Here is a 144,179-nt window from a genome sequence, read left to right as displayed (position 1 = left end):
CTCCTCAGTGGGAGGGGGGAGCGGCCCGGTGTCGGGGGCAGCTTCGGTAGCCTCGGTGCCCCTGAATACTGTTGCCGCTGATCACTTAGTTGAGGGGCGGCGGCAGTGTGAGGGGGTTACCGGGGCTGGGAGTTCCGGTCTTCCCAAAGTCCTATTTTGTGTTGGTGCCGCTGGTCAACAAGATCCTGATGCTAAGGATCAGCGGTGCCCCACAGCAGCTAAAGATCAACGACGCCTGGTAGCAACCATGAAGCAGCGGAAAATATTAACTAATGATGCGGAGGGCACACAAAAAACCAGGGGTGAGGTCACCTCCAGTTCTGTGGAGGAGACTCAGCCCCTTGTGCCTGATGATGCGGAGGCCAAAGTGTCACCCCCTGTTGTCACTGGTCCAGCAGGAGTGAATGTGGTGGTGGGTATGGATGCAGAAAACTCTTTGTCTAGTGGTGTGGTTGCTGGTTTGGTAGAGGGTGAGGGGGTTATGGAGGTGGGTAATGGTGATGCTGATGGTGTGGATGTGGTCACTGGTCCGGTTGCCCCCCCTGTGGTGGCAGCGCCTGTCAGGAGTTATGCCGCTGTCACCTCTGGGGGAAATAGGGCATCCTCCTCGTCTCCGGGCTCTGGGGACGGCATGTTGCAACGGCGTCTCCTGGAGGCTCTAAAGAGGGGGGAGAGATCACTAATAGTAGAGGGTCGAGAGGTTGATCTATCCTTCTGGATAGAGAGGCATGGCCTCGGGGCCTTCCGAGAGCAAAGAGGGGGGGATACAGTGTGGTCCCTCCCAACAGCCGGGCCGGGTAGTGTGCGTAGGAATGTGGTCCGTCTTCAGTGGAGGGGCAATGATGCGTGTCCTCCAAGGTCTAAAGTTGTGGAGCTCCTGCTGAGGATGGGCTTCAGTGCGATTGACATCTACGCCTTGATACATCCCTATTCCACACCTAATTTTGATGTCAGCTTTGTTCGGCCGGAGGGGCTTGAGCTCTTCTGGTCGAACTATGAGTTGACAAAAAATGAGCCCGGCTGGCGAGACTTTGCCGTTCAGGTGGTGTCTCGCCAAAACCAAGTCAAGAAAGTGACCGTGATGACTTGTAACGAGTCACTTTCTTGTTATGACATCATGACGTGGCTTGGCCGGTATGGAGAGGTGGTAGAAATGCCAAAGAAAAACCGTGACGAGTTTGGTATCTGGTCAGGGGCCTGGACGTTTATGGTAAAACTTAAGCGTTCAGGTGGTACGGTTGCCCACATACCATCATCTGCCTTCCTGGGTAGGGATCGTATCCTGGTCTTCTACCAGGGGCAACCAAAGCTCTGCCACAAGTGCGGCGACCCCACACACTTCAGCGCAAACTGCACTGTGCAGAAGTGTGCATTGTGTGGGGATATCGGCCATCTTGCTGCATCTTGTGTGGAGATTAGGTGTCACCTGTGTGGTGAGTTAGGTCACCCATTCAGCCGTTGTCCTCGCTCCTTCGCTAACGCAGTCGTGACCCCGGTGGGAGAAAGCCGTGAGGCTGATTCTGCTGGGGAAGGGACTAGCAGGGGTGAGGGAGCTGAGGGGCCAAGGAAGAAAAGCAATAAAAAGACGCCTGCACAGCTAAGGCGTCTAGACAAGCGCAGACAGGATAGGGAGCTGGGCGAGCCTCGTACTACTGGGGCGGCCCCTGTCCTGGATGCCAGTCTTGCTGCTGAGGCCCCGAGGGATGATGAGTTGGATGAGGAGGTCAGGAGGATCCACAGGGAGGAAAGTGCCACTGCCTCAGAGTCCTCCCACTATGAAAGTATGGATGAGGATAATAGGCAGTGGCTAGAGGACAAGCGTAAGCTCGGCACCAAAAAGAAGAGAAAGAAGGGAGATAAAACATCTTCTCCCGCTCTGACCAAGGTACCTAAGGAAGGAAAAACCGACTCCCCTCTGGTTGGTCTTTCTAACAGGTTCCAAGCCCTTGAAAACATCTCTTCCTCTGAGGAGGAAGCTGAGGGTGAGGTTCTGGCTTCGGCGGGGCTCACAGGGGACGCCGAGTCTCCTCCATCTGGGAATGTAAGATCCTTGGAGGGAGGGACTGGCCCAGAGTCCAGAGACGAGGACGAAAAAAATAAAAAACACGTGGGTATGGATACCTCATTGTCATTAAAGAGGGGGAAGGATTCCTCCTCTGAGGCAGAGGATAAGGGGAGTGGGAAAAAGAAAGCCATCTAACTCAATCACCAGTGATGGCGGTACCCACTCCGTTGACGCTGGCGTCCATTAATGTCGCCAGCATAAAGTCAAATACAGCTAGATTTGCGGCCTTTGATTTTCTCAACCGGGTTGAAGCTGACATTTTCTTTTTGCAAGAGACCAGGCTGCCAAACATGGCAGATGTGTTTAAAGCTAAGAGGGAGTGGAGACTCGGGCCCTCCTATTGGTCTCTTGCGGCCGAGCCGTATAGCGGAGTGGCAGTCCTTTTTACCGCACCGGTGGAATGCCGACGGGTTATTGAGTTAGAAATGGGGAGGTGCCTGATCTTAGATGTCCTCATGAAGGGACAAGAGCTCCGGCTCATCAACATTTATGGTCCCCAATCTAAGTGGGACCGGAAGTGTCTCTTTATGAGGATCAAGCCCTACCTTTTTACAAGTCGGCAGGTTGTCTTTGGAGGGGACTTCAATGCTGTCACGAGGCCCCGAGATAGAGGAGGTTCCAGAGACAAGCTGACTTATGATAGCGTCGCCCTTAATAGTATAGCTAGTGAGGCTCGCCTGGTGGATGTCCACATTCGGCACACCCCAGGCCACGAGGGGTTCACCTATCATAGAGGTAACTGTAGGTCCAGAATAGATAGGTTTTATTTAAAGGAGGAAGCGGTCTCTTCAGCAGTGTCTGTTGTTGAGGTGGAGTTCTCCGACCACTGTTTAATTTTGTTTTCTCTGAATGTTACAGAGACCCTCCGGATGGGAAGAGGCTTTTGGAGGCTCAATTCGTCTCTCTTGGAAGAAGCGGAGATAAGACAGTCCTTTGAGGAATTTCTTCAGGGCCAGGTACCATTACTGGATCTTTGTAGTAGTAAGTCAGAGTGGTGGGAGATGTTCAAGGAAAGGGTGGCGAGATTCTTCCGCCAGCTCTCGAGCCTCAGGAGTCTGAACAGGTACCGTCTGTATCAGGGTCTGAGGAGGAAACTCGAGCATCTTCTCTCAACTGGAGGTAGCCGCGAGGAGATCTCCAGAGTGAAATCTTTGCTTATGAGGTGTCAGTACGACAGACACGCATCTTTGGTTTTTGAGGGGGATTACGGGAAGTACCGCTCGCCCGACCCTTACAGAAACTGCAGGATGTCAGTGAATAGTAAAGTGGTTACAGGACTGGTCGACACTGCGGGGTCCCTGAGACGATCCAGATCAGGGATCCTGGAGGTTGTCAGATCCTTCTACTCGCACCTCTTGGGGAAGAGGGATCTTGATTGGGATGAGATGTCGGCTTTCCTGGCTGAAGCTGTCCCCGAACCAGGGGTAGACCCCTCTCTTGACGTTTTGACAGAAATGATCAGTGAAGAGGAAGTTCAGTTGGCGATTGAAGGGCTTGCCCCCAAAAAATCGCCTCGTCCAGATGGCTTAACATCTGAATTCTATAAGACCTTTAAGGACGTTTTGGTTCCCCTCTTGACTGAGGTATTCAATGAGTGTCTTTCCTCGGCCACTCTGCCGAAGTCAATGAGGAGGTCTGCTCTGATCATCTTGTCAAAGGGTATGGACCCGTCTTGCATAGGGAACTGGCGTCCCATAGCGCTTCTCAATGCAGACAGGAAGGTTCTGGCAAAGGTGCTGTTTAATCGGCTGGTGAAATTTGCACCCCGACTCCTTTCGGGGGCCCAGCATTGCTCTGTTCCAGGCCGCAGCACATTTAGTGCTGTGCTCAGTGTCCGAGAGGCAGTGGAGCAGGGTAGGGCTGGTCACTGGAAGGGGTACATGCTGTCACTGGACCAGGCAAAAGCGTTTGATCGGGTTAATCATGAGTACCTCTGGTCCGTCCTTCTGAGATATGGCCTGCCCGGGGGGTTTGTTGATTGGCTTAAGACCTTGTACAGTGGGGCAGAGAGTTTCCCGCTTGTGAATGGTTGGATTGGCAGCTCTTTTGAGGTTGGGTCGGGTGTTCGCCAGGGTTGTCCCTTGAGCCCGCTGCTGTACGTGTTTGCGATTGACCCTCTTCTTAGGAGGGTGGAGCGTGGACCGTTGGCCGGGATCGGGATGGACCGGGCAGCACCGGAAGCCACTCTGAGGGTGGTGGCGTATGCTGATGATGTCACCGTGTTTGTTTCCTCTCATGAGGAGGCAGGGTGGCTGATGTCAGAGGTAGATCGCTACTCGGAGGCATCCGGGTCCAAGATCAACCGGGATAAGTGTGAGAGTCTCTGGCTGGGAGGAGGAGATCCTGGTTTTGATCTCCCGGACACCCTTCCAGGACCCAAAGTCTCTGCAAAAGTCCTTGGCATCGCATTTGGCCAGGGGGATTACCCCAAACAAAATTGGGACAGCAGGCTAGAGATCGCCACTCAGAAGGTGAACCAATGGAAGGGTTGGTCTTTGACCCTAAGGGAAAGGGTAAACCTGATCAAAACTTACCTGCTCCCTTTACTGATTTATCTGGGCAGTGTATGCATCTTGCCGGAATCTCTCTGGACTCGGGTCTACAGTTTGTTCTTCCAACTGTTATGGGGGAATAGACTGAACCTGGTCAAGAGGGAGGTTACTTACCGTACGAGGAGACTACGAGGGTTGGGTATGGTCAACCCTGTGGTATTCCTTGTGGATACCTTCATTAAGATCAATATCGCAAACCTCTGGAAAGAGAGGGCTCCTCCGTGGGTATTCTCCTGTAGGGGATGGTTTCAGCCTTTCTTCCAGGAATGGGAGACAGGAGGGCAAGTGAAGGATCTTCGCACACCGCATGGACATCTTCCGGCTTACGCTACCTTGGTTCTGAAGGTAATTCGTCGGTGGGGTCTGGGAATGTGGGAGATCAGGACTCTGCCAAGGAAACTCCTTGACAATAGGGTTCTGTTGACCCATTTCCAGAGGCCTCTGGCGCTCACGGACTGCCCAAGTCGGGATCTTGGGGTGGGTTTGCATCTTTTGAATTCTATCAGGATCCCCTCGAAGTTTTGGGACTTAGCTTGGCGCTGCTTCCATGGGAAACTGTGTGTGAGGGACAATCTGAAGTGTAGGAGCTCTGAGGACAGGAATTGTCCTCGGGAGCATTGTGGTACCTTGCTGGAAAGCATGGACCACTTCCTGCTTCATTGTCCCTTCAACACAGAGGTGTACAACAGGGTGGGCGCCTTCATTGGCTGGTCTCGGCTGGCCGGTCTCTCCTATGCGGAATGGGCCTATGGAGCATTCGGAGACCTTGGTGGTCGGGACCGCTGCACCTTATTTCTAGTTAGTGCAGTGGTTAGGTATCACACGTGGAACGCACGGTGCTTAGTATCGACGCAACGAAAAATCCTCCCAGTGGAAGATGTGTTTAGGACCATACTCGGTGACCTGGTGAAGGTGCGCTCTCTGGAGCATGGGAGACTGGGCGCACGGAGGGCCGCTCTCCTCTGGAGGGGTTTTTCTTTTAGTGTGCCCTAGTCTGGTCATCTCCTTTCCTGGTGGTGGGCTGCTGCTGACACTGTAGATTTTTGTTTTGTTTGATCATTATACAGTGATGTAGGGCTGCAGGCGCCGAACTTGGGCTTCGTGATGTGTAATTATTGTGGTATGTGCTGCTGTATATAATGTATATATTGTATATAGGGATATAGAATTGGGTGTAGGTGTTAGGTTGGGTGGTGGGAAAAGGGGGGAGGTGGGATTATCTTGTGGGACTATGGGACACTGGGTTGTTTGGGGGAAAACTGGCACTGCCTGATCTGGCCTATGGACGTTGGACATGGACTGAGGCATGAGACGCAGGACCAGCTCTCAGGTCAGTGTGGGGGGTTGGGAATGGAGGATATCTTAGTATTGTATATATTTGTAGTTATTTTATTTAAAAAAAAAAAAGTTCATGTATATAGTTTTTGTTTGCCATTGTTTATTTTATTTGTTATTATTATTTTTGCTTGGTGACCGGACCAGAAGGTCAAAGTAGTTATTCTGTATATACTGTATATACTGTGTGAGAGGAGAGAATGAGCGGCTGGACCAGTGTTCAGTATACTGTTTATTTTCTGCTATTATTATTGTTATGTTTTTCATTTTTATAATAAAAGATCTACAGGATGTAACTCAGGATCAGTACAGGATTAGTAATGTATGTACACAGTGACTGCACCAGCAGAATAGTGAGTGCAGCTCTGGAGTATAGTACAGGATGCATTTCAGGATCAGTAATGTAATGTATGTACACTGTGACTGCACCAGCAGAATTGTGAGTGCAGCCCTGGAGTATAACACAGGATGTATCGTATTTTTCGGACTATAAGACGCACCAGACCACAAGACGCGCCTAGGTTTTGGAGGAGGAAAATAGAAAAAAATTGAAGCAAAAAATGTGGTCATGGCACACTGTTTTGGGAGTAATATCCCTCATCCTGGTATATATATGTCCCCATCCCGGTATACATGGCCCCCCATCCGTATCCTGGTATACATGGTCCCCCATCCTGGTATACATGGCCCCTATCCTCATCCTGGTGTTACATGGTCCCCCATCTCAATCCACATCATGGTATACATGTTCCCCTATCCTGATAATAATCTTTATTTATATGTGCCAACATATTCCGCAGTGCTTTACCATTCAACAGTTCATATACTATTTTTTTTATTATTATTTATTTATATAGCACCATTAATTCCATGGTGCTGTACACTAGATGGGGTTACATCAAAATACAAATATCACTTACAGTAAACAAAACTAACTATGACAGACTGATACAGAGGGAAGAGGACCCTGCCCTTAAAGGGATAACATTCTACAGGATTGTGGGGAAGGAGACAGTAGGTCGGAGGTTGCAGTAGCTCCAATGGTGTTGAGGTGGTCGTGTGGTCATTACAGGTTGTAAGTGCAACACCCCAGGTAACCGGTTGTTGCAGTGATGTTGCCTTCCTTTAGGGGAGGGTGATATAATGCTTGGAGGCAAGGGAGATTCTATCAGGTAAGGCACTCACATTCAACACATCTGAATCTAGGCGAGGAGGGGAAGCTCAGGACCCGGATTCAGGGGAGCTTCCTTACACTTTATGTATCCTGGTCTGGAGGAGGAACCAGTCAGTCTTAGTGAGTCTGACGGAGACAGTGGAGGGAGACAGTTGGTTTCCAGGAGAGCAGAAGGACATCTGGAGCAGACGTAGGGGCCGAGCAGCTACAAGGGAGCTGCTACCCCTGGAAAGAGTGAGAAGCAGAAGGAGAGTTGAATTGTGGAGGAGCTTAGAGGGAAGAAGCACAGAGGAGGAAGAGGCTCAGCAGGGGAACAGCGGAAGGATACCCTGGGAGACAGCGCGCAGAACCATGTACTGGGAGCCCGAGGCTATAGTGGGACTCTAGGACACTTAGCAGAACTGGAGGACATGGAACTGTATGTCAATTGCCTGCATCAAGTCTGAGCTGAAGCAGTAACTTTAGAGCACGGGGCATGATAGAGTCCCTATAAACAGGCTCAAACTGTCTATCGTACAGACATCTGCCTTAGGACAGGAGAGAGGGGACGTGCACTGAGCTTCAAGCGGCAGGGACCTAACCAACTAAACAGCGCAAGTAGGAAAGGCTTACAGACCTCACCTGGGAGAGAGATCTCCTATTGCCTCCAAGCCGGCTGGATCACAGCTACCCTGCACTTGGTACCCTGGACTGAGGACTACTACTACCATCAGTAAACCAGGTAAAGACTTTGCAAACCTGTGTCCTCTTCTTTGCCCATTCATCGGCTTACACTTGCTTGACATACAATTGGGAAGCCTTGGGGCCCTGTTTTACCTGTGGGAAGTGTCACCATCTAGCCGCCCTACCATCACCCCAGAGGACCCCTTTGTGGTGTTCGGTCAGTTGGGACCGACGCCGCTTAGGTGGCGTCACGAACATTAGACTTTATTCACAATAATCCCTTAAAAGACCTTTCACGTTAATTGGGCGCCCAGGGCCACGGACCGGGTCGCAGCCACCGTGACATCCCCTTTAAGACCGGACCCGGTGCCGAGTACCCCATGGCCCAGGTGGGCGACTCATAAGCTTCTTTGAAGAGGTGGGTTTTCAGGTTCCGTTTGAAGGATCCAAATGTGGTGGATAACCGGACGTGTTGGGGCACAGAATTCCAGAGGATGGGGGATATTCTGGAGAAGTTCTTGGAGGCGATTGGGTGAGGAGTGAATAAGCGTGGAGGAGAGGAGGTGGTCTTGAGAGGACTGGAAATTACATGAGGGAAAATATTGAGAGATTAGTTCGGAAATATACGGAGGAGAAAGGTTATGGATGGCTTTGTAGGTCAGTGTTAGTAGTTTAAACTGGATATACTGGGAAATTGGGAGCCAGTGAAGGGATTTGCAAAGAGGGGAAGCAGGAGTGTAGCGAGGAGAGAGATTAATTAGTTGGTCAGCAGAGTTAAGGACAGACTGGAGGGATGCGAGAGTGTTAGAAGGTAGGCCCAAATCAGGATGTTGCAGTAGTCGAGGCGGGAGAGGATTAGGGCATGCACAAGCATTTTGGTAGAGTGAGGGTTGAGGAAAGGAATGATTCTGAAAATATTTTTGAGCTGGAGGCGACAGGAGGTGGCGAGAGCTTGAATGTGTGGTTTAAAAGACATGACAGAGTCAAGGGTTACTCCGAGGCAGCGGATTACCGGGACAGGGGAAAGTGTGAATTCAGTTATTGTAATAGATAGATCAGGTAAGGAAGGTGTGCGAGATGGAGGAAAGATAATTAGTTTGGTTACAAGTCATAACAACGTTAAAGATAATACAATAATTAAAGCAAAAATAATGATGACCCTGCCCTTCAGAGCCTACAATCTACAATGAGGTGAGGTGACACAAAGTACAGTGGCTTATTTACCATGATGGACCAGCCATCTTGAGCGAATTGGGATAAAGGTTGCATGAGGTTGTAACCAGCCAGTATGGGTGGTGCCTTTGGGTGAGGTGGAGTTTGATGGAGAGTTATGTTCAGAGAAAGTGAGTGGGCTATATTACTATTATTTATTATTATTTTTATTATTATTATAGTGCCATTTATTCCATGGCGCTTTACATGTGAGGAGGGGTATACATAATAAAAACAAGTATAATAATCTTAAACAATACAAGTCATAACTGGTACAGGAGGAGTGAGGACCCTGCCCGCGAAGGCTCACAATCTACAAGGGATTGGTGAGAATACAGTAGGTGAGGATAGAGCTGGTCATGCAGCGGTTTGGTCGATCGGTGGTTACTGCAGGTTGTAGGCTTATTTTTTTTTTTTTTTTTTTCCAGAAGAAGCCTATAGAGAAAATAATACACCAATACCAGAGTTCAGCAGCATCTTCAGACCACAGGGGCAGAGATTTTATGGAATCACATCCACTTTGCTTGGAAATTTAGGCAGTATTCACATGTAGCATAAACGCTGCATATTTTCTGTTGTTTTTTTTTTGCATAGTTTAACTGTCCACTGCGTCCACTGTGGTCTAAGCATGCTGCTGAACGGCTGAGGTTTTGGTGCTTTTTTTTCCTCTCTTGCCTTCTATGTGGAGCATAAAGAAAAATTTTTAGTGCAGAATCAAAGCTTTTTTGTACTATAAAAAGCACTTAAAAATGTGGCTTCACATCTGCACCAAATAAGCATCAAATAAAGCAGAAAAGGCCTAAAAATGCAGCAATATTCAGTGAACAATGTTATCGTGTTTGGTGTGGACAACTGCAGAAAAGAAAAACACAAGATTTATACTACATGCGAACATGGCTTTACAGACACCAGAAGCCAGAGATGTCATATAGTGAAGCTATGAAAAGATGAGAAAGTTTTGGCGGTTCCGACTGTGAATGAAGGAACAAATAATAAATTTACAGGTCTCAACTAGAGATGAGAATGGTGCACAGATGCCAGTCAGTGCCAGCCCTGACTAATGAAGAGCTGCGCCGGGACGGCGGAAGGTAAGAGATTCTCAGCCTCCCGGTGGCACTAATCTAGACGCTGGACCAGAGACCCGTGAATCCATCCGCTCATCTCTAGCTTGTCTCATAATTTGGAACAGTTTTTTGCTTTATATATTAAAAGTTACATTTTATTGATCCTGTTTTTTTTTCTCTTTTTTTTTTTTTGGGGGGGGGGGAGATATAGGATCTCGATTGATTTGTTTTTGGTGGTCATATTTTGTAGATCCACCAAGACTGCTCGACACGTGGGCAGTCAATTTCTGGAGTCAAATTCACACATTCTCTTTTTGTGGTGTGAACACGCAAGTAAGGCTACTTTCACACTTCCGTCGTTTGGGCTATGTCGCAATGCATCGTTTTGGAGAAAAAACGCATCCTGCAAAGTTGCCCGCAGGATGCGTTTTTTCTCCATAGACTTGCATTAGCGACGCATTGTGACGTATGGGCACACGTCGCATCCATCGTGCAATGGATGCATCGTGTTTTGGGGGACAGTCGGCACAAAAAAAGTTCAATGTAACTTTTTTTGTGTGATGTGTCCGCCATTTTCGACCGCGCATGCGTGGCCGAAACTCCGCCCCCTCCTCCCCGCTCATCACAATGGGCAGCGAATGCAATGTAAAACTGCATCCGCTGCCCACGTTGTGCTAAATTTAGCACAACGTCCGTCGGTACGTTGGGCCGACGGTTTGTGACGGCCCCGTACCGACGGAAGTGTGAAAGTAGCTGTTACAGAACCCCCAGCACCAAGAATATGTTATGCAGTATATATTATGTATAATAGGTTTCATGTGAAATGCATCAGTCCACAGGCTGCGCCCCTGGTCAGAGGGGACAAGATATTCTCCTTCTGACCTCCCCCACCTTTGTAATTCCCACAGTAAATATCAGCAGGCTCCGGTCCCCTGCGGCTATTGTAATGTATGTCTGGCCTGCTTTTTGTATTGGCCTGCCCTGTGTATCTGTGTTATATATTCTGTGTGCTGTGAATAAAGTGTGTTCTTTTAGACTGGAAATACGTGGAGTAGCAGTCAGCTTTATATGCTCTCACGTAATCAAGGAATTCCAGCCAGCGTCCTTCATTCAGAATCCAGCAAAAGCAGAGTGGACCTCCTGAAACACGGGGGGTGCTGTTATGAACAGGTGATTCAGAACCACAATGGACCTAGTGGTTAAGAGCACACAAAGTGACCTAATAGTTACTAACATAGGACGAGCTCTGAGACGTGGGAACTCTGCTGACCGCAATCCCTAATCCTATCATACCACACTAGAAGTAGCCGTGGAGCGCTCCTGACCAGACCCTAGGCGCCTCGGGCACAGCCTGAGAAACTAGCTAGCCCTAAAGATAGAAAAATAAGCCTACCTTGCCTCAGAGAAATTCCCCAAAGGAAAAGGCAGCCCCCCACATATAATGACTGTGAGTAAAGATGAAAATACAAACACAGAGATGAAATAGATTTTAGCAAAGTGAGGCCCGACTTACTGAATAGACCGAGGATAGGAAAGATAGCTTTGCGGTCAGCACAAAAACCTACAAACAACCACGCAGAGGGGGCAAAAAGACCCTCCGCACCGACTAACGGTACGGAGGTGCTCCCTCTGCGTCTCAGAGCTTCCAGCAAGCAAGAAAAACCAATTAAGCAAGCTGGACAGAAAATATAGCAAACAAAAGTAACACAAGCAAAACTTAGCTTATGCAGGGCAGACAGGCCACAAGAACGATCCAGGAGAGAGCAAGACCAATACTGGAACATTGACTGGAGGCCAGGAACAAAGAAATAGGTGGAGTTAAATAGAGCAGCACCTAACGACTTAACCTCGTCACCTGAGGAAGGAAACTCAGAAGCCGCAGCCCCACTCACATCCACCAGAGGAAGCTCATAGACAGAACCAGCCGAAGTACCACTCATGACCACAGGAGGGAGCTTGACCACAGAATTCACAACAGGGTGCTGAAAGAGGTACTATAGCACAGTAGACCCCGTTACACTGGTGGCAGACAGCGGGATGTGATACCCCTTCTACAGGAGGAAAGGAATGAATGGAAGACAACTACCAGAAGTTAAAGAGGACTACATTAAAAGATCTGGTGGAAGCCCGAGGGTTAATCGCCAGCAACAAAACAAAAGCGGATTTAATAGCAGCCATCATGGAACACGACAGTGCAGCGCCCCCAATGTGAACGTGGAGGAGACTGAATTCCAGAGGGAGGTAAAGAACAGACTGGCGTTCTATGGCCCAAACCCTGCAGTAGAGATCATACGAGAGGTGATGGCTGATGTGCGTACTGATCTGAAGGAAGAGATGGCCGAGCGGACCAGGATAGAGCTAACCAAGATGGAGATGGCAGAGCGGACCAAAGTGGAGCTGGCCAAGATGGAGATGGCAGAGCGGAGAGAGGAGAGTCAGCGAGCAAGGGGAGCTCTGGCCTCCGCCCAGGTACCTTCAACAGTAAGCCACAAAAAGATCCAGCATAATGCCTTCTGACAGTTGGGGGACGCAGAGGAAGACATTGATGGCTTTCTGCAAGACTTTGAGCGGCAGTGTGCCGGAGGAACGGGTTCAGATTCTGGCCAGCAAGCTGACAGGCCGGGCAGCGGACGCCTATCGCACGGTACCTGATGAGGACTGTATGGACTATGAGCGGATCAAAGAAGTGATCTTGGCCCGGAATGCGCTGACACCAGAGGCATACCGCCAAAAGTTCCGCGGACTTATAAAATGAGTAACCGATACCCACGTTGAATGGGCCTGTAAATTATGGTGGTCACTGCTACAGTGGGTACAAGGGAGCCAAGCAACCACTAAGGAGGACATCCTCCAGCTCTTCTTGTTAGAATGATTGTTTAATGGACTAAACCCCGAGACACAGGAATGGCTTCGGGACAGGCGGCCAATGACTCTTGAGGAAGCCGCTCGTATGGCCAATGAACATCGATTCATGACGCCAGGAGGCCTCAGTTGTCCGGATCAAAGATGGTCACTAGGGGTCCGCCCATGGACCTGGAGGGTCCCAAACCACCGAAGATTGTAGGGGGACCCGATAGAAACCCGGCCTACCACAGTTCCCCTGGGGTGCGTTGCCACACCTGCCGTCAGCTGGGCCATCTGCAAAGACAATGTCCCAACCGGACACAGCATACCCAGTGGCCAAAGGCGGGAACAGCTACCTTCCGCCGGGCCACTGTACACTGCTACCAAAGCGAAGCTGACCCGGCATTGGGGGCTACAACTAACCAAGGGGTGGAAGACATGGAGGAAGTGCTGCATGAAGTAGACCCCGTGCAGGCAACCCGGGCAGATAATCGACAACAGCATCGACAGGTCGTGTGGGTTAATGGGAAACGCATGCAGGGACTAAGAGATTCCGGAGCAACTTTGACCCTTGTGAAGCCTCATCTCGCCCGGACCAAGAGAAGACGGACCGGACAGTGGCAGTCCGTGTAGCAGGGGGAGCCATACATCGACTACCCACTGCCAGGATTCACCTGAACTGGGGAGTTGGGGATGGCCTTGTTGAGGTCGGCTTCTTTTGGCCGGGGGTAACCTATGATGTTCGTCAATACTGCCAGACCTGTGACAGTTGCCAGCGTATTGGCAAGAGGGGAGATCGATGCAAGGCCAAATTACGCCCCCTCCCCATTGTGGAGGAACCATTTAGCCGAGTAGCGGTCGATCTGATAGGGCCGTTAGCCAAACCCAGTCCGTCAGGGAAAAGGTATATATTGACAGTGGTAGATTATGCCACACGGTATCCAGAGGCGGTTGCGTTACCTAACATACTGGCAGAGACAGTGGCGGCTGCCCTGCTCCAGGTTTTCTCATGGGTTGGATTTCCCCGGGAGATCATCTCAGACCAGGGTACCCAGTTTACAGCAGAGGTGACCAACCAACTGTAGAAGCTGTGCGGCGTAAAGTCCATTAGAAGTGCCCCATACCACCCGCAAACCAATGGGTTGTGTGAACGCTTTAACGGGACGTTGAAACAACTCATTGGGACTTTTACCAGGACCTACAGGGACTGGGAGAAATTCTTGCCTCACCTCCTGTTTGCCTATCGAGAGGTGCCCCAAGAATCCACGGGGTTCTCCCCATTCGAACTGGTATACGGGAGACGGGTAAGGGGACCCCTAGACTTAGTGCTAGAACACTGGGAAGGGGAGGGCATCATAGAAGAGGGTACCTATTGTACCCTATGTGCTGGAATTCCGGGACCGCCTACAGAAGCTGACTCAGGCTGCACGTGGGAACATGCAGGTGGCCCAGCGGCGCCAGCGCATATGGTACGATCGGAGGGCCAGAGAGCACAGCTTGGAAATAGGGCAGAAGGTCCTGGTGTTAGAGCCCACTAGGCAGAACAAGTTCCAAGCTGCATGGCAGGGGCCCTACCAGGTAGTGGGGAAAATAGCCGACACCACCTATAATGTCGCCGATTGTGACGACCCCAGGGTTATCCACATGTTCCACGTGAATATGCTGAAGCCCTATCGGGAGGGCCCTGAAGAGGTAGTGGCCATCTGTGCACCTGAAGCAGAGGATTTAGCCGGACTTCCCTTGCCTGATGTCTTAGGGGAGAGGACTCAGTCTAAAGCATGGGACCAGGTACACTGGGGTGAAGACTTAGGTCCCCGGGAGAGACAGCAGGCGGAGGAGTTGTTGAGGCAGCGACAGAGGATGTTTTCGGGGAAACCCGGGTACACTCACCTGGCCCAACACAAGGTTGAGACCCAGGATCAGACCCCCCTGCGACAACCCCCCTTCCGCGTCCCTGAGTCTGTATGAGAAGGGATGCGACAAGAGATACAAGAGATGTTGCGTTTAGGGGTCATTGAAGAGTCAGATAGTCCCTGGGCATCTCCCGTAGTGTTAGTGCCCAAGAAGGATGGGACTACACGTTTTTTTGTAGACTATCGTAAGGTCAATGAGAAAACAGTGACGGATGCGTATCCCATGCCGCGTGTGGATGACTTGTTAGACCGGCTGGCAGGGGCAAAGTATTTGACCACCATCGATCTATGCAAAGGCTACTGGCAGATTCCCATTAGTCCTGATGCTATTCCCAAGTCGGCATTTGTCACCCCGTTTGGCTTATTCCAGTCTCGAGTTATGCCATTCTGGATGAAGAATGCCCCGGCGAGCTTCCAGAGGCTGGCTGACCGGCTTCTGGATGGTCTCCAGGACTATGCATGTGCCTACCTGGATGACATCGCCATGTACAGCGCGACATGGGAAGAGCATCTAAATCACCTAGAGACAGTATTAGACAGGATCCACAAGGCCGGAATCACCCTGAACCCAAACAGGTGTCACATGGGCAAAGCAGAGGTTCAGTATTTAGGGCATTGGGTGGGAAGTGGGAAACAGAGACCAGAACCAGCCAAGATTGAGGCCATAGCCAAATGGCCCACCCCACGCACTAAAACCCAGGTCATGGCGTTTCTAGGGACAGCGGGGTATTACAGGAAATTCGTTCCCAATTACAGCAGCGTGGCCAAGCCCCTCACTGATCTGACCCGTAAGAACCAGCCCCGCCAGGTAACCTGGACCCCAGAGTGTGAGGAAGCCTTCTGCCAGCTAAAGGACGCCCTCACCAATACCCCTGTATTGGCCGCACCCAATCCAACTAAACGTTTCCTTGTTCACACAGACGCTTCTATGTTTGGATTGGGGGCAGTACTAAGCCAAGTCGGGCCGGACGGCCAAGAACACCAGGTAGCTTACCGGAGTTGGAAACTACTGCCCCGTGAAGTGAGCTATGCGGCCATCGAGAAGGAGTGCCTGGCAATAGTATGGGCACTCAAAAAGTTACAACCATATTTGTATGGACGACAGTTTTCCCTCCTAACGGACCATAATCCCCTAGTCTGGCTTAATCGTGTCTCCGGAGACAACGCCAGATTACTGCGGTGGAGTTTAGCGCTACAACCTTTGGACTTCACCATCCACTACAGACCCGGCAAACAAAACGGTAATGCCGATGGACTAAGTCGACAAACGGAACTTGTACCAACCCCATAAACTTTGGTCATCCCCAAACTGATCCGTTAAGGATCAGACTGTGTATGCCGATCGCGTCGCTGAAAAGGTGAGCCGTGTTACAGAACCCCCAGCACCAAGAATATGTTATGCAGTATATATTATGTATAATAGGTTCCATATGAAATGCATTAGTCCACAGGCTGCGCCCCCTGGTCAGAGGGGACAAGATATTCTCCTTCTGACCTCCCCAACCTTTGTAATTCCCACAGTAAATATCAGCAGGCTCCGGCCCCCTGCGGCTATTGTAATGTATGTCTGGCCTGCTTTTTCTATTGGCCTGCCCTGTGTATCTGTGTTATATATTCTGTGTGCTGTGAATAAAGTGTGTTCTTTAAGACTGGAAATACGTGGAGTAGCAGTCAGCTTTTATATGCTCTCACGTAATCAAGGAATTCCAGCCAGCGTCCTTCATTCAGAATCCAGCAAAAGCAGAGTGGACCTCCTGAAACACGGGGGGTGCTGAAAGAGGTACTACAGCACAGTAGACCCTGTTACAGTAGCCATATTGTGTAGATTAGTGGGAGGTAGAGGGAGGGGTAACAATAAACGTAAATAAAATTTACCATGCTAATATTATAGAAAATATAATATTCGTCATATTACAGCTACCATCCTACATGTATCATCACAGTTTGTTTTCGTCACTAAGGCTACGTTCACATTTGCGTTGTTGGGCGCAGCGTCGGCGACGCATACCAACGCATGCGTCATGCGCCCCTATCTTTAACATGGGAGGCGCATGGACATGCGCCGGTATGTGTTGTACTGCGTTTTACAACGCATGCGTCATATAGATGCACAAGACAGGGCGCAGAGGACGCTACTTGTAGCGTTTTCCCTGCGTCGAAATTCCTGATCTGTAGGATCTTATGACAACGCATGCATCGCAAAACGCTGCGTTGTGTACATGCGTTGTTGGTTGCGTCGTGTCGCAAATGTGAGCGAAGCCTAAGACTTGCCATAAAATCTTTTATCTCCTTAATGATTAGTTATACATTTCTATGGAGGTGTGAAGGAAAATTATTTTTGTTCAGATGGGGAATATTTTATGCAGATTTGACTATAAATATTCCAGCTGAATACCTTGAGATGCAGCAGAAATTTTTCATCTGTACCTGGGCAGGGCCGTATTTAGAGTTTCTGCTGCCTTAGGCACTTTTAGCGCTGCCTCCCCCTTTAGTGAGTATGACACTATCGGCAGTGACTTTGGCAAGAATCTCTGATGTGAAAGTAGCCTTTTGCAGCAGATCCGGCAGTTTTTCTGCATCTGCCGCGTAACGGATCACTTACGGCCAACACTGCGTTTGGCCTCATTCATTCCTTATGGGATTTGCGGCACTTGCCGTGATCTGGCAAATACGGTACCATACCTCCCAACTTTTGAAGTAGGGAAAGTGGTATAAAGTTTGCGGCGCGCGTAGCGGCAAATTTTAGGCCACGCCTCTGACCACACCCATTTCATAACTAGTCACACCCATATCCATGCCCCAACCACACCCATTTAGCACTCCTGATCACACTCTTTCATATACAATAATTATAAACAAAAAAATATGGCCACACAGTGCTCCATACTGTATAATGGCCACACATGATGCTCAATACTGTATAATGGCCCCACATGATGCTCCATACTGTATAATGGCCACACATGATGCTCCATACTGTATAATGGCCACACATGATGCCCAATACTGTATAATGGCCACACAGTGCTCCATACTGTATAATGGCCACACATGATGCTCAATACTGTATAATGGCCCCACATGATGCTCCATACTGTATAATGGCCACACATGATGCTCCATACTGTATAATGGCCACACATGATGCTCCACAGTGTATAATGGCCACACATGATGCTCAATCTTCTATATATACAGGTCCTTCTCAAAAAATTAGCATATAGTGTTAAATTTAATTATTTCCCATAATGTAATGATTACAATTAAACTTTCATATATTATAGATTCATTATCCACCAACTGAAATTTGTCAGGTCTTTTATTGTTTTAATACTGATGATTTTGGCATACAACTCCTGATAACCCAAAAAACCTGTCTCAATAAATTAGCATATCAAGAAAAGGTTCTCTAAACGACCTATTACCCTAATCTTCTGAATCAACTAATTAACTCTAAACACATGCAAAAGATACCTGAGGCTTTTATAAACTCCCTGCCTGGTTCATTACTCAAAACCCCCATCATGGGTAAGACTAGCGACCTGACAGATGTCAAGAAGGCCATCATTGACACCCTCAAGCAAGAGGGTAAGACCCAGAAAGAAATTTCTCAACAAATAGGCTGTTCCCAGAGTGCTGTATCAAGGCACCTCAATGGTAAGTCTGTTGGAAGGAAACAATGTGGCAGAAAACGCTGTACAACGAGAAGAGGAGACCGGACCCTGAGGAAGATTGTGGAGAAGGACCGATTCCAGACCTTGGGGAACCTGAGGAAGCAGTGGACTGAGTCTGGTGTGGAAACATCCAGAGCCACCGTGCACAGGCGTGTGCAGGAAATGGGCTACAGGTGCCGCATTCCCCAGGTAAAGCCACTTTTGAACCATAAACAGCGGCAGAGGTGCCTGACCTGGGCTACAGAGAAGCAGCACTGGACTGTTGCTAAGTGGTCCCAAGTACTTTTTGCTGATGAAAGCAAATTTTGCATGTCATTCGGAAATCAAGGTGCCAGAGTCTGGAGGAAGACTGGGGAGAAGGAAATGCCAAAATGCCTGAAGTCCAGTGTCAAGTACCCACAGTCAGTGATGGTGTGGGGTGCCATGTCAGCTGCTGGTGTTGGTCCACTGTGTTTCATCAAGGGCAGGGTCAATGCAGCTAGCTATCAGGAGATTTTGGAGCACTTCATGCTTCCATCGGCTGAAATGCTTTATGGAGATGAAGATTTCATTTTTCAGCACGACCTGGCACCTGCTCACAGTGCCAAAACCACTGGTAAATGGTTTACTGACCATGGTATTACTGTGCTCAATTGGCCTGCCAACTCTTCTGACCTGAACCCCATAGAGAATCTGTGGGATATCGTGAAGAGAAAGTTGAGAGACGCAAGACCCAACACTCTGGATAAGCTTAAGGCCGCTATTGAAGCATCCTGGGCCTCCATAACATCTCAGCAGTGTCACAGGCTGATTGCCTCCATGCCACGCCGCATTGAAGCAGTCATTTCTGCCAAAGGATTCCCGACCAAGTATTGAGTGCATAACTGAACATTATTATTTGATGTTTTTTTTGTTTGTTATTAAAAAACACTTTTATTTGATTGGATGGGTGAAATATGCTAATTTATTGAGACAGGTTTTTTGGGTTATCAGGAGTTGTATGCCAAAATCATCAGTATTAAAACAATAAAAGACCTGACAAATTTCAGTTGGTGGATAATGAATCTATAATATATGAAAGTTTAATTGTAATCATTACATTATGGTAAATAATGAAATTTAACACTATATGCTAATTTTTTGAGAAGGACCTGTATATAATTGCCTAAAGGTTTTTCCGTCTGTCTGTCTGTCTGTCTGTCCTGGAAATCCCATGTCTCTGATTGGTCGAGGCCGCCAGGCCTCAACCAATCAGCGACGGGCACAGCATGGCGACGATGATGTCATAAAGGTTGCCTCAACCAATCAGCGACAGGCACAGTCTGCCGCGAATTCGCCTCGACCAATCAGCGACGGGCACAGTATCGACGTAGATGTCATAATGGTTGCCATGGCGACAATAATGTCATAAAGGTTGCCTCGACCAATCAGCGACGGGCACAGTCTGCCGCGAATTCTGGAATCATTATTGTCCATATACTACGGGGACATGCATATTCTAGAATACCCGATGTATTAGAGATGTAAAACTCTATTATGTAACACTGCAGACTATCATGTTTGGGGGACCTGTGAGTAAGAGGGAAACCCCAAAGTAGATTGTAATTTATTTCTACTGTGCTGATGATGATAGTCTTTATCCTCCTCTAGCAATGACTATTATTTTTTATTTTCCTCACTTATATAGTGCCATCATAGTCTACAGCTCTGTACATACTGTACTTCATCAATGTCCCAATTGGGGCTCACAATCTAAATCATAATCTAAATTCCCTATCATAATGCCTTTGGCGTATGGAAGGAAACCAGAGAACCTGGAGGAAACCCACGCACACACAGGTAAAACACACAAACTCCTTGCACATGTTGTCCTTGGTGGGATTTGAACCAAGGAGCCCAGAACTGCAAAGCAACAGTGTTAGTCACTGAGCCAACTTGCTGCCTATGAGTTAATCTTGTTGGGGTTCATTTTTTTTTTCACGGATATATTTTGCAATAGATTGGAAATGTCTTTTTACTATTTATGGTCTGGAAACTCAACAGCGCAAGCAGTAAAAACATGGCATAGGTGGGCACTCTGTGACCCACCTATTGCCGTGCAGAAAAGGGATTGGATGAAGTAAGGTGGGTACTAGAGTAGAATGTGGACTATAGGCAGTGGTTTGGGTATGTGCAATGGCATCATGAGTATAGATAGTGATTTGGGTTTGGACAATGGTTTGTGGAGTATAAGCAATGGTTTGGGAATGGGCAGTTTAAATATATTGTTATATATAGTGTTACTCACCTTCCCCAACTCAAGCCCAGTTCCTTCTTTCCCACACAGCAGCTCATTCTGTGATAGCCTGTGACATGTTTAGCCTGAGTATTCAGGTAGTAGTGCACTTTGCGACCATGTGTTTCCAAAAGTCAAGCATCACTTTCCAATTGGCTCTGCTTTAGCCAAGTGTCTAATTTTCTTCTGAGCTGCTCCTGACTGATCCAGCAACCACTGCCAAGCTCAGTCCAGAAAGGCCGTACTGGGGGCCCACGGCACGTAAAGGGAGGCCGCCATGACGGGGTTACGTGGGACCTGGGGAGCTGGAGCAGTTAGAAGGGATACGGTGGTAAGGGGTTAACTGGGAACTTGAGGGGTGGCTTTAGGGGCATTTTTTTGAAAATAAGGGGTGGAACTAGGGGACTGCGGGGAGGGGGCACATAAAAATGGGCACGCTCCTCACGCAGGCATCCATTTTAGGTGCCTGCGTGACAAGTGAGGAATCTCTGTCACACTTACCAGCATGGATATTGAAGCGATCCTCCAGCGTCTCCGGACGGCAGCCAGCTCCCAGGGGACAGATTGGCTGAATGCTTCCGTTAACAGCCTTCTCCAGGGGACATCGGGAGCACCATCGCAGGCACCGCAGGACGGGCGCCGGCCGCGGAGGACTAGGCCTCCGGCGGTAAGCCCGGACATCATCCCCAGGGCCCGGCGCCGAAATAGGAGCCCCTCTGCGGACCCTCCGGTAAGCAGCGCTGTTCCCTCCACCTCACAGCGCGGCGCCGGGAGGAATCCTCCAGTGCGGCGGGGCCTACAACGGGGGGTGGATCCTTCCTCCCCTCCTTCAGTGTCCGGGCGACGTGGGGCGGCAGGAGCCGGTACGGCGGCCGCCAGCATGCCCGCTGGCGCCGCTCAGCGTGGGAGGCAGCGACAGCCGAGGAGACGGGGGTCAGGTGCGGTGGCCCCTCAGCGCCGAGGATTATGCGGGCGGCAGTCGGCTGGCCCTGGCATCAGCGTGCGGCCTTCTGCAGCGCACAGCTCTGGAGTCTTCAACGCAGCAGCGCCCTCTGCTGGTGGTGGCCTGGATATTGCAAGTTCTGCGCCCTCTGCTGGTGTTGGCCGGGATTTTCCTGCAGCTGCGCCCTCTGCTGGTGATGGCCGGGATTTTCCTGGATCTGCGCCCTCTGCTGGTGATGGCCGGAACTTTCCTGGATCTGCGTCCTCTGCTGGTGGTGGCGGAAATTTTCCGGATTCCGGCAGGCGACATTCCGTCGCTTCGGTACGCAGTGCCGGGGACGTATCCGTGGCAAGGAGCCGCACATCTTCCATCGGGCGGCAGGATGCTGGCTCGGCCTTTTCCCTTTCCGCAGCACCAGGGCAGTCGACGGCATCACCGAGTCGCCAGGACACGGATACGGCCGCCAGGAGTTCGGCGGGCAACATCGCGGATCAAGCCGGTCGGGATGCAGGACACCTTCGGCTGGGAGCTGGATCTTCGGCTGCTGGGCTCACAGCACCCAGGCAGCTAGGTGAGAACATTTTCCCTATCTTTAATTTGCCAGGCATAGTTTCCCCTGAAGCTAGGAATAGTGACATTACTTCGGGAGTTGCTAGCGGGGGTATGGGTTTAATCCTTAGAGGTTTAGGGGAGCTAGCGGGCTTGTGGGGGTCCGGTCTTAGCAGGGGGTCTTTGCCGTCAGCTGCTTGGTTGGGAAATACGGGGTCGTTTGAGGGGTCTAGACAGTTGTCTGAAGTTACGGGTACATCCAGCAGTGCGGGTCCTGCGGCAGACACGGGGAGCTCATCAAGGGAGAAGGACGGAACAGCACCAGGGCCTGGGTCAGGAATTGATGCACCAGGTGAGGGAGCTTTGCAGGATAAGGAAAAGGAGGATGTACCGCAACTAGACGATGCGGCTAGGGGGGAGGTCTATGTCTGCTTCGAGGGCCCGTTAGGGGCACATTTAAAACAGGAGGTTAGGGAAAAAATCTGGAAAGGGGAGTACATAGAAATATTTTCTCTTTTACCCCTAGAGAGATTTAATTTGGATAGACCTAGAAGGGAGGACTCTAAAAAAGAAGATGAGGAGAAACGGAGATATAGGCTGATTCCCAGATCATTTTCAAATTGGCTGCAAGCTTTCGCTATTATGGCTAGCGTAATCGGGGAGAAGGCCCCGGAAAATTGCTCGGCATTATTTTGTTACTTAGATGCCATAGGGGAGGCTTACAGGACCTATGGGGGACAGGGTTGGTTACGCTATGACGAACAGTTTCGTCAGCGTAAGGCTTTTAGGCCAAGTATCAGGTGGGATCACAAGGACATAGCGTTGTGGATGAGAGTTATGGTCCCGTCCCGTTTAGGTCAGACTAGCCAGCCTTTTCACGGGGGCGCCGGGAGTTCAGGGCAGTCAGGACACTCGGCGGCTTTGCAGAAGGGACTGTGTTTCGCCTTCAATGATGGCGTATGCAGATTCGGGAGCAAGTGTAAATATAGGCACGAGTGTTCAACCTGCGGGGGGGTGCATAGCGCTTCAAAATGTTTCAGGGGTAACAGGCAAAAAGTTGGAGATTCAGCTGACAAAAGGGGTGACTCCGGTGCAGTGGGTTGTGATGGAGGCCTTTCTAAGTAGATACCCTGATAGGTCAGCTGCAGTTTTATTGCGCGACGGTTTTAAGGAGGGTTTCAAAATCCCTTATGTTGAGCAGGATGTTAGTTTAAAAAGAAAAAATTTGAAATCGGCGTTACAATTCCCGGAGGTCGTGTCGGAGAAGTTGAATAAGGAAGTTGTTCTGGGAAGAATGGCAGGCCCGTTTGTCGCCCCTCCGATTGCAAATCTGAGGGTGTCACCTCTTGGCGTGGTCCCTAAGAAAGAACCTAATAAATTTAGGTTAATCCATCACCTGTCGTTTCCGAAGGGATCTTCGGTTAATGATGGTATTGATCCCGAGTTGAGTTCGGTGTCGTACTTATCATTCGATTCAGCGATGGAGTGGGTTAGAGCATGTGGAAAGGGGGCTAAGTTGGCGAAAACCGACATCGAAGCGGCCTTTCGTTTGTTGCCAGTTCATCCTGACAGTTTGCATTTATTGGGTTGTTTTTGGGATGGCGGCTTCTTTGTTGATCGTTGTCTTCCCATGGGTTGCTCGATTTCATGTGCTTACTTTGAGGCCTTCAGCACGTTCCTAGAATGGGTGGTGAAAGATGTGTCTGGGATACGCTCATGTTCGCACTATCTGGATGACTTTCTGTTTATAGGGCCAGCGGAATCAGCAGATTGTTCGATTTTGTTGCATACAATGGAGAGTGTGACAAAAAACTTCGGGGTGCCTTTGGCGGAGGATAAAACAGTTGGTCCGGTTACAGTGTTGAGCTTCCTAGGCATTGAAATCGACACGGTAGCAATGGAATGTAGGCTACCTGCAGACAAGGTTACCGCGTTGCGCCAAGATGTGGTTAATACGATTGGTTTGAAGAAGATAAATTTGCACAGTTTGCAATCGTTGTTAGGGAAACTGAACTTTGCATGTAGGATCATGCCGATGGGTCGAGCGTTCTGCCGCCGCCTATCCTTGGCAACAGTAGGGGTAAAGTCCCCTTTGCATTTCATCAGGATAAAGAAAGAGTTTCGGGACGATTTGAAGATGTGGGCGGATTTTCTGGACGAGTACAATGGCAGATCTCTGTGGATTCAGCCGGTGGCAGATGCTACCTCCTTGGGCATTTTGGTGCATGTCGTTGAAATGAGTGGCTTTGGTCTTTTCTTTCATGGTAGCTGGTCAGCAGCGGCTTGGCCAGAAGAATGGAAGGAGGAGGGGTTAACAAGCAACCGGCTACTGTTGCATTTGTTCCGCAGGGTAGTTGCGTTGGCCCTGTGGGGTGACAAATTGAGGAATTTGAAGATTTCTTTTCATTGTGAGCATGTTGGAACGGTGACGGCGGTAAACTCGTTGTCAGCGGCTACGCCTGCAGTAGTGAAGGTCTTGCAGCACTTGGTTTTCCTGGGTCTTAAGTTTAACTTATGGATTGTATCTGAAGTTAGCTTGTCAGCGCCTGATCCAATAGTTGTTGCTCTTTCTCAATTTCAGTGGCAGCTTTTCCGGGATTTGGCACCACAGGCGGAGAGCGCGGGCCGGGATTGTCCAGTGGAGTTGTGGAACCTGCCGCGAGGGCCGTAACAGAGTTATTTACCAAATCGCTCGCGGATTCATCTTGGTCTCATTATAATCAGGCTTGGAGCTTGTGGGAATCCTGGATGTCAAGTATGGACCAGGATATGGAGGAGGAGTATGGTTTGTTGTTGTTTTTAGGTCATCATTGGGAGGCAGGTTGGTCTGTGACACGTTTGAATAAGTTTCTGGCGGGGCTAGCCTTCAACCTTAAATGGAGGGGGGGTAAGGATATAACGAAATCCTTCTTGGTTCGGCAAGTTGTTCGGGGTTGGAAGAAAGGCTGGAAGGCTTCGGACGGTCGCCGACCCGTATCTTATGAGGTGCTCTCAGCCATTGAGCGGAATTTGCAAGAGGTGTGTTTTTCCGAATGGGAAGTGGTTCTGTTCCGTGCAGCCTTTTCTTTGGCCTTCTTTGGGGCATTTCGGTTAGGTGAGTTGGTTAGCCCGTCCGTTAGTAAAAAAGGTATTTTGTTAAGAGAAAACGTGGATGTCGAAGGGAATAAGGTGGTAGTGTTTATTAAGGCTTCCAAAACGGACGTGTATGGGAAAGGGTGCAAAGTGGTGTTGTTCAATGTTGAAGGATCCCCGGTGTGCCCGGTGGCATCCGTGAAGAAGTACATGGCAAAGGGCGGGGTGTTAGACGAGCCATTCTTGGTGCACGAAAATGGGTCTTTCTTGTCCCGTTTTCAGTTTATTGCTGTTTTTAGGAAATGTTTGGCGGCAGCGGGCTTACCTGCAACACAATATAGTGGTCACTCCTTCAGGATCGGGGCAGCGACTGAGGCCGCTAGGTGGGGCCTTGGTGAGGATGTGGTTCGGAGAATTGGGAGGTGGGAATCTTCAAGATTCCAGTCGTATGTTCGCCCAAACCTATTGTGAGTTAGAAGCTGTGTTAAGTTAATTGTTTGTTGCCTTTCTTTCTGTGTTGCAGGGCCTGATCCGATGCTCGTCTGGATCATGGGGCATTCGTATGTTGTATGGGCTGCGTTGCGTGCTGCGGTTCGTCCGGACGGTCGTCAGTTGGGTCTTTCTCGAGAGACAGTGACTTTACGATGGATCGGTAAAAGGGGGATGGTGTGGAAGGAATGGTTACCTGAATTTCATCGTTTTGTTAGACTGGATAGAGTGCCGGAGATCGTGGTGATACATTTAGGGGGGAATGATTTGGCTAAACGGTCTTGTAGGGAGCTGATTAAGGATATTAAATTCGATATCCTGAGGTTCTGGGTCATGTTTCCAAAAGTGTTGTTGGTGTGGTCCGACATCATTCCCCGTAAAAGATGGAGAGGTGCTAGATCACACGAGGGGGTGAACAGGGCCCGGATTAAAATAAACAGGGCCATATCTCGGTTTATGGTGAGGAATGGCGCGTTGGCCGTGAGACATGTGGACTTGGAATCGGGTCAAGGAGCTTACTGGAGAGCTGATGGCGTGCACCTGAACGCGGTGGGTAATGATATGTGGTGTTTGGCTATCCGTAGTGGCATTGAATTAAGCTTGAAGGTGTGGAGGGACATGAATGGCTAAGGTGTCAGGCCATTCGTGTTCGTGGCGGGGGTGGAGGTCCTCGAAGTCGGTGGAAATGGTAAATCGTGGTTCAATGGGGTGGGGATCTTGAGAGGTCCTGGACACCCCATGAGAGAATTTAACAAGGCGCGGTACGGTTATTCCGCGTGAGGTGGATTTATGGACCCCTGGCATGGGGGTGGGTTCGGTGGACCAGGATTGGTTGTTATCTATCCCTGAGCTGGTGCTTTACGGCTGGGGGTAAGACTCATCCTGGGCTGAACATTGTGGAGTTTTTGGGATACTGAGTTTTTTATAACTTTGGGGCTTCGAGGACCGCCCCTCCTATTCTGGGTTGTCATAAAAGTTCTGTTATCTTTTATTTAAAAAAATGGCTGCTGTGGCCAATTAAATCCAACATATGTCTCCGTCTGCTGTTTTGAGTACGTTAGAAGTTTATTTTTTAGATTGTTAAGAGATCTGTTTAAGGGGGTTGGGGTAATTTTTTCCAGGTCACGGAACTCACGTATACCCTATGTCAAGCTATTCTTGGTGCTGTCCACACTCACAACTCTGCTTCTTCCACCTACAACTCTTAACAAGTGGTACCTGACAATCAAGTCTTCTCTACTAATTCTGGTGCTGTTAATACCATCAATTATGCTGATTCTAGATATCTCTTTACTAACTTGCCTCAGTTATTCATGGTGCTGTCTGCACTTACAACTCTGCTTTTTTTTTGCACTCCAGCAACAAAGTACCAGATTGCCTACAATCTGCTATTCTTATGCTGTTACTAGATAAATTGGAGGGAGTAGGAGGTACAGAGTTGGGGGCGTTGCGGATATAGGAGTGAGACTGGTATTGAATTGGGGGAAAGAGTACAGATGCTAATTAAATCCATATATTTATTGAGGGTTAGGGGCTATTTATAGTTAGTGGGTGCACAGTGGTGGATAACAATTTATATGGTGGGTTGCAAAATGACTAAGTCAATTATGGGATATTAAACAGTCAAGGTCTACACGGGATGTTTTCTTTACAAAAAAATAAATAAGAATACTTTTTGTAAACATCTGATGTTTTCCCATGTTTTCCGTTAACATTTATATATTTTACTGTAAAAAAAAAAATCCAGCTCAATTTCCCTGTCCTGTTTAGCACCAGAAAAGTGAATTAACATTATCCAAAGAATGATTTGCTCAGCCTGCCAATATACCAAGCAACTGGAGGAGGCTCATCATTCCTTCCATCTTGCAGGCAAAACATATTTGTTATAAATCCAGAATAAAGAGGATTGGAGCTCAGGCAGCGGTACTATCATTAAACTATTACCATGCATAGTTTGTATGAGGCTGCTAAATGCAATGAATGGTACAAAGCACAAGTGCCTTACAGGTCACCTGCTCTCTGTAAAGTGTATCGGATTATTCATAAGGGTCCTGCTCTGTGGAGAATCAGTGGCTCTATCTGACAAGGAGGCCAGGTTTATATTCAGGGGTCTGACCTGATTTTACATTCATAGCAAAGACTACAGACTGTCATGGGGTACAAAACCTTTCAAGAGCATTATCCTAAAATTTATGAATTATGTTCCTATTTTTCTGGGAAAATATTTTGTCATTATTTGTTGCAGACCTTAAAAATGAGATCACAGAATCTCCCATAATAGTGTGTGCTAGTCCAGATATCTCCTATCGTGTCTCTGCCCCATGAAGAGCCCTAATTAGTGCCAGACCCTAAGGCCGGGATCACACATGCGAGAAACACGTCCGTGTCTCGCATGTGAAATCCAAGCTCTGGCGCCGACACTGTGGAGTGGAGCGTGCGGCCGCATAGCAACACATGGAGCCGCACGCTCCGCTCTGGAGTGCCGGCGCCAGAGCTTGGATTTCACATGCGAGACACGGACGTGTTTCTCGCATGTGTGATCCCGGCCTAATGCTTCCATAAGGGTACGTTCAGACTAGCGTTGTGCTAGTGTACGTCGGCGCCGCGTCGGGCGACGCAGCGGCGACGCACGCGTCATGCGCCCCTATGTTTAACATGGGGGACGCATGCGTTTTTGCTTGTTGCGTTTTGCGACAAATGCGTCTTTTTTGCCGCAAGCGTCGGACCAAGAAAACGCAACAAGTTGCATTTTTCTTGCGTCCGATTTTCGCCAAAAAACGACGCACGCGTCGCAAAACGCAGCGCTTTTGCGTGCGTTTTGCCGCGTTTTTCGGTGCGTTGTGCGTCGCACAACGCTAGTCTGAACGTAGCCTAAGAAGGCCTTATATAAGTGCCTTTGCTCCTTTCGTTTCAAGTGTCTTTACCCCTGGTAACTCGCTTATCCCTTAATACCCTCAATCTGCAATTCTGTCACTACACCGTGTTCCAAATTATTATGCAAATTGATTTAAGTGTCATAAAGATTTAATTGTTTTGTTTTTCAAATAAACTCGTGGATGGTACTGTGTCTCAGGGCTCAATAGATCACTGAAATCAATCTTAAACACGTTTGCCAGGCGATTCTAATTAAAGTAAAACTACTTAAAAATTATGTTCCACATTATTAAGCAGGCCACAGGTTTCAAGTAACATGGGAAAGAAAAAAGATCTGTCTGCTGCTGAAAAGCATCAAATAGTGCAATGCCTTGGACAAGGGATGAAAACATTAGATATTTCCCAAAAACGTAAGCGTGATCATCATACTGTTAAGCGATTTGTGGCTGATTCTGAGTACAGATGTGTTTGTGCTGATAAAGGCAGAATGAGGAAGGTTTCTGCCAGGCAAGTTCATCGGATTAAGAGACCAGCTGCTAAAAAGCCATTACAAACCAGCAAACAGATATTTGAAGCTGCTGGTGCCTCTGGAGTCCCTCGAACCTCAAGGTGTAGGATCCTTCAAAGGCTTGCTGTGGTGCATAAACCTACAATTCAGCCACCCCTAAACATTGTTCACAAGCAGAAACGATTGCAGTGGGCCCAGACATACATGAAGACTAATTTTCAAACAGTCTTGTTTACTGATGAGTGTCGAGCAACCCTGGATGGTCCAGATGGATGGAGTAGTTGATGGTTGGTGGATGGCCACAATGTCCCAACAAGGCTGCGACGTCAGCAAGGAGGTGGAGGAGTCATGTTTTGGGCCGGAATCATAGGGAAACAGCTGGTAAGGCCCTTTAAGGTTCCTGAAGGTGTGCAAATGACCTCTGCAAAGTATATAGAGTTTCTGACCGACAACTTTCTTCCATGGTATAAAAAGCAGAAACGTGCCTTCAGGAGCAACATTATTTTCATGCATGACAATGCCCAATCTCATGCTGCAAAGAATACCTCTGAGTCATTGTCTGCTATGGGCATAAAAGGAGATAAATTCATGGTGTGGCCACCATCTTCACCTGACCTCAACCGTACAGAGAACCTTTGAAGTATCAACAAGCAAAAGATCTATGAAGGGGAGAGGCAGTTCACATCAAAACAGCAGCTCTGGGAGGCTATTCTGACTTCATGCAAAGAAATACAAGCAGAAACTCTCCAAAAACTCAAGAATGCAAGAATTGTGAAGGTGACATCAAAGAAGGGCTCTACTATAATACTGCTCCTATATACAAGTATATAACTATTATAATACTGCTCCCTATGTACAAGAATATACAGCAACTACTATAATACTGCCTCTATGTACAAGAGTATAACAACTATAATACTGCTCCTATGTACAAGAATATACAGCAACTACTATAATACTGCCTCTATGTACAAGAGTATAACAACTATAATACTTCTCCTATGTACAAGTCGAATAGATCCAAGAAAAAAAGCAGTCTTAAAGTCCAAAATGTATAAATGTACAAAATACTTTATTATTAAAAACAGGTGAACGACAGCAAGTAGGAAATACCCTGTGCCAAACCCAGCACGCGCACACACACACACACACACACACACACACACACACACACACACACACACACACACACACACACACACACTATAAGGACAGGTAGTGGCGTATGTGGCTTCAAATGACCATGCTAAAGTACAACAGATGTAGATGCAAAAAGTAGCATGTCAGATTAGTGTAAAATTACCATTAATCAAAAAGCGTGGCTGCTCGTAGCATAATGTTCAAAGGCAAGTGCAGCAATATACATACCAAGCAGCAGGATGTCAGGCCATACATACACTCCACTCCCGTCCACCCCGACGCGTGTTTCGGGGGGTACCTTCCTCAGGGAACCCCCTGAGGTATGACAATATACTATGGCATACAGGAAAGTTTGCACAGATGTTTTTTATGGATGAATAAATTGTTGTTTTGCAGTTTATTAGCACCTCCAAGGTTATGAACATGTTACATACACAGTATAAACAGCTTTTATATATTGCATTGAAATATCAGATGAGTTCCCTGTTGGTCATGCAGATTGTAATTTCACTGACTCTTTTCAACTCTCAGTTACTGAATGCACAAAACTATAGTGATGGACTGTCACGGAAACATGGCAGCACTCTATAAGAACTGACGACTTTTAAAAACTACGCGGACCAAGCAAAGTAAATTATGTCTCCCAATACATCAATGTATTAAATTGTAATTCTGCTGTAAGTATGTATAATAATCATAGTAATGCGCATAACACTGACAACAATAACAAATACATGTAAAGGCAGAGCAATAACATCATCAATACAATTGAGTAATACACCTTGAGATTTGCTTTCAATGAAAGTACTCTTAGGACAGATGTGGCAGCAGCATCATTATGTCACTGCACCCCCGACCTTCTGTCTCTTCCCCACTATCTCATAGAATGTAAGTCCGCAAGGACAGGGTCCTCTCCCCTCTGTACCAGTCTGTCATTGTAAACTTGTTTACTGTAAACGATATCTATAACCCTGTATGTAACCCCTTTCTCATGTACAGCACCATGGAATTAATGGTGCTATATAAATAAATAATAATAATAATAACAATAATAATAACCCCCCACCACCACATCCCTAAATTGTGGTTTCAGCTCCACAAACAGGGATCCTATGAAGTTTGCAGGAGTGCATGCATGGAGCATTGATGGCTGATGACTACATGCTTATGTATGGATCCAGTGGGCTGAATTTTACATGAGCTGATAAGAAATGGATACAATGAAACACACAGAGTGATGTAATGGAAGACCCCAGACTCACCCATTCATCAAGAAGACCTTTTGCATTTGCTCATCCTGCTCCCTCTGGTGTAATGTAATCTGGCAGTATAGTGAGGGCTAGAGGGGGATTGTTCCTGATCCCCTATTGTCCTGTATCCAGAGTCAATGGCCTGGTACTGGAGTGTTTAAAGACCCATTCATAAGACACAGGCTTCCTTCAGTCACACACCCGCAGATTCCAAACCCACCCCAAACCACCACCCTCCCTTCCATCTGGATATTCAGTCACGGCGCTGTCAGGCAGCCTCTGTGCACGGCGCTTTGGGAATTGAAAGCCTTTCCCCGACACGGAACAAAAGGATAGATTTCCTTAAATTGCACAATGGTGTCTGTCTGCCTTATTCTGACACCAGCTCTCCTTTATAAAGGGTACAATTCTCTTTCCATTATGATTCATGGAAATGCCAGGTGCGTAACACAACCAGAGTACACCGTCCTCCCCTAGATTTCCATAGGCTGCTGCTTCATTAGGAGACATGGATGGTATAGAATACTACTGGAGTTACGGAATGCCTTCCTCCAAGAATCATAAATCCTTGCCTCGTCCTCATCTGACCACATGTTAAATATTGGATCCAGCAACTTATATGTTATATCTGGTTGTGGAAAAGCAAAGTGGCAACTTATTAAGGCACTCTTACTACCACCTAGCTTTCCCAAACCCAAGAATGGCAAATTTACATAGTTATATAACTACATTGGAGATGGGGATGTTGCACTGTTGCTGTTATTTAGATTTTGTTTGTTTTTTGTATGATGATCATATTTATTATTGATATTTATTTATTACACTATGCTTATATAGCACCATCATAATTCACAGCGCTTTACAGACATCACTGTCCCCATTGGGGCTCACAATTTAAAATCTCTATAAGTTTGACTTTGGAGTGTGGGAGGAAACCAGAGATACCAAGAGGCAACCCACACAAAAACACATGGAGAACATACAAACTCCTTGCAGATGTTGTCCTTGGTGGGACTTGAACCCAAGCCCCCAGCGCAAGAAAAACAGCAGGGCTAACCACTGAGCCATTGTGCCCACCAAACTGTAGATGTACCAGAGCTGACAGTTTACCTCCTCTGCATTCAGGGATCTTCTGTTCAGATGCCAGTGAGTCACTGTGACCTCCGGCATGTTCAACAATAAGGTTCGCACCTCACTTCCTCTTGTATAGTCATCGCTAGGAACCATGTGTACATAGCGATGACTATGCAAGGAGGAAGTGGGGAAGGCACCTTATCGTGCACACCAGAAATCACAGAAGTGGAAGTCACCGGCACCTGCGCAAAAGATCCCTGAATGCAACGCCCATAGAAGAGTGGAAGAGGTATGTATTTTTGACAGAGTGCAGGGTGCAGTCGCAGGATTCCGGGGCCACAACTAGCGTGCATGGGAGGGGAAAGTATTACAGTGAAGACAGGAGGCAAGGATTTCTTCCAGGCACTGTATGCCCTAGAGACTGGAAGAAATCATAAGCATACAGGAAGAATATAACATTTCTCAATAACAAGATTTAATATGAGGCATACAGGTAGGACTAGTTTAACAGTGTGTGTGTGTGTGTGTGTGTGTGTGTGTGTGTGTGTGTGTGTGTGTGTGACAGATTCCCTTTAAATTAGCACACAAACTCTTTCGCCCGGGGCCCATGAAACCTGGAGCCGGCACTGGGTACTGCCTCCTTTCATTTACAATACTGTAAGCTCTGGAGGAAGATTCTCAGGGAGATTTCTGTACGGCCCATAGAAGTTATCACCGATATTAAGGTATCATTTTATATAGCTTTTAATGACCCACATAGATGACTTAGGAGGCTTGGTCCAACTAACAGATTCCCTTTAACACCCTTTCCCACCCGAGATGTATCCATACGTCCTTGTGACCTGGGTCTTATTGACCTTTGCCGTATGGATACGTCTCAGGTATTGCGCGTGAACCCACGCTGTACAAGCGCGATCACCACCGGGGGTCAGTTGATTCTGACAGCTGTCACCCATCACTAAGTGCCAGAAATGGTCCCGCACCGCTCCTGGTACTTTAACCCTCTAAATGCTGAGATAGAACTCTACTGCAGCATTTAGGAATCCATAAGAGGTACAAGAGCCCCTCTGCTCTTGGATCGGAGACCCCGCGGCATCACACGGGGTCCCAATCGTTGCTATGGAGACCCGATGTTTTTACTCCATAGGACCTGTGATCCGGCGGTGTCCGTCTTTTTAGGATTGCATAAAAGTGCCATCAGCCACAGTTTTGTGCACTTTTGAAAAGGACACCGCTGAACAGAGGCCAGAGTAACTCTGCTGCCTCATTATATTAATTGGATCCCTCGGGGTTTCATCGGAATCACGTCACTCAGAGATTTAGTTGGAAACCTCAAAGTAAGTGCTCAGAGTAGAGCGCCGGATAAATGTGATTCCATAAGTTATGTAAAATATTATCAATAAAAGCTTCAACTCAATTCATTAAAAAAGCAAGTCCCAACTCAGGTCTGACATTCTGTTAATTGGGGGATTCCACGTTACTGGTATTACAAAGGCTCTGGAAAAGCAAAATGGCTCCTCACCCTCCAAAAGAAATTCAGTAAGTCCTGCCCTCCCAATTCCAAACACCCCCTCCCATCTGAGCCCCACAGTGTACCTAAACCACATATAGCGTCCACATGTTTTGCATTTCTGAAGCGATGAGAGCCCGCCTTACTTAAGGGTGCGAGTTTCCAGAAGCACGGGCTGCGCATAACGTACTGGTGACTGCAACGTCCTGGCCACTACAATGTACAGGTCACTACAACAGCAGTTTGCATTTTTCACTCGGCAATATTCATTGCTGCTTGTTTCTGGAAGATGCCCATGGAGTCAAAATTGTCAATACACCTGTAGATAAATTCCCAAAGGGGTATAATTTCCAAAATTGAGTAACTTGGGGGTGGCTTCTGATATTCTAGCAATTAGGGGCTCTGTATATGGAGTCTGCAGACTGTTCTAGGAAAATCTGTGCTCCAGGAGGCAAATAGCCCTCCATTCCTGCAGAGTCTCTCTTACTGTACAGCCACATATGGGGTATTGCCACATTCAGTCGAAATTGTGGCACAAATTATGGTGCCATTTTTACCAACTTCTTGTGTGAAAATGTAAAATCTAGGGCTAAAACTAAATTTTGGTGGTTAAATGTAGTTATTTTTTCTTCAGTGCCCAATGGTATAAAATTCTGTGACACACCTATGGTTTCAATATGATCACTGCCACCCCTAGATGAATTCAGTGAGAGATGCAGTTTGTAAAATGGGGCCACTTATGGGGGGTTCTGCTGTTCTTGCACCGTATGGGCTCTCCCAGTGGGTTATGGCACTTGCAAATCATAACAGTAATATTTGCACTATAGTATGGTGCTCCTGGCCTTTGCACTGTGCCTAAAAATATTTCCTAATTTCATGAAGGGTATTGATGCACTCAGGAAAAGATGGACCTCAGTTTGATGTAAAAAAAAAATTCCTATTAGCCCTTAGAACAATTAAAAACTTGGAGCTAAAACAACATTTTAGTGGTAAAAATTTAATTTACATTTTTTTCACCACTCAATGATATACAATTTTGTGAGGCACATATGCTGTCAGTATTATCACTGTATCCCTAGATGAATTCATTGGGAGTGTAGTTTGGAAAATCAGTTCACATATGGGGTTTTCTGTTCTGGCACCTCAGGGGCTCTGCCAATGTGACATGGCACACTCAAACCATTGCAGCAAAATCTGAGCTCCAATATGGCGCCTCTTCCCATCTTAGCTTTGCACTATGCCTCAAAAGTAGTATTCCCCCACATATGGGATATCGACATACTCAGGAGAAATTGCACAACAAATTGTATGGTGCAATTTCTCCTCTTACCCTTAAGAAAATACAAAATTTTGGGCCAAAATAACATTTTTGTGGGGAAAATGTGATTATTTTTTTTCAACATTATAAAGCACCTGGGGGTTCAAGGTGCTCCCCAGACATCTAAATACACTACTTGAGGGGTCTAGTTTCCAAAATGGGGTCACTTGTCAGGGGTTCCACTGTTTAGGCACATCAGGGGCTCTCCAAACGGGGCTCTCCAAACAAGATATGATGTCCGCTAATGATTCCAGGAAATTTTACATTCAAAAAGTCAAATGACGCTCCTTCCCTTACGAGCGCTGCCGTGCACTCAAACAGTAGTTTTCTCCCTCACATGGGGTATCTGCGTACTCAGCAGAAATTGCACTATTAATTGTATGGTGCAATTTATTCTGTTACCCTTATGAAAATACAAATTTGGGGCTAAAATTCCATTTTTGTGAGAAAAATGTGATTTTTTTTTATTTTCACAGCTCAACGTTATGAACTTCTGTGAAGTATCTGAGGGATCAATGTGCTCACCACACATCTAGATCAGTTCCTGGAGGGGTCTAGTTTCCAAAATGGTGTCACTTGTGTAGGATTTTCACTGTTTAGGCACATGAGGGGCTCTCCAAACGCAACATGGTGTTTGCCAATTGATCCAGCAAATTTTGCATTCAAAAAGTGAAATGGCGCTCCTTACTTTCTCAGCTCTTCTGTGCACGCAAAGAGTGGTTGTCTCCCTCATAAAGGGTATCGGCATGCTCAGGAAAAATTGCACAACAAATTTTGGGGTTCATTTTTTTAATGTTACCCTTGTCAAAATAAAGAAAATTTTATGTGAAGTAAATTTTTTGTGAAAAGGGTTAATAAACTTCTTGAATGTGGTTTTGAGCACATTGAGGGGTGCATTTTTTAGATTGGTGTAACTTTTGGGTATTTTCTACCATATAGACCCCTCAAAGTTACTACAAATGCGAGGTGGTCCTTACAAAAAAAATAGTTTTGTAAATTTTGCTGGAAAAAGGAGAAATCACTGGTCAACTTTTAACCCTTATAACTTCTTTAAAAAAAAATTGTTTAAAAAATTGTGCTGATGTAAAGTAGACCTGTATGAAATGTTACTTATTAACTATCTTGTGTGACATCTCTGTTTTAAGGGCATAAGAATTCAAAGTTTAAAATTGCAAAATGTCAAATGTCAAATTAGTGTTTATCTCACAAATAAACAAGTTATATTGAATAAATTTTACCATTGATACCGTGCCGCACAAGAGGTTGGTACACAAAATGAGAATGCTTGGTCTGGGGGAAAATGTGTGTAAATGGGTTAGTAACTGGCTTAGTGATAGAAAGCAGAGGGTGGTTATAAATGGTATAGTCTCTAACTGGGTCGCTGTGACCAGTGGGGTACCGCAGGGGTCAGTATTGGGACCTGTTCTCTTCAACATATTCATTAATGATCTGGTAGAAGGTTTACACAGTAAAATATCGATATTTGCAGATGATACAAAACTATGTAAAGCAGTTAATACAAGAGAAGATAGTATTCTGCTACAGATGGATCTGGATAAGTTGGAAACTTGGGCTGAAAGGTGGCAGATGAGGTTTAACAATGATAAATGTAAGGTTATACACATGGAAAGAAGGAATCAATATCACCATTACACACTGAATGGGAAACCACTGGGTAAATCTGACAGGGAGAAGGACTTGGGGATCCTAGTTAATGATAAACTTACCTGGAGCAGCCAGTGCCAGGCAGCAGCTGCCAAGGCAAACAGGATCATGGGGTGCATTAAAAGAGGTCTGGATACACATGATGAGAGCATTATACTGCCTCTGTACAAATCCCTAGTTAGACCGCACATGGAGTACTGTGTCCAGTTTTGGGCACCGGTGCTCATGAAGGATATAATGGAACTAGAGAGAGTACAAAGGAGTGCAACAAAATTAATAAAGGGGATGGGAGAACTACAATACCCAGATAGATTAGCGAAATTAGGATTATTTAGTCTAGAAAAAAGACGACTGAGGGGCGATCTAATAACCATGTATAAGTATATAAGGGGACAATACAAATATCTCGCTGAGGATCTGTTTATACCAAGGAAGGTGACGGGCACAAGGGGGCATTCTTTGCGTCTGGAGGAGAGAAGGTTTTTCCACCAACATAGAAGAGGATTCTTTACTGTTAGGGCAGTGAGAATCTGGAATTGCTTGCCTGAGGAGGTGGTGATGGCGAACTCAGTCGAGGGGTTCAAGAGAGGCCTGGATGTCTTCCTGGAGCAGAACAATATTGTATCATACAATTATTAGGTTCTGTAGAAGGACGTAGATCTGGGGATTTATTATGAGGGAATATAGGCTGAACTGGATGGACAAATGTCTTTTTTCGGCCTTACTAACTATGTTACTATGTTACTATCATGAAGTAAAATATGTCATGAAAAAAGAAAACCAATCTCAGAATCAGTGGGATCTGTTAAAGCGTTCCAGAATTATTACCTCATAAAGTGACACTGGTCAGAATTGTGAACATGGCCTGGTCATTAACATGCAAACCACCTTGGGGTGTAAGGGGTTAATGGGTGGCAAGAAGTTGCACGGGAAGCTACTGCAACGTTAGCAAACAAGAAAAATGCCTCTGAGCGATAAAAGTGAGAATAGGGTTACAAAAATATTTTAGATTTGTTTGCTAAATATATGCTGGTGTCAAACAGCAGCTGAAAGGGGTCTAATTTTGTATCTTTGCTATGATTTTGCTGTTTGTTAATCAGTATCAACCAACGGCATTGGAAAATATATGGGCATATGGGTTGGATAAGCAAAATCCGCTATATATCCCAGGAGCAATAATTTTATGAAATCTTATTCACATGCTTTGGAGAAAATCTTCAACAGAAATTGACTGGTGCTGTAGAGATCTGTCAATTGAGAGGGTGAAATATGCAGCAGATCTAAAATAATTTTGCAGAGGTGGATTTCTCTGCGGATTTTCAGGCCTTTGTGAATGTATTTAAGAAAGTTGAACTTAGAACATATAGTATATCCCTACTGTTTGCCATCTATCTAGAGAATAGATCTATCAATATAGATCAGGCTGTCTTGAAATTTCATTACCGGTTTAGAGGCACCCATGATACCAAGTTCAAATACTTAATAATTTACAGCTGGGAGTTCAATATCCCATGAAATCCCCTTAATATAATGACAGATATTTCTGTCTCACTGATTAGAGCTCTGTGACTTTGCTTCTAGAAGCTATAGAAGTTTAGATGTTGGTTATAAATATAATGAGAGGGAGGTGTATGCGCTTCCTATAATGCCATGTACTGTTCCCTGGCGTAGAGCGAATGCTGACACATTGACAGGACTTACTAATTTCCCTGACAAGTCACAGCATCTATCTCCCCATGTCCACTGTCACAGAAATCAAAGCTGAACCCCCATCGGTGCAGCAGATGGTAGTTTCCCTCCCGAGACTCCTGCTTATATATGACCCTTTATAACCTGTCAGTTCTGGTGTAGAGATCATTGACATCCATTCTGCAGAGTCGCAAAGCAACAAAAATAACAAAAATAAATTATAATTTATGAAATATAATAGTAAATAATACATTGTATATTTGGTGTATTCTAATGTTTTAATCAGTAGATGATTAATTGATGGATGATTAGATGCAACTTGCATATGAAAACATGATTTATTATCTTACTGGAAAACATTGCTGTGACCGTCATATAAACATTGGCCCCAGATCGATGTTATTCCCAGAAACTAGCTGAACGCTATAAATTATGTTCACGATAGATGCCTAAAATTGAATTTCAAATAATTTGATAGGAATAATGACAATAGGTTAAAAGGGTTGTTTAGGATTAGCAAAACATGGCCGCTTCATTTTCCTCTGAAAATAGCACTACACTTCTACAAGTTGTGTATGGCATTGCAGTTCAGACCCAGTCAGTTCAGTGATTTTTTTGTAGTATGTATCACTTATCACTACTAATGAATCATTCTCCAATCTACCACTCTTATTTGCACAAATAGTTATGTAATATGTAACTTGCAGTACCATATACCACCACACTCCCAAGCACATATTTTCTGCGCCCCTTTTACCAATGAAAGTTCATCATAAAATATGTGGTTCCACCTTCGAAGGGTTATTCCCATCTCAGAAAGTGACGGCAAATAGCTAGGACACTGTCACTTTATCAGCAGTAGGGGTTCAATTTCTGATATCTCCACTAAACCCAAAAATGAAGAGCAAATTGACCTTATAACTTTTTCTAACAAAATAGGAAGTTTCCCTTTAAATCTGGAAGGGTTCTGTACTGATGATGAACTGACGTGCATTGAGAGCATAGAGACATGGATGCTGGGAAAAGTGTCTCTCAGTTGATACATTGTACCATGCCATCAATATATATCGGATTTAGGCTATTAGTGGGAACTCTGCAGAATTTCAACAAGATCAACAAATTTCATTTACAGCAATTCCCCGTTCTTTCCAAGATACACTAAAGGAGTTATCTGTCACAGCAGGAGCATGACTTTCCAGGGAGGTCTGAAGGAAAGTTCACCCGACACAAACTATAGATTCCTCTTGCTTCATTGATTTGTAATGTTTTACATTCATGTCGGCGGTCTGAGTCAATGAACGTTTCTATCCAGGAATATGACTAGAATGAAGGTCTGTACTACATGCTGCAAAAATGTCTGCTACGAAAACTAAAACTAATTAAAAGGCGAGTTCTGATTTCTACGTTTTATATGTGTCTTTCCAACATGCTGCCGAGTCTCTGCCCACCTAGCCTGATTGACAGCTCCACAAGATGAAGCTGTCAGGCAGACTGTGTGGGTAAAGTGACTTCCATTTATATCACCATTTAGTGGAGTTTAGAATTTCATCATTTACTCCAATGGCTAAATGGTAGCATGACCTTTGGAGTTCTGGACCCAAAAAAAATAGGACTTTGATCATAGAGTACAAATAGATTAAAAGGAGTTATCCAAGAATAACATATTTCTAACTTACACACAGAAGATGACATCAATATCACATCGTTGAAGGTCCTACACACCACACCTCCACTATTCATGTGTTATCAACTTTTTGGACCGGCCAAAAGTAAAAGTGTACAAAGCTAGACGAACAAAGATCTTTAACCCTTTAAAGGGAACCGGTCACCTGTGAACCTGGGAAGATGAGCTGTGGCCACCCGCATCAGGGGCTTATCTACAGCATTCTGTAATGCTGTAGATAAGCCCCCAATGTAACCTGAAGGATGATTAAAAGAGGTTAGATTATACTCACCCAGAGGCGGTCCCGCTGCAGACCTGGTCCGATGGGCGTCGCGGTCTGGTCCGGGCCTCCTATCTTCTTACGATGACGTCCTCTTCTTGTCTTCACGCCGCAGCTCCGGCGCAGGCGTACTTTATCTCCCTGTTGAGGGCAGAGCAAAGTACTGCAGTGCGCAGGCGCCAGGAAAGGTCAGAGAGGCCCAGCACCTGCGCACTGCAGTACTTTGCTCAGCCCTCAACAGGGAGATAAAGTACGCCTGCGCCAGAGCTGCGGCGTGAAGACAAGAAGAGGACATCGTAAGAAGATGGGAGGCCCCGGACCGGACCGCGATGCCCATCGGACCCGGACCACAGCGGGACCGCCCCTGGGTAAGTATAATATAACCTCTGTTTTTGCATTTTCGTTTTTTTTTTTTGCTCCCCTTCTTCCCACAGCCATAACTTTTATTTTTTGGTCAAAATGGCCATGTGAGGGCTTGTTTTTGTGGGACGAGTTGTACTTTTGAAAGACACCATTGGTTTTAACATATTGTGTACTGGAAATGGGAAAAAAATTCCAAGTGAGGTGAAACTGCCAAAAAAAGTGCAAATCGACTTTTTTTTTTTATTTTTTTTTTACCATGCTCAGTAAATGCTAAAACTGACCTGCCATTATGATTCTCCAGGTCATTACGAGTTCATAGACACCAAACATGTCTAGGTTATTTTTAATGAAGTGGTGAAAAGAATTCCAAAGTTTGTAAAAAAAAAAAAAATTGCCATTTTCCGAGACCTGTAGCATCTGTTTTTCTTGATCTGGGGTTGGGGGGGAGGGCTTATTTTTTGCGTGCCGAGGTGACGTTTTTAATGATACCATTTTAGTGCAGATATGATCTTGTGATCTCCCATTAATGCATTTTAATGCAATGTGGCGGTGACCAACAAAAAACGTAATTCTGGGTTTTTGACTTTTTCTCATTATGCCATTTCACGATCGGGTTAATTTTTTTTACATTGATAGATCGGGCGATACTGAACAAGGCGATACCAAATATGTGTATATTTGTTTTTTTTCTTGTTTTATTTAGAATAGGGCGAAGGGGGGTGATTTTAACTTTTATATTTTTTTTAGAATTTAAAAAGTTTTTTTTTTTTACTTTTTGCATGCTTCAATAGTCTCCATCGGAGACTAGAAGTTGCGGTTGTCTGATCAGCTCTGCTACATACAGGCGATGATAAGATCGACTGTAATTAGCTGAAATGCTGACTTGCTATGTGGCTGGATGGCGTGTGGCTTACTGGACATGATGGTGGCCAGCGTGTGGTTTACTGGACATGATGGTGGCCAGCGTGTGGCTTACTGCTTACTGGACATGATGGTGGAGGGCGTGTGACTACTGGACATGATGGTGGCCGGCGTGTGGCTAGTGGACATGATGGTGGACGGCTTGGGGCTAGTGGACATGATGGTGGACAATCTGGTACTTGCTTCTGCTTATCCCCCTCCTGTAACCCTTGCTGACTCCCAGCGGCTCCAGATGAGGTGATTTCAGTCCCCGGCGCCATGTTGTTCCTCATAGGTGTACTCGCTGGGATCATTTTAATGCCAGTTTCCTGTGACTTTACTTATTCCTCTCCTGGACGTCTGTGCCCGAATACGTGGTGTCTATTTTTTACATCGGCGACACATGCTGTGTTATGCACCAAACCCCATGTATATGGCTTATTACTATAGTAGGAGGGGGTGGACATTGCCCAGAAGAATAGTGGAGTGTTTCTGTCAATGATACTGTGTGTACATTGCCTTCCGCTATTACAATGCAGTGCACCATGTTGTACTTACACACGACGTGACAATCGACTGACAGGAAGGAGACGATGGCTCCAGTCACTTCTTACATTGCTGAGGTAAAATGAAAACCGAGCTCTGATTGGTTGCTCTGGTAAAATGAAAGCCGAGCACTGCTGAGGTAAAATGAAAACCGAGCTCTGATTGGTTGCTCTGGTAAAATGAAAGCCGAGCACTGCTGAGGTAAAATGAAAACCGAGCTCTGATTGGTTGCTCTGGTAAAATGAAAGCCGAGCACTGCTGAGGTAAATGAAAACCGAGCTCTGATTGGTTGCTCTGGTAAAATGACAGCTGGGCACTGCTGAGGTAAAATGAAAGCCGAGCACTGCTGAGGTAAAATGAAAGCCGAGCACTGCTGAGGTAAAATGAAAGCCGAACTCTGATTGGTTACTATGGGGCAACATAGATATGGATTGTGTTATATACACAGCCTGTTAATCATTTCAGTGCTGCTGGTAATCTCTGACAGTGGTATATATGATGTCATTGTGCGCCGCCAGTTTAAATGTGTTTTTATCCATGAAAAACGCATCTAGCGAACAAGCCCATACTCTGGAATTGAAGTATATAATATAAGCACTCGGGAGATCACAGGTTCAAGTTCCCTGAGAAAACTAAACATTAAATAAGAAAATAATAAAAATTCACATTTGGTGTTGTTACATTCACGAAAGTTCAGGCTCTCAAAATATAACATTGATGAATTGGTAAAAGCTGTAACCGGAATAAAAAAAAAAAATATATAAAAAAATCAAAAGTCATAATTGCGTCTTTTCATTGATTTCACTTACGTAAAAAAAATAAAAATATTCTAACAAAAGAGATTAAAACCGTCATAGACACCCTAAAATGTTATCAATGGAAACAACAGTTTTCTATGTATTAAAAAAAAAAACAAGAACACAAGGCCTCACATAGCTCCATCCATGGAACATAGAAAAATGACAACACACACACACACACAATTTGTTTTCAAACTTTCAGAATTTTTTTCACCGCTGATACAATAAAATTTTTTGCAAATTTGGTATCGCGGTAAATCGTACTGACATCCATAATAATGCTACTAGGTAAAATTTACCATACATCGAACAATGAGAAAACAAAACTTAAAAAATAATGGCAGAACTGCATTTTAATTCACTATTTAATCCAACCTGGACATTTTTCCCACTATTTTTCAGTACGTTATATGGTAAAATGAATGGTGTCATTCAAAACAACAAATCCACCTGTTAAAAAAAAAAAAAAAAACAGGCCCTGATATGGAAAAAAAAATAAAAATGTATACGTCTTGGAAAAAGAGGAGAAAAAAAAACAAAAATGAAAAATGGCCTGGTCCTGAAGTTGTTAAAAGGGCTGTTCAGGTACAAGTCTACAGCCACTCTATGTAACAGTGCACACTGTCAGGATTCTCCGTTACTAGCACCGGGAGCGGACGGTCATGTAACTGCAAATACATGATTTGCATACGTACAGCCACATCCCAACTAGTGGTCTCTGGCCTCGCTCAGTATACTTGCATTGAGTAAGCCGCATACTGTACGTCTAGTTGGCATGTGACCGCATGTATGCAAATCACATACTTGCAGTAACGCGGCTGCCATCCGTGAGACAGCACAGTGCATATGATGTGAGAATTCACAAGTCTGCAGTCATATATAGTGACTTCAGACTTGCAGCCTAAAGCTGGACGACTGCTTTACTGATGCCGTTGATCAGGTTATTGTAGATGTACATCAGGTGGCATTAAGGAGTTAAGCCATGATTCACACACAGAGTGGGAGATGTGACGTGAAATAATAAAGATCCTTTAAAGGACGCACTATACATCCAGAGCATATGACACAGACATCCTTCATGAATCATGCCTTTTGACACAGAGGTGTGACTAATATACATACAATGGAGCTCTAGGAGCCAGAGTGCAGTTATTCAGCTGTGAACCGCGCTGTCACCACGCTACTTCTTATATGCGCTTTGCGTCATTCACAGATATGACCCCGTAAGCCATTTTAGAAAGTGGCGTCACAGGGAGTTAGGAAATTGCATCTAATATCTGTAATTTTCACCATATAAAGCCAAATTGAGCACAGCAGAGCTGGCATAGTGGCACACAGACTACAGGCGCTGGTTGTGCCGCCATAGAATGCTTTCGAAAGACACCACAACACAATGTACTCCCCCCTAGAAGCAATTCTTTTAGATGCCAATATCTTTGTTACATGGCCCAGTTTTTTTTTTTTTTTGTAAAGCCTTTGTATGCTTTCATGAGAAATGGGAGGTACATATGGATACAGTGTCGGTCCAGAGATTTCTATTACCTGTCTGTACGTTGTAGGGTCAGTTCCTCAAGTCTTAGTAGGAGTTCACACAGGGGCGTTTAGGGCAATTTAATAAAAAAAAAGTTCCATTCAAGAAAAGGGTAACACTTCAGCGCAAAATTACATGATTTGTTCCCAAATATAAAAAGCAAATAAAAAATAAAGTCTGGCCCTAGAAATGAACAAATTTACTTTAAAGGGGTTGTTTGGCCTGTGTGCTGAGAGTATTCCCTGCTTCCGGCCTCAGGAACAGGCAATCATGTGACCACATGTGTATAATTTATAAACTTCTGTAGTGAGCATGTGCAACAACTGCTGTATTCACGATCAATAGGAGTGGATGCACTTGCGCTCTTCTGCTCCATTCACACAATACTTAAGGCAACCTGCTCTCAGAATCAGCGAACCTTAGATGATTGAATCGATCTGTAGAAAATAAAATTAGTTGCAAATTTCCAGGAAATCCAAAGTTTGGGGGATTTGATTCACCCAATTGCAGCAGTATGGTGGTCTCCTAGCTGCCATTTTGCACTATTCTCATCACATAGGGGGCAATGTGCAACCTTGTGGCTCTCGGTACCAGACAAACCGAATACCTATGCAGAGGACTTTGGAGGGTGGAGGCAGCTTAATGAATGACATAAGACAGGTGTGCATGTGTTTGTTTGTTTTTTTCTTTAACATTTTAACCCCTATGCTCCCACATTATTTTGCTTTGGTGTCTGGAGAGACCTCGGAGCATAATAAATGACTTTTCATGGCAATTCGAGTACTTTTGTTTAGAATCTATTTTATTTGGACTGAAACAAAACTGCTGATTTAAGCCAATGTGCCCAAAACGAATTTTGGGAGATTAATTTATCTCTAATGATGAATATTGTTTATGAGACAACTACTTTGAAGGGTTATTCACAAAATATGGAGTTATCCCCTATTTGCAGAATAGAGGATAACTTACTGATTGCTGGGACCCCCCCAAAGATTACGAGAATGGAGATTTTGTTGAATGGAGCAGAGGTGTGCAAGCTCAATCTACGCTTAGGGTATGTTTCCACGTTCAGGATTGCATCAGGATTAGGTCAGGATTTTATGCAGGTGAAATCCTGAACAAATCTGCACCTGAGGTCACTGGCAGGTCACTGGCAGGACGCGTTGTCCTTGCGTTTTTTCTGCAATGTAAGGACATGCTGCGTTCTTAAAAGATGTGCCGCATGTGCGTTTTCGCGGGTCTGCCGCATGCGTCTTTTACTGAATAGTGGAGACGGGATTTCATTAAATCCCCTCCACTATGCTGTAACATCTGGACGCTGCGTTTTTTGACGCTGTGGCTCAACGCTGTGTCAAAAATGCAGCGTTTCCTGAACGTGGAAACATACCCTTAAGGTAGTTCATTGCCTATGGCTGCAATAAAACATAGCTCGAACATTCACTCCTCTGGGACTCTATATAGCCTGTTTCCTAAGTTTCAGAGCACTGTTTTTGCGATTAGAGAGTCTCTGAGCTTTCCGTGTAATGTCTCAAGTTTCAGGGACCCATTCTCAGGATTATTGGGCATCCAAATAGTTTAATCTCCAGCAATCAGTAAATTATCCCCAATCAAGTAGATAGAGGATAACACCATTTTTTTGTCTGATTAACCCTTTAAATCACTGCCTGAAGTAATGTCACTAAATTGGCCTACAGCTAACCCTTCAATATAGTTGTAAATACATGTAACAATGTAGCTTATTTATGTCTATTAATTTCTTGTCTATTATATATATATATATTTTATATTATATATATTTTTTTTTTTTTTTTCACTTACTATTTGGCAATTTTAGATATAGTCCTTCGATTTATTTGGGCAATCACTCCCCACTGTTTACCCATACCGTTAGATCAGGGAATAAATAAGGAAAAAATATGAAGATATTACAATCGACATTGTTACACATGCTAGCTATTATAAAATCTAAGCTATACTGAGCCTGGTTCAGTGAGATACACTGATTGGGAAGATCCAGAGATAATATTTCCCAAAGACGACAGAAATAGTATTTCTTATTTTGTATTTATTTACTAATAAACCTACAATTAAACCAGTCGAACATTAATTGCAGATATCAAAGCATGAAAAACATCTCTATGGCCCTAGGATATGGAACATCATAAATCATGAGATGCATGTAAACTAAGTGAAGATATATTATAATTAGGTCATATAAGCAGCTTTACCATCCTCGTCTATAGTAACAGCTAATTGCCTTTCTGGCTTTCTAGACATAATAGCCGTATAGGAGAAATCTGTGCCTCATTAGTTGAAATAAATCAACAACCTCCAATTCATTTATTACAAATTCTCTGTAACATAAGGAGAATGCTGATTCTTCATGTTTCAGATTTTTATGGTATGAGGGTAGAATTCTGGAAATGGGCAATCAGTAGTTAAAAGGATATTATATTCATTTTGTTCATTATATTTTGTTCACCAGTTCCTCAAGATATTTCAGGATTTGTTTCCAGCTGATGAATGGGAACATTGTCTGTTTTCCTCCATAGATTAAGGCTATGTTGCCCATGTTGCAGAATGTAAGCAGAATTTTCCTCATCAAAACTGGACTCCCTTGCCAGGAAATCCACTCGCGTTTTTTTCTAGCGATTTTTTTTTTTTGCATTTTTATCACGTATTTGTCGCGTTTATCATGCGTTTCTTTCCATGCGTCCCAATACAATTATATAGCCGCAAAATCGCCGCGATTCCGCAAAATTAATGAACATGCTGCGTTTTTTTTCCATGATGCGTTTTTTTCCATGATGCGTTTCCGCTGCGGAAAAAAACGCAGCATAGGCACAATTGCGGAATGCCATTAAAAATAATGGGATGCGCTTTGTAAATGTTTTTAAGCGTTTCTGCAGCGGAAAAAGGCAGCAAAAACGCTTAAAAAACGCAACGTGGGCACATAGCCTAAGGGAACCCGTCAGCGGGTTTTCCCAATATGAAGTACAGGCCTCTTTTACGGCAGTCTAGTAAGCTGTATGTAAGTCGTCAATCCACTCTGTAGAGCTAAAAAAATACCTTTTATTGTACCCCTATACGGTGTGGTCCTATGGGTGTCGCTGACCTTGATCCGGCAAATCCTCTCTCATTGCAATCACTATTCTCTTTCCCTGCTTCAATGCGGATGATGCGTCCTACATCATTCACACAGTGTGCTCCAATCACGCTCCTGCGCAGGCACACTACGCCCTGCCCTGCTGAAGGCACAGCAAAGTACTGTAGTGTGCATGCACTGGCTTTATTTCTGAGTTATATGCCCTATTTGTCCTCTCCTGGTGCATGTGCATTACAAAGGACTAGAGTGATGCTAGAAACTAGGGACGGCAGCGATCAGTAAGCTTATTAACGCACCTACACTACAGAGACAGAAAGGATTAGGGGGAAAAAAATATATTGTTGAGAGTGTTTCTTTAAACTAGTAATGTTGTAGACTATTAATATCAATGACTATGATCTTGCAATGCTGTTTCAGATTTTCACAAGAGAAATATCATTATCTAGAGAGTCTCTTCGGTTTAGAAATCAGTGGCGCATGAGACCAGAGACTTTGCCAATGTCATCCTTTTCAGGCTCGTAGTACAGATACAGAACTATATTTCCTGTAATGAATGATGTAAATTGTATTTGGAAACTTTTAGTAAGATAATGGACTTTTTATCTTTCCATTTACATTGTTACTGGAAGTCTGGATGATCTGCAGTGATGCATTATTACAAATCAGCAATTTCAACATTATTGTTTATACAACACAGTTTATTTATGATGGTGCTTGTTACACAAAACTGGAAAATTTTATAAAAGGTTTTGTGTCAAGTTTTAAAGTAATCCCTAATCCCGCCATACACACTAGATGACTACTGGCGAAACCATCTCAACTGGCTTTCTCTGACATGTCTAGCAGCAGTTTATCTCAGGGAGATCGGCCATGTCGAATACTTAAAAGGACTCTGTCACCTGAATTTGGAGGGAACAATCTTCAGCCATGGAGGCGGGGTTTTTGGGTGTTTGATTCACCCTTTCCTTACCCGCCGGCTGCATGCTGGCTGCAATATTGGATTGAAGTTCATTCTCTGTCCTCCGTAGTACATGCCTGCACAGTGCAATCTTGCCTTGCGCAGGCGTGTCCTATGGAGGACAGAGAATGAACTTCAATCCAATATTGCAGCCAGCATGCAGCCAGCGGGTAAGGAAAGGGTGAATCAAATACCCAAAAACCCCGCCTCCATGGCTAAAGATTGTTCCCTCCAAATTCAGGTGACAGTGTCCCTTTAACTCTCCCAACAATCAATTGTCCTGGGCCCCCAAACAGGAAAACCTGTCGCTATCAGCAGGTTCCACTGAAATCAGTGTAATGTGTATGGGGTGTTTACAGGTTGCAGTGCACTCCTGCTAACCTAATGTCAAACCTGCCTAATACAGAGGTGCACATTTCCTTTAAGTATTCCATGTGTGTCTTACCTTTAATTCCAGTCAATAATTCCCCTTAGGCCGGGATCACACTACAGCGAGATACGCCTGAGTCTCGCTGGTTAAAAACAAACTCTGGCACCGGCACCCCAGAGCGGAGCGTGCGGCCGCATAGCAATACATGGAGCCGCACGCTCCGCTCCGGAGTGCCGGTGCCAGAGCTTGTTTTTAACAAGCGAGACTCGGCCGTATCTCGCTGTAGTGTGACTCCGGCCTTAAAAGTGTTTTCTGTTTCCAGGAAAGTTGTGTCCCCAAACAAACTCTGCTTTACTCATCCTCCCCAGGTCCAACCATTAGTCTCTGCCTCTCCATAGCGGATTAGTCTTCTGGATCTGGTGACATATCCTCTTATTGAAAACTTTTTTTTATTATTTCTTAACCGTTTGCTACTTTAAAGGGAACCTGTCACCTGAATTTGGTGGGACCGGTTTTCGGTCATATGGGCGGAGTTTTTGGGTGTTTGATTCACCCTTTCCTTACCTGCTGACTGCATGCTGGCCGCAATATTGGATTGAAGTTAATTCTGTCCTCCGTAGTACACGCCTGCGCAAGGCAATCTTGCCTTGCGCACGTGCAGTATGCTTTACCCAACTGCGGTCCCGCCAAATTCAGGTGACAGGTTCCCTTTAAGGTTATTTTTGCAATAACAAAAAATCAGTTCTTAAGGGAGCCACAGGATGAATTACATAACTTGGTATTTTGCAGTGGATTTTGGCTGTATTTGACGAACAGATAGAAAAACAATTCTGCGCTACTGAGCCAGAACAGCTTGGCAGGTGTGCACCCTAGATTCAGTTTTCTGTATTTGATCCTGAAGATATTTTTACCATCGGTGATGTCGTTAATTTGCTGTAGATTTTTTTTTTTCCATTTTCTGTTGAACTCAGCTCTGATCTAATCCACCCACACAGTTAAATCTCATGGCAATAACAGCTCCATTTATACGTTATTACAAGTGACAAAGTAAATAAAATGTAATAAAAATGTAAAGGATATGAAGGTTGAGGGGGCTTGTTGGCCTATCTGGAATGATGCTGGTGCCCCAGCCGTGCACAAGATACAATAGACAATTGTTTGATCAGACAGATGGCTACTGTTATCTCAGTGGGAATCTCAAGTACACGATATATGTTACAGTACCGGTGGCTGCATATTTATTTTATTACACTATAATGTGAAGTCGTCTATGGGAAAAATACATTTAAAGAGCTCCTTTTTTCATTGCTTTTTTTCCAAGATATGTAGGCATCGCAAACAACTTCATCTGTAGCTTATGACAGGCTACGATCCAAGTTTTTTTTTTTTTAAATGGTTGTTATTATTTTTAAACTCAGTAAATTATTCCTTGACTAGTTCCAGTTGTTTTTTTTTAGTGGAATATAATTTTGGATGTACAATTGTCCACTGCTTCTTCCTAAGGATCTGAGGATCTGGCATATAATGAGTTTAAACTTTCAAAAAGAAATACACAGCTATTCCAACATTGAGTTTAAAGTAAGTACAACCATCTCATCAAGTCTAAGGGTATGTGCACACATTGCGGATTCCATTGTGGATTTTTCCCCGCGGATTCTGCAGAATCCGCAGGTAAAATGCCCTGCGTTTTACCTGCGGATTTTCTGCGGATTTTGTGCAGATTTTCTGCAGATGTCGCCTGCGTGTTTACACCTGCGGATTCCTATTATGGAATAGGTGTAAAACACTGTGGAATCCGCACAAAGAATTGACATGCTGCGAAAAAAAACCACTGCGTTTCTACGTGGAATTTTTTAGCCTAAGAAAACTGACTTGGTGCATGTCATCCCCTCCAACAACACTACACAAATCTTGCCAATATCCTCAACATGTGCACATACCCTAAATGTTATTTTTCATTATGTATGCAGTTTGTATTGTGAAATCTGATGGGATCATAAATGACTGCAGGTTGTGTATACCTTATGATCCCTTATGCTTGCAAAAATGTTAGCAAATGGCACGGAGAGCGACAAGAAACCTACCAGAAGTAGTGAAGGGATTAAATGGAATGGATGTTAGGTGAGTATAACTGTTTATTTCAAATAAAGGACTTTATACTTGCTGTGTCTTTATTTACCATGCAACTATAGCATTAGTAATGGATGGGTATAGACATATCTCCATTACTAACCCATGGGCTTGATGTCACCAGGCAATACAAAGGTGACATCAACTCCTCAAGTATTAGGCTGCCATCACACTAGCAGTATTTGGTCAGTATTTTACATCAGTATTTGTAAGCCAAGACCAGGAGTGGAATAATTAGAGGAAAAGTATAATAGAAACATATGCACCACTTCTTCATTTATCACCCACTCCTGGTTTTGGCTTACAGATACTGATGTAAAATACTGACCAAATACTGCTAGTGTGACGGAAGTCTTACCCCACTTGCCACTGCCACATAGCAAGTGGGAAGAGCCGGGCAAATAATTAAAAAAAAAAAAAAACAGCGTAGGGACCCCTCTATTCTTGATAACCAGCCTTGCTAACGGGTGGCAGCCCACACCTGTCAGTTTTGCTTGGCTTGTTATCAAAAATACAAGGGAACCCATGCCATTTTTTGAATTTATTTATTTATAGCGCAGGTGGTGGCCGAAGAATATTCTATCAGCTGCCGCCTGCTGTCACTGTTATTAGTGGCAGCAGGTATAGGATGATGGGAGTAGTAGCCCCATCAACTGCTGCCTGCTCTCACTTGATCATTCTCCCCTTCTCGTGCTGATCGCCAACAGAGCAGGGAAGAATGATGAGAGCTGTCTTCAACACTTGGCACCGGGGAACAGCGCTAACTGTACAGCTGCTTCCCTGGAGCCTGTACGTGTGGTACTGATGCGGCACACGGTTCACACACGTATGCCACAAGTATTACACACACATGCGAACGTTTTCTGTTACTGGAAATATCAGAACTAGTGTTGAGCGAGTGTATTCGTTGCTCAGGTGATCTCCTAGCATTTGTTAGTGTTCGGAGATTTCGTTTTCATCGCGGCAGCTGAATGATTTACAGCTACTAGACAGCTTGATTACATGTGGGGATTCCCTAGCAACCAGGCAACCGCCACATGTACTCAGGCTGGCTAGTAGCTGTAAATCATTCAGCTGCTGCGATGAAAACTAAATCTCCGAACAGTCAAAAATACTCGGAGATCACCCGAGCAACGAGTACACTCGCTCATCACTAATCAGGACGTGTGAAACAGGCCTAAGGCAAAGCTGGACAAAGTGCGGCCCATGGGCCACATCCGGTTCTCTGGCTGCTGCAGTCCGGTCCACAGACCGAGACAGCCAAAGAGCTGAAAACAGTAGCCCACGAGCTGCACCATGCCCTCGCCCACCACCTGTCCACCACCAACACCCGCATCCTGATGTCACCGCATTCCGCATCCGCAGGATCCAGATAGTGGAGAATACATTAATGGAAGATAGAGCCATTAGCTCCTTCTTCATCCAAGCAAGGTGTTCTGAAGGATGGTGGAGGTCCCTTTTCGTAATGATATGCTATTCCTGTATAAAATGACCATAACTGTTTAAGGCTTTATAAAGTGTTGTACATTGGATTACTGGGTGAACTAAATTGCATACTTTTTCCCGCTAAGCTTGTAAGACTCTGTAAACCAGTGAGTTTTTAGACACGTACACATTATCCAGAGGGACGTCTAAATGGACAGTTGTTTTAAGGTTAGGGTTAATAGCACTTTCATTAGTCGTGAGGATTCAGTGTAAATCAATTATCGGCAATGCCCGTCATTTCCAGCAACCACAATTCATGAAAAGCGGCGTCACTAATTTTCATAGACTTGGGACTGCCTCGTTTTCAGTTTTAAGCCACCAGGGCACTTTACAGCGTTTATAAAGAGCAGTCTTACGAGCGGTTGACAGCCTGTACTTTTTATAGTCATTGTTCTGTCACTCCCAAGATCTGTGAAAACTTCCATGCAATTAATATGACTGTTCTGTAAATTCTCAGAGGAAGTCTCTCGCTATAATTATTCATCTTCTCTTCAAAGTTTTATCGGCTGCTGAGAAAGTGTTAAGAGCAATTAACTTGTCAGCTGTAGGGATCTTCTCAGAGGAGGGGGGGAGTCATTTCTCATTTGCTGCATGCATTTTTGGACGCTGATCAAGGTGAATTACATATTCTGGTCTGACAGAGTATAACTCGGGCTGTGCTTATATCATAAATGGGAGACTAATTTTAAAGAGCTTTCCCACTTAAAGGAGTTTTCTAAGATTTTATGCAATTTAACAGAAGGCAAAGCAATTACACAATGACATAATCATAGTGTCAGGGCTAATGCTCTAGTGGTCCCTGACAGTCTTCAGCCGCTCCAGTGGGTTTATCATTCACATGATTACTGAGTCAATTACTAGCATTAGTGGTGAGTATAGCATGTATGGTATGTGAGCAGTGCGGCTAGTGATCGGCTGCAGTGGTTATATGATTGATATACAACACCTGACCTACTGTAGTACTAGTGAAGACCACCATAAAATCAGTCTTGTTGGGGATAGGGTCTTACGGTAAGGCTGCCGTCACACTAGCAGTATTTGGTCAGTATTTTACATCAGTATTTTTAAGCCAAAACCAGGAGTGGAACAATTAGAGGAAAAGTATAATAGAATCATATGCACCACTTCTGCATTTATCACCCACTCCTGGTTTTGGCTACAAATACTGATGTAAAATACTGACCAAATACTGCTAGTGTGACGGCAGCCTGATAAATGCAGAAGTGGTGCATATGTTTCTATTATACTTTTCCTCTAATAGTTGCACTCCTGGTTTTGTCTTAGGCCGGTTTCACACGTCAGTGGCTCCGGTACGTGTGGTGACAGTTTCCTCACGTACCGGAGACACTGACTCACGTAGACACATTAAAATCAATGTGTCTCTGCACATGTCAGCGTGTTTTCACGGACCGTGTGTCCATTTGCAAAACACGAAGACATGTCAGTGTTTGTGGGAACGCACAGATCACACGGACCCATTAAAGTCAATGGGTCCGTGTAAACACGTACCGCACACGGATGCTGTCTGTGTGCCACCCGTGTGCCGATTGGGTACCACACGGACCTGCAGGAGACAGCGCTACAGTAAGCGTTGTCCCCAGCGTGTGGTGCTGAAGCCGCTATTCATTCCTTCTCCCCAGCAGCGTTCGCTGGAGAGAAGGAATGAAAAATCATTGTTTTTTAATTTTTTGGGGTGTTAAAATAAAGTTCCCGGTAATCTCGCCCCTCCCACCCCCTGTGCGCCCGCCCGCTGGCATTAAAATACTTACCCAGCTCCCTCGATGCTTCCTCTCGGCGTTGCAGCTTGTCCTGTATGAGCGGTCACGTGGTGCCGCTCATTACAGTGATGAATATGTGGCTCCACCTCCCATAGGCTCCCATAAGACTGCAAGACAAGCTGCGTCAAGAAAACGACTGCTGGCTTTTTTTTCCCCAATGCATTTTGGAAGAGTTTTTTTTTAAGAGTTTTTTTTTACAGCTTTTTGATTTGACAGTGCCTAGTTTGGAGACTCCCATTCAAAGAAGTGACATCCACCAGGCATTTTTCAAAACCTGAAGGCCGGGATCACAAATGCGAGAAATACGTCCGAGTCTCGCATGGTAATACCCGGCATTGCCGCCGTCGCTCAGGAGCGGAGAGTGCAGCCGCATAGCAATACATGCAGCCGCACGCTCCGTTCCAGAGAGACGGTGGCAGTGCCGGCTATTACCATGTAAGACACGGATGTATTTCTCGCATGTGTGATCCCGGCCGAAGTAGTAAAAAAAAAAAACACTCAAAACGATGAATTTATTAACGGAAAAGTGATTTTACAATCAAAATGAATTGGGAGAATCTATCAAATACGTGTTGAGAAATGTTTCAGGCGTTTGTTAGGAGAGCACCTGCTAAAAAAAACTAAAAACTGTGTGCACATAGCCTTAGAAATAGAATGAATGCCTTGTCCAGTGCATTGACTTGTCATGTCCTGTACTGTAAGTGCTCAACATTAATCCTAGAAACGGGAATACCTCACTTCCATGATAACTAAAAATTTCCCAAAACGGTATTTAAATACTAGTTTTCTAACCCAGAATGTCCCTTTAAAGAGAGGCGTAATGTAAAGGGGTGATTGGTAACTGCATAATATTGGCAAGGTTTGTGTAGTGTTGTTGGAGGCGATGACATGCACCGAGTCAGTTTTCTTAGGCTATGTACACACGTTGCGGATTTTGCTGCGGATCTGCAGCAGTTTTCCATGAGTTTACAGTACCATGTAAACCTATGAAAAACAAAATCCGTAGTGCACATGCTGTGGAAAAAAACACGCGGAAACGCAGCGGTTTATATTCCACAGCATGTCAATTCATTGGGCGGATTCCGCATCGGTTTACACCTGCTCCTCAATAGGAATCCACAGGTGTAAAAGCGCAGGTGGAATCCGCACAAAAACCGCGGAAAAACCATGGTGAATCCGTGGTAATTCCACAGTGCGGTTTACCTGCGGATTTACCAAAATCAGTGTGGAAAAATCCGCACACCATTCTGCAGCATGTGCACATACCCTTATGCTTTTGGTTATAGACTTTTTTTTTTGTTTAATGATCCTCAAGATTTGATTGTTTCTTCACTTCATGCTGGTACTTCTTGCTGTGATAGATGCATAAAAGAGAAAAAAACTTTGCAAGTGGCAACAGCAGATCCTAAAATTTACACATATGGTGACTTACGGATTACAAATCTCGAGTGGGATCAAAGTAGTTCTACTCCCATTCCTAAATGGAGATCATTGTAAGAACGAACCTAAATAATTTCCGTTTATTTAAATTTTTTCTTATAACTCTTGAGATTGTTGAGACACAAAAATATAACATTTATCTGAACATCTTCATGTAGGGTACATATACAAAAATAGTCTTACAATTTATACATCTTTAAGTTTAGGGTAAAATATATAACAGAATTCAAAAATAGCTTTATATCGATAGGGTGAAAGCCACTTTACTGGTAGAATGCAATAAAATGGTCTTTAAAAACATCATAGAATATTTGTAGTTGACCCAAACTGTACAGTGGAAATACCATAAGTGTCATCCCTGTCCGAATATCCTATAAGGCCATATGGAAATCATACAACGAAGGCTCCTGTCTGGAACCCACTCTCTATAAGCTACAGCCATGAACAACTACAACGAAGGGCTTCTGCTCTGGAAAACGGGACTATGCAAGAAATAGTCGCCTGTTCCTTTAAATGCATGTCATATAAAACTACTTTTCACTTGCGGCATCTTCCTTCAGGTTCTCCTGAAAATTTTAGGCCCAGGCAATTTCCTACTTAATGTTTTCTCAATGGTTTGCAGTAAAAGATATTTTTGCACTTTTCTATCTGGTCCTGCTAGTTTCCCTCCTGTAGCAGCAATTTCATCATGCTTCCTGATTGAATGGGATCTAAAACAAGTCTGTATAACAAGGAAAAGCAGTATGTTGTACAGCAGAAAGAATGTCATGTATCCTCTTAAGTACAATAAAGTACTTGTACTGAAATGGTGGCCACTTGGGCAGCAAATTTATAAGTTTCTATGCAGAAAAGAAGAGTGATAATGAGAAATGATGGAAGTGTACAGTATATGATACTGATACTTATGTTCCTCTTCATCCAGTAATTGCTGTGGCATCATTCTGTACTTATACCAAACCAACTTTTCTGTATGGACAGTTTATAACTTGACTTCTGCTCTTATTTAAAGGAACAGAACACCTTTAAAATCTGGCCAAATGTTAAAAGGAGAGTTGTCCTTTAATGTAGTGCAATCCATGTACATAGAGTCTAGGTAATCTATGTTTTTTTCTGATACTAACCATTTCAGGTCTCTAAAGGGCCCAAAATGCCTATACCTCGCTCACTGTCTTACTATGTATATGTGTCAGAATAACATCTAGTCTCTAATACCAAGACTGCATTTATCTAAGTTGCCAAATTTTAATTATCCTGTCCTAGTGGATCACTTTAGGGTATAGTTTTACCCCAGGTTAAACAGAGCATGCAATTAATTTGCTCCATGTAAAGAATGTGCTTTCTATAAAATTACTCTCAATCCAACAAATGCGACACATATCCTATACTTCAAAAAGGATTACCGCACACTCAAGACTGGTAAGATGCAAAAAGGTGTATGCCAATTTTATTGAAGAAAACAAAACAAAAAGAACTGGTTGCCACTTTTATATTCATTTGAAATAGACAAAAACCCAACGTTTCGACCCTCCCGGGTCTTACTCATGGGGTTACTCAAGTCCTTTGACATAGATGCATAATAGTGGCAGTGGTAGGGGGTGTACGACCGATGCCTTGTGAAGGCACAAGACTTTCCGGGTCTCCCCCCAGGACATCGCAGCAAGGCGCGGGATGCGCCGCTAATCCTCCCAGGGACCCTTTTCAGACCCACTAGGTGTTTAACGGCCCTCACCACCCAGATTCTGTGCTCCCAGGACACTTCTGCCCGGACTGGCTTTATTATAAGGTTGTGCCTTAACAAGGGATCGGTTGTACACCCCCTACCACTGCCACTATTATGCATCTATGTCTAAGGACTTGAGTAACCCCATGAGTAAGACCCGGGATGGTCAAAACGTCAGGTTTTTGTCTATTTCAAATGAATATAAATGTGGCAACCACTTCTTTTTGTTTTGTTTTCTTCAATAAAATTGGCATACACCTTTTTGCATCTTACCAGTCTTGAGTGTGCGGTAATCCTTTTTGAATGATTGGCTTGACCTCACGGTCAGTTTACCAGCACCTCCTTGTCCCTGACCTGAGTGCACACCATTTTCCTTGTCTACATATCCTATACTGACTGCAGCTGGACCTCCAGACAAGGATTAGTGATGTCACAAGGCAGATGCAGTGACGTCACATTAAGCCAATTGTCCAACTAAAGCTCAAATGCTGTGAGTGGAGCACGGATGGTTTCTGAAGGTATCAACTTCAAGGACCCATCACAAAAATGGAAAGCAACAGAGAGCCAATCGGTCTATAACCCTCGGAAACCCAAATACTCAATCCACCCTTTGTGAAATGATTATCTTTGTACATTCTTGTTTGAATGTGTGCAATGCATTATAGACTATGTATCACGTACACATATCAAACACCTCTGTGTCATCCGGAGACTGGCTCTGAAACTGTGGCACGTACGGACGCAACGTTCTCTTCAGAAAACCAGGTTGCCCATAGTCATTTTCTATTATCTTGGAAGATTTTTCTCTCCGAAAGTTCAGCTCCTGATATGATATATTTTCTTGGATGTGGTAGGTAACCAAGGGATTTTTTGAGAAATAATTGTCTTGTTCATTATTTTCGTTGGGATCAAGACCCAAGTAGTACAGATTTCTCTCCGGACTGTCTCCTTCAAAACTTTCCTCCTGATCAGTAGGCTCAGAAAACCCTTCAGAGGATACAGTAGAGTTTGAAGACATCATCTTTGGTTCCTTTGTATGTAATCCGGCCATGAAAAGAAATGCCTGTGTTTTTTCTTCCATATTCCCGATAACGATAGGATTATTTGTCAAAAAACATCCATCTCCGGAGCTGACGCTAATTTTTCGTTCATTGACGCCTGGTTTGGCGTGATGAGGGTTGCCGATTATGGTGGCATATTTTACACTGGATTGGCAAGAGATATCTCTATATATCGAAGTCTCGGGTTCATCTTCGTACGTGCAGCTGCTGCTAAAATGGCTTGTGGCACACGCAGAATCATGATCATCTGTCAACCGGTCAACTATCGAGACATTGTCTATGTCTTCTCTCTTCCATCCTTTATCAATATTCAGGTTTTCAAAAATAGATTCAGGTTCTAGAATAAATGGGAAGTTGTACGCCAGGTGTTGACGATGCTTCATGAAAAGGTTTTCTAATGTATCTGGCTGGACAAAAATGCAATTATTTATTCTTAGTTATTCTTGTTCATGCCGGGAAACACAGTAACTAGATTAGAGGAAAGCTCACGAATCTCAATAATGGATAATTTATGTTTAGATTTAATAACTTAATATGATTTTTCGGGAACACTTTCTACTGAACACACTCTCGTAAATGCTCAGACCAAAATAACTCAACTAATGTGGATGAACTAACCTTTTGAAAATTGACTCCTTGAGCCCAGGAGCAGTATTTGGGGTTGGGCACTTCCTTCCAGAACAATCGCTTCATTCTGAAACACAATAAATGACAGATATTGCTGGAAAAAAAATACATAAGACATCTAAGATTATACAGAAGAAGAAGCCAAATTATTTTTTATGATTTTCTCATGAAGGTAATACCTCCCTTTAACATCTAGTCAGTGACCAGCTGGTCATCTCATAGTTAATGGAAACATCAGAAAACAAGTACAGTAGAAGACTTTTGCAGAAAAACTATTTGCAAAGTGCCTTATTTTTTATATTGGATGCTTTACAATAAAGAGTAGTTGCAAATATATATGTTTTAAATGTACTGACATAAAGTAAACAAACTATAGAATTTGAGCAAAATATAAAGTACCTTTGATGTGATATTGCAAGAGTTATCACTAGCAGAAAAGACGTTGCGGTAATCACAGGTAAAATAATGTATAAGCCTGTGTTATTCTGTATTTCATCTGTGTCCACTAAATGGATAAAAAAAACATAAAATCAGCTGTAATCAACACAATCATCACAGAACAGTGCAATGTATCAAAATTGTTTACTAAATGGTCAAAACAAATTGGGAGCAATATTATACAAAAGATGGAGCTAAGGATACATCAGGTGAGCCATTGCAACAGATTTCTATTTATATTACTGCCCCCCAAAAAACTATATAGGAGCAGAATTGTAGTAGTTATATTCTTTTAAAATGGGGAGCAGTATTATAGCAGTTATAATCTTGTACATAGGAGCAGTATTACAGCAGTTATATTCTTGTACATAGGGGGCAGTATTATAGTAGTTATATTCTTGTACATAGGAGCAGTATTATAGTAGTTATATTCTTGTACATAGGAGCAGTATTATAGCAGTTATATTCTTGTACATAGGGGCAGTATTATAGTAGTTATATTCTTGTACATAGGGGCAGTATTATAGTAGTTATATTCTTGTACATGGGGCAGTATTATAGTAATTATATTCTTGTACATAGGGAGCAGTATTATAGTAGTTATATTAATGTATATAGGTACAGTATTATAGTAGTTATATTCTTGTACTTAGGAACAGTATTATAGTAGTTATATTCTTGTACACAGGGGCAGTATTATAGTAGTTATATTCTTGTAGATACGAGCAGTATAATTGTAGTTATATTCTTGTACATAGGGACAGTATTATAATAGTTATATTCTTGTACATAGCGGGCAGTATTATAGTAGTTATATTCTTGTACATAGGAGCAGTATTATAGTAGTCGTATAGTCGTATTCTTGTACATAGGGGGCAGTATTATAGTAGTTATATTCTTGTACATAGGATCAGTATTATACTAGTTATATTCTTGTACATAGGGTAGTATTATAGTAGTTATATTCTTGTACATAAGGGCAGTATTATAGTAGTTATATTCTTGTACATAGGAGCAGTATTATAGTAGTTATATTCTTCTACAGAGGGGGCAGTAGTATAGTAGTTATATTCCTGTACATAGCGGGCAGTATTATAGCAGTTATATTCTTCTGCATAGGGGGCAATATTATAGTAGTTATATTCTTGTAGATAGGAGCAGTATTATAGTAGTTATATTCCTGTACATAGGGGGTAGTATTATAGTAGTTATATTCTTCTACATAGTGGTCAGTATTATAGTAGTTATATTCTTGTACATAGGAGCAGTATTATAGTAGTTATATTCTTGTACATAGGGGCAGTATTATAGTAGTTATTATTTTCTTGCACATATGGTCACACTATGCCATCAAGATTTCTAAACTGGTAGTTTCATTAAAACCATGTTGTTACAGTACTTTGTGGTTTAGGTAAAAACATGCATTATTTTATATAATATTCTTACCTTTAGAGAATTCATATGTAATGCGAGGGCTGCCGACACCTTCCAAAAACACAGGAGTCAGACTAAACTTGTATTTCTCAATGGCAAAGAGTTTGTCTGTAAATGACAAATAACGAACAGAATGAAAGGATTTAGCTAGATTAGAATTAACAAACAAACATTTCAATTTATCATTAGAATTGTCTATGGCACTATTTTCTCGCTGTACTTTCCCTGATTAACCAGCTGGTTGGGTTAGTTCAAAATATCAGTCTAGAATGTAATTCACTGATAAGTTTTAACAAACTTTCAAACACAGTAACATGGTCAGTAAATGAGACATGATTTCATTCACTTTCATGACACAGATATCTGGAACATGGTGAGAAATTGAAACCGAATTTGTATTTAAAAGCAGCTACTAATATATGGCCCTAGAAGGGCTGCAGTATAGATCTACAGCGCAGATATACAGTATGGCGCCTCTGTGAGCCATGAGAACATTGCTCTGTGTGCCACTGGGTAAAATTAGGAGGCAGATTGCGGTATCATATGGTATTTCCGATCTACTTATGTGTCTGAGACTTTAGCTGCTTATTTTGCACGTGCCCAGTTAATGCCTATGATTAGTGATGAGCCAATACATTCGTCACTATTTGTTACTCGCACAAATAGTACAGTATTAGGTCATTACTCGGTGAATAATTTGTGGTATTTGCCTCCATATATTCAAGTGACCCACCAGCATGTTTGGAGCTTTATTTGCAGTCCATGAGCATGCTGGGCTGGCTTGCCAATCACAGTAATGCCGGCGCCATCTTTGGTGTGGCATTACTGTGATTGGCTGGCCTTACAGCGTCATAGAGGATATTTAAAGGCTGCCAGCACCATCTTGCGCACATTGCAGCCAGAAACAGGGTAGGGAGAGCGTAGTTTCAGCGTAGAGAGAGTGAAAAGAGCGTATTCATTCCAAAAAGCTCTTTTAAGAGCTGAAGATTGTGAAGATTAGTTCTTTGTTAGATGGGGATAGCGTACGGAGAGATTTATAGTAAAAGACAGGCACCTGGGTGTTCGCATCATTGCAAGTACATGCTGCAGATCTCTGCTATTTTCCATTGTGTTGTATATTTTATTATTAGGAACAGACTGTGCGATTAGGGTGAAATAGGGAGGGTTTCATCCACTACCAAAATTGTGATTTTTTTGTATATTGCCTTGCTGACACACTGCAGCAGCGGAGTAATGAAAATTATTGCCACTGGTAAAATGTGACACTTGCTTAATTTATCTCTACCCAGATTGAGCGTGTATCTGATAGCCTGATGTAGATTTTTGGTTGCGCACTTGGACATCTTGGAACATAAATGCATTAATATGCTCCACACAATTATTCAGGTTTCAGTCTTACACAGAATAATAATATGAGTAATGAAACATGCTCTATATATATGCTGCTAGTTTGAAAAGCTTACCTACACATCCCTTTATAAAGGGAAATTCAACATAATACCTGTTAGCATACGTCATATACTGCTCATATATGCAGCACCCCTGTAGGTGGGCGCAACACCTGGGTACAATTTCTGTGTCTGACGGTGAAACCACTGGCCCTTCCTCTGTGTTACGCCCTTCCCAATTTGCTGTCCAGGAAGGAGGCACTGAGGCCTCCTGTCCATAACCTGCAGTTGCACAGACACCACAACAGTCAGCAACCACGTCCAGTTTGTTATGGCTCTGGGAAGAAGGGAGCAAAAGCAAAAAAGGAGAATGCCCCGGTGGTTTATAAGAAAAAAATAAAGCCAAAACGCTCCGTGTGAACATATGCTAAAGGGGAGATATCATTTTTTTTCATTAATTTTTATTTTTCTGAAGGAATAAATGTTTCTTAGCATTTTTCCCCTTTAAAATTTTTTTGGGGTTTGATTTGGTAGGTCTTTTTAAAAATCCGTAAAACCAGCGCAATAGTCTGGCAACATTATTCCCAGATACCATATGTCAGTCAGAAAGGCATGCAGGCATCTTCTCCATGCTATTACCATTTAGTTTTAGCTCTTTTCTATCCATTTTAGCTTTTTTTATCATGCTCCCAGACCTGTTTGTTGGGTCCAGCAGAAAAATATTCGGCTTTCCCATTGACTTACATTGGATTAATTATTCGGTACGAATACATGAATATTAGAAATTATTTGTGCAGATTTTCCCAAATCTGAATATTTCACTATTCGCTCATCACTACCTATGATATGATATGATATCCCTAAGCTGGGAGGCCTGTTTCATCTCCACATTATGTTATCCCATACATATTGGTATAAATAGGTTTTATGTATTTCTCCTGCAGCAATTAATTCCCATGGTGATAACAGCTGATCGCAGGCTATTATTCATATGACCTAGAGTTAGTCAAGCCTTTATGACTGCACTCACCTTCAATGTAATATCTGTAGACATTGGGCGGAATATACATCCAGCGGACTCGGGACCTTACTCTCAGGTTTTTCCATTCCAGTACAAACCCCAAAAGATTGTATGGGACTGGAGACACGCTCCACACTGCAAGTACCGTGCTATTTTGGGAGTAGATGTTCAACGATTGCACTGCCGTCACTGAAAGGGTTAAAACGCGTCTGATAAAAAGCTGGCTATATACAAAATAATTACCGGTACATTCATTTTTGTCACAATCCCCCCATGATCTTTACCTAGTTCAATGTGTGTCACAAATAAAAAGATCAATAAGGAAGAACAACTTTTGTCTCTTAACCCTTTCTTCCGTATCAATCGTTATATAAACAAAGTAAACTAATAATACGTATGAAATAACAAATAATGCATTACAATAAGAGACTAATAAATCATATAGATTGATGATACACCTACAAAATACTGATGATGGACAAAAATTAGCAGACTGATAACATCCAAATAATAACAGATTCATCATATACCTATGATAATAATAATGCACATATATGAGAATAATTATGAAGTATATAAATATTAACAGACTAATAATATTTATATAGAACCATATTAAGTGCATAGGATACCGAAAAAAATCCTTTATGACTACAAACTAATAATATCTGTATTACAAGGTATACTATATTAGTGGATCTAATGGAATACAACCTTACAATGTACAGATGTGTCAATTGTGTTAAGGTATGTACGGTAATTAGTCATGAGAGCAATTCAACTTCATCTTGCACCATACACTAATACATTAATTAGTAATGAGCATACATTAATGAATGCATTTTTTATTTTTTTTGCATAGGAGCCTATGGTTGACTTTTGGTCATCTGATGATATACTATATACTGTTTTTTTTCACGCTCACTTAACATCTTGTCATACATATTGGCATATGTCAAATGTGGAAACAAGTAAAAGGGGTTGTTCGGTGAAAGAATAGGGTAAGTCCACAGGGAAGGTAATAACTTACTGATAAGTGGGTGTCCGACCACTGGGGCCAATTGGTAAAACAGGGATTTTTTTCCCTAATGTGACACTTTACACCATTGATAAATGAAGAGGCAGGTCGGATGCCCAACGACCTCTCCATTTATTCTCTATGGGGCTGCCAGAAAATGCTGAGGGCAGCGGTCAGCAGCCACTTAGGGAATGAATAGAGCAGCGGTCAAGCTTGTGCAATGCCACTCCATTGGGGGTAGGTAAAAATGCCCCAGTCTCCCGATTGGTAAAGGTCCTTGCAGTCAGACCCGACCAATCAATGATTTACTATAATTTCTGTAGATAAGCGAGAAGTCGTTTTCTCTAGACAATCCCTTTAAGGAAGGACACATCTGTGTATTAGATTGATAATAGCTATATAATAACAGACTTAAAATATACCTAAAATGAACTGATAATATATTAAATCAGACTCATAATGCATCTGAAATAACTGAAAAAATATACCTACAATAGACTAATAATACACATATAATAACAGCTAATATAGCACACTAATGTATATATTTAGAGTATTGTTAATAATATGATAGACTGGTAATACACACAATAATTGATGAATAATATACATAAAATATCCTGATAATTGTATAGTAACAGAAAAATTATTCGCTTATAATATACTGATAATAGACTTGTAATAACAGTCTAATATACGTATAATACAATAATAATATGCTGATAATAAGCGAATAATGTTCATATTATGTACGGATAATATGTATAGAATAGTAGACGAATAAAACACACTTTAAAAACAAACTGATAGGAAGTTTAGATTGTGAGTCCCAATGGGGACAGTGATAATGATGTCTGTAAAGCGAAGTGGAATTAATGGCAATATATACTGTAAGCTAAATAAATAATATCGGAATAAGACATATCACAAATTTATTATCGCATATGAGTGCAAGTTTTATTATGATTTGTTACCTTTGCTCACGTCTTCTGACAGCGTTAAATTGTGGTTCATCTTTGAATGCCCCAGAGAGTTGACAGCTTGCAGCGTCAGTGTGACGGTACTGTGCTGCAGGGTCAGGGTATAGTTGGTGACATTGCCCACATACGTGGACCAGCTGATGATATTGGACACTTGTTGTACAAGTTCATAGCCACGAATGCTACACAGTGACTGGGCCTTCTGTAATGGCTACAAATAAAGCAAAAAAAAAAGTTATCTATTATGTATGAAGAGACACAGATCAGACTCTCAACATCCTTGATTCCCCTCATTAAAGGAGGTATCCGGGACTTTACAAAAAACGTATATAAGCACTAACTGGCAGGTAATTGCAACTTATCTGCCTGTTGTGCACAGCGCAGTTCTTCTCTGGCACAATCAGTCACAGACCGCTCCTGCCGAAGATTCAGCTGCTTCTGCTGGTGCAACGGGGAGGGACTTCTGACATCATTTTGATTGACAGCCGGCTCTCCCAGTTAGGCAGCAGGGATCCAGCTGTCAATCAGAATGACCTTTAATGTCCCGCCCCGTCGCGTCAGCAGAGGCGGCTGAATCTCTGGCAGGAGCATCTGTGATTGCACTGTGTCGGGGAGAACGGCGCCGTGCATAACAGGCAGATAAGTTGCAATTACCTGCCTGTTAGTGCTTAGATACTTTTTTTTATAAAGTCCCGGATACCCCCTTAGGCCGGCGTCACACTAAATGTATGGAAAATCGGTCTGAGTCTCCCTGCCGAGAGTCGCACAAGTGTTCTCCGTGTGGTCATTTGTGTATAATGCTTTTGCAATGCGATGATTTTCTCGCACCTCTGTATCCATATGACAAGCGTATGACACGCGTATGGCTTTACATTTCTCACTGCTTTTCCCCATTGAATTTAATGGCTCAATGGGCTGAAATGAGGAAAATGTGTGCGGATTTCTCACAAGCTAGACGAATGGTCTGTGTGGTGTCCGCGTTTCCCTCTCACCTATAGGCTTGCATTAGCGAGTCTCGGACGATATACACGTACAATCACAGCATGCATGAACGTCGAATACACCTGAGAAAAAATAAGGTGATTTGAGTTGCCCTATAGATTAGCAGTGGTCCGAGTGCTATGCAATGTTTTCCTGCATAGCACTAGTCCGTATTCTACAGTAGTGTGACCCCGGCCTTAAATTTAAACTCACAGTGGTCGTATTTGGATATAGCATCTCTGACCCTCAGCAATCTGATACTGATGCCCTATACTATGGATAATTTATCAATATCTTAGATCGGGACCACCCCTTTTCATGGTCTGGGTTGGAGTTGATTCCTAACCAGGGAATTAATAAGTGCAGCAGGCCAACTGACATGCACCGTGCAAGTAGTGGGTGTGGATATGGGGATGAAGGGGTTGAAGCATTTTTCCAAACACTCATGTTATTTACCTTCCAAACCAATGTAATGTTGTCTCCCTTCTGAATGTTTTTTTTTGTCGTAATTCTCCAAAATTCTGGACCACTCGAAGGTTCTGTAGAACATCAAATTAAGATGTAATATCTCATAAAAGGTCATCACACCAGACTTGACATCACTTAATACATGCGTTCATAAGACATGATAATATCAAAGGGGCATGGCGTCATACAGAACATTACATCACCCAAGAAATATTATAGCACAGGACACAACATTACACAAGACGTTACAATCACACAGGACATAAATATCAAAAAGAACTCCGGCACACAAAAAACAGTTCCAAGTAAATAATTTTTAAATTCCAATTCCAAGTAAATAAATTCTTGTGGTAAGTGAAAGTCCGGGTGCTCAATGTCCATAATGCGGTGACTGCATTATGGACATTGAGCACCCGGACTTTCACTTACCACAAGAAACAGGTATATCTTGATAAAGGCTCACATCGAGCCGAAACATTGAAACTAATACCTGATACACTCATCTTGTATTTCCTGTATGCGGAATATATATCTTGAAATAAGAGAAAAAAACGGATTATCAAATAAACTTTATTATTTACTTGGAACTGTTTTTTGTGTGCCGGAGTTCTTTTTGATATTTATGCATTTTTTTCTCCTGAGCACCTATTTGATATAGTGAGCACCCCCTTTTTTTCCATAATCATACAGGACATGACATTATACAAGATGTTACATCACACAAAAAATGACGTGACATCACGTAAGATGTTACATCAGGGAGGAAATGACATCATTACACAGGACATATCACATATCACAATTCAAGACATCACAACTCATCCACGTTTTGATTGAAGGAATATTCTAACCTTTGATGTCTTTGACGACTGTATCAAGAGGATTGGTCCAATTACTCCAGATGTCAGACAAATTAACCACTTGGCATCGGACCTGAATGGTGTAAGCCTGGCAGACATCTACTTGAAATATGGTTGCAGATTCATTTCTGTAAATGTCTATAACCTGAGAAGGCAGATGTTTGAAGCTTTGTTATGCACATCTCCTAAATACAGTGGATGTAAAAAGTCTACTCACCCCTGATAAAATACCAAGTTTTTGACATGTAAAAAAAAATCCTAACAACAGCAATCATTTTAGGACTTTTTCCACCGTATTTTCAATCATAATCTGTATAATTCAGTTGAAAAGTAAACCAAAATCTTTTCGGGTGGATGAGGAAAAATAAATAATGTGGTTGCATAAATATGGTAGACTGGGACAATATCCTAAGAAATGAGAATACAGATAATAAATGGGAAATGTTTAAGAACATCCTAAATAGGCAGTGTAAGCGGTTTATACCTTGTGGGAATAAAAGGACTAGAAATAGGAAAAACCCAATGTGGCTAAACAAAGAAGTAAGACAGGCAATTAACAGTAAAAAGAAAGCATTTGCACTACTAAAGCAGGATGGCACCATTGAAGCTCTAAAAAACTATAGGGAGAAAAATACTTTATCTAAAAAACTAATTAAAGCTGCCAAAAAAGAAACAGAGAAGCACATTGCTAAGGAGAGTAAAACTAATCCCAAACTGTTCTTCAACTATATCAATAGTAAAAGAATAAAAACTGAAAATGTAGGCCCCTTAAAAAATAGTGAGGAAAGAATGGTTGTAGATGACGAGGAAAAAGCTAACATATTAAACACCTTCTTCTCCACGGTATTCACGGTGGAAAATGAAATGCTAGGTGAAATCCCAAGAAACAATGAAAACCCTATATTAAGGGTCACCAATCTAACCCAAGAAGAGGTGCGAAACCGGCTAAATAAGATTAAAATAGATAAATCTCCGGGTCCGGATGGCATACACCCACGAGTACTAAGAGAACTAAGTAATGTAATAGATAAACCATTATTTCTTATTTTTAGTGACTCTATAGCGACAGGGTCTGTTCCGCAGGACTGGCGCATAGCAAATGTGGTGCCAATATTCAAAAAGGGCTCTAAAAGTGAACCTGGAAATTATAGGCCAGTAAGTCTAACCTCTATTGTTGGTAAAATATTTGAAGGGTTTCTGAGGGATGTTATTCTGGATTATCTCAATGAGAATAACTGTTTAACTCCATATCAGCATGGGTTTATGAGAAATCGCTCCTGTCAAACCAATCTAATCAGTTTTTATGAAGAGGTAAGCTATAGACTGGACCACGGTGAGTCATTGGACGTGGTATATCTCGATTTTTCCAAAGCGTTTGATACCGTGCCGCACAAGAGGTTGGTACACAAAATGAGAATGCTTGGTCTGGGGGAAAATGTGTGTAAATGGGTTAGTAACTGGCTTAGTGATAGAAAGCAGAGGGTGGTTATAAATGGTATAGTCTCTAACTGGGTCGCTGTGACCAGTGGGGTACCGCAGGGGTCAGTATTGGGACCTGTTCTCTTCAACATATTCATTAATGATCTGGTAGAAGGTTTACACAGTAAAATATCGATATTTGCAGATGATACAAAACTATGTAAAGCAGTTAATACAAGAGAAGATAGTATTCTGCTACAGATGGATCTGGATAAGTTGGAAACTTGGGCTGAAAGGTGGCAGATGAGGTTTAACAATGATAAATGTAAGGTTATACACATGGGAAGAGGGAATCAATATCACCATTACACACTGAACGGGAAACCACTGGGTAAATCTGACAGGGAGAAGGACTTGGGGATCCTAGTTAATGATAAACTTACCTGGAGCAGCCAGTGCCAGGCAGCAGCTGCCAAGGCAAACAGGATCATGGGGTGCATTAAAAGAGGTCTGGATACACATGATGAGAGCATTATACTGCCTCTGTACAAATCCCTAGTTAGACCGCACATGGAGTACTGTGTCCAGATTTGGGCACCGGTGCTCAGGAAGGATATAATGGAACTAGAGAGAGTACAAAGGAGGGCAACAAAATTAATAAAGGGGATGGGAGAACTACAATACCCAGATAGATTAGCGAAATTAGGATTATTTAGTCTAGAAAAAAGACGACTGAGGGGCGATCTAATAACCATGTATAAGTATATAAGGGGACAATACAAATATCTCGCTGAGGATCTGTTTATACCAAGGAAGGTGACGGGCACAAGGGGGCATTCTTTGCGTCTGGAGGAGAGAAGGTTTTTCCACCAACATAGAAGAGGATTCTTTACTGTTAGGGCAGTGAGAATCTGGAATTGCTTGCCTGAGGAGGTGGTGATGGCGAACTCAGTCGAGGGGTTCAAGAGAGGCCTGGATGTCTTCCTGGAGCAGAACAATATTGTATCATACAATTATTAGGTTCTGTAGAAGGACGTAGATCTGGGGATTTATTATGATGGAATATAGGCTGAACTGGATGGACAAATGTCTTTTTTCGGCCTTACTAACTATGTTACTATGTTACTATGTTACTATGTACTCCCATCAATACTTTGTTGAAGAACCTTTCAAATTTATGGAACCATTCAGTATTTTGGGTAGAAGTCTATCAGGTGGCACATCTACAATTGGTGATCTTTGCTCGCTCTTCCTTGCAGTATTTCCAAATGGTTGCGAGGACATCTCCTCTGTACAGCACCCTCTTCATGTCACCCACATATTTTCAGTTGGATTCAGGAATTTCTCTTCATCGTCAGTTTTTTTGCAAAGACCGGAATGATTTGTTGCAATATTGACTGATATTTGGAACTGTTCATAATTCGCTCCTCCTTGACCAAACCCTCAGTTCCAGCTGCCGAAACATAGCTGCAAAGTACAATGCTGCTGCCACCATGCCTCACTATGGGTATGATTTTTTTTTATGCTGTGCAGTTTTAACATTGCACCATGCATAACTTTTGGAATTAGAACAAAAAGTTCCACTTTGGTTTAATCAGATATAACACAGTATCCCACTTGCTTTTGGCAGATTTGATGTAGTTTTTGGCAAAACATAGCTGGGCCTGGTTGTTTTTCTTTGTTAGAAAAGGCTTCCATCTTGCCACTATAACCTACGGGCCACACAGATAAAGAATAAGGGAGATTATTGTCACATGCAGAACACAATCAGTACTTGCCAGAAACACCTGCATCTCCTTTAATGTTGCTGTCAACCTCTTGGTAGCCACCCGGACCAGTTTTCTTCTTGTCTTTTCATAAATTTTAGAGGAATTTTAGAGGGACATCCAGTTCTAGGTAATGTCACTGTTGTTCCAAATTGAAGCCACTTCTTGATGATGTCTGTTGTGAATTCTGCTTTTGGGCTCCCTCCGGTGGTTGTAGGTGGTAATGCAGTTGTCCCAGGGCTGCAGTCATGGTCAGGTGTTTCTGCTGATTGCAATTCTGACTGGGGTATTTAGGTTTGCAGGATTCATTAGTCCTTGCCAGTTGTCAATGGTTCTTGGGAGGTGTTGGACCTCTGTCTGGTTTCTCCTCCTTAGCTGCCAATTCAGCAAAGATAAGTGTCTGTTTTTTTTTTCTATGGCACACATGCTGTGTGCTGGATTTTTGATTGTTTTCCTGCTCTGAGTGTAGGATTCTCTGGAGTTGAAGTTATACGTTCCACGTCTTTAGTTAGATGGAGGAATTTTTTGTATAATCTGCTGTGGATATTTTTGGAAGGGTTTTAATACTGACCGCACAGAACTCTGTCCTATCCTTTCCTATTTTAGCTAGAGTGGCCTCTTTTGCTAAATCCTGTTTTCTGCCTACGTGTGTCTTTCCTCTCCTACTCACAGTCAATATTCGTGGGGGGCTGCCTATCCTTTGGGGCTCTGCTCTGAGGCAAGATAGTATTCCTATTTCCATCTATAGGGGTATTTAGTCCTCCGGCTGTGTCGAGGTGTCTAGGGTTTGTTAGGCACACCCCACAGCTACTTCTAGTTGCGGTGTCAGATCAGGATTTGCGGTCAGTACAGTTACCACCTACTCCAGTGAAAGTTATTCATGCGGCTCCAAGGTCACCGGATCATAACAGATGTCGTCTTCACAGTGTTCCACAGCGATGTCTTCAGTTTTCCATGGTAGATCTAATGCCTTGAAAGTTTTTTTGTAACCTTCTCCTGACTGATATCTTTCAACAATGAGATCCCTTTGCTGTTTTGTAGGCTGTTTACGGACCATGGCTTATGCTGCAAAATGGAAGGATATTCCAGGAAGATCTTCCTAGAACAGGAAAACTTAATATGGAGTTAATCAGAATCCTTGTAAATGATGGCAGCTGAGTACTGACTACTATGTAACATGAATGTATTTGTGATTGGCTATTTCTAAACACAACTAATTGTATGAGGATGTTCACACTTATGCAATCAGATCATCTTAGTTTTGGTATTTTTATTTCGCCTCTTCCAAATTATTTTAGTTTGTTTCCCAAATGGATTTGTACAGATTATGGGCAACATTAAAGGCAGAAAAAGTTCTGAAATTATTCAGCATTTTAGAATGGTAAAAACTTGGCATTTTAACAGGGGTTGTAAACTTTTCATATCCATTGTACATTTTCAATACATATAAATAGTTTGTCCAATTATGACAATAACCTTAACAAGAGAGCCACTCTTGGCCAACAATTTGTATTTTAATCTATATGGATCTAAAATGTTCTTTTTAGGCAGAACTTCACATCCCATGGATAGGCATAGAGCTAAAAGATAAAACTCAGGTTACTGGTGGCCATCACTAGAGGGGGGCAGTCTTGGTGACATCTCCTGCAGTGATAACATGTGACCGCTGCGGTCAGTCACTGGCCTCAGCAGAACTTTGTTCTCTCACATTTGTTGCCATCAGCTACAATTTTTAATTACCATAAAATACTTTAACTCTTGGTTATTATTAATTTTGCCAAATATTGATATTTTTAGAACCTTTTTCGCTGAAATGACTTTCTTTATTATTGTGTTGGGTTTTATGGAGGTTCGCTTGTGCTTTTTTCTAATAATGACTATCAGTAGTTCAGGGACTGAGTACCTGCCATTCTGCCTCCCGTCCTTGTAGCCGATACCGGAGCTGGTAAGAGATGTCCTCCACTACAAACCTCGGCCGTCCCCAGCTCACGTGTAAATGTCTCATGGCATGTTCAGTGCCCGCCATCATCTCAGCCTGCACCATCCGTGGAGCATACGGCTTCACTATATAGAGAGGAGATGAGACAATCTCTATAGAATTATTGCACATCATTGAATATTCTAATTACTTTATGAATATTGTGCAGTTCTGCAGCAGCTGAAGAGTGTATCATGAGGATTTGCAGCACCTGAGGTGTGAATTATGATATTTTGCCATAGCTGATGTGTGTATTTTGATGATCTGCTGCAGCTATATATCACATAGCACCAGGGCTGGACTGGCCATCGGGCAGTTCTGGCAAATGCCAGAAGGGCCAGTGGCAGTAGTGGGATGCTCGAGTGTGCCGCTGTCAGCACACTCCCCCTCGCTGTCGGCCCCCCCCCTGCCGGCACACTCCCCGCCCCGCATTCAACTATACCGGCGTCATAGACGACGGTACAGTTGAATGCAATGATGGAGGAGTGAGCGTCTGCTGTCGCTCCCTCTCCCATCATTCCCCGCTCTGCCTCTGGCACTGTGGATGCGCGATGACGTCATATCATTGAACACCTGCTGTGTGTCGGGCGGGCAGCCTGCAGCTGCTGAGACCGGAGCCAGGAACAGCGCGGGGCAAGAGGAAAAGTGAGTACAGTGTTTTTTTTTTATTATTATATATATCAATGAGTGATAACTGGATTGTGGGGCTATTGGGGGGGGGGGCTGCATTACATTCTATGGGGCTGTGCTGCATTACATTCTATGGGGGCTGTGCTGTATTACATTCTATGGGGGCTGTGCTGCATCACATTCTATGGGGGCTGTGCTGCATTACATTCTATGGGGCTGTGCTGCATTACATTATATGTGGGCTGTGCTGTATTACATTCTATGGGGGCTATGCTTATTACATTCTATGGGGGCTGTGCTGTATTACATTCTATCGGGGCTGTGCTGTATTACATTCTATGGGGGCTGTGCTGTATTACATTCTATGGGGGCTGTGCTGCATTACATTCTATGGGAGCTGTGCTGTATTACAATCTATGGGGCTGTGCTGCATTACATTCTATGGGGGCTGTGCTGTATGACATTCTATGGGGCTGTGCTGTATTAAATTCTATGGGGGCTGTGCTGCTTTACATTCTATGGGGCTGTGCTGCATTACATTCTATGGGGACTGTGCTGTATTACATTCTATGGGGGCTGTGCTGTATTACATTCTATGGGGGCTATGCTGTATTACATTCTATGGGGGCTGTGCTGTATTACATTCTATGGGGGCTGTGCTGTATTACATTCTATGGGGCTGTGCTGCATTACATTCTATGGGGCTGTGCTGCATTACATTCTATGGGGGATGGCTGTATTACATTCTATGGGGGCTGTGCTGTATTGCATTCTATGGGGGCTGTGCTGTATTGCATTCTATGGGGGCTGGCTGTATTACATTCTATGGGGGCTGGCTGTATTACATTCTATGGGGGCTGTGCTGTATTACATTCTATGGGGGCTGTGCTGTATTACATTCTATGGGGGCTGTGCTGTATTACATTCTATGGGGGCTGTGCTGTATTACATTCTATGGGGGCTGTGCTGTATTACATTCTGTTGGGGCTGTGCTGCATTACATTCTGTTGGGGCTGGCTGTATTACATTCTATGGGGGCTGTGCTGCATTACATTCTATGGGGGCTGGCTGTATTACATTCTATGGGGGCTGGCTGTATTACATTCTATGGGGGCTGTGCTGTATTACATTCTATGGGGGCTGTGCTGTATTACATTCTGTTGGGGCTGGCTGTATTACATTCTATGGGGGCTGTGCTGCATTACATTCTATGGGGGCTGTGCTGTATTACATTCTGTTGGGGCTGTGCTGCATTACATTCTGTTGGGGCTGGCTGTATTACATTCTATGGGGGCTGTGCTGCATTACATTCTATGGGGGCTGGCTGTATTACATTCTATGGGGGCTGGCTGTATTACATTCTATGGGGGCTGTGCTGTATTACATTCTATGGGGGCTGTGCTGCATTACATTCTATGGGGCTGTGCTGCATTACATTCTATGGGGGCTATGCTGCATTACATTCTATGGGGCTGTGCTGCATTACATTCTATGGGGCTGTGCTGCATTACATTCTATGGGGGCTGTGCTGTATTACATTCTATGGTGCTGTGCTGTATTACATTCTATGGGGACTGTGCTGTATTACATTCTATGGGGGCTGTGCTGTATTACATTCTATGGTGCTGTGCTGTATTACATTCTATGGGGGCTGTGCTGTATTACATTCTATGGTGCTGTGCTGTATTACATTCTATGGGGGGCTGTGCTGCATTATATTCTATGGGGGCTGGCTGTATTGCATTCTATGGGGGCTGTGCTGCATTACATTCTATGGGGGGCTGTGCTGCATTATATTCTATGGGGGCTGGCTGTATTACATTCTATGGGGGCTGTGCTGTATTACATTCTAGGGGGGCTGGCTGTATTTCATTCTATGGGGGCTGGCTGTATTACATTCTATGGGGGCTGGCTGTATTGCATTCTATGGGGGCTGTGCTGCATTACATTCTATGGGGACTGAGCTGCAATGCTGGATACAGCTGTGATTATATGTTATATAGTCGTGTTACACTCCCCTCACTTTTTGTAACCTACAAGTGTACAAAGATATTATACAGTCACCATGCGACAAGTGGGCCTGTGTAACTTCAAATGCCAGGGTTGAATTTTAGTCCCAGTCCGGCCCTGCATAGCACTACTGTCACAGACTATCCTCATCTGTCAGAGATGTGTAAATCCTACCCTCTACCTGCAGTTGGCGACAAATAGACATGGATGAACAATTCTCATTTATGATCCGGTATCTGATAATTCGGCACAGAGGCCCTGATTCATCATTGCTGTTTCTCCATTTTTCTGGGCTGATTTGCTCCTTTTTAGTGTCTTTAGTATTGGCACCTTATTCTCTATACGTTTTACGTCACTTTTTAAGTTGTCTCTTCTTAAACAGTATCTGTCATCACGATTTAACCTGTTAAAGTAAAGGTATGGCCATAATGGCGCTGTTATACCGATTTAATGGATATCTGTGCTGAAAAAATCCATATCCCGGTTCTTGTTTTATTCACATTAGAAGTTTTGGTGCAATAGCAGGATTGTCGTGTTGACAGGTTGTCTTTAAGTCTTTTTTTAATTTTTTCTCAACAACTTTCTTATCCACACAGATTCACGAAATGCAATTTTTACCTCTTTGCTCTCTATGGTGCATTTCACTCCAGCCCCCCCAATTCATGAACCACGTGAACTATTTTTAAGAATTTGGTGCAAAAAACACTAGCAAATACCGCAAGGCAAAAAAAAGTAGCTTAAAAAAATAGCAAGAGATGAATCGGGTCTAGAGCATTTTGGGGGTTCTTCATTATATCACCTTGGAACGTGATGCAATATGGCCGACTCCACATTATACAGACAACTATGCAATTTAGCATGCTTCTTACCAATATCAATGGGCCTCAGAGACACAGGAGGGGATCGCAGGGTGCCGGATGGGTGCTGTATTTCAATCCACATGCTATAACTGGATATGATCTTGATTTTATTGAAAATGCATTTATAGGAGCCGTCCGGCTGCATCTCACAGATCTTCATAGCGGAAGCGTCGTATTTTATATCTGTCTCAAATGAATAGTTTATCTCCCTTAAAAAAATAAAAATAACATAATGCAATTTACAAGTCACCGACTTGTGCATAGTACCATCCTCTGCAGGAATAATAATAACAGGAAGGGTCGTAGTAACAGTTTTACCCTTCATGAACACAAACGTGTTGCAGCTTGGTGGAATGATATTTCAGCTGCATTTTTCGTTGGCAGCATTGTTTCTGGGAGAGTAGGTCTATAATATAGAGCACCATATGGTGACATATTCTGTAGTTTGGAGCCACGGCAACGCCACATGTCGCTCTACAGCTGCCAGCTGTGTAAAAGGAAGTTATAATACTAGCATAATTGTTATTATATGGAATAGTGATTATGGCAATAATAGTAATATGAGTAGTGTCAGTATTAATAATAGTACTAGTAGTGCTGGAAGAATTAATACAGAAACTAATATTTGTAATAGTAATAATAATAACAACAGAAGTAGTAATGTTAAAGTGTAGTCTCATGTTATTATGCAGGGAGGGGGCATATTGTAGACATGAAAAGTTGGTAAGTTCATTTTCTTTTCATCTCAATTGCCTAGTGAAATTTATACCAGTGTCCCTGGTGTCTAATAGATTAATACATGTATCCCTGGTGTCTAATAGATTAATACATGTATCCCTGGTGTCTAAAGGGTTAATGTTATTGCTGAGTTCTCCCTAGAGCATAACAAATTGATATATATTTACAGGAGCCTTTTAGGTTAATGCTAGTATTCCTGGTGTTCTGTGGGTTAATACTTGTGCCCCTAGTGTCTCCTGGGCTAATAATTGTGCCCCTGATGTCTCCTGGACTAATGCTTGTGTCGCTGGAGTCTCCAGGGCTAATACTTGTGTCTTCTGGGCAGGGCCGGCGTCAGCACCCGGCGTACCCGGGCAAGTGCCGGGGCCCTAGTGAGACGGGGGGCCCATTTTGACAAGTGTGACCAACTTTTTACTATTGATGCTGCCTATGCAGCATCAGTAGTAAAAGGATATAATGTTAAAAATAATTACAAAAATAAAAAAATTGTGCTATTCTCACCTTCCGGCGTCCCCCGCAGCCTTCCCGCTCCTCGCGATGCTCTCAGCAGCTCCGCTCCCAGTGATGTATAGCGAAATGAGCCCAGATGACATAGGATCACACGAGACCGCTACGTCATCACGGGTTATTGCCGCAAAGCATCACTGGGAACGGACCTGGCGGGAGCATCGCTAAGGTCTGGGCTGGATCCGGGGGCCGCCAGAAGGTGAGTATATAACTATTTTTTATTTTCATTCTTTTTTAACAGGGATATGGTGCCCACACTGCTATATACTATGTGGACTGTGCTATATACTATGTGGGCTGTGGTGTTATATGCTACGTGGCTGTGTTATATGCTATGTGGGCTGTGTTATATACTACGTGGCTGTGCTATATACTATGTGGGCTGTGTTATATGCTACGTGGCTGTGCTATATACTATGTGGGCTGGGTTATATACTTCATGGCTGTGTTATATGCTATGTGGGGTGTGTAATATATACTACATGGGCTGTGTTATATGCTACGTGGCTGTGCTATATTTCTCTGCTGTATCTGTGCATCATGAATCGTGGTATATGTTAAAGGGGGAGGCCCACTGAGACTCTTTCGCCCGGGGCCCTCAAAAAGCTGGAGCCGGCCCTGCTTCTGGGCTAGCACTTGTGTCCCTGGTGTATTCTGGGCTAATACTTGTGTCCCTGGAGTCTAGAGGGTAAGTATAGTTATACATGCTTTCTCCTTGGCGGATTTTGGATTACAATATAATCATTATGCTTTTGTGAGTGAATACTATTATCCCAGTTTTTTGGTGTCCCCTGGGCTAATACTTCTGTCCCTGGTGTCTCCTGGGCTAATACTTGGGTCCCTGGTATCTTCATCCTGGGCTAATACTGTCTGTTCGGCTAGTACTTGTGTCCCTGGTGTCTCCTGGGCTAATACTTGTGTTCCTGGTGTCTCCTGGGCTAATACATGTGTCCTTGGTGTATCCTGGGCTAATACTTCTGTCCCTGGTGTCTCCTGGGCTAATACTTGGGTCCCTGATGTCTCCTTGGCTAATTTGTGTCCCTGGTGTCTCATGGGCTTCTACTTGTGTGCCTGGTGTCTTCCTGAGCTAATACTTGTGTTCCTGGTGTCTTCCTGAGCTAATACTTGTGTTCCTGGTGTCTTCCTGGGCTAATACTTGCATCCCTGATGTATCCTGGGCTAATACATGTGTCCTTGGTGTCTCTTGGGGTAAAATTGTGTCTTCTGGGCTAATACTTGTGTTCCTGGAGCCTAAAGGGTTAGTATAGTTATACATGCTTTCTCCTTGGAGCTTTGGGGTTACAATATATTCATTATACTTTTGTGAGATAATACTATTATCCCAGCTGTATAGTGGGTTGATACTTCTATTCTTGGTGTCTAGTGGGCTAATACTGTCATTCCTGATTTCTCTCTGGAGACTATTGGGTACGTATATTTTTCACTGACGTCTTGTAGCTTAGTATGTGTATCCCTGGTGTCTTGCTGGTTAATATTTGTGTACTTAGTATCTAGTAGGTTAGCATTTTTATCTCACTGAAGCACACTGGATCTACATTTTTTTAAATTAAAGTCTTGTGGGTTAGAAGTTGCATCCTTGGTGTCTAGGGGGTTAGTATTGTGATCATTGGTTTTTCCATTAGTCTTGTGGGCTTGAATCCCTGATGTCCACTGGTTAATATTTCTGTCACTGGTGTTTCGTGGCACAATACTTGTGTCAATGATATCTTGTAATTAAGGGTATGTGCACACGGTGCGGATTCTCTGCGGATCCGCAGTGTTTTTTGAGGTGCAGAAACGCTGCAGATCCGCAATTGATTTACAGTACAATGTTACTACTTATATCCCTGGCGTCTAATGTAATAATACTAGTGTCCCTGGTGCCTAACTGGTTAGTATTGTTACCCCTGATTTCTTCATGGAGTGTATTATGTTCCTATATTTTTCTCTAAAGTCTTATGGGTTAATATTTATTTTCTGGGTGACTAGTGGACTAATAGCTGTATCCCTTTATGTATGAGTTAGTAATTACATCACTGGTATTTAGTATTTGATATTATGATCTCTGCTGTCTAGTGGATTAATATTTTGATCTCTGGTGTGTAGTGGATTAATATTTTGATCTCTGGTGTCTAGTAGGTTAATATTTTGATCCCTGGTGTCTAATGGGTTAATATTTTAATCTATGGTGTCTATTGGGTTAATATTTGAACCCTGGTGTCTACTGGGTTAATATTTTGATCCTTGGTGACTAGTGGGTTAATATTTTAATCTCTGGTGTCTAGTGGGTTAATATTTTGATCCCTGGTGTTTAGTGGGTTAATATTTGAACCCTGGAGTCTAGTGGGTTAATATTTTGATCCTTGGTGACTAGTGGGTTAATATTTTAATCTCTGGTGTCTAGTGGCTTAATATTTGAACCCTGGTGTCTAGTGGGTTAATATTTGAACCCTGGTGTCTAGTGGGTTAATATTTTAATCTCTGGTGTCTAGTGGGTTAATATTTATTTTCTGGGTGACTAGTGGACTAATAGCTGTATCCCTTTATGTATGAGTTAGTAATTACATCACTGGTATTTAGTATTTGATATTATGATCTCTGCTGTCTAGTGGATTAATATTTTGATCTCTGGTGTGTAGTGGATTAATATTTTGATCTCTGGTGTCTAGTAGGTTAATATTTTGATCCCTGGTGTCTAGTGGGTTAATATTTTAATCTATGGTGTCTATTGGGTTAATATTTGAACCCTGGTGTCTAGTGGGTTAATATTTTGATCCTTGGTGACTAGTGGGTTAATATTTTAATCTCTGGTGTCTAGTGGGTTAATATTTTGATCTCTGGTGTCTAGTGGGTTAATATTTTGATCCCTAGTGTCTAGTGGGTTAAAAAGGTTTTCCAGGACTTAACAACTGATGACTTATCCATAGGACAGTTCCTCCGTATGAGCTCGGTGGGTGTTCTGAACCTGGCACCATCACCAATCAGGTGAAATCTGCTCCAGCAGTGGCCTTATGTGGGCGATTCAGGGGGCAAAACACAGCAGCCCCATACCTTACTAAGTGAGTAAATAATTCATTTCAACTTTCATCCACTTAATTTCAGAAGATCATCGGAATGTCAGACTCCCACCGATCTCATATTGATGACCCATCCAATCGATAGTTCATTGATTGTTAATTCCTGGAAAGGCACTGTGTTGTTCCTGGTGGTCCAGTGGTAACTTATAGTGATTGGACACCATCAATCTTTATTAAAGGGAACCTGTCACCTGAATTTGTTGGGACCGGTTTTCGGTCATATGGGCGGAGTTTTCAAATTCAGGTGACAGGTTCCCTTTAACCTTCCTGTTCTATCACATATGTCCAGTGCAGTAGAGAAGCAATGGAAAGCAGTTGTGCTATACTCATAGTAAACCACAGGATGGCAGTAGTCTCATCTCTTTGTATCCATAGAACACAGGCTAACACTTACTCATAATATCGGAATGTCAAGGTGATGTCTTTTAGGGGGATGACTTGTCTGGGCATCCACCTGCAGGTCATAACTGTCATTTCTCCATTGGTTTCACACGTAATGCTGATATTAGTGTCTATGTAATGATGAAATAGATAAAATAGAATTACTATACATGCAAAGAGAGGAAGCCATATGGGGTGTGGAGATGGCAGTCACGCCGGGTCCTGGTGCCTGAGGGGGTGTAGATGCTTTTCTGCCATATATGAAGACACCAGTGTTATAAATGACACACGGTACAGATTTAGCATCATTCTTATGATACACCTGAGAATTCTTTGCCGACCTTGCTTATCTTTCTGTAGCAGTTTCTACATATGAATAAAGGATTGTGTGTCCCATTTGATCATGGCTCTTTGGGCAATGTCAAAATGATATGGAATACATGTGGCCTCTTTCACACATCAGTTTTTTAGAATCAGTCACAATCCGTCAAAGTGTTGAAAAGACGGTTCCTGTGCAGATTGTAAAAATCTGATGCACTGGATCCGTTTTTTTTTTACGGATCCGTTGAAGCAGCTGCCGCAAGAATTTAAAGGAACAGAAGAACTTCTTCTCGAGAGAGAGATTCCCTGAATGGAAAAATGGGTTAAATTACAGGAATTAGAATTTCTTCCAGGCATGCTCAGTTTTAAAAAAAACGGAATCCGTTGCTGGATTCTGTCTTTTGACGGACAGCAACGGGTCCTGCGCCCATAGGCTTCCATTATAGCCAACGACGGACGGCACAGGATCCGTCGCTGTCCGACTTTTCGACGTACACAAAAAACGTTACTATGTCCGTTGTCTACGGCCGATGGACAAAGACTTTACAACGGATCCGTCAAACGACGGATGAAACGGAAGGCCATCCGTCACAATCCGTCACTAATACAAGTCTATGATAAAAAAAAAAACGGATCCAGCAGCAACATTTGATTGATCCGTTTTTATCTAAAAAAGACGGATTGTGACTGATGGCAAAAAACTGGTGTGTGAAATAGAAATAGAAGGTGCCCTTGCTCTTTATAACCCCCAGCGTATAAAGGTTACAAAAATGGGGCTTAAAGGAATAAAACAATCTCTGTAGATTATGGCTGATGTTTAGTCTGTCCATTCAACAACCAACCAAACCTTGACTCAAGAACAAAAGTTCTTCTTCCAGGGAGTAAATTGAGCGTTTCGTTCAGGTAGACCCCAACATGCTTATCTGTGCAAACGGAGCAATCTGTTCTAGAGAGATTGCACTGGCCTAGAAAAAAGGAGCTCCATTGCATTCAGGTGTGCCCAAGAAAATATATAGAAGAAATACCTTGGATCTGGATTACTGTCTATAGGATATTCTAGATATCCTAAAGAAGAGTTATTAAATCTGGTGCAAATAAAAAAAATGACCAAGATAACCACAGCAATCAAGTTTGCTACAATCTGTTTAGGGTTCTATTTGCAGCTTCCTTTGCAGTAAGTTTTATAAATCTTCCTCAAACCAAATTGGATGAAAAAATACCAAGCTGAACCATCAAATCCTTATCCAACTGGCAGAAAATGTCCTTGGCCAATTAGATTTCCCCCATATAAGATACATCAGGTCCTGTACAGAGGAATAACTGGAAGCTCCTTGCATCAATTCAGGATATGTAACAAAGCTCCCACCTGGTGTCTCCCTTTTAGGCACCCTCAGGCATCAAGATCAGCATATGACTGCTTCCTCTGCACCCCCTTTAGCTACATCCCCACAATCAAAATTAGATACCAGTATTGTTACCTATGACGAAGATTTCTGCATATCGGGGTTGGCACCCAATGCCCTGGACGCAGCAATACAATGCATCATACTGGAACTTTCCCTTTGGCGTTGTCGTATTTAGATTGTCAATTGTGACTTTTCCAACGTAATCGCTCACTGCTGTATAATACTTGGAGGAGAACTGCTCTGCCAGGTTCAGACCCCACGTTATGGCCTTGGATGGAATCTTCTTATTTTTATCACAGAACATGCAAAATACTGAAGCGCTGGATCCGCTGTCCACAACAAGCCTCTGTGGAAAATAATATCCGCCTGTAGAAGAGAGTGAAAATAACACCGCACAAGTGACATAATACCGTAATTATTATTAACAATCTAATTATAAATAATTAAAATGACCTATCTGTTCACATCCATTTTGATGGGAGCAGTATTATACCAGTTATATTCTTACACATATGGGTAGTATTATAGTAGTAATATTCTTGTACATAGGGGCAGTATTATAGTAATTATATCCTTGTACATAGGGGGCAGTATTATAGTAGTTGTATTCTTATACACAGGGGCAGTATTATAGCAGTTATATTCTTGTAAATAGGAGCAGTATTATAATAGTTATATTCTTCTACGTAGGGGCAGTATTATAGTAGTTATATTCTTGTATATAGGGGCAGTATTATGGTAGTTATATTCTTGTACATAGGGGCAGTATTATAGAAGTTATATTCTTGTACATAGGGGCAGTATTATAGTAGTTATATTCTTGTACATAGGAGCAGTATTATAGTAGTTATATTCTTGTACATAGGGGCAGTATTATAGTTATATTCTTGTACATATGGGGCAGTATTATAGTAGTTATATTCTTGTACATATGGGGCAGTATTATAGTAGTTATATTCTTGTACATATGGGGCAGTATTATAGTAGTTATATTCTTGTACATATGGGGCAGTATTATAGTAGTTATATTCTTGTACCTAGGGGCAGTATTATAGTAGCTATATTCTTGTATATAGGGGCAGTATTATAGTAGTTATATTCTTGTACATAGAGGCAGTATTATAGTAGTTATATTCTTGTACATAGGAGCAGTATTATAGTAGTTATATTCTTGTACATAGGAGCAGTATTATAGTAGTTATATTCTTGTACATAGAGGCAGTATTATAGTAGTTATATTCTTGTACATAGCAGCAGTATTATAGTAGTTATATGCTTGTACATAGGAGCTGTATTATAGTAGTTACAGTTAGGGCCAGAAATATTTGGACAGTGACACAATTTTTGCGAGTTGGGCTCTGCATGCCACCACATTGGATTTGAAATGAAACCTCTACAACAGAATTCAAGTGCAGATTGTAACGTTTAATTTGAAGGGTTGAACAAAAATATCTGATAGAAAATGTAGGAATTGTACACATTTCTTTACAAACACTCCACATTTTAGGAGGTCAAAAGTAATTGGACAAATAAACATAACCCAAACAAAATATTTTTATTTTCAATATTTTGTTGCAAATCCTTTGGAGGCAATCACTGCCTTAAGTCTGGAACCCATGGACATCACCAAACGCTGGGTTTTCTCCTTCTTAATGCTTTGCCAGGCCTTTACAGCCGCAGCCTTCAGGTCTTGCTTGTTTGTGGGTCTTTCCGTCTTAAGTCTGGATTTGAGCAAGTGAAATGCATGCTCAATTGGGTTTAGATCTGGAGATTGACTTGGCCATTGCAGAATGTTCCACTTTTTGGCACTCATGAACTCCTGGGTAGCTTTGGCTGTATGCTTGGGGTCATTGTCCATCTGTACTATGAAGCGCCGTCCAATCAACTTTGCAGCATTTGGCTGAATCTGGGCTGAAAGTATATCCCGGTACACTTCAGAATTCATCCGGCTACTCTTGTCTGCTCTTATGTCATCAATAAACACAAGTGACCCAGTGCCATTGAAAGCCATGCATGCCCATGCCATCACGTTGCCTCCACCATGTTTTACAGAGGATGTGGTGTGCCTTGGATCATGTGCCGTTCCCTTTCTTCTCCAAACTTTTTTCTTCCCATCATTCTGGTACAGGTTGATCTTTGTCTCATCTGTCCATAGAATACGTTTCCAGAACTGAGCTGGCTTCTTGAGGTGTTTTTCTGCAAATTTAACTCTGGCCTGTCTATTTTTGTTATTGATGAATGGTTTGCATCTAGATGTGAACCCTTTGTATTTACTGTCATGGAGTCTTCTCTTTACTGTTGACTTAGAGACAGATACCCCTACTTCACTGAGAGTGTTCTGGACTTCAGTTGATGTTGTGAACGGGTTCTTCTTCACCAAATTAAGTATGCGGCGATCATCCACCACTGTTGTCATCCGTGGACGCCCAGGCCTTTTTGAGTTCCCAAGCTCACCAGTCAATTCCTTTTTTCTCAGAATGTACCCAACTGTTGATTTTGCTACTCCAAGCATGTCTGCTATCTCTCTGATGGATTTTTTCTTTTTTTTTTCAGCCTCAGGATGTTCTGCTTCACCTCAATTGAGAGTTCCTTTGACCGCATGTTGTCTGCTCACAGCAACAGCTTCCAAATGCAAAACCACACACCTGGAATCCACCCCTAACCTTTTAACTACTTCATTGATTACAGGTTAACGAGGGAGACGCCTTCAGAGTTAATTGCAGCCCTTAGAGTCCATTGTCCAATTACTTTTGGTCCCTTGAAAAAGAGGACGCTATGCATTACAGAGCTATGATTCCTAAACCCTTTCTCCGATTTGGATGTGGAAACTATCATATTGCAGCTGGGAGTGTGCACTTTCAGCCCATATTATATATATATAATTGTATTTCTGAACATGTTTTTGTAAACAGCTAAAATAACAAAACTTGTGTCACTGTCCAAATATTTCTGGCCCTAACTGTATATGCTTGTACATAGGAGCAGTATTATAGTAGTTATATTCTTGGACATAGGAGCAGTATTATAGTAGTTATATCCTTGTACATAGGAGCAGTATTATAGTAGTTATATCCTTGTACATAGGAGCAGTATTATAGTAGTTATGTTCTTGTATATAGGGGCAGTATTATAGTAGTTATATTCTTGTACATAGGGGCAGTATTATAGTAGTTATATTCTTGTACATAGGATCAGTATTATAGTAGTTATATTCTTGTATATAGGGGCAGTATTATAGTAGTTATATTCTTGTACATAGGGGGCAGTATTATTGTAGTTATATTCTTGTACATAGGAGCAGTATTATAGTAGTTATATTCTTGCACATAGGGGCAGTATTGAAGTAGTTATATTCTTGTACATAGGGGCAGTATTATAGTTATATTCTTGTTCATAGGGGCAGTATTATAGTAGTTATATTCTTGTACATAGGGGCAGTATTATAGTAGTTATATTCTAGTACATAGGGACAGTATTATAGCACTTATATTCTTGTACATTGCGGCAGTATTATAGTTGTATTCTTGTACATAGGGGCAGTATTATTGTAGTTATATTCTTGTACATAGAATCAGTATTATAATAGTTATATTCTTGTACATAGGAGCAGTATTATAGTAGTTATATTCTTGTACATAGGGGCAGTATTATAGTAGTTGTATTCTTGTACATAGGGGCAGTATTATAGCACTTATATTCTTGTACATAGGGGTAGTAATATAGTAGTTATATTCTTGTACATAGGTAGCAGTATTATTGTAGTTTTATTCTTGTGCACAAGAGGCAGCATTTTAGTATTTTTAAAGACAAATGGATCAGCAAACAGAATCGATCTTGTAGTTTTTCATGGTGTTCTTTTTTTATAACAAATATGGCAAGTGAGATTCTGTGCGGTCACTTCTCTTTGTTAATTTGTTATACAAGTTACCTTGAGATTTAAATGCCACTGGAAGACTCCAGTTGCTCCAAACACCAAGGTCAGGGAATCGTCTGCATCGCACCTCAAATAAAAGTGGTGAGCAGGATTCCGGGACATCCAAAATGACATAGGTTTTCTCTACCAACACGTAAACCTGTATAGAAATGAGAAGTTATTTTTGGACAATTGCAAGAGCTGAAATTATTTTTTTAATTTAATTAATACAGAAGATTTTAGACAATCCTATTGTGGAGGAGGCCCTCTTACTAATAATAAAAAAAAAAATCAACTTCTGTTTTGTAAAAAAAATAGTTTTAAATTCCATGGTCCAAACCAACGTTTGCCAAAACACAACATACTAGAGGTCTTGAGAACTTTCTGTTACCCCCTACCCCATCTCTTCAACATTATGCAATATGTATTCCTCATTAGCAGAAGGTTCCATTGATTTACATAAGATAAACACATTATAAACCTTACAAGTCACCCCTTTTCAGACTCTCGAGAATCACAGACTTATAATAATGAAGCCACTGACTGCCCACAGAGTTCAGCAATGGGGTCACAGACTTAATTAAGTTGTACCTACATATTACTGGAGGCTGATCGTGTAATGACATGCAGGTTTTTACCGGAGGTGAGATCTTCTCCGCTGTGCTCAGATAATGTTTCACTTGACACTGAAGCCTACGGGAAGTGGATGCAAAACTGGACCAGAGAACTTTTAACTTTCCATCACTGGTTATCTCTGTCCGAAGGTGACTTGGTGGATCTGGCATTACTGTGGAAAATAAGAATAAGATGGTTGGTTTACAGGGGTCTTGGGGGCTGAAGCTATCTATCCTGCGAGTGGGATTACAATATATTAGGTGTTCTTCCCACCAGCGCCTTCCACTCCCTATAGTTTCTCAGTTTAAAGCCTCGCTCACACCACTGTATTTATTGGACCAATGTTATTTAATGGGTCAGAGCTGTTTATCGATTTTTTTTTTTGTTCCACTGGCCAAATCTGTGAAAAAAAAAACGATTTCACTCCGAAATTGGAAGCCACTCACTCATTAAAGTCTATGGGTGCGTGGAAAATAGCTGATTGCATTGAGCTGTCATATGAGTGCAGTCTGATTTTCGAGGACACAGACAATGGAGAAAGCGGAGAAATTAAATTCTCCATCTTCTCCGCGCTTGTGCTGCGATTCTCTCACTACAATCCTTGCTGTTAAGCCCACAGAGCAAAGGCTAAGACTACAGTCCCATGATGAGTTTTTGGTCAGTCTTTGATCTGGCAGATTTTCTGCACCATTTCTTTTTAAAAAAATAGGCAGCCTAACAAAATCACCAAAAACTCATTGTGGGAACATAACCTAATGTAACAAACCCTGAGCTGTGAGATGTATTAGGTTTTTACTCGTTTTCAGCCATTGACTGTAAACAAGATTGTTCTCAGCAATCAGAATGTAAAAACGGTGAATGATTGAAACACCGCGTGCGTTTGAAAGTTGCAGGACGTTTTATCATAGAACATCAGTATTTCTATAAATCTCTTTACATTGTATTCACTTCACTAATTTATGGAATTAAATGGCCATCGCAGCTTTATTGCTTCAGCTCTGCAATCCTGCACCCATTAACTTATAGAAGTGGGTGACAGATGATGGGACTGGTGCACAATATTGCTTCACTTACACTAACGCCCTTACAGTAAATAAGTGATGGGAGCTTTACATCGAGCACTGACGCGGATATCGATCTGCGGCCAGTAGGTGAGATATGAGAGCCGACCTCCAGGTGATAACTCATTACATGAAGCCCATTAGGATTCCTGGGAAGTGTCTGTCCACGAGGCTGGACAGTCTGGAGGGACAGCGGCAATTATCACTAATGATAATATTTATCAAAGTCTAGAGGAAAGAACACCAGGAATGAAGACGACAACACAATTACCAGGAATGTAATTTCTACACCACCAAAGGCCAAGAAGGTGCAAATTCATGTATCACTGAAGAAGGTCGTGCGCCCATGGAGTAGTTGTTTTTCTCATTAATAAGAATCAGAGATAGATAATAGATAGATACATTGATAAATAGATATCAGAGATCGATAAGAGAGATAAGATGGATAGATGATATATATTTAGTAGATAGATCATTCACGTTCGAGAAAAACTACAGACATGTGAACGAGGCAGACGTCCGCGGATATCGATCTGGTCACAGACCGCAATGCATGGACTGGCCTCTGATCCCCCGACCTGAGCATGACAGCCTCGCAGAAATTTATGAAGCTGTCATGTCCTAAAAGGGAACCCACAGCTAATCCGTTATGGTTTTTTTCAGTTTAGATTTTCTCACAAAACCTCAAGGATTTCCAGATAAGAGAAAAATGAATTAGAATCCTGAGGTCTCGCGCACACGTTGCTTATTTGTGACTTGCAGATTTACAGTATATCGTCAATTGTTTCAGTGTTTTTGCTATAAATTTCACGCAGACTAATGAGTGGGGAAAAATCTGCTCAAAAAACGCAAGCAAAAGACACTGCAAAAACGTGCATTTTTTTTTCTTTCCTGCCAAGAGTTGCAGAAATTTCTGCACCAAATACTTAACATGTGCACATACCCTACTCTACATAACTTTTACATTTGTAGGCATTCGTTCCATAAGAAACATATCTGATTGAAAAGGTTAGGGCTTCACCAGAAAAAGGTCACCTTGTTGTAGCTGGTCAGCTCACATTAATTGTAGATAGATAACACTGGTCTACAAAAAAAATAAATACATTTCTGGCATGGACTTTAAGAACAGTTTTAGACTAATTTGAGGGTGCTGAATTCAAATCTGATCGTATGATTTCTCTATCACATCACGTTTTTGCGCTATAGGTATATAGCCCATTTTCATGAATTCCATGATAAATATAAGTAGTGTATGAAAAGTGCCGGTTTATACGGTTCACTAAGGTAAATTTAGTTTTCATTTAATCTCCCAATAAATGTGAGAATATCTTTGTTTTCCATGAACATGCATAATTCCCATTTGTTATGATAACACCCTTGTTTTCTGTGCTACTGGGACAGTAGAGCTACAGCAGAGCATTGGGTGAAAACTGAATGGCCTCAGCGACAGAGTTTGGCATCTGGCGATAAGAATGTCATCTATGATCCTCTAGTGGATAGGAAGGACATTGTCTTTCCTCCCTTACACATAAAGCTTGGATTGATGAAGCAGTTCGTCAAAGCTCTCAATCACAGTGGAGAATGCTTTAACTATATATGGTCAACTTTTCCTGGTCTTAGTGAAGAGAAGAAAAAGGCTGGAATATTTGCTGGACCTCAAATAAGAACACTTAGGAGAGACCCAAATGTTATCACATCAATGAATGAGACAGAAGAAAGAGCTTGGAATGCATTTTGCAATGTGGTGCAGAATGTTCTAGGGAATAAGAAAGCAGACGACTATGAAGAGATTGTAGAAGAGCTACTAACGAGTCTGCGGAATCTTGGATGTAGAATGAGGATCAAGATTCACTATTTACAGAGAACCTTGGGGATGTGAGCGAGGAACAAGGGGAGCGTTTTCATCAGGACATTAAAACAATGGAAGAACGGTATCAAGGCCGGTGGGACTCACATATGATGGCCGACTATTGCTGGAGCTTGATGAGAGACAACCCAGAAGCTGTACATCACAGATCAGCCAAGAAAAGAAAGTTCAAATAACTGACATTTGTCATTCATCTGTGTGCCATATATGTGTGTTTTTATATTTTGTAGTTTAATTCGGTAAGTATATTTGATTTGCGGTACATAGACTTTGTAATCTTTGTTATTCCTTGATTAAAAATATACAAAATGTAGTACTGAAAATCATGTGTTTTTATAATAAAACATTAGGAGTCATTTTCATCAAAAATTGAAAATATCTCGAAATCCTGATGTGATAGCCAAAAACGGAGTTCATATTCGTAATCAGCAGCCAAAATTGACTTAACATATGTTTTAAAACCTTTTGCCAGAAAAATTGCGTTGACCAGTGTAATAGATTGATAGATAAATGATAGATAGATAGATGATAGATAATAGATAGATAGATAGATAGATAGATAGATAGATAATAGATAGATGATAGATAGATGATAGATAGATAATAGATGATAGATAATAGATAGATAATAGATAGATTTAGCAAATACTGTAGAAATCTATATATTCTCAGTGATTAATTGCTAACATATCTCCTTTAAAAAAAAGTGAAAATCCCTTGAAAATGCAGCATTAGTGACTGGTATGTTATTATGTGACTGGTTACAATTTTCTATATTTTTCTAGTTGTGAGGTGTCACTTACTAATGGTGCCAGCTCTGAGCAGCAGCGGAGGATAGTGCAGAGATGTGCCAGGACCGACAATGTCCATCCACAGGGTATAGGACTCATTGGATGCGGCAGGGGAGATGCGGCACTCGCACCGCTCATGTCTGTGGCATCTGCAATCAGCTTCCATTTTGTCTTCTTCCTTGTCATTCCTACATAAATGTAAAGGAAATTTCTGAGCGATCTATACCCCAGGAGACAATCCATCAAAAGCAAGTGTGATCCGAGAGACATCACAGCAGCTATCGCATAATGGCACTTACATATGAGCCACAGATTCATCAACCCCCAACCTCATCCTGGGCAATAAGAATCACTTTATGCCCAGGGCTAAATATAAGCAAATTGTGTATTATACTCTATTCACATCCAAAGCTGCGTTTAAAATGCTGCAGCATCCCTGTTAGCACTCAGGTTTCTGGATACTTCAGTTTAGTGCCTGCACAGAACCTGTGAATTCCAAAGTAGAAGAGATGAGTAAATCACAATTTACACTCCAGTTGAAACCCAAGCTGAATGCAGAGTTCTACTGCTTTTCCTACAGTTTTCAGGCTGCAGGATATTTGCTTCCTTATCTAAATGGTTATTTATCTATATATATAATTGTCTAAGGGTTTTTCCGTCTGTCTGTCTGTCTTTCTGTCTGTCTGTCCTGGAAATCCCGCGTCTCTGATTGGTCGAGGCCTGGCGGCACAGCATCGACGTAGAAATCCCGCGTCTCTGATTGGTCGAGGCCGCCAGGCCTCGACCAATCAGCAACGGGCACAGCGACGATGATGTCATAAAGGACGTAGACATCTCACGTTTCTGATTCAGCGACGGGCACAGTATCGACATAGATGTCATAATGGTTGCCATGGCGACGATGATGTCATAAAGGTTGCCTCGACCAATCAGCGACGGGCACAGTCTGCCGCGAATTCTGGAATCATCATTGTCCATATACTACGGGGACATGCATATTCTATAATACCCGATGCATTAGAATCGGGCCACAATCTAGTGTTTTATAAAGTGATAACATCCCAGGGTATGCAATCGCTTTATGATTGATGATGGTCTCACGCATCTGGGACCCCCATCCCACCAATCCTGAAAGCGAATAGTTTGCATCATTGAATGGGCCCTGCAAATCCTAGTGTTTCCCAGCACAGCAGGACGGCTCTCCATCACTGGATCTAGAAGTAACGTAAGTAAATGATATTCTATTCTCCAATCACATCCAAAGCTGCATTCAGAATTCTATGGGTTGGAATTCAGAAGACAGAGCAAACTGGATCCATGAACTCGTATGTATACGGGAAACATAAGACTTAGGCTACAGCAGAAGGTTCTTTTACCATAACATTGTGCCATCGTTTATGATTTCTTTGCAGCTTTGGATGTGAAAAGAGTATAAGACATGATGTGTTCCTGGACATGGCATGCTAAAAAGCTGTACAGACTGAATACTACTCAGAGCTGAGAGGATTTGACATTGTATCCAGTCTGGACAATCCTCCATGAGCAAAACACATCAGCTGCTGTATTTCTCTCCTGCTCTGACAGTTTGTTACAATGTATCAGTACAGGTAAAATAGATCTTTAGCTCATGCACAATTGTCACAACTGGACACAAAACTCTCAGCTATGAGACATTGTAAGTCTGTACAGGTTAACATGTTTCCATTCACTGGCAGCAAGTGGAGATCTTTCCATTCACTTAACTTCCCATTTTTTGATGATACAGTGATTAAATATTCAAGATCTTGATTCAACCAGCGAACTACTTAACGGAAGGGCATGCAAACTTTTGCAAACTATCTTTGTTTTCACCCAGTTAAGCAAACCTTTGCAAATGTTTATACACCTTTCACATTTTATTAAAAAAAAAAGACTGTGCAGAGCGAACAAAGCTCTCAGGGAGAGCTGCACATATGGAACAGTACATTGTACTGCTGCTGCGGGCTGGTTTTCTTGGAATTCTGGAATCTTGGCATGTTAAATATGAATCGTTTACAGGCAAGAGCGTAAAAATGGACAACGCTCTGTTTTGAATCTTTTTTAATCCCCTGCAAAGGATACACGCTGTTCCTTCTCACTAACCTCCAATGTTCTGTGTTCATGTGGACGACACATTGAAATTATTCTTCTTGTGTCGCACATATTGTATAAGCCAAAAAATAATCAGAAATAACAACAACAACAACAACAAAAAATGACTAAAAGAAAAATGCAAAAATCAGACCCCCGGGAGCTTATTCGTATAATGATCTAACAAGTCGTCATTGAATGTAGTAAATTCTTGACTTGTTTCCAGTAAATAATTAAACTCTCAATTTTACTCTTTTATTGTGGTTCCTGATACATCCAACCTCAAAAATGCTGCTTGTGTGCGTATAGCGACATTGTGGAACAGCGGCTTTATTGCTCGTTAGGTGTCATATACAGATGTGGACCGATATCTTTCCACACGTAACCTCCGGTCCTCCCAAACCCTCCTTCTCTCCTCCACACTTATACGCTCCTCACCCAATCACCCCCATGACTTCTCCCAAATATCCCCCATCCTCTGGAAGTCTGCGCCCCAACACGTCCGATTATCCACCATATTTGGAATTTTCAGATGAAACCTGAAAACTCATCTATTTAAGAAAGCTACAGCCTGCAATAACCCCTGTCCCACCTTACCACCACTGGAGCTGCCACCTCACCACTACTGGTGCTGCCACCTCACCATCAATAGAGCTGCCATCTCACCACTACTGGTGCTGCCACCTCACCATCACCGGAGCTGCCACCTCAGCATCACCAGAGCTGCCACCTCACCACTACTGGTGCTGCCACCTCACCATCACTAGAGCTGCCACCTCACCACTACTGGTGCTGCCACCTCACCATCACCGGAGCTGCAACTTCAACACTACTGGTGCTGCCACCTCACCATCACTGGAGCTGCAACCTCACCAATTCTGGTGCTGCCACCTCACCATCACCGGAGCTGCCACCTCACCACCACCAGAGCTGCCACCTCATCACCACTGGAGCTGCCACCTCACCACCACTGGAGCTGCCACCTCACCACTACTGGAGCTGCCACCTCACCACCACTGGAGCTGCCACCTCACCACCACTGGAGCTGCCACCTCACCAGCACTGGAGCTGCCACCTCACCACCACCAGAGCTGCCACTTCACCACCACCGGAGCTGCCACCTCACCACCACCGGAGCTGCCACCTCACCATCACCGGAGCTGCCACCTCACCATCACCGGAGCTGCAACTTCACCACTACTGGTGCTGCCACCTCACCATCACTGGAGCTGCAACCTCACCAATACTGGTGCTGCCACCTCACCATTACCGGAGCTGCCACCTCACCACCACTGGAGCTGCCACCTCACCACTACTGGTGCTGCCACCTCACCATCACTGGAGCTGCCACCTCACCACTACTGGTGCTGACACCTCACCATCACAGGAGCTGCAACTTCACCACTACTGGTGCTGCCACCTCACCATCACAGGAGCTGCAACCTCACCAATACTGATGCTGCCACCTCACCACCACCGGACCTGCCACCTCACCATCACTGGAGCTGCAACCTCACCAATACTGGTGCTGCCACCTCACCATTACCGGAGCTACCACCTCACCACCACCAGAGCTGCCACCTCACCACCACCAGAGCTGCCACCCACCGCCACTGGAGCTGCCACCTCACCACCACTGGAGCTGCCATTTCTGCATCACCGGAGCTGCCACCTCACCACTACTGGTGCTGTCACCTCACCATAACCGGAGCTGCCAGCAGAGCTGCCACCTCACCACCACCAGAGCTACCACCTCACCACTACTGGTGCTGCCTCCTAATAAAAAGCAACATAGTAAAAATATCAACCATCATTGAATGTCAAGCACAATTTTGATCATTTTAATCCAAAGTGCAAGAGAGAGAGAGAAAAAAAAAAAAACAATACAAAAAATGCAAATAATGAATTGAAGTCAGAATATAATTAAGGGTGTTTTCTATTATAGTACAGCCCAGTATTCCGCCATACACAGATGTATAGACTCTGTCATCGAAAAGTTTATACCTGCATGCTGCCAGACATGTAATTCCTAATTAATTCTGCCAATCACTGCACAAATAATAACCAATATAAAATGCCTACATATCGCTATATAATATCACTGCCATTTAATTTCTGCATAATAGTGTCAGGGGAACACAGCCAGGAGATCCCACAGATATCTCCCCGTCGTTGCCGATGTTCAAGAACCAGCAATCTGCCGCCTCCAATCGTCAAGACAATTATGCAATTGACTGATGATTGATATACGAGGCTGTGGCTGCTTTTATTACTAGGCCAGATATTAAGGAACTCGCAGTAAATGTATAGTATACACACATCCAATGCCAATGTATGGAATATATATTCCCTGGTATGGTCACCTCCAATCTTCACAATAACCCATGAAATACTAGCTGCCACCACCAATCGTTTATACGGGCAAATTGGACTCCCGACAGGTAACGTATGACTTCAGGAGTAAGGGAACAGAACTATTAAATTTTATAAATTTAATTCGGAAAAGTAGGCAATGTTTATAAAGAATATGCAAAATATGTTACAAAATGGCAACAAACAATACGATATATACAATTACATAGAATAAAAGGGATAACAGAAGAAAAGCACTGAAACTGTGTCACAGAAATGGCTCAGAGCTTATCAGAGGGAAGCACTTCTTAGAACAACTCCTTAGAGCAAGGATAGAACCACAGAATACTGAATCACCCAGAACTGAGAAATGACAAAAGCTCAAACTCTGATTTTTATTAAAGCAGGGTTACACCCACATACCTCCCCTTGGTGAGCTCATATGGCGGGTTGGTTGTGGGATGCGCTAGGTATTTAGAAGATTATGAGATGGATCCGCAACTTTCAGTATATCTTTGCCCCTGGAGGTCCCAGGTGGGAGATATTGTTGAAATGTTTCCTATCATGATTTTACCTTTCTATAGAAATGAAACATGGCAGGAATAGTATCATCCATCTGACCAATATGAAGTTGGAGGTGTTTGGCCAGCCAAAAATCTATCTATGTGTCTATATAAATACAGTATATACAGTATATATATCTCGGATTAATGCAACAGAAAGGGGTTAAAGAATAAGTGAAATTTACAGTTAGAACAAGTAAGTGACTCACTGTCATCTGAATGAGGTCGATTTGGAGCAGACAACTCCTTTAGGGTACGTTCACATTCGTGTCTTTGGACGTAGCGTCGTCGCCGCAAAACAACGCATGCGTCATGCGTCCCTATCTTTAACATTGGGGACGCATGGGCATGCGTTTTGGTGCGTTTTGCGACGCATGCGTCGTTTCGACGCACCTGCCAGGGCTCGCCAAACGCAACATGTTGCATTTTTTCTGCGTCCAAAATTGAAAAAAAAACGCATGTGTCGCACTTGCGTTGCATTTGCGTCGTAGATGTGTCAAAAACCCCATTGAAGTGTATTGGCAACGCAGAAGACGCAAGTACTTGCGTCGTTGTGCGTTTTACGACGCATGCGTTCTTTAATTAAAGTGTATAGACACTGAAAAGACCCTATATATATAAAAAAAAGGTTGAACGCATGCGTCAAAAAAGCCTGCGTTTCACATGCGTCTTTCGTGCGTCGTGCGTTGCGTCCACGACGCTGCGTCCAAAGACGCGAATGTGAACGTAGCCTTAAAGTGAAGACTCAGGAGGTCCATGGAAGTGAAGGGGTTGCACGTACACACTCACCTTGCATAGTGTAGATGAGGCATAAACTCCAGGTTCATGACTGCCTCCTGTGTCACGTATTGGATCTCACAGGTAATTTCATTTGTATTTTCTCCCATATAGCACTGCAACTGCCATGTGTAATCTGTCACAAGACAAAATACATGTAATATTATATAATAATAATAATAATAATAATATGTAATATATTACATGTAGATGCCATTTTATTTGGCAGAGGGGCTTTTGGACCCTGTTAGGCGCCAGTAACCTGAGGAGGCTGCTACCTCTGCACCCAATACACCAGCACCTATCAGCTGGTTTCAAAAATACATTTCAAATACCTCTTTATGGAATCCTGGGTAAATAGAGGATTGTCCCTAGTTCAGCATCTCCATCAATGCACCAAAGTGGAAAACAACTATAAAGAGCAACCACTGCTCTGGAAGCCCCAACAAGTTCAAAGGTACCAGAGTAATGATTCATATTGCTTGTGGTGGTGCTGCATGGAAATGGAATACTTGCTGCTGCTGCTATTACTATTCTGCTGGTGCAATCACTCTGTACATACATTACATTACTGATCCTGTACTGATCCTGAGTTACCTCCTGTATTATACTCTAGAGCTGCACTCACTATTCTGCTGGTGCAGTCACTGTGTACATACATTGCATTACTGATAATGAGTTACATCCTGTATTATACCCCAGAGCTGCACTCATTATTCTGCTGGTGCAGTCACTGTGTACTTACATTACATTACTGATCTTGAGTTACATCCTGTATTATACTCCAGAGCTGCACTCACTATTCTGCTGGTGCAGTCACTATGTACATAAATTACATTACTGATAATGAGTTACATCCTGTATTATACCCCAGAGCTGCACTCACTATTCTGCTGGTGCAGTCATTGTGTAAATACATTACATTACTGATCCTGAGTTACATCCTGTATTATACTCCAGAGCTGCACTCACTATTCTGCTGGTGCAGTCACTGTGTACATACATTACATTACTGATAATGAGTTACATCCTATATTATACTCCAGAGCTGCACTCACTATTCTGCTAATAATAATAATTTTATTTATATAGCGCCAACATATTCCGCAGCGCTTTACAAATTATAGAGGGGACTTGTACAGACAATAGACATTACAGCATAACAGAAATCACAGTTCAAAATAGATACCAAGAGGAATGAGGGCTCGCAAGCTTACAAACTATGAGACAATATGTAAGTGCTTAGGTTTATTGTAAATTACCCACACACCTATTAGATGTGAATCTGAAGGGAACATAATCTTCTTGAACGCCACATAATCCCGCACCATTGTGTCAGCATCGTGCCCAGTCCCACTCCACAGACACAGGACGCCATGTTCTGCAGCTCTGCTGTGTTCTGCATGGATACATGACACATTTCTCTGCCGTACTTCTTCCTGCTCTGTGGACTCTTCTGGTCTCAGACCTCTCAGCGGTGCAGAATATAAAGATGCATTAGTCAATAGGTAAGAGAGATAGATTCCTGGAGGGGGAAGTATGTGCACCTCAGAGGATACGATGGATATTGTCAGGCAGTCTAGAATGAAAGAATTGTCATTATTAGAGGACTAATCTACAACAGCGGCCTCTAACCTGTAACCCCGAAACTGTTGCAAAACTACAACTCCCAACAAGCGCTGACAGCTGCAGCTTGTAGAGACTGATCTGTAGCATTTCAGATTTTTTGCCTTGTTATAAGTCTCAGCAGGTCTCCCCTTTGTTAGGCCGGTTTCACACGTCAGTGTCTCCGGTACGTGAGGTGACAGTTTCCTCACGTACCGGAGCCACTGACACATGTAGACACATTCAAATCAATGCATCTGTGCAGATGTCATTGATTTTTTGCGGACCGTGTCTCCGTGCGCCAAACACGGAAACATGTCAGTTTTCGTGGGAGCGCACGGATTACACGGACCCATTAAAGTCAATGGGTCCGTGTAAAACACGTACCGCACATGGACGTTGTCCGTGTGCCGTGCAGGAGACAGCGCTACAGTAAGCGCTGTCCCCCCCCCACTGGTGCTGAAGCCGCGATTCATATCTTCTCTGCAGCAGCGTTTGCTGTAAAGAAAATATGAATAATCCTTTTTTTGTTTTGTTTCTCGTGTTTAAAATAAAGGTCCATGTCCCCACCCCCCTCCCACCCCCTGTGCGCCCGCCCGCTGTTCTTAAAATACTCACCCGGCTCCCTCGCTGGCTGGCGCTGCTTCCTGTCCTGGCCGCACCTTCTACTGTATGAGCGGTCACGTGAGGCCGCTCATTTACAGTGATGAATATGCGGCTCCACCCCTATGGGAGGTGGAGCCGCATATTTATGACTGTAATCGGCGGCCCCACGTGACCGCTCATACAGTAGAAGGTGCGGCCAGGACAGGAAGCAGCGCCAGCAAGCGAGGGAGCCGGGTGAGTATTTTAAGAACAGCGGGCGGGCGCACAGAGGGTGGGAGGGGGGTGGGGACATGGACCTTTATTTTAAACACGAGAAACAAAAAAAAAAAGGATTTATCATATCTTCTTTACAGCAAATGCTGCTGCAGGGAAGAAATGAATCGCGGCTTCAGCACCAGATGCAGGGGACAGCGCTAAACTTTAGCGCTGTCTCCTGCACGGTGCGTGTGGTACCCAGTGGGCACATGGGTGGCACATGTGCGCCGCACGTGTGCCACACTGATGTGCCACAGAAACCCACGGGCACACGGACACGGATAATTCCGGTACCGATTTTTCCGGTACCGGAATTATCTGGACGTGTGGGACTGCCCTTACTGTGTACATCTACAGTGATGTGAAAAAGTATTCAACCCCTTCCTCTATTAAAGCAGAAGTCTCACCACAATGGTTTTTGATCTTTAAATGTAAGATAACCATAATTGGAGACATAATATGATACTTAATTAAAGGGTATGTGTGAAGAGCAGAACAAAAATGATTACCTCAATGAACAAAAATAAAAAAAAAATGAATTTGTGATAAATATTGACCTGTCCATTCAAGGACATTTTAGCTATAGTATGAAATCCTGTTTTTCTTGTCTGTGGAATTGCCTTTGTACTGTTTGTTGTGAAACTGCCGCCCACGAAACTGTTTTCTTTTCTTTTCTTTCTTTCCTGTTTTGTCTCTTTGTTTAAACATGCAAAACTTGTATAACCACTAAACCTACTGAAACAACTATATAAAGAAGGGATAGCACATTGAAGGCAGGCGTGCTTCAGAGATTTCCCAGTGATACACTATACAAGACGTGTCTTGTGTATTATTTCTGGTGATTCTCCACTTCCAAAGGCTGCTCCGACTGAGTGTGATCCCGACATTTCCTGGCGCCTGAACAGGGACCCGAGGTCTGTGTATTCTTTCAAGATCACCGGCAGAATACGAACGAAAAGAGAATCTGGGATAATGGACGGCAGATGAACAAAAACCTGGCCAGGTAAGAGACACTGTTAGATCTCTTATATCTGCCCTGCACTGTCCGTAAGATTTTCTGTGTCGTGTTCTTTAGCGGGTAGTTCTAGTAGAGGAGGATACCTATAGCTCGGGTTCTTGAACTATTTAGGAATTGATCACCTCACGGAGTACGGCATTGAATGAGAGTGAATGTGAATAGAAGGTGTGTGGAAGTTGGGAATAGCCCTATAAGCCGCCCAGGGGGTTGAAACAGAAGAAGTGACTGTCCCACTGGGCAACGTGGTTGCGTCCTTTCGGGGAGACCTCCGCGCCTATGTTCAATCTCTGATCCTGTCTTTGACAAAAACCTGGTGACGGATAAGTGTATGATAGTATGAGCCCAGGACAGATAAATTAGCCTGGGACAAGAATACGTTGTATGTGATAGTATAAGCCCAGGACAGATAAATTAGCCTGGGACAAGATACGTTGTATGTTCTTTTTCTGTCTGGTTGCATTTGTGTTGTTTGCTATAGGTGTAGGAATCAGGATTTTCTTACATCAACACAGTTTAAACATCCTAGCTCCTTAGGAAGAAGGTAACGAGGTATTCTCATACCCAAACGCCACCTAGGGCAAGAAAAAGACATCCTAGCTCCTTAGGAAGAAGGTAACGAGGTATTCTCATACCCAAACGCCACCTAGGGCAAGAAAGCTCAGGATAAGAAAATGGGGAATAAGCAAACAAAGTCGGAACCAGAAGAATTAGATATCTATACTATCATAAAGGAGATAAGTGGTGAAGATGCCACTAAGGGGCTGAAAAAGATTTTTAGTACCGTATATACTCGAGTATAAGCCGACCCGAGTATAAGCCGACCCCCCTAATTTTGCCACAAAAAACTGGGAAAACTTATTGACTCGAGTATAAGCCTAGGGTGGAAATTCAGCATTTACCGGTGAATTTCAAAAATAAAAATAGATCATTATTTCCCCATAGCTGTGCCATATAGTGCTCTGCACCGTTCATATTTCCCCATAGGTGTGAACCATATAGTGCTCTGCACCGTTCATTGTGCCCCCTAGCTGTGCCATATACGGTGCTCTGCACCGTTCATTGTGCCCCATAGATGTGCCATATACGGTGCTCTGCACCGTTCATTGTGCCCCATAGATGTGCCATATACGGTGCTCTGCACCGTTCACTGTGCCCCATAGCTGTGCTCCATATACAGTGCTCTGCACCGTTCACTGTGCCCCATAGATGTGCCATATACGGTGCTCTGCACCGTTCACTGTGCCCCATAGCTGTGCTGTGCCATATACGGTGCTCTGCACCGTTCACTGTGCCCCATAGCTGTGCCATATACGGTGCTCTGCACCGTTCACTGTGCCCCATAGCTGTGCTGTGCCATATACGGTGCTCTGCACCGTTCACTGTGCCCCATAGCTGTGCTGTGCCATATACAGTGCTCTGCACCGTTCACTGTGCCCCATAGCTGTGCTGTGCCATATACGGTGCTCTGCACCGTTCACTGTGCCCCATAGCTGTGCTGTGCCATATACAGTGCTCTGCACCGTTCACTGTGCCCCATAGCTGTGCTGTGCCATATACGGTGCTCTGCACCGTTCACTGTGCCCCATAGATGTTCCACATAAATTTGTGCCGCCGCTGCCGCAATAAAGAAAAAAAAACACATACTCACCTCCCTTGATTGCAGCTCCCGGCGTCTCGTTCCGGCGCCTCCATCTTCCCGGCGTCTCTGCTCTGACTGATCAGGCAGAGGGCGCCGCGCACACTATATGCGTCATCGCGCCCTCTGCCTGAACAGTCAGAGAGCAGAGACGCCGGGAAGATGGAGGCGCCGGCCGGGAAGATGGATCGGCGCCCGGCGGCTGGAACGAGGACAGGTGAATATGCTATACTCACCTAGTCCTGGCGATCCTCGCGCTGTCCCTCTGCCTGGTCTTCGGTGCCGCAGCTTCTTTCTCTATCAGCGGTCACCGGCACCGCTGATTAGAGAAATGAATAAGCGGCTCCGCCCCTATGGGAGGTGGAGCCGCTTATTCATTTCTGTAATGAGCGGTCCCACGTGACCGCTGAAGAGAGGAAGAAACTGCAGCGCCGAAGCCCGTGGGACGGCAGGGACAGCGCGAGGATCGCTGGGACTAGGTAAGTATGCCTCAGCGCCCTCAGCCCCTCACCCGCCGACCCCACCGCTACCGTGACTCGAGTATAAGCCGAGGGGGGCACTTTCAGCCCAAAAATTTGGGCTGAAAATCTCGGCTTATACTCGAGTATATACGGTAAGTTTGGAGTTACTAGGGCAGAAGCTTTTAGTAGAAAACTATGGGAAGGAATTCAGGAAAGGAAAAAAGGCATAATCAGAGACAAGAAATGGATAGATCAGATCCAAGCATTGATTGATGTCTCTAGGGTAGCAGAAAATGAGGGATGGACATATATTCAACAGAGTAAAAAGTGGTGTATTAGACCCACAGGCTGTGGAGAAAAACAAAATGTGGAATCTAAAAATACCCCACCCCCATACCTTAACCCACATGCCCCATCTTTTCTCCAAACACCACCTCAAAGTTTAGCCGGACCAGGAGGATGGGTATGTCCGCACTGTGGACAACAAAATCCAGACTGGAGAAATGATTGCCTAGCCTGTGGTACACCTAGACATGGCGCTGTACTTGCCCCTGTTAGGGTAGTACCAAGACCCTTTAGGGAACCTGGTGCTGACGGAGTAATGGGAACTAGATATCACCAAACTCGACAATATTTCCCTTGGTCCCCCGCTGAAGGCATGTCTCTCTTGCATAACGCACCAGATCCCACCCAGTGTCCAGTTAGATTTGCACAATATATACAGCAAATTATGCAGACTCACGCTGGAGTTTGGGCAGATGGAGAAGAATTATGTAGAATGAAAATGACTCCTGGACTCTTCCAGGAGCTATTAGCAAATCTACAGGTACATAGGCCCCAAGCAGGAGATGGTGCCTTACAAACGATAGAATCAGGTACACAATTTGTAGATCACTTAATGGTTTTCATGAGGGAGAGACAGAGGCAGAGAGGAACAACGGGAGTGGTGGCTCAGAAATCTGGACAATCAGTAGACGAATATTATCTAAGTGTAGAAAATAATTTCAGAGATGAAGGCATGGATCTAACCGCTCCAGGAATGATGAGGTTAGTTACAAAAACCTTTATAGATGGATTGTCTCCAAAAGTGAAGGAAAAGCTTAAGGCCGCAACCCCTGATTGGAGAACCTTGGAAGACCCACACCTGGCTAGACAGAAAGCTGTAGGGATAGAAATGGACTTAAGAGAAAATTCTAAGCCAGTAAGAATTGCACAGGCTAATACTGGCTCTGCTAATCAAAAGTTTACTTGTCATTACTGTAAGAAGCCAGGACATTTCCAAAGGGAATGTAGGAAGAGAAAAGCAGATATAGATTCAGGAACCTTTGTACCCAAAAATAGGATAAATAACCCAGATGCCTGATCAAACAGACAGCTCAGAATGACTGAAAGTTATGCAGGTCTCTCTTCCTTCTAGAAGACCAATAATACAAGTTGAAGTTGAGGGTAAAAATGTACCTTTTCTGATAGATACGGGAGCAACATCCTCCATTTTAAATCAGGACTTTTTACCATATCCTGACAATATATCCTCAAAGGTTACATATGCAGAAGGGTATGATGGTAAAATTCAGGCGTTGCCCTTTACAAAACCTTTAAATGTGAGCTTTGGCCCTAAAACTTTTGTATCCAAATTTTTATTTGCTAAAGGTGCACCTACCTGCTTGTTGGGTACTGATGTCTTAAGTAAAATGCATGCAAACATCCATTTTAGAGAAGATGGCACAGTTATGCTGACCATCCCTGAAGATGCAGAAACTCTGGAACCATATGTTAGAATACAGGCAATGGAGGATTTTCCCGAAATTTACACTCAACAAGCAAAAATTGACTTGTCTCGGGTTCCTGACAGCCTATGGGCAAAAGGAGACACTGATGTAGGATTTTTATCAGTAGCTCCTATACTGTTAGAAACTGCCCCGGGAACCATATTACCTCAGCTTAGGCAATACCCCATCAGCGCCCAGCAAGAACAGGCGATTTCTCAACAAATTCAGGATTATGTGTTACAAGGTGTTTTGGTAGAAATCAGGTCACCCGCCAATACACCCTTATATCCTGTTAAAAAGAAAGTGTCCTCCAAAGAAACTATGGTGAAATATCGCATGGTGCACGACTTACGGGAAATCAATAAGGTTTTGGCACCGGTCACCCCTGTGGTACCGAATCCTCATACCTTACTGTCTCAAATTCCCAGCACTGCTGCATATTTTACGGTAATTGACTTATCACTCACATGCTACAGGGGTGCTCACACAAAAACATGGAAACAAACAGAGACCTGTGGCATACATATCAGCTCATCTGGACCCTGTAGCTAGAGCCGCACCTTCTTGTGTAAGAGTAGTAGCCGCAATTTCACTGTTATTAGATAAAGCTTCTGAGATTGTTCTTGATCACCCACTTCTAGTTCAGACCACTCATGATGTACATGGCATTCTTAACCAGGTCCAACCTAAACATATTTCAAAAACGAATAAAAGAGAGAAAATAGCATATGGACGGCACTGCCCCAACTAAATCCATAATCTTCAGGAAAGCCGGTACTAGAAAGCTATATCATGTCAGCAACAGCCATGGCAAAAAAGATATCGGGTGCAAAACCATGAAATAACATATGTGTCCCAGGTAGCAAAAGAAAAAAAGCAGGATGCACTCACCAATCTTCAAAGTAGCAAATTTTATTGAGTCTTCACAATTAAAACTTCATGGCCGGGGGAGAAGAAAAGGAGCTCGTGCGAGCAGGGGAGACGACGGCCGTTTCGCGCAGTCCTTGCGCTTCAACGGGTCTGCACGTTGAAATGCGCGCATACGCAGACCCGTTGAAGCGCAAGGACTGCGCGAAACGGCCGTCGTCTCCCCTGCTCGTACGAGCTCCTTTTCTTCTCCCCCGGCCATGAAGTTGTAATTGTGAAGACTCAATAAAATTTGCTACTTTGAAGATTGGTGAGTGCATCCTGCTTTTTTTCTTTTGCTACCTGCTAAACATATTTCAATAGCCAAACACCTCCGTCTCCAATGTTCCCTACTACTGCCGCCCAACATTTCCTTTGCCAGGATTCAGACTCTTAATCTCGCGTCTTTGCTCCCTTTAGAGTCTGAGGGGGGTACCATACCTGAGGAAACTGAAACTGCACTCTCCAACTCCTTTGACCCATCAAAGTCAATGCATGATTGTGTACAATTAATGGAACAAGAGACTCAGGGCTTATGTAATGTACGTGACAAGCCACTCTGTAATGCTACATTTGAACTTTTCATAGATGGCAGTAGATATGCAGATATGAATGGACAATTTCATACAGGTTATGCGGTAGTAACTCAGCATGAAGTGCTGAAAGCAGAACCTCTCCCTGCTAATCAGTCTGCACAAGAAGCAGAACTTACGGCATTAGTTGAAGCTCTAAAAATAGCCAAAGATCAGACAGCAAACATATACACTGATTCTAGATATGCACATGGCATTATTTTCGATTTTGGCGTAATATGGAGAGCCAGAGGTTATATGACTGCTTCAGGCCAACCTGTTAAACATGCCTCCCTCATTAGACAGATTCTGGAGGCAGCACAAGAAACTAAAGAAATAGCGGTGATAAAGGTAGCTGCACATGTGAGACTCAACACCGAGGAAGCCAGGGGTAACGATAAAGCCGATAAGGCAGCAAAACAGGCAGCACGTAAACCCTTACATCATGCCCACACACTAGATAGCTCTGAAGATGATGAGGAAAGATTGAAGGAAGCTCAGAAACAGGTAGACGACGAAGAACGAGGGCAGTGGCAGAAAAAAGGGGCAGAAGATCAGCAAGGATTATGGAAAAAAGGAACTTTGTTGTGTTTACCCAGAGCCTGGTACCCCGCAGTGGCAAGTGACCTCCACCTACCCACGCATGTGTCGGCAAATGGTATGACGCTCAAGGTAAAAGAAAGGTGGTTGGCTCCAGGCTTTGGTAATTTTGCTCGGAACATGTGTGCTGCATGCGCTATATGCCTGGCACACAATCCAGGTCAGGCCATTAAAACCCCAACCAAGCATCATGTAAGACCACTGTATCCCTTTCAAAGACTCCAGATCGACTACATCCAATTTCCTAGGTACAATGGATACGAATATGTGCTTGTGTGTGTGGACATGTTCTCAGGGTGGCCAGAGGCTTATCCAGTTCGTAAAGCCTCAGCAAAAACTACTGCCATTAAAATAGCACATGAACTGATACCCCGTTACGGCATGCCTGAGGTGATCGAGTCAGATAGAGGTACCCATTTTACTGGGGAAATATTCCAGAATGTTATGAAAATGTTGGGAGTAGAAAACCAGTTTCACACTCCATATCATCCACAGAGTTCAGGTAAAGTGGAAAGATTAAATGGGACAATAAAATTAAAAATCCAGAAGGCCATGGCAGAAACAGGAAAGCCTTGGACCGAGTGTCTACCACTTGCCCTGTATTCCATCCGAAACACCCCAAGGGGGAAGGCTAAGCTGTCACCACATGAGATTCTTTTTGGTAGAGCAGCAAATTTGGGTTGTTATTTTCCACAACAACTGATGTTGAATACTGAGACTTTAACTGCTTATGTACAAGAATTACAAAAACGTTTAACTAAAGTGCATTCGCAAGTTTTTGCTTCCCTTCCAGATCCAGAAAATCTCGAAGGAGGCCACAAGTTGGAACCTGGTGATCAAGTCTACGTGAAAAGACACACCAGAAAGACTCTGGAACCGAGATTTGACGGACCTTTCCAAGTCCTGTTAACAACTCCAACAGCAGTCAAGCTTGAAGGAAAGGCATCGTGGATACATGCAAGCCATTGCAAAAAAGCAGTACAAGACTCATGATATTGATGTTAATAATGTTAACCTCAACGGAGGCATGGGAAAGACTGAATTCTCTAGCCCCTTTGAACAATAGATTCGTACAACATCATAGAAAATTAGTGCATGACTTGTTAAATAATACGCAACCCCTGGCAGATTGTTGGATCTGTACCCATTCACCAGTATCAGCCACAAGTATACCTTTTCTAGCAGTTCCCGTGTCAGCTGAAGAAATATTCGCTTGGCCTAATTGTTCAGACAACCTGGCCAACAACCAACCTGGCAATACTAGACTATGGAATACTACAATCGCCATACCAATTGTGGGATGGGTAGAATTTCCTTGGTGGCAGGGCAATCTTACAGGAAAAATAGACAACTTACAATATTTAGCATTCAAGGGAGGAAAATGGGTACCTAGGAATAAGACTGGATTAACTGATTTAGGACAGGTCCCCACTGAAAATCTACAGCTCAGTTTCAGTACAACCACCCCTTCCTCTGATGCTTTCAAACCTACAGTATTGGAAAGATACATACATAATAGAAAATGGGAACATTCTGAGTTGTTCCCCCAAGGTGATGCAGACAGTTGTACAAGTAAGCCGGGGAACCTGGTTTGTAATGAATCTAATGAGTATGAGATTTAAATTAAAAGACGTACAACGACTCAGGGATCAGTATGACAAAGACAATGACCAAAATAAGGATAGCTGGTGGTCAGATACCTTTTCTTTTCTTAACCCGGCCAATTGGTTCAGAGGGATCGGTGGGTGGGTTACCGGGATTATGCAAAGCCTAATACATACAGTTATGGTTATTGTAATTATATATGTATTATTCAAGGTTGTACTCAAGGGTATCTTGGTATGCACAAATAAATTTTGTGTAATGGATGCGAGAATATAAAGTTTTTTTTTGTAATATCACAAAAAGAATGACTAAAATGATCGACAAGGTTTTGAATGGAATATGTCAAAGGGGGGATTGTGAAGAGCAGAACAAAAATGATTACCTCAATGAACAAAAATAAAAAAAAAAGAATTTGTGATAAATATTGACCTGTCCATTCAAGGACATTTTAGCTATAGTATGAAATCCTGTTTTTCTTGTCTGTGGAATTGCCTTTGTACTGTTTGTTGTGAAACTGCCGCCCACGAAACTGTTTTCTTTTCTTTTCTTTCTTTCCTGTTTTGTCTCTTTGTTTAAACATGCAAAACTTGTATAACCACTAAACCTACTGAAACAACTATATAAAGAAGGGATAGCACATTGAAGGCAGGCGTGCTTCAGAGACTTCCCAGTGATACACTATACAAGACGTGTCTTGTGTATTATTTCTGGTGATTCTCCACTTCCAAAGGCTGCTCCGACTGAGTGTGATCCCGACAGTATGTAAACTTATGCAACTCTCTTTGTAAACTATCCAATATATCCATGATTTAAAAAAATGAAGCAGCTTTACAATACAATCATTCTTGATTAAAAATCTCTGACCGTTTTAGGTTTACAGCTCATAAGTAGCACTATGTGTTTGTATCATTACAGGGTCCAAACAATCCTTGTGTGTAGTCTGACCCAGGAGTCAGTCTTTTCCATCTCCCCCCTCAAGAAAAAGGGAAAGAGGCAGTCAAGTAACACAAGACTGCAGGATCAGACTGCGAGATCAGACTACACATTCTCACCTTCCGTAGTCCGACGATGCGCTCGCGCCGGCCGCCATCTTCCGTTCCCAGAGATGCATTACCCACATGACTTAGCGGTCTCGCGAGACCGCTAAGTCTTCTGGGTAATATCGCAATGCATCCTGGGAACGGAAAATGGCGGCAGCCGCGCGCGCATTTCTAGAGTTTCGCTGGATCCCAGGGGTGAGTATATAACTATTTTTTGTTTTAATTATTTTTTTTAGCAGGGATATGGTGCCCACACTGCTAAATACTGCGTGGGCAGTGTTATATACCGCGTGGCTGCTATATACTACATGGGCAGTATTATATACTCCGTGGGCTGTGTGATATACTCCGTGGGCTGTGCTATATACTACGTGCCCTGTGTTATATGTTACGTGGGCTGTGTTATATACTGCGTCGCCTGTGTTATATACTGCGTGGCTGCTATATACTGCATGTGTTATATAGTACGTGGGCTGTGTTGTATAGTATGTGGGCTGTGTGATATACTGCGTGGGCTGTGCTATATACTACGTGCCCTGTGTTATATATTGCGTGGCCTGTGCTATATAAGATTGATAGATAGATGATCGATAGATGATAGATAGATGATAGATAAATAATAGATAGATAATAGATATATAGATAATAGATAGATGATAGATAATAGACAGATAGAGCCCAGAGCCACCGCCTCGCCTCGCCATCGCCAGAGCCGCCGCCTCGCCCCTACCTTCGGTCTCTTCCCCACTATCCCATAGAATATAAGTCCACAAGGACAGGGTCCTCTCCCCTCTGTACCAGTCTGTCATTGTAAACCTGCTTACTGTAATCGATATCTATAACCCTGTATGTAACTCCTTTCTCATGTACAGCACCATGGAATTAATGGTGCTATATAAATAAATAATAATAATAATAATAATAAGATAGATAGAGGATATATAGATGTTCAATAGATAGATAGATGATAGATATTAGATAGATAAATCTTTTTACCTTGAAGTAGAGCTGCCAATATCCATCTTAGGACCATGTCTTTCTCTTAGCCACAAACCTGAAATACAATGTCATTATTTTAACACAGAAGAACAGTAAACTTTCTTCATGACCCCACATTAACATTCCTGCCGCATGCAAGGCTTATTTATTGATTAATCTATTGCCTGTCACAAGGATCCAGATTAACCCCTGTGTGATTGACCCTTGCCCCATCCCCCTCCTCAGGTCTTATCTAATTATCATATTAATTCAGGTGAGTTATGTTTCCTGCAGATTGCATACAAATAACCCCAACCTTCAGAGCAGCAGTGATAATGAGTAATGTACATGTGAGATCTGATACACCGTACGCAATGAATAACAGGCACCTATAGAAGCTTACCGTAATTAGAAAGATCTATCTCACCACACAAAAGAAGTACGGTAACCACCAAAAGAAAATATCATTGATTGCAATTTTTTGTAACTAACCAGAAAATAGTGAACACCTTCACATTTCAGCTTTAACAATTTTATTTTGGTATATTAGTCTGTAAGTAAATTAAGTGGCAATCAACATCGTCAAGATATTCATTCCATAGGGGACAAATGAGAAGGAGGGAGTGTGACGTTAAGTTCAGACTACACAAAGTGCGTTTGTAGTCTGTTACCATGGTGACAAAATAATTAGAGGAGCTGTGAAAAAAACAGCAGATTTTTAGATAAGACTATTTGCTAAAATAGTTTATTTCTTATTTGAGATGCAAAGGTTGTAAAACCGGACGTAACATACAGCCAGTCCTTCTGTATCTCATCAAAATCCAGTCACTTGCACGCCCCTGAGGAGTCACTTCTGAAGACTTTGTTATTGTTTTCAGGTCGCATTATAGTAGAAATGGAATTTGTTACATTATAAAAGAATTGTAACATTAACTCCAACAAAGTACTGATTCAATGTCAATGGAAATCCCCCCTGCAGGTATAGCATAGGTATTGATGTATATAGAAGCAAGTACATGGCCGCTGCGGGTTTTCATCTCTATTAAATCAAAGCTAAAGTTGGTAAAGTTACACAGTGATAGATAGATAGATAGATAGATAGATAGATAGATAGATAGATAGATAGATAGATAGATAGATAGATAGATAGACAGATCGATCATTACAGTCATGGCCGAAAGTTTTGCCACCCTTTAAATTGTTCCAGAAAATGAAGTACTTCTCCCAGAAAATCATTGCCATCACACACGTTTTGTTATCCACATTTATTTTGTTTGTGTATATTGGAACAACACAAAAAAAGCAAATTTGGCATAATTTCACTCAAGACCCCCAAAATTGTTGGCCCCCTCAACTTAATATCTGGTTGCACTCCCTTTGGAATAAATAACTGGAAACAATCACTTCCTTTAAACATCAACAAGCTTCTTACACCTCTCAGCTGGAATGTTGGAGCACTCTTCTTCTTCTTTTGCTCCCGATCTCTCATATGTGATAATAGCTATTTTAAGATTTCTCCACAGGTGTTCAATGGGATTTAGAGCTGGACTCAATGTTGCCACTTCAGAATTCTCCATTGCTTTGTTTCCATCCATTTCCAGGGGCTTCTTCAAGTATGTTTAGGGTCATTGTCTTGCTGGGAAACCCATGACCCAGGACTCAAAACCAGCTTTCTGCCACTGGGCACTACACACTCGTTTCTTTAAGAAAGCTACAGCCTGCAATGACTCCCTGCCACCTCACCACCACCGCAACTGCCGCAACGTGCAATCTACTTTGTTCTTCTCCATTATCCTGTAGGCTGCTAGCGCACAAGGGCACGGTTCTCTCCCCTCTGTACCAGTCTGTCATAGTTAGTTTGGCCATTGTAATCTATATTTGTATTTTGCATGTAAAGGTACCTTCACACATAACGATATTGTTAACGATATCGTTGCTATTTGTGACGTAGCAACGATATCGTTAATGAAATCGTTATGTGTGACAGCGACCAACGATCAGGCCCCTGCTGGGAGATCGTTGGTCGCTGAATAAAGTCCAGAACTTTATTTCGTCGCTGGACTCCCTGGAGACATCGCTGGATCGGCGTGTGTGACACCGATCCAGCGATGTCTTCACTGGTAACCAGGGTAAACATCGGGTAACTAAGCGCAGGGCCGCGCTTAGTAACCCGATGTTTACCCTGGTTACCATGCTAAAAGTAAAAAAAAACAAACACTAGATACTTACCTAACGCTGTCTGTCCTCCAGCGCTGTGCTCTGCACTCCTCCTGTACTGGCTGTGAGCCGGAAAGCAGAGCGGTGACGTCACCGCTCTGCTTTCCGGCTCCCAGACAGTACAGGAGGAGAGCAGAGAAGCAGAGCGCAGCGCTGGAGGACAGACAGCGGTAGGTAAGTATCTAGTGTTTGTTTTTTTTTACTTTTAGGATGGTAACCAGGGTAAATATCGGGTTACTAAGCGCGGCCCTGCGCTTAGTTACCCGATGTTTACCCTGGTTACCGGCATCGTTGGTCGCTGGAGAGCGGTCTGTGTGACAGCTCTCCAGCGACCAAACAGCGACGCTGCAGCGATCCGGATCGTTGTCGGTATCGCTGCAGCGTCGCTAAATGTGAAGGGGCCTTAACTCTCCTCATGTACAGACAAAGGAATCATTGGTTCTACAAAAATAAATAATACTGATAGATAGATAATAGATAGACAATAGATATATAGATAATAGAGAACAGATACATGGATAGATAGATAATAGATAGATGATAGATAACAGATAGATGATAGATTGATAGATAATAGATAGATAATAGATAGATGATAGATTGAATTGAATTAATAGATAATAGATAGGGCTTGAGAAAGGCTAATTGTGAGCTGAAACGTTGCCTGAACATGTGGGTAAATTAAACCCTGCACGCTTTTATATTGGAATAATGGAGTGCTGCCTCTTCTTTTGAATTTCTATAAAACTTGAATGATGGGTGGACTGGTTGTCTGGGGGCTCTGCACCCGAAGATAAGTATTTCTATGCTGTTCCCCTTTTTCTTGTTAAATTGATGACAGATAGATAATAAATTGAATTGAATTGAATTAATAGATAATAAATAGATAGATTGATAGATAATAGATAGATGATAGATAGATGATAGATAAATACATGATAGATGATAGATTGATAGATAATAGATAGGTAGTTAGATAGATAGAATGACACTTCATTTTCTGGAACAATTTCAAGGGTGCCAGCACTTTCAGCCATGGCTCTAGATAGATAAATCAGAGATGTACAAATGATAGATGATATCGCTGAGATAATATAGCTAGAAAGGTATGAAATAAATAGGTATGACATACTGTAGATAGACAGACAGATAGATATCTTACATGACTATATCCAAGAGATAACATCCTGAGTCCATGGGTCCTATATATCAGTCACAGCTGCTATCCCTGGGCTAAACCACTGGAGCCCTGTTGCCCCTGATGGTAAAAATCACTTTGGAGCCCATGAGGCTTGAATTTCAGACACGTTGACTCATGTACATCTCTGGGTTTCTGTGTCTCATCTCTGGATCTCTTGGATACGCACAGAGCCCACTAATACCCTGAAGCTTCATGTACCGTTCTGCTTTTCTGATATCATTAAGGAAGGCATTAATGTCTGGGGTCCTGATTATCTAAGACCCTTGAGGACCGATATCAAGGAGATTCTCCACTTCCCTTGGTGGTGACTTGTAAAATGGCTGATACTCTGGAAACCCTCAAAAGACACCAATCCACACTGATAACAAGAATCAGTTTCATAATCTAAGGACTGATATGACAGAACCGTCATCCGTATCTCCCAGGTCGCAGGCGTTCGATCTCCTCAGCTGAATCCTTATTATAAAACTCTTCCACATGGAAGAATGATTTACCGTAACTTTCAATCTCAGTCTAATTGCCAATATACAAATTACAAAAAAGGCGATTAAAGGGCCGGTAAGCAGTTACAGATATAATCATTGTCATTACTCTCATTATTTCCCTTTCAAGCAACCTGAGAGACACAATGTTCTGTCCTTTCCAAGCAGGGAAATGTGACAAGACTTTTTGAGGTCCTTTCGTTCTATAATACAAGTTGATGTCCTTTTCAAGAAAATAAGAAAAATAATAGGACTCGGCATGTATGTGCTTTATACAGACAGTTTATTGATTTGAATAGTAATCTTGTAATACCTCATTTCTCCTGTGGAGGTGCTCTATGAAAACTGAACAGAGGGCAAGTTCATTCAAATTACAGTTGATTATTGGGGTCCTGACAGTAGCACATCCTTTCATCAGCTTATCATGAAGGGAAGGAATTGTCTGAAGCAAACTTATTTTAAAAGGGTTGTTCCCTTAACGAGATAAATCCTGTGGATGAGTGATAAATATTTGTTCGCTAGAGACCCCCCCCCCCCCCAACCTAGAGAAAGTATATACCGAAGTTCTGTGTCAAAGGAGTTGTAGTGAGCATGTGCGACCACTGCCCTATTTGCTGTGTATAAGAGTGGTGATCGCACATGCTCAGTCACACAAAGGACTTTAGACCTCTGTTCTGGGTATCGTGGGGGTCTCAGCAGCCAGGCCAAGAGTGATCATACATATATAACCTATTATCCTGCAAATAAAGGATGAAATTGTTTTAGGGACAGCCCCTTTTAATGCCAATATTCTCTCTGCCTGCAGCCACCACTAGACAGACATGAAGCTAGAGGGGAGGCCACACATATATACATTTTCATATCTGTTTATTGCACCATGGATCATAAGCGTGGCGCAATATTAGCGACCGATCTTGTGGCCAATTCATCAGATCATTCACTCTCCGATCATGCATACACAGCTGGCGCCTCTGTGTAAGTTTCCGTGTGCAATATCTTGGGGGACAGATTAATGTTTAGGGACATAGGACCACCATGGTCATCCAATCTCACACCTCCAGATTATGTTCTGTGGGGAGCTATGGACCAAAACACCTTCCATCACTAACAACAGCCAACATGGAAGAGTCATGAAACGCGTGGGAGTCACTGCCCACACCTCTTGTCGCAGTACTGTACGCCTTGTAGAGCTGTTTCTTTCTTTTCCTTCTGTATAATGCTCTCATTCTGCCTTTCTATAAATGGCTGACCTGCTAACCTTAATGCACGCCTCCCAGCAGGGACTTATGCACCATACACTTCGCGTCCTGATCTAGTTTTGCTTTTTTTTTTTCCAGTAGCCCTGGCTGGTTTTACAGTACAATTATTATGTGACACAAGAAAAATATAACATTTGCATCTCTAATGGGGGAATTGAGGCAAAAGCAGGTATGATGGAGCTCATCACCATCTCGTCCTGCCAGGTCCGTGCTGCACGTATTCTGCAGGTGAAGCAATTAAGTGCTCGTTAGAAGATGTGTCCACGCTTCTCCTAAAAGCTATGTAATATTGAACCTGAGCAAATAACAGAGACCTTTCCATATCGATTAATATTCTACTAAGAGGAAGGTAAATAAGGTGAGTAAGATCTCCATTTCCGTTCTCTGGTCAATTTATAGAACCTCCACTGTTATAAATGAAACAACATTTATATAAGATTTTCCGCATTTTCTAATATGCAGTGTTTTAAAAAAGTTGTGCTCCCTATTGTCACCTCTAGGGGGCGATCCATACTAGAGTCCTATGTGCAAGTTAATAGAAGCCACATGCAGAAGTAAACAGATCTGTCCCCTAGTGATGATAAATAACAAAACATCAGAAAAGGTAGCGTCCAGGGGTAAAAGGTGAAGCAGCATAGAAAAAAAAAACAACAATGCAAAACTTCTTCATAGCTCATCCATTATTAACTTCAATGGAGCAAAGCTGCAATACCAGACCAAACCATATTTAGGTGTGGTGCTATTTCTTAAAAAAAAAAACAGCCATATCCTTCTAATCCTGCACAAACCCTTTTATTCTTCTATCTCTTAGGTCATGAGCAGAAATTAGGCAGATTTGCTGCAAATTTTGAGTGCAGATCTCTACCTTGTCAGTACCTAGTGAGAGACATGTAAATCACTGGACAGTTTTCCTTTAAATTATTCAATTCTGTCTGCAACCACCACTAGGGGGAGCTCACCGCATACATATTTATTACTGAGTTCAATGTGTGAGTTGTATGCAGTGAGCTCCCCCTAGTGGTGAGAGCAGACAGACAAATTATTATCATTTATCTCAATGTTTCTGCATCACTCTGCACATATATTAAACCAAAATGTTGTTAAATGATTCACCTTTCCTCTACCACTGACGTGGTTAGCTAATCTTGGTGATTTTAACTTATTTTGGGTCATGTCTTTGAATTCATGGTGATCTAATAATGACATCATCATCACATGCAAATGAAGAAACCCCTGGAAAGTTGTCGTGCTACTGTCTGAGCCCTTCTGTATAAATCACAGCGGGCTCGTAACCCGATTCCCCTTGAATTCCGAGAAGCATCGATATCAAGGCAAATCACTGAATGAATACTCATTATTTCACAAGCAGGTGTTGCTCCATAAAACCCTCAGTTATCTGAGCTCATTAACGCCCTCCTAACGAACCTTCATGTAAATGACTAGATCAGATTTATAGACTGAATCCAGATTGAAAGGGGAAATAGCAACAGAGTTCTTATTCTACCGCAGTTACAGTGTCCTAAGCACATTAATACCATAATTACCTTCTTGCTGACTGTTATGTTCAACAGAAACTTAAATGAGTGAAATATTTGGATAACTTTTTGTTCTTGATAAACATTGAAGAAGAAAAAAGGGATTTGGAAATAACATTTTCCTTCTATCTGCAATGTGATGTCATGTCCAGCATCAATGTGATGTCATGTCCAGCAGGAATGTGATGTCATGTCCAGCATTAATGTGATGTCATGTCCAGCAGGAATGTGATGTCATGTCCAGCATCAATGTGATGTCATGTCCAGCAGGAATGTGATGTCATGTCCAGCATTAATGTGATGTCATATCCAGCAGGAATGTGATGTCATGTCCAGCATCAATGTGATGTCATGTCCGGCAGGAATGTGATGTCATGTCCGGCAGGAATGTGATGTCATGTCCAGCAGGAATGTGATGTCATGTCCAGCAGGGATGTGATGTCATGTCCAGCATCAATGTGATGTCATGTCCGGCAGGAATGTGATGTCATGTCCGGCAGGAATGTGATGTCATGTCCAGCAGGAATGTGATGTCATGTCCAGCAGGGATGTGATGTCATGTCCAGCATCAATGTGATGTCATGTCCGGCAGGAATGTGATGTCATGTCCGGCAGGAATGTGATGTCATGTCCAGCAGAAATGTGATGTCATGTCCAGCAGGAATGTGATGTCATGTCCAGGAGGAATGTGATGTCATGTCCAGCATCAATGTGATGTCATGTCCACCAGGAATGTGATGTCATGTCCAGCAGGAATGTGATGTCATGTCCTTTAGGAATGTGATGTCACGTCCAGCAGGAATGTGATGTCATGTCCAGCATCAATGTGATGTCATGTCCAACAGGAATGTGATGTCATGTCCAGCAGGAATGTGATGTCATGTCCAACAGGAATGTGATGTCATGTCCATTAGGAATGTGATGTCATGTCCAGCAGGAATGTGATGTCATGTCCAGCAGGAATGTGATGTCATGTCCAGCAGGGATGTGATGTCATGTCCAGCATCAATGTGATGTCATGTCCACCAGGAATGTGATGTCATGTCCAGCAGGAATGTGATGTCATGTCCTTTAGGAATGTGATGTCACGTCCAGCAGGAATGTGATGTCATGTCCAGCATCAATGTCATGTCATGTCCAACAGGAATGTGATGTCATGTCCAGCAGGAATGTGATGTCATGTCCATTAGGAATGTGATGTCATGTCCAGCAGGAATGTGATGTCATGTCCAGCAGGATTGTGATGTCATGTCCAACAGGAATGTGATGTCATGTCCAACAGAAATGTGATGTCATGTCCAACAGGAATGTGATGTCATGTCCAACAGGAATGTGATGTCATGTCCAACAGGAATGTGATGTCATGTCCAACAGGAATGTGATGTCATGTCCAACAGGAATGTGATGTCATGTCCAGCAGGAATGTGATGTCATGTCCAGCATCAATGTGATGTCATGTCCAGCAGGAATGTGATGTCATGTCCATTAGGAATGTGATGTCATGTCCAGCATCAATGTGATGTCATGTCCAGCAGGAATGTGATGTCATGTCCAACAGGAATGTGATGTAATGTCCAACAGGAATGTGATGTCATGTCCAGGAGGAATGTGATGTCATGTCCAACAGGAATGTGATGTCATGTCCAACAGGAATGTGATGTCATGTCCAGGAGGAATGTGATGTCATGTCCAGGAGGAATGTGATGTCATGTCCAGCATCAATGTGATGTCATGTCCTCAGGAATGTGATGTCATGTCCAGCAGGAATGTGATGTCATGTCCAGCAGGAATGTGATGTCATGTCCAGCAGGAATGTGATGTCATGTCCAGCAGGAATGTGATGTCATGTCCAGGAGGAATGTGATGTCATGTCCAGGAGGAATGTGATGTCATGTCCCGCAGGAATGTGATGTCATGTCCAGGAGGAATGTGATGTCATGTCCACCAGGAATGTGATGTCATGTCCAGCAGGAATGTGATGTCATGTCCAGCAGGAATGTGATGTCATGTCCAGCAGGAAAGTGATGTCATGTCCAGCAGGAATGTGATGTCATTGTCCAGCAGGAATGTGATGTCATGTCCAGCAGGAATGTGATGTCATGTCCAGGAGGAATGTGATGTCATGTCCAGGAGGAATGTGATGTCATGTCCACCAGGAATGTGATGTCATGTCCAACAGGAATGTGATGTCATGTCCAGCAGGAATGTGATGTCATGTCCAGCAGGAATGTGATGTCATGTCCAGCATCAATGTGATGTCATGTCCAGCAGGAATGTGATGTCATGTCCAACAGGAATGTGATGTCATGTCCAACAGGAATGTGATGTCATGTCCAGCAGGAATGTGATGTCATGTCCAGCAGGAATGTGATGTCATGTCCAGGAGGAATGTGATGTCATGCCCAGCATCAATGTGATGTTATGTCCAGCAGGAATGTGATGTCATGTCCAACAGGAATGTGATGTCATGTCCAGCAGGAATGTGATGTCAGGTCCAGCATCAATGTGATGTCATGTCCAGCAGGAATGTGATGTCATGTCCAGCATCAATGTGATGTCATGTCCAACAGGAATGTGATGTCATGTCCAACAGGAATGTGATGTCATGTCCAGCATCAATGTGATGTCATGTCCAGCAGGAATGTGATGTCATGTCCAGCATCAATGTGATGTCATGTCCAGCAGGAATGTGATGTCATGTCCAGCAGGAATGTGATGTCATGTCCAGCAGGAATGTGATGTCATGTCCAGCATCAATGTGATGTCATGTCCACCAGGAATGTGATGTCATGTCCAGCATCAATGTGATGTCATGTCCATCAGGAATGTGATGTCATGTCCAGCAGGAATGTGATGTCATGTCCAGCAGGAATGTGATGTCATGTCCAGCAGGAATGTGATGTCATGTCCAGGAGGAATGTGATGTCATGTCCAGCATCAATGTGATGTCATGTCCAGCAGGAATGTGATGTCATGTCCAGCATCAATGTGATGTCATGTCCACCAGGAATGTGATGTCATGTCCACCAGGAATGTGATGTCATGTCCAGCATCAATCTGATGTCATGTCCAGCAGGAATGTGATGTCATGTCCAGCATCAATGTGATGTCATGTCCACCAGGAATGTGATGTCATGTCCACCAGGAATGTGATGTCATGCCCAGCATCAATCTGATGTCATGTCCAGCAGGAATGTGATGTCATGTCCAGCAGGTATGTGATGTCATGTCCACGAGGAATGTGATGTCATGTCCATCAGGACTGTGATGTCATGTCCAGGAGGAATGTGATGTCATGTCCAGGAGGAATGTGATGTCATGTCCAGCATCAATGTGATGTCATGTCCTCAGGAATGTGATGTCATGTCCAGCAGGAATGTGATGTCATGTCCAGCAGGAATGTGATGTCATGTCCAGCAGGAATGTGATGTCATGTCCAGCAGGAATGTGATGTCATGTCCAGGAGGAATGTGATGTTATGTCCAGGAGGAATGTGATGTCATGTCCCGCAGGAATGTGATGTCATGTCCAGGAGGAATGTGATGTCATGTCCACCAGGAATGTGATGTCATGTCCAGCAGGAATGTGATGTCATGTCCAGCAGGAATGTGATGTCATGTCCAGCAGGAAAGTGATGTCATGTCCAGCAGGAATGTGATGTCATTGTCCAGCAGGAATGTGATGTCATGTCCAGCAGGAATGTGATGTCATGTCCAGGAGGAATGTGATGTCATGTCCAGGAGGAATGTGATGTCATGTCCACCAGGAATGTGATGTCATGTCCAGGAGGAATGTGATGTCATGTCCAGGAGGAATGTGATGTCATGTCCAGCAGGAATGTGATGTCATGTCCAGCAGGAATGTGATGTCACTTCTGTTTCTGGCGGTGTTCTTGGGTTCAGAGGGGAAGGGCATAAAGTGGACTGTGATTTTGGGTTGTGGGAAACGTCCCTCAAGGATCATGTGATACACGCGAGATTACTACTCAGTCATCACAGTTATATGTGTTACAGTCCCATATAAACAGCAGCAGACACAGTCAGAAGAGGCCCCTGAGCAAGAACAATATCTGGGCCCCTTGCAGTCCAATAACTCATCATAATGCACAATTGCACCTGCTTTTGAGGTGGTGGTGGTCCCCTGCCTTCTTGGACCTCTGTGCAGCAGTACATTTTGCACCAATGGCATGTCTGCGCCTACATATCATAATCTACACTTATTAGGTCTCGTATAGGAAGGCAGGTTCAGAGACAATCTGGAGGTATTGATTCTAGCAATCAATGAGATTCCAGTATTGATCCTTATCACTATGGCTTAAAATTTACAAATCACCCAAAAAAATCTTCACTATAAATAATAAATTAAATGGCTACCAAGAGACATTAGCTACACTATCCTAACCAAAGTCTCTCGTCTACGCAGCCATAAAAGGTTTTGTAATTCTTAAATAATACTGGATTCATATAAAATGCAAATAGAAAATGGGTATAAATAATTAACCTGGTTGTATGAGATTAGAGAAACAGGCCACAAACAGCGCTGCCTGCAGCCCAGCATTGATGTCAATGCTGATGTGCTGCAATACCAGCCACCTCCATGTGGACTTGAATGGCGCTACTTCTACAGAAGCCATATTGTTTATTCTCATGCAATGCCTGATCTTAGCCCATGGTGAGAGATAGGTGCATGTTAGTGTTCTCATTATAGCCACAGCGTCTGGACCTCACATAGTTCCATTGGACTGGATTTAGAGCCGTAGGATAGGCCTGAAATAAGGATTTGGAGACTGAATAATATGGTATAATAGGGATGCAGTGTATAAGCTTTAAGAATGGCATAATAGTGATACATTGTATATGCCTCTAGTATAATAGTGATACATTGTATATACCTATACTATAATAGTGATACATTGTATCCACCTCTAGAATACTAGTGATACATTGTATCCACCTCTAATATAATTAGTTATACATCATAGTCACTATATGTCATAGTCATTCTAATATAATAGTGACATATTGTATCCACCTCTAGTATAATAGTGAAGCACTGTATCTAACTAGTATAATAGTGATACATTGCATCCACCTCTAGTATAATAGTGATGCATTGTATCTAACTAGTATAATAGTGATACATTGCATCCACCTCTAGTATAATAGTGATGCATTGTATCCACTTCTTTTATAATAGTGATACATTGTAGTCACCTATGGTATAACAGTGATACATTGTATCTACTTTTAGTATAATAGTGATACATTGCATCCCCGAATATATTAGTAACACATTGTATCTACAAATATTACGATAGTGATACATTGTATCCATAGCCAGAATAATTTTGATACATTGTATCCGCCTCTGATATAATAGTGGTGTATTGTATTTGCCACGCGTATGATAGTGATACATTGTATCTACATGTAGTACAGAATAATAGTGACACATTGTTTCTATCTCTAGTATGATTGTGATACATTGTATCTACTGTGAATATGGCAGTGACACATTGTATCTACCTGTAGTACAATAGTGATACATTGTTTCTATCGCTAGTATGATCGTGATACATTGTATCTGCCTGTAGTATAATAATGGTACATTGTATCTGCCTCTGGTATGATAGTGATACATTGTACCTCTAGTATGATAGTGATACATTGTATCTACCTCTAGTATGATAGTGATACATTGTAGATACCACTAGTATGATGGTGATACATTGTATCTACCTCAAAGTATAATAGTGATGTATTGTATCTACTTCCAGTCTGGTATAATATGGATACAATACATCAACCTCAAGTATTCTTTCAATTATATTTCACAATCCGTTCTCTTGGCGCTCATCTAAATTTACCCTTACTGACTGCCTTAAAAGTTTCTGATACTTGACAACCATTCACACTGACACTCCGCACATACACACATCGTCGTGCCATCAGCTGCCAGTGAAAATAGATGCACACAGTAGGACATATGACTAGAATACATGCACACTGATAGGTGACGATGCAGATTCATGCCGTTATAATGACTTGGAGAGTAAAACATTAACAAGTGCATATAGTAAGATGCTGGCAGTCTCCATGTGTATATGACCCTGACAATAACACTATGTATGGTATCACACAATATATACATAGTGCAAAAACAAGTGACAGTAAGCAATAATGACATAAGTTTATAGGCTGACATTGAAAGCTGATATTACCTAAATATAATGATATATGGTTACTGCAAAGCTCCGACAGTTGATATAAGGAATATTATTAATACTGACATATGAAATATGCAATGATTCAGAATTCCTGATATACTTTGATACGAGTTTAATTATTGACCATGTTGCAGAGCTGCATTTGTCATTTATCCTTTTAGGGCTGCAGATAGCCTCCAAGGTTAATACAGCAGATAAAACACCTTGAGTTGTGCCAAATGGCAAATTCAGCTCTGCAACATCTGACAAACTGAAAGAGGACAGTAATAAAGTGCGAGGAATTGATGCAGAATATTGTACGTTACCAGCGCAGATGAAGCAGTGTTGGGTCAGTGTGTGAAGTAGTCGCAGGCTCTTCCAGCTTTGTGTGCAGTTGCAGATCCTGATGTGGGTATGTCAGCTATCATCCCCCCTAGAAGAGCCAGCCCAGCTCCCACACATACACAGGGGAGGGCAGGGGGCTGACATATGCTGAGGACTGCAAAGCTGAATCACAGAGCTGTTCATTGAAGGGTGAAGTGAGCGGGCAGAGATGCCATCCACACACCAGGGACATCTGGATCCATCAGGATCTCTCATTCATCAGGGAGCCACAAGGGAGAGGGAAAGAACAAATCTTATCAATGTAATTACCAAAAGCTGCAATGTGCCAATCACACCGTAGACTAGCGCGCTTACGGGCTAATGGCCCTATATGATATATCAAGAGCACATCCTATAAATCCAGTACGTGAAGGGCATGTGGTCTACTTTAATGCCCAGTTCTTCGTACTTTAGTAATTCTGAGAATCGATTGATTGCTGATCTTCGACTCATTCAGATTTCAATCCCCCAAAATATATATACAGATGTCAGAATTAATACAGACGCCAGTCGCCGTATCAGATCCGATTTTCCATGTGTTAATTCCTTACCATCAGTTTTTCTCGTATGAGAAAAAAAAATAAGGAGGTTTTTTAAACTTATACAACTCCTGGCAAAAATTATGGAATCACCGGCCTTGGAGGTTGTTCATTCAGTTGTTTAATTTTGTAGAAAAAAAGCAGATCACAGACATGGCACAAAACTAAAATCATTTCAAATGACAACTTTCTGGCTTTAAGAAACACTAAAAGAAATCAAGAACAAAAAATGTGGTAGTCAGTAATGGTTACTTTTTTTAACCAAGCATAGGGGAAAAATTATGGAGTCGCTCAATTCTGAGGAAAAAATTATGGAATCACCCTGTAAATTTTCATACCCAAAAATAACACCTGCATCAAATTAGATCTGCTCGTTAATCTGCACCTAAAAAGGAGTGATCACACCTTGGAGAGCGGTTGCACCAAGTGGACTGACATGAATCATGGCTCCAACACGAGAGATGTCAATTGAAACAAAGGAGAGGATTATCAAACTCTTAAAAGAGGGTAAATCATCACGCAATGTTGCAAAATATGTTGGTTTTACACAGTCAGCTGTGTATAAAATCTGGGCCAAATACAAACAATATGGGAAGGTTGTTAAAGGCAAACATACTGGTAGACCGAGGAAGACATCAAAGTGTCAAGAAAAACAAATGAGGAACGAATGGGAGGAAACTGGAGCCAATGTCAGTGACTGAACTGTAAGAAACCGCCTAAAGGAAATGGGATTTACATACAGAAAAGCTAAACGAAAGCCATCATTAACACCTAAACAGAAAAAACAAGGTTACAATGGGCTAAGGAAAAGCAATCGTGGACTGTGGATGACTGGATGAAAGTCATATTCAGTGATGAATCGCGAATCTGCATTGGGCAAGGTGATGATGCTGGAACTTTTGTTTGGTGCCGTTCCAATGAGATTTATAAAGATGACTGCCTGAAGAGAACATGCAGATTTCCACAGTCATTGATGATATGGGGCTGCATGTCAGGTAAAGGCACTGGGGAGATGGCTGTCATTACATTTTCAATAAATGCACAAGTTTATGTTGATATTTTGGATACTTTTCTTATCACATCAACTGAAAGGATGTTTGGGGATGATGAAATCATTTTTCAATATGATAATGCATCCTGCCATAGAGCAAAAACTGTGCAAACATTCCTTGAAAAAAGACACATAAAGTCAATGTCATGGCCAACAAATAGTCAGGATCTCAATCCAATTGAGAATCTTTGGTGGAAGTTGAAGAAAATGGTCCATGACAAGAATCCAACCTGCAAAGCTGATCTGGCAACAGCAATCAGAGAAGGTTGGAGCCAGATTGATGAAGAGTCCTGTGTGACCTCATTAAGTCCAGGCCTCAGAGACTGCAAGCTGTAATAAAAGCCAGAGGCGGTGCTACAAAATACTAGCGATATGTTGGAGGGTTTTGTTGTTTGTTTTTTTTCATGATTCCATATTTTTTTTCTCAGAATTGAGTGATTCCATAATTTTTCCCCTATGCTTGGTTAAAAAAAAAAGTAACCATTACTGACTACCACATTTTTTGTTCTTGATTTCTTTTAGTGTTTCTTAAAGCCAGAAAGTTGCCAGTTGAAATGACTTTAGTTCTGTGCCATGTCTGTGATCTGCTTTTTTTCTACAAAATTAAACAACTGAATGAACATCCTCCAAGGCTGGTGATTCCATAATTTTTGCCAGGGGTTGTAGCTGGCGCGTGACTATGAATCTTCTGAGGGTTACAGCAAGACAATGGGGCAACGTACAGCAATACATGATACATATTCTGAAAGGGCCGCCCAAGCCCTACTTCAGGATGCTATAAGTATGGTATACAAAAATCACCTGACAGATTATCTTCAGTAGCTCAAAAGAGTCTGAAAAAAAACATAAGGAACAGCAAAAGCAGCTGCGCAGGAAATCAGCACAAAAGTGCAAGCTACAACACAAGGAAAATCACTAGCAGCAGCAAAAGTAGCAGCACAGGAAAAATGCAAGGATCAGTACAGAGAGCTGCACTTAGGGTATATGCACACGTTGCGGATTCTCTGCGGATCCGCAGCGTTTTTTGAGGTGCAGAAACGCTGCAGATCCGCAATTGATTTACAGTACAATGTAAATCAATGAGAAAAAAAAATGCTGTGCACACTTCGCGGAAAATCCGCTGCGGAAACGCTGCGGTTTAAAAGAAGTAGCATGTCACTTCTTTTTTGTGAATCTGCACCGTTTTTGTACCCATTCCATAATAGAAAACCGCAGGGGTAAAAAACGCAGCAAATCCGCAAGAAAACCGCAGCAAAAACGCACAAAAAACGCTGCGGAACCGCACAAAAAACCCTACAAATCCGCAGGTGCGTTTTCTGCCAGTAGAGGCAGAATCCGCACCAGAAATTCCTAAGCCTAATCCGCAAAGTGTGCACATAGCCTTATTGTCATTATTGATCAGTTAGATCTAAATCTATAAAGTCAACAATCCCATTAGACAAATTACAGCCCCCCTAATAACCCAATAATGAACAGGAGATCCTCCTGGATAAAGTCAGTATTCCACTTTAAGTCTGAGCACCGTCATCACTGGAGTATTATGAGAATCAATATCTATTCATTAGAGAAGCGGTGACGCCGGGTAATTGAATGCACTTAATTCGCTTCTGCGTTAAGAATTGATGGGAGCAGAGGCTGCAATCCTTACACTAATATTCTTACTGTATGTCTGAGTAGCTGTCGGATATTAGGAGAGTCAGGATGGATCTTAGGGATCTATTGGGCACCATGACCCTGTGCTCAACCATCTCACTCCATCACTTTACTTTTTGACTTCAAGGTCTATTTGGTTAGGAGGGTCCCGTTATAGGGCAGATCCCAGAGTGAAATGACCAGAGATCAACTGTAATCTGTGACTGAATCTGGCAGTAAGTGTTCTGTATGTAATGAAGAGTTAGACAGTTCCCATTGTTATCAATGTGGTGTATGGTAGTGCTGGTCCTCCAGAGCGAGCGACTCTCCATGTACCTAACCTGCCTAAAAGACGACAATACTTGACAGGGCACTCAGAAAACAACCCCCATTAACTCAGAAAGGGCTAACATGGTATTAAAAAAAATATATATTTCTTTTTATTTTTTTAGTTAAGCCTTGTTGGGCAGCACGGTGGCGCGGTGGTTAGCACAGCAGCGCTGGAGTCCTGGGTTCTAATCCCACCCAGGACAACATCTGCAAAGAGTTTGTATGTTCTCCCCGTGTTTGCGTGGGTTTCCTCCAGGTACTCTGGTTTTCTCCCACATTCCAAAGACATACTGATAGGGAATTTAGATTGTGAGCCCCAACGGGGACAGCGATGATAATGTGTGCAAACTGTAAAGCGCTGCGAAATATGTTAGCGCTATATAAAAATAAAGATTATTTATTATTGTTCAGACTGGATTGCTGCAGTGCATTTGGGAATTTCATCTGACCTCCTAACAAGCAGGATTTAGACAAACCTTTCGATGGAGCCATAGCCTGACATTACACTAATGGAGTTCAAATGAACTCATTTTGTGCTATTTCTGAAAGTGTCTGTCATATTAAACAGGCACAGAAATGTGGTCTGAAATTAACAGACACAATCAGGAAAAAACACCAAGGAAGTTCATTTAAACTCCGTTAGGGTATGTTTCCACGTTCAGGAAACTCTGCGTTTTTTACGCTGCGTTTTTGATGCTGCGGCTCAACGCAGCATCCAGATGTTACAGCATAGTGGAGGGGATTTCATGAAATCCCGCCTCCACTATACATTAAAAGACGCATGCGGCATACCCGCGAAAACGCACATGCGGTGCGTTTTTTAAGAACGCAGCATGTCCTTACATTGCAGAAAAAAACGCAAGGACAGCGCAGGTGACCTGCCAGTGACCTCAGGTGCAGATTTGGTCAGGATTTTACCTGCATAAAATCCTGACCAAATCCTGATGCAATCCTGAACGTGGACACATACCCTAAGTGTCATGGCAGCCTATGGCTCTGTCGGGGGTTTGTCTCAATCCTGTTTGTATAGGGAATAGAAATAAGGGTAATACAAAGAAGCTTTATTATGGAAACAATGCGTGCACTTAAGTCAACAAACTGCTACAATGTGAATTTCTCATATACTTCCATGACATTTCTTTCTTCTCTGCTTCCATCCCACCCTCCTTCTTTTGATCCTTTCCTTCTTTATTATTTTTTTCTTTCCTCCTTCAGACTTCCCTTATTCTCTTCCTCCCTCCATTCCTTCTTTATTTTCAACCTCATTCCCCTTCTGTTCCTCATTCCTTCTAGCTTCCATTTTTCTCACATCTTTGTTTCTTTCTCCCACCTCTTCTTCCATTTCCTTCCACCATCCCATCCTTTATTCCATACTTTCTTCTATACTTCGGTCCCTTCCTCTCTCCCATGCCTTCTTCCTTCCTACCTTTCTTACTTCCCACCCTTCTATCTATCCTTTTTTTCTTCCCTTTCCCCTCCTTCCTTTTTTGATCCCTTGCATTCTTCTTTCATATTTCCCTAACTAGCTCTTTTCATCTGTACTACTTCTTTCCTTCCTCTCTCCATTTTTCTCTCCCTACCTCCTCCTCCGTTCCATCCTTCCATTCATCAATCCCTTATCCATTGTGAGGGCTTCAGTCAACAAACTTCTGCAATGTGAACTTCCCATATAAATTGTAGTGCAGCGGGGTTGGTGCAGTGCGACAGACAGGCAGTGACCACAGGAAAGTTCCAAACAAAATGTCTTTAATGTCCAACGTACTCACTAACGGAAAACAAATGGTATCCGTCAGATCACAGCCGGGAATGAAGACAGTCCGTATCCGAGACCTGTTGCCGTGGGCGACTGCACCACCGTGTCACACTGAGGGGTGCCAGGCCTTTTGGCTTCACTTGGCTCCGTGTTACTTCATACAGGCTGAGCCTTGCAGAGCCTCCTGCTCTGCAGTTTGCAAACCAAGGCTGACACACCCAACCCTCTACTGCAGGGTTTTTAAATGGAATCTGTGGCCATGGGCCACTTGTAAGACCCACCCTGGAGGGAGCGAACTGCCCCACTACCATCCTGTAATCCGCTCCAAAAATAAAAGCCCATGCCGGGTTTTCTTAAATCTGCCTTGGGCAAATAGCTTGTCCAAGACCAAATTTACCGTACTTTTATTCTGCACTGCAACCACAGCTATGCCTGTGACTGAAATGCACTCCAGCGGCTTCAGTACACTTCTATGTGCATCCTGGAGGACACACAGCGGCCCTCGCATATAATACCTGTCACTGCCTCACAAAATCCTTGACATTTCTCTCTTCTCTGTTTTCAAACCTTAGCCCACCCACCTTCCCTTGATCCTTCCCTTCATTATTCATTCTTCTTTTTTCTTTCTTCCTTCCAACTTCCTTTATTCTCTTCCTCACTCCCTCCATTCCTTCTTTGTTGTCAGCCTTACTCCCCTTCTGTTCCTCATTCCTTCTATCTTCCATTTTTCTCTCTTAATTTTCCTTTCTCCCTCCTCTTTTTCCACTCCCCTCCATCATCCCATCCTTTATTTCATACTCTCTTCTTTCCGTCTTTCCTCTTTTCCTCTCTCCCATCCCTTCTTCCTTACCACCCTCCTTCCTTCTATTCTTTTTTCCTTTGTAATATATCTGTCCCTGATTTCTCTCTTCCCTTTCTCCTCCTTTTTTTGATCCCTTCTATTCTTCATTCATACCTTCCATCCTAGTTCCTTTCATCCATTCTTCTTCCTTCCTACAGTCCTTCCTTTCTTCCTTCCTTCTTTCTATCTTTCCTTCTTTCCAGTCTTCTTCCTCCCTCCCTCCGTTTTTCTCCCTACCCATCTTCATTTCATCCATCCAATCATCAATCCATTATCCCTATCTCCTTCCTTCATCCCTCCATCCCTTCATACCTCCTTACATTCTTTCTCCGTTCTTCATCCGTCCAGTCTTTCCTTCCTTCTTTCCTATCTTCCAGCAATCAACCCATCCATGTATTCATCCATCCAAGCTTCTTTCCTCTCTCCTAAGATCATTTATTTTTCCCTCCCTTCCTTCCTACCTGGAAATGACAATATACACTCAGCAGTACATTTTCATATGAAACTGAATATTTTAAGCATGGAAACACAGGAGATCTCATGCACAGACATCAGGATTTGCTGCTGCTGCTCATGAGACATTCAGAATAACAGTTAATAGCCGATATGAATATCCAATATTTATCATGTTCTGTTACCTGGGACATTACGTACAGAGTTGCATTATGCAAACCTTTCAGTTTGGTCTATGTTTGATCTTAATGGGGCTAATGTGATAATAATCTGCTCTTTGGTGCATTGTTACTGAACACAACAGTCACTTTCAAATGTTAAAATATTTTTTTAAGTGCATTATTCATTTTGTGTCTCAGAAAAGTGATTTATTTCTTACTGATGATCATAATAAAAAAAAAGAACATGACTGCTGATTTTATATGTTTCTCTGGGAGCTGGAGAACAATGCTTATTAACACACACGGTGGGGAATTTTCCTGACTTTTCTAGTATTTGCCCATTTTTCGCCTCTCATGTTGCACCCTGGGTATTCTGACTATTGTACAAATTGTCTCTTTTTCGTATGAGGTTTCCTTATCTTGTTACCAAAATTTTACAAACATCATAATTTCCTGTTAAATAACAGAACTTCAAAATATTGAGTCCTGCTGCTGCAGAACAGGATACGGGTCTCGGCTTGAGCGGAATTCAGTGATTCCAGTAACTTTGTGTAACAGAACAATAGTCATAACTCTATCAATATAAAGTTATAATGACTGACAATAATGATAATGTTATAAAACTGACTTTCAGAATTGTCTGTAAAGCTGAACCTTGGCAAAAATACGATTCAAACACGTACAGATGGAAAACAATGTCACAGAATAATCTGGGTGGATAATAATGGAACAATGTTACTGAAGATTATGGGCAGTAACGTCATGGAACAGTCTGAGTGGATTAGAAGGTGACAGAAGATTCCGGTTGGAAAATGATGTTGCATAAGATTCTGGGTGGATAATGATGTCACAGAACTTTCTAAGTGGATAGTGATTTAACAAAGTACCCCAAGTGGATAACATTGTCCTAAAGCATTCTGAGTGGATAATGATGTCACAGAACAGTCTGAGTGGATAATGATGTCACTGAAGATTCTAGGTGGATAATGAGGTCACAGAAGATTCTAGGTGGATAATGATGTCACCGAAGATTCTAGGTGGATAATGATGTCACAAAACATTCTCAGTGGATAATGATGTCACTGGAGATTCAGAGTGGATAATGATGTCATAGAAGATTTGGAGTGGATAGTGAGGTCTCAGAAGATTCTAAATGGATAATGAGGTCACAGAACAGTCTGAGTGTATAATGAGGTCACTGAAGATTTGGAGTGGATAATGATGTCATAGAAGATACAGAGTGAATAATGAGGTCACAGAAGATTCTGAATGTATAATGAGGTCACAGAAGATTCTAGAAAGATAATGAGGTCACAGAACATTCTAAGTATAGAGTGATGTCTTAGAGTATCCTGAGTGGATAATAATATCCCAAAGGATTCTCAGTGTATAATGATGTCACTGAAGATTGTGGTCCAGGGGGATATTTAGGGAGGTGGGGAAAATAACTTATTAAATCTACAAGTCCCCATTTTATTTCATTTTTGTTTTAAACAGATCTGTCAGATACATACAGTGGGGCAAAAAAGTATTTAGTCAGTCAGCAATAGTGCAAGTTCCACCACTTAAAAAGATGAGAGGCGTCTGTAATTTACATCATAGGTAGACCTCAACTATGGGAGACAAACTGAGAAAAAAAAACCCAGAAAACCACATTGTCTGTTTTTTTTAACATTTTATTTGCATATTATGGTGGAAAATAAGTATTTGGTCAGAAACAAAATTTCATCTCAATACTTTGTAATATATCCTTTGTTGGCAATGACAGAGGTCAAACGTTTTCTGTAAGTCTTCACAAGGTTGCCACACACTGTTGTTGGTATGTTGGCCCATTCCTCCATGCAGATCTCCTCTAGAGCAGTGATGTTTTTGGCTTTTCGCTTGGCAACACGGACTTTCAACTCCCTCCAAAGGTTTTCTATAGGGTTGAGATCTGGAGACTGGCTAGGCCACTCCAGGACCTTGAAATGCTTCTTACGAAGCCACTCCTTCGTTGCCCTGGCAGTGTGCTTTGGATCATTGTCATGTTGATAGACCCAGCCACGTTTCATCTTCAATGCCCTTGCTGATGGAAGGAGGTTTGCACTCAAAATCTCACGATACATGGCCCCATTCATTCTTTCATGTACCCAGATCAGTCGTCCTGGCCCCTTTGCAGAGAAACAGCCCCAAAGCACGATGTTTCCACCACCATGCTTTACAGTAGGTATGGTGTTTGATGGATGCAACTCAGTATTCTTTTTCCTCCAAACACGACAAGTTGTGTTTCTACCAAACAGTTCCAGTTTGGTTTCATCAGACCATAGGACATTCTCCCCAAACTCCTCTGGATCATCCAAATGCTCTCTAGCAAACTTCAGATGGGCCCGGACATGTACTGGCTTAAGCAGTGGGACACGTCTGGCACTGCAGGATCTGAGTCCATGGAGGCGTAGTGTGTTACTTATGGTAGGCCTTGTTACATTGGTCCCAGCTCTCTGCAGTTCATTCACTAGGTCCCCCCGCGTGGTTCTGGGATTTTTGCTCACCGTTCTTGTGATCATTCTGACCCCACGGGGTGGGATTTTGCGTGGAGCCCCAGATCGAGGGAGATTATCAGTGGTCTTGTATGTCTTCCATTTTCTAATTATTGCTCCCACTGTTGATTTCTTCACTCCAAGCTGGTTGGCTATTGCAGATTCAGTCTTCCCAGCCTGGTGCAGGGCTACAATTTTGTTTCTGGTGTCCTTTGACAGCTCTTTGGTCTTCACCATAGTGGAGTTTGGAGTCAGACTGTTTGAGGGTGTGCACAGGTGTCTTTTTATACTGATAACAAGTTTAAACAGGTGCCAATACTACAGGTAATGAGTGGAGGAAAGAGGAGACTCTTAAAGAAGAAGTTACCAGTCTGTGAGAGCCAGAAATCTGGATTGTTTGTTTCTGACCAAATACTTATTTTCCACCATAATATGCAAATAAAATGATAAAAAAACAGACAATGTGATTTTCTGGATTTTTTTTTCTCAGTTTGTCTCCCATAGTTGAGGTCTACCTATGATGTAAATTACAGACGCCTCTCATCTTTTTAAGTGGTGGAACTTGCACTATTGCTGACTGACTAAATACTTTTTTGCCCCACTGTATGGTGCCATATGGAATAAAACAATTTTGGGGTCTAGTCTGGTGTATTTATTTGGGGGCTTGGAACAGGGGAAATGATTTAGTGATAAGGCACAGTCAAACAGTCGTATAAATCGGATTGGGATCAGAACGTAGTGCATGGACTGGCCGGCGGCTCTGCCGACCCGAGCGTGACAGCTGCATAGAAATACATGAAGCTGTCATGTTTGAGTAGTGAGGGCCGCTGGCCAGTTCGTGCACTACGTTCTGATCTAACTCCGATTTGTATGGCCATCTGACTGCCCCCTAAAAGATATTAATGCCAGATATGCTGATGATATAATTTCAGCTATAGGGTATATTGATTAAAAACTAACTAGCATTTTAGCTGGCAACTTAAAAAAAAACATTAAATCTCTCTCCCATAGGTATGTCTGTCTGTGTGAGCGTGCGATACCCAGTGTTTGGGCATAGAGTATTACCCTAAATATTTTTAATGGACCCCACTGGAGAAGTTTTTTTTGTGTATTAGAATAAGTCTCATATATGGAAATCTTATTATTATACAGGGAGTCACTTAGGAATGCCGGATACATTTCTTGAGCCTTTTGGGATACTTTTTCGTTTTCTAATACAAATCACTTTGCAGCTGCGAACAGTCAGCTGGTCTATGATGTTATAACCAAATAACAAAAGATTGACTGTTACTTCCAAACACAAATTGGTGTATACAGGTGCAAAGTAAGAGAAGCCATCTCTATACGTAACAAGAAAAGTTGCATTCTCTAATGCTATAGCATGTAAATATGAAAAATATAACATTTGAATTGCACTGCAGCTCTAGATAATAAGAAAAAATGGAGATGCTTAGCACATAAATTTGGCCAATTCATGCATGCCCAGCAGCCAATGACAAGGCGATCTCCGGTTGCTGGGAACCTGCCTAATGTGAATCCTATCTTAGGCTGAAGTCTGCATTTATGGGCAGGATCCTGCTGCAATTAAAACAGCCATGGGCTGGTGGGTGGAATGCTCAATCAGAGGGCCAATATACAAAATATTTTTTTTATATTGGCTCTCTGACCAAGCACTCTACCCACCAGCAAGTGGCGGTTTTAATTGTAGAATGTAAGCCCGCAAGGGCAGGGTCATCTTCCCTCTGTATCAGTCTGTAATTGTTAGTTTTGTTTACTGTAAGTGATATTTGTATTTTGATGTAACCCCGTCTCATGTACAGCACCATGGAATTAATGGCGCTATATAAATAAATAATACTAATTGCAGCAGGATGCTACCCATAAATGCAGGCTTCAGCCTAGGAGAGGATTCACATTAGGCAGGTTCCCAGCAACCGGAAATCGCCTTGTCATTGGCAGCATGAATTCACCAAATTATCTCCACTTTTTCTTATTATCTATAGAAGTAATGCAATTCAAATTTAATATTTTTGCTATTTACATGCTATACAGAGTGCAACCTTATTTGTTTATTATGATGTTAAAAGCGTCCACTATTATGTAACATTCCCTCTCACATGAAGGAGCGGACACAAACCTTGTATTTGTAATCATTTTGATGGAATTAGCAGCATTTTAATTTTATGCATTGCTGCCGGGTGAGTCATTTGGTCTTTTGTGGAATAACGCTACATTCCTGTTTATTAGTCCAAGTTTTGGTCCATTGTGTGGTGTGTCTTTTAAGGTTGTTTGTTTTTACATAAAATGTTTGTCAGGTCTGGACTGTATTTTATACAGCTGATGGACATGCCCAGGGGTGTTGTGCTGCATGTGGTGCCGTATGTTGGAGATATTATCTCTCATAATCAATGCTTCAATGACGGATATTTCAGTAATGCAGCATTTGACAGAACATATTATTATTGTTTATTGTTATAGCGCCATTTATTCCCTGGCGCTTTACATGTAAGGAGGGGTATACAAAATAGAAACAAGTACATTAATCTTAAACAATACAAGTCATAACTGGTACAGGAGGAGAGAGGACCCTGCCCGCGAAGGCTCACAATCTACAAGGGATGGGTGAGAATACAGTAGGTGAGGGCAGAGCTGGTCATGCAGCGGTTTGGTCGATCGGTGGTTACTGCTGGTTATAGGCTTGTCGGAAGAGGTGGGTCTTCAGGTTCTTTTTTAAGAAAAAACGTATTTATGAGATCAGAGGCATATACAGGTATAGTACGATCCCATAGTAGTCAGTGGGTGCCCTGTTACAGCTCTATACAGAGGGTGCACTGTATGTATATGGCCGTATGCATGACGTCAATCTGGAGTCCAAAACAAGAGATTTCTGCTGCTCTTCTGCTTCGCTAACAGATTTTCTTGATACAAAATGTAGCAAACTGTAGTTGAGGAATCAGGATACGTTTCAGCTTCTAAATTCATTTCTCTGACAGCGATCAGAGGCAGGGCCGTATTTGCCACTAGGCACTCGAGGGCACGTGCCTAGGGCGGGGCAATGCAGGGGGGGCGGCACCTGAGCAGGGTTTTTTTTTTTTAATTATTATAAAGTCCGGTTTGGGCTTTGGCTGTGGTTACCTTAAGAAGACCCCGCCCCCATCAACACCCCCCCCCCCCGGCGCCTCCTTGCTGGCTCAGTCAGCCCCCCCTTGAAGACATGCAGACAGCGGTGCCGGCTGGTCTGCTCTCAGCGACTGCAACTCGCCCTGAGTGAGCCGCGGTCAGGTGGTACCGCCTGATGAAGGTGATGAATATGCATGCATATTCATCACCTTCATCAGGCGGTACCACCTGACCGCGGCGCTCACACAGGACGAGGGACAGTGCTGCGCAGGGAGTGGGACAGAGCACAGAGGTGGAGGATTCCGTTCCTCTGCGCGGTCCGCGGTGCGTGTGTGAGGTAACTTTACTGATGACAGCCAGCCAGGGAGGACGGGGGGAGCCGGGGAGGATGAAGGAGGACCGTGGTGGAAGGGGAGCCGACGACGGTGACGAGCCATACAAGATGGGAGCGTCGCGTCGAGGAGCCGATGATGGAGCCACCTACGCATACAGCCAGGCCCAGGGCAGGGGGGAGATAACGAGCCAGCCAAGCATACGGCGGGGCCCGGGGGGGGGGGGGGGGTTGGGGATGGGATGGGAGATGAGCCAGAGCCAGTGCACGCATAAGGGGGGGGGGGGGGTGATGAGCCAGTGCAGAGCCACCCATGCTGCATACATACAGCAGGGAGGGGGAGATGAGCCACGCATGGGGGGGGGGATGAGCCAGTGCTGAGCCACCCATGCATACATACAGCAGGGAGGGGGAGATGAGCCACGCATGGGGGGGGGATGAGCCAGTGCAGAGCCACCCATGCTGCATACATACAGCAGGGAGGGGGAGATGAGCCACGCATAGGGGGGGGATGAGCCAGTGCAGAGCCACCCATGCTGCATACATACAGCAGGGAGGGGGAGATGAGCCACGCATAGGGGGGGGGATGAGCCAGTGCTGAGCCACCCATGCATACATACTGCAGGGAGGGGGAGATGAGCCACGCATAGGGGGGGGGGGATGAGCCAGTGCAGAGCCACCAATGCTGCATACATACAGCAGGGAGGGGGAGATGAGCCACGCATAGGGGGGGGGGGGGATGAGCCAGTGCTGAGCCACCCATGCATACATACTGCAGGGAGGGGGAGATGAGCCACGCATGGGGGGGGGATGAGCCAGTGCTGTGCCACCCATGCATACATACAGCAGGGAGGGGGAGATGAGCCACGCATAGGGGGGGGGATGAGCCAGTGCAGAGCCACCCATGCTGCATACATACAGCAGGGAGGGGGAGATGAGCCAGGCATGGGGGGGGGGGGATGAGCCAGTGCAGAGCCACCCATGCTGCATACATACAGCAGGGAGGGGGAGATGAGCCACGCATAGGGGGGGGGATGAGCCAGTGCAGAGCCACCCATGCTGCATACATACAGCAGGGAGGGGGAGATGAGCCACGCATGGGGGGGGGGGATGAGCCAGTGCAGAGCCACCCATGCTGCATATATACAGCAGGGAGGGGGAGATGAGCCACGCATAGGGGGGGGGGGGGAATGAGCCAGTGCTGAGCCACCCATGCATACATACTGCAGGGAGGGGGAGATGAGCCACGAATAGGGGGGGGATGACCCAGTGCTGAGCCACCCATGCATACATACAGGGAGGGGGAGATGAGCCACGCATAGGGGGGGGGGATGAGCCAGTGCTGAGCCGCCCATGCATACATACAGGGAAGGGGAGATGAGCCACGCATGGGGGGGATGAGCCAGTGCTGAGCCACCCATGCATACAGGGAGGGGGAGATGAGCCATGCATACAGAGGGGGGGGGATAAGCCAGTGCCTGAGCCTCAGCCACCTATGCATACAGGGAGGGGGAGATGAGCCACGCCTTTGGGGGGGGGGATGAGCCAGTGCCTGAACCACCCATGCATACAGGGAGGGGGAGATTAGCCACGCATACAGGGGGGGGGATGGGAGATGAGCCAGTGCCTGAGCCACCCATGCATACAGGGAGGGGGAGATGAGCCACGCATACAGGGGAGGGGAAGATGAGCCACCTATGCATACAGGGAGGGGGAGATGAGCCATGCATACATGATTGGAGGGGGGGGGGTTGGCCATTATACAGTATGCATGGAGCATCATATGTGGTCATTATACAGTATTGAGCATCATGTGTGGCCTTTATACAGTATGGAGCATCATGTGTGGCCTTTATACAGTATGGAGCATCATGTGTGGCCATCATACAGTATGGAGCATCATGTGTGGCCATCATACAGTATGGAGCATCATGTGTGGCCATCATACAGTATGGAACATCATGTGTGGCCATTATACAGTATGCATGGAGCATATGTGGCCATTATACAGTATTGAGCATCATATGTGGCCATTATACAGTATTGAGCATCATGTGTGGCCATTATACAGTATGAAGCATCATGTGTGGCCTTTATACAGTATGGAGCACTGTGTGGCCATTATACAGCATGGAGCATCATGTGTGGCCATTATACAGTATGAAGCATCATGTGTGGCCTTTATACAGTATGGAGCACTGTGTGGCCATCATACAGTATGGAGCATCATGTGTGGTCATTATACAGTATGGAGCACTGTGTGGCCATTATACAGTATTGAGCATCATATGTGGCCATTATACAGTATTGAGCATCATGTGTGGCCGTTATACAGTATTGAGCATCATGTAGGGCCATTATACAGTATGTGGAGCACTGCGTAGCCATTATACAGTATGGAGCACTGCGTGGCCATATTTTTTTGGTTTTAAATATTGTATATGAAACAGTGTGATCAGCAGTGCTAAATGGGTGTGGTTGGGACGTGGATATGGGTGTGATTAGTTGTGAAATGGGTGTGGTCAGAGGCGTGGCCTAAAATTTGCCGCAAACTTTCACCTTTTTCCCTTCTTCAAAGGTTGGGAGGTATGGTACCACATTTCCCAGATCACAGCAAGTACCGCAAATCCCATAGGGTATGAATGAAACCAAACACAATGTTGCCATAAGTGATCCGTTACGTGGCAGATGCAGAAAAACTGCCCCCCCGATCTGCTGCAAAAGGCGACTTTCACAACAGCGATTCTTGCCAAAGTCACTGCAGATAGTGTCATACTCACCAAAGGGGGAGGCAGCACTAAGAGTGCCTAGGGCAGCAGAAACTCTAAATACGGCCCTGATCAGAGGTGTTGTAAATGTTATATGTATTTTAGAAAGTTGAAGAACTCTTCGTTATGCTGTGATTTTAAGGTAATTGTAACAAGTTGATGAAATGTTTGTTGTGACTTTTCCTTACATTGTTACAATATTTTTCTTCTTTTAAAGGGAATCTGTCAGCCAGATTTCACACCCAAAGCTATTTATATGGTGCATGTTCCATATCACCGACTCCCAGGGACCCCACCCTGAAGAGTCCGAAAATCTACTAGGCAATTAACCAAATTCCGAACATAATGGGAAGGTTACCATCGATCAGATGTGCAACCCCCCCACCACAATTTTACAACCAACTCCAAGCATCACCCATATCTTAGTCCAATAAATTCAACTTTACTTACTACCAAGTTATCGAGGTGCGAGTGCAGGAGGGTGGGACCTTTAACAGTGGTGCCTACATGCCTTTTAGCAGCCCCCACCCCCTCCCTAACTATATATATATATATATATATATATATATATGCCTGCTCTTTCTGACAACCTCCCTTTTTACCACCCCTTAAACTTTTAACCCCACAAAACAGCGAGATTAAACTTGTCACTTTGCCTAACCCCTGCTTGCCCTACAAAGCTGAGTCATGGGTCATTAAGGTCATGGCTGTGTTGGGGCTTTCTTTTTCCTTTCAAGGACAAGCCCAGCAATAACTTTACACGGCCAGTGCGTCCCTTGTTACTGAGAAATCAGTGATTGAATTGATATAAACTGAAGATCTATGATAGATCCGAAGACTCTGAAAAAAGAGAAAGACTGACAGCACTCACTCATTGGGGCGCCCGGTCCACATCCAGAGAACCTTACTGGATAATCTACATAGTCCATAAATTTGTAAAGAACCAGCGCTCCATCCGGGTGTAGTGTTCCAAATTCGAACTTTATTGAGCCATATTACAGCAACGTTTCGACCCGAAGGTCTTTTTCAAGCATGAAAAAGACCTTCGGGTCGAAACGTTGCTGTAATATGGCTGAATAAAGTTCGATTTTGGAACACTACACCCAGATGGAGCACTGGTTCTTTACGAATTTATGGACTAGATCCGAAGACTCTGTCACTCCAGCTCTATTCCCTTTACTAGTTTGTAAAGCTTTTGGCACAAGGGAGTAATTGTTCCTCCTGCGGTTGGTCAGACTGATAACAGTTGAGGTTGGAAATGCTGGGATTTCATACTCACTGCTGAATAAATTAAAATGTTTTGAAAATTTTGTTTCCATTTTCCATCATTTGCAGATCAGTAACTTGTCTTATCGATTCTGTGATTTAACGAAGTCCATGACTTTTCCTTCTTAATGTTGCCATTGAGGAGCGTACATATATTTACACGCATGTGAACAGCAATTTTTGGGACAATGCATTATGGTATGAAGTGCTAATCTACATGAACCGCAACATAAATTTCTGACCATTTTTATAGAATGTTTCAACTGCAGGAACTTTTTCCCTTGAAGGTCTTCCAATGACTTGACATGTAGGTGGGTAATGTGGTTGTGTCCTTTCCATAAACGTATGCAAAATAATTAATTCTGATCATTTGCTCATCCTCAGACTTGCATCTGGTAAAGGAATGGTGTGAATCAGTGCCTGCAGATGGTGGGGGTTAGAATCTCCCTACACGACTGACTCATCCCCCATAGTGATGCACATACAATGGATGTGTCTGAATGTGTGCCGCCTTTCACTTCTATTCATCTCCTCTCTACGTATTGTGTCTGCACCGCTGCGCCGTCTCATGGTCGTCCCCACTCCTTCTAAGGACTGAACAGAACGTTTTGTGGATTTCATCTCTTCAACTTCAAACGTTCTCAAAATCTATAAGAGAACTTTTATCATCAACTTTGTCCGGTTTATCTCAGTAGATCTAGATGACCAGTAATGTAGTTAATTGTGCAGCAATCACTGATGCATTCGCTGGAAATCATTCATAAAACATGTGAACACACAGATCAGCCAAAACATTCCACCCACCGATGGGAAAAGTGATTAACATTGATTATTTGGTGACGATGGCGCCTATAGGGGTGGGACATATTAGGCGGCAAGTGAAAGTCAGGTCTTGAAATTGATGAGTTAGAAGCAATAAAATTGGGCAAACTCTGAGGGACTCTGACAAGGGTCAAACTGTAATGTCTGGACGAGTGACCAGAGCATCCAATATACAGCAGGTCTCATCGGTGTTCTCGGTATACGGCAGCTCTTGTGGGATGTTCTTCGTATATAGTAAGACTTGTGGGGTGTCCCCGGTATGTAGCAGGTCCTGTAGGGTGCTCTCAGTATATGTTAGGACTGGTGAGGTCTTCAAGTAATCAGCAGGTGGGATATTTCTAGCATACAGTAGGTCGTATGGGGTGTTCATAGCATAGTACAAGTATTGTGGGTGTTGTGGAGTGTTCCTGGTATATGGTGGGTCTTTTGGGAAGTTCCTGGTATATGGTTGGTCTTATGGGGTGTTCCTGGTATATGGTGGGTCTTGTGGGATGTTCCTGGTATACGATGGGTCTTGTAGGGTGTTCCTGGTATATGTCAGGTCTTTTGAGGTGTTCTGGCATACGGTGAGTGTTGTGGGGTGTTTGTGGTATACGGTGGATCTTCTGGGGTGTTCCTGGTATACGGTGAGTGTTATGGAGTGTTCCTGGCATATGGTGGGTCTTGTGAGGTGTTCCTGATATGTAATATAGGGAATGAGAGTGATGGAGCTGGGGGGATGACCTGGAAGGTGCATTGTGGTGAGAGGAGTATGCCGACTCCACCACCAGGTCTGTTTGTGGGGCTTGGGGAATGGGAGAATTGTAGGCCACCATGGGAAATGGCAGCAGGGGAGACAGTGTCAGAATCCTGAATCCAGGTTTCAGTGAGGGCCAATAGATTTAGAGGGTTGTTCAGAAAGTAGTTGTGCAGGAAAGGAAGCTTGTTACATACAGACCGTGGATTCCAAAGGGCACAATTAAAAGATAAGTATGTAGTGGTAACTGGTTACCAAAAATGCCCAGGGACCATTAATGTGTGTGGGAACACCACAGGAGAGCGACCGGAGCACAAACTGCTGAAAAAGTTATAATGTTCTACTAGACAATGGCAGTGGCTTTTTTAATGGTAATCTGTCAGAAGGTTTTTTTCTACTCCATCTGAGAGCAGACACGCAGGCTGAGATTTATACAGTAGAAACAGCAGAGTCTCCCAGCGACACAGAGTATTTCAGGAGAGGACAGTGCTGCTCTTACTGCAATGATCTTTCTAACCATGTGACAATAGCATGGAGGACATGGCTGGCATTGACAGGGTGTGGAATGGGGAGGTATAACAGAAAATGCGACTTTAGATGCGTCAGGTCTCATGGTAACAGTGATCTTCTGGTTCTTTCCTCTGGGGTGCTCTTTCTATGTCTCCAATATCTGCAGCTGTAGTCTCACAGCCGGAGTCCTGTGTCTGCCAAGAATACAGAAGTCAAGAGTAGCAGCAAATCCTGCGTACATGACACTCATTCACAAGCAGATTATTCAGACAAAATGCTGAGTAAAACCCAAGAAACGAAGACTAATCCTCATAAGTACTGAGCAGGGAGTGTGAGCGACGTCACGGCTCCTCTGATAGCCATAGATCTCATCACTGGCGGACACAGACAGAAAAGGGAGACGTGCAAGAACAATACATTGGCCCACTGCAATCCAATAATTCATCAGAATACAAATTATACCTTCTTTGGAGCTGGATTTGGCCCCCTAACCTCTTGGATCCCTGTGCGAATGCAGAAGTGGCAGAATACGAGACCCAAGGGCAGATCTACCATTGGTGCAAAGACGACTCCTGACATAGAGATTATGAAGTGATGTGTCCTCTTTATCCCTGGTGTCCAGTGGGTTAGTTGCATAATCCCTGGTGTCCAGTATTTAATTTACTCCATCCTGCATTGATTGGTTTAGTGTCTCAGCATGTGGTTGTTTCTCTTGCTTCTGTTGACCAGTGGTTAGTCTGCCAATCCTTTGGGATGTTATTCCCTGGTGTCCAGTGCTTGTGTGCAGAGCCGGCACCTGACAATGCCGGGCAAGTGCTGGGGCCCACTGCACCTGGGGGCCCCATTTTGCCTTGTGCACACTGCACATACAGAGTGGGCTCAGGAAGCTTCATACAGTACAGGTGCCGACTGTGTTGTACATCCGGCACCCAAGTCTAACTTTTACCTCTAAGGTGCCATCGATTGTGACAGCGGCATTTAAGAGGTTGGAAAATGTAAGGAGAGTCCCGACCATCACCCCTTACCACCCCCATAACATGATTGTGGGCATTGCGGGTTGCTGATAGCATTATCATGGCGGCCCAGGGCCTACTGAAGGGCTTCATAGAAGGATGGTGATTGTATAATACACTGCACTATTATAGCATTGGGTACGGTACAAGCGACCGCAGTTTCAAGTCCCGTAGGGCGGGTGTTGGTGCGGGAGATGGGGTTAATCAAGATGTACAATACAATTAAAAGTTCTCATAAAAAATAAAAGTTCATGTAAAAAAATAACATATTTGGTATCATCTCATGTGTTACTGTCCGAACTAATAAAATATCATAATACAGTCAACAAATCAGGTGGCAGAATCATTGTTTTTTAGTTCCTTCACCTCCAAAAAAAGAATAGAAATAGATTAGAAAGTTGTTCGCAGACCAAAATGGTGATGATAAAAACTACAATTTGTACAGAAAAAAATTCAAGCTCTGAAACTATTCTACCGAATGAGAAATAGAGAAATTATAGCTCTTAGAAGGAAAAAATGTAAGAGGGGCAACTGGGACTTCCAAGGGCCCACAAAACCCTGCAGCCGGCCCTGGTTGTGTGTGTCAGTATCCATTGTATTAGTATAGTGTCCCGATGTTCGGTGGTTTAGTGACCCCGACTCTACAAGGGGCATCCCACTCTCTGGAGGACCCGCGAAGTCTAGG

The 144,179-nt window shown here is 43.3% G+C and overlaps 2 protein-coding genes across 2 annotated transcripts in view; both read right to left on the bottom strand.

The window, feature by feature from the left end:
- The window catches only part of PDE4B (phosphodiesterase 4B), a 439,551-nt gene extending 407,730 nt beyond the window's left edge, over positions 1-31,821 (bottom strand). The window contains exon 1 of the mRNA XM_069738208.1: positions 31,588-31,821. The gene's annotated coding sequence lies outside the window, so the exon portion shown is untranslated. The remainder of the gene's footprint in view (positions 1-31,587) is intronic.
- Positions 31,822-58,187: 26,366 nt separating this feature from the next.
- Positions 58,188-123,646, bottom strand: LEPR (leptin receptor). The gene is made up of 19 exons (XM_069738207.1): positions 123,595-123,646; positions 110,388-110,445; positions 98,589-98,897; positions 97,331-97,454; positions 91,530-91,705; positions 87,822-87,970; positions 87,199-87,343; positions 83,343-83,636; positions 81,557-81,674; positions 76,850-77,049; positions 73,266-73,426; positions 68,169-68,322; positions 67,306-67,388; positions 65,863-66,079; positions 63,880-64,059; positions 61,474-61,569; positions 59,989-60,094; positions 59,581-59,656; positions 58,188-59,369 (listed from the first exon to the last, which is right to left on the bottom strand). The coding sequence occupies exons 2-19, from the start codon at positions 110,422-110,424 to the stop codon at positions 58,575-58,577; spliced, it is 3,420 nt and encodes a 1,139-aa protein (XP_069594308.1). The 5' UTR covers positions 110,425-110,445; positions 123,595-123,646; the 3' UTR covers positions 58,188-58,574.
- Between the last annotated feature and the right edge of the window lie 20,533 nt (positions 123,647-144,179).

The sequence above is a fragment of the Ranitomeya imitator genome, chromosome 8 (genome assembly GCF_032444005.1).
Source record: "Ranitomeya imitator isolate aRanImi1 chromosome 8, aRanImi1.pri, whole genome shotgun sequence".
NCBI classification, from domain to species: domain Eukaryota; kingdom Metazoa; phylum Chordata; class Amphibia; order Anura; family Dendrobatidae; genus Ranitomeya; species Ranitomeya imitator.
This window is presented reverse-complemented; position numbering and strand designations above follow the sequence as displayed.

Excerpts from the sequence above, each read along its gene's own strand:
- LEPR (XM_069738207.1), bottom strand. The coding sequence starts at position 110,424 with ATGGTCCTAAGATGGATATTGGCAGCTCTACTTCAAG. Across the intron at positions 83,637-87,198 it reads AGTGGCATTTAAATCTCAAG|GCGGATATTATTTTCCACAG; the intron begins GTAACTTGTATA and ends TCTCTTCTACAG. Across the intron at positions 60,095-61,473 it reads TACATATGAATTCTCTAAAG|TGGACACAGATGAAATACAG; the intron begins GTAAGAATATTA and ends TTATCCATTTAG.